A 144,179-nucleotide genomic window follows, 5' to 3' on the forward strand; every position below is an offset into this window, starting at 1 on the left:
ATACTCTGCATATGTCAATATAACACTCCGTACCCAGTTTGCTGTGGTACTTAATAGTACCAGAAGCTTCAGCCTTTAAAACTTTTCTCAGACTCCGCCATGTGGACTTCCGTTACCTTGTCCGTCCAACTAGAAGACTGAGCTATGGAATATAGTGACCAAGACCATGGCTTGAGCCAGGCAGACCTAGTTTCCAATCCAGGCTGTACCACTTACCAGCTCTCTGATACTTGGCAAATTATTAATCTCTCTATGCCTCACTTTCCTCCTCTTTAACCAAGGGTGATGATACCCACCTCAGAAGATACCTATGCGGATTAAAAACATAAAGTAAGGAAGCCATCAGCACTGGGTCTGGCATGTAGTAGAAGCTCAGTATACTGAAGCTATAATGAATCTATTTATCTTTCCTCCAGTACCTCTTTAGTTTCCAGTACCTCCTTTAGTTATGAGTATATAAGAATAGTAATTAATACAGTACATAATAGTAATAATATATGTACAGCACTTTACGGTTTAACAAATATTTTCCTCCCCTTTTCCCTTTATAGATAAAACCTAAAAGACTCCGAGATATGGAATGCTCCAGACCTTGCCTCTCTCCCTTATTAGAATCATAAGCCCTCGATTGGCACATGTGTGACCTAATGCAGCACCAACTGATTTTCCCATCCACAGGCTCCTGTTATAATTACAGTAGGGCCTGCAGGGCAGCTCAGGCAGGCGATAAGACTGATATTGTACAGAGTAGTAAAGTGAGGCTCAGAGCAGTGGAGTGGTGTCCTGAGAATCCTGCTGAGTGAGCAGCAGCAACTGGCCAGGGCCAAGGACTCCAGATTCCTACCCATTGCTCTTACGCCTAAACATCATGGCTTAATGACTTAAATACTATGGGTCATCACAAAAGGGCTCAGAAGGAAACAGCCCTGTGAAATGGGGCTGCACCCTAGAATCTGAGGTGCAGGGATGTCCTGGAAGTCAAAGCTTATACAAGAGAAACTTTAGTGATAAGAACAAAAAATTATACACAGCTCAATTTACTGAGCAGTTAGGATTTGTGCCAGGCACTATCTTCAGTAATGACATATGTCATTTAATTTTCACAATCCTAAGTGGTAGGTAGGAGTGGGGAAAATGGCTAAGTGCTCAGCTACAGCTAAAGGGTTGGTGGTTTGGACCCACCCAGAGGTGCCTCAGAAGAAAGGACTGGTGATCTCCTGAAAGGTCACAGCCTTGAAACCCTATGGAGCAGCTCTGCTCTACACACATGGGGTCACCGTGAGTTGGAGCTGACTGGATGGCAACTAACAACAACGACAAGTAGTAGGTACTTTTCTTAGCTCCATTTTATAGATTAAAAAAAAAAAAAACTGAGTCTCAAAGAAGGTAAACAATTATATCTAAGTGTCCATAATGCTGGGCTTTTTTTTGTTTGTTTTTTATTTTATTGTACTTTAGGTGAAGGTTTACAGAACAGGCTAGCTTCTTATTAAATAGTTAGTACATACATTGTTTTATGATATTGGTTAACAACCTCATCACATGTCAGTACTCTCCCTTCTCAACCTTGGATTCCCTATTACTGGCTTTCCTGTCCCCTCCTGCCTTCTAGTCCTTGCCCCTGGAATGGTGTACCCCTTTGGTCTCGTTTTGTTTTATGGGTCTGACTAATCTTTGGATGAAGGGTGAACCTCAGGAGTGACTTCGTTACTGAGCTAAAAGGGTGTCCGGGGGCCATACTCTCAGGGTTTCTCCAGCCTCTGTCAGGCCAGTAGGTCTGGTCTTTTTTTGTGAGTTGGAATTTTGTTCTTCATTTTTCTCCAGCTCCATCCAGTTCCCTCTATTGTGACCGCCGTCAGGACAGTCAGGGGCGGTAGCCGGCATCATCTAGTTGTACTGAACTTAGTCTGGTGGAGCCTGTGGGAGTTGTGTGGTCCATTAGTCCTTTCGACTAATCTTTCCCTTGTGGCTTTGGTTTTCTTCATTCTCCCTTGGTCCAGATGGGGTGGGACCAGTGGAGTATCTTATTTGGCCGCTCACATGCTTTCAAGACCCCAGACACTAGTCACCGAAGTAGAATGTAGAACATTTTCTTTACAAATTATGTTATGCCAGTTGAGCTAGATGTTCCCCGAGACCATGGTCCCCACAGCCCTCAGCCCAGCAATTCCATTCCTCAGGGAATTTGGATGTGTCTATGGAGCTTCCCCAACCTTGCCTTGTACAAGCTGTGCTGGCTTCCCCACTATTGTGTACTGTCTTACCCTTCGCCAAAGTTAACCGCTTATCTAAAGTCTATTTAGCGCTTTTCCATCCCCATCCTTCCCCTCCCTCATAACCATCAAAGATTATTTCTTTTTGTATGTTAACCTTTTCATGAGTTTTTATAGTAGCGGTCTCATACAATATCTGTCCTTTTGTGTACAATGCCCATATTTTTAACCTCTAAACATACTGCCAACCATTTGTGCTCTTTTATGACCAAGCAGTCACTTCCAAAGGTGACCAATGGCACCTTCCCCTACACTGAGTTCACTAGAAGAGAGTGTCCTGAATGAGAAGCCATCTGATATTTCTGATCACATGAGAAGGTTTGCTGCCCTGGAGTGTTGGCACAATGCCACAGCAGACTTTTCACACACCTCACTTCATAACTGATTGCTTCTCATGTTCAAACGGGTAAGCTGTTCAGAAATAACTAGAAAAGAGGCACGGGGCTGCAGTAGATGTCCCAAGTGGAGGTTTCCTTTCGGACACCCAGAACGTGGTTAAAAAGCAGCAGCTCTTTAGAGGTGTGGGTGGGCAGACGGGTGTGTTTCCTAGTTACAGAACGTGAGTGGGTTCTCTCCTCGTAGTCTGGTGGATGATACACACAGAAAAGAAAAACTAGGCTGAGATTCCCTGGGCAGGAATTACTACTGCTTTTTTTTACCTTACTGGTGAAAACCCTGGTAGCATAGTGGTTAAGAGCTACGGCTGCTAACCAAAAGTTCAGCAGTTCAAATCCACCAGGCACTCCTTGGAAACAGTATGGGGCGGTTCTACTCTGTCCTATAGGGTCGACATGAGTCAGAATCGACTCGATGGCAACAGGTTTTTTTTTTGGTTTTGGACCTTACCGGTTGTGTGACCTGATCAAGCAGGTACCACCTACCTCACAGCTTTGTTCTGATGATATAATTAACATCTATAAAGGGCTTAGCAGAGGGTGGGACATGTAGTGGGTGCAGGAATCTTCACTGTGAAAGAAACCAAAGTTCTGGAAAAGTGACTTGCTTAGTGTCAAAGCAATAGTAAATATGGAACGGTTAAGAATACAGGGTTCGAATCCTGGCTCTGCCACTTACTAGCTCTGTGAACGATTCCAAACATTCAGAATTATTGTGGGGATTCAATGAGATAATGCACATAAAATGCTTATTAGAATAGCAACAGCCAAGTAGTAAGCACTCAATAAATGCCACTGTTGGAGTCCCTGGGTGGCACAAACTCTAACACGCTCTGCTGCTAATCACAAGGTTGGAGGTTGAGTCTGCCTAGGGGCACCTTGGAAGAAAGGCCTGCCAATCTACTTCCAAAAAATCAGCCATTGAGAACTCTATGGAGCACAGTTCTACTCTGAGACACGTGGGGTCACCATGACTCAGAATTGACTCAAAGCAGTTGGGTGGATACTGTTATTTGATAATCAGTGCAGAACTTGAACCCAGAATTTAATTCCTGATTTAGCGCAGAAATCCATTTCTTAGTGAGGAACGAAGTTTAATTCTCCTGGAATCCAGATTTCTGGGGTCCAAGGAGTTGGTTCACCCACCTGGGTCATTGCCCTAAGATTATCTTTTGAAACTTGAGCCTTGAGAAAACTGGTTTCCTAAAGCTACCTTTATGTCAATCAATAGCCTAGAAAGTAGCTTAGTAAAGACCATTTTGCCTTCTGCATTGGGCTCTTTTAAAGAATTATCTGTGTGCCGTCAGTTTTGAGTAACAGAAACTCTAAGGTCAGAGTAGAAGGTGTTTTAGTGTAAATTGTTATGTAAACACTGCTCTGAGCCTGTTTCTGGGGCTATGTCCATAAGATGGGGTATAAGAATCTTTGGAAGTTCTTTCATCTTTGAAACATTTTTGACTCCCTATTTGAAATGTCATCCTGTTTGCAAATTGGATATTAAATAAACTTCAATCAATTTCTATTATTGGCTTCATATGATTTGCGTTTAAACCTTAGTAACTGACCACATGTCGGTTCACTTAGTAACCGATCATAGAGCTGAAGGAAGCCTTCCAGGTGACTATACAGATGAGGAAACAGACCCAGAGGGTGACCGTGATCTGTCACAGTGGCAAAAGGCTCTGTGTGATGGCCTTTCCAAGGTCTTACTCGCCTACTTTCCACCAGGGCGATGGAAAGACGTACCCAGACGTGTGGGGCTTCCTGGGCAGTTCCAAGGCCTGTTAAGAAACTCACAGCTGGTTCCCAAGCAACAGCAACGCAGGAGGCAGAGCCTTTTGAGCCGAGCAGCTTCCCCTCTTCGCATCAATTTACTCAAACATGACGTGAGCTACATTAGGTTTGGTAATTACAAAAGTCCACAATTCATTCACTGAGCAATTAGCATCGTACTTACAGCAGCCTGGATGCAGCAATTACGAGTACAGTAACAGCCCCCTCCGCCTGCCCAGCCTGGCATCATGAGGAAATGATCAGACTTTATTACATGTCACCCCGGCCCTCCCGCGCACGGCAGAGCTCCCAGTGGGGGTGCTTGCAAAAAGACGTTTTAATTATTAAAATATAAGGTGCATGGGTGTAAAGAGATTCAACCCTACGGCAGAGTTTCATGAAAGCAGGAGCTTAGTAACCCGGAAATAAAGATAACTGCTTTGGATAGTTTTTCAATGTTGGGGAGGGGGTGGGGAGACAATGATGAGACTTTTGAATCTCAGGCATTTTAATCATTCAGCCACTCATTTATTCAAAAACATATTCTGAGTACCTATCACGGTCCAGAAGGTCCCTGGGTGGTACAAACTGTTTGCACTCAACCAATAACCTGTGTGGGGCAGTTCTACTTTGTCCTTTAGGGTCCCTGTGAGTCAGAATCAACTCAATGGGGATGGGTTTGGTTGTTTTGGTTTTTAATAACCTATGTAAGGAGCCCTGGTGGAGCAACAATTAGGAGTTTGGCTGCTACCTGAAAGGTTGGCGGTTCAAACCCACCCAGTGGCTCCTAGAGAGAAAGGTCTAGTGATCTGTTCTTGTACGTATCACAGCCTAGAAGACTCTATGGGCAGTTCTACCCTGTCCTTTGGAGTCACTGTGAGTTGAAACTGACTTGACGACACCTAACAACAATATCCTATGGGGCACAGTTCTGCCCTGACACACGTGAGGTCGTCCTGAATGGTAAATAACTTGACCAGCAGTAGGTTTGGTGTTTTTGGATCACAATTCAGACACCACCTGTGCCCTGGAACTATCAGGGTGAGGAAAACCGATGGTCCCTGTCTTGACAGAGCTCAGGGTGTAGTGTGGGAGAACCCACAGGTGCCTGTAAAATGACAGCCACGCGGAGCGTTAGAAATGAGCCATGTTTGCGGGTGTTAGGAGAGCATGTGATGGGGTAATGCAACTTAGGTTAAAGTGTCAGGAAAGGTTTTCCTGAGGAAGCGACAGGAGATGAGAATTGAAAGATGGGTAGGAGTTAACCAGGCAAAGGGGAGGAGGGCCCTGGCAGAAAGACTAGCAAGTATGAAGGCCCAATGTGGGAGGGCAGAAACGGGTGGGTGGGTGTTAGTCAGCAGAGGTCCATCAGGTGAAGGGGCATTCTCTCCATCCTAAGAGTAGTGGGATACAGACCACAGCTGTAAGCAGAGTGGGTTCATGAGGACTTTAAGTTTTGGAAGAACATTCTGGCTTTGGTGTAGAGGACGGATTGGAGCAGGAGTGGGAATCCAGAAGCAAATTAGATGTATTAGTTTCCTGCGTGTTGCAAACAGTTAACACTCTTGGTTGCTAACCAAAATTTTGGAGGTTTGAGTGTACCCAGAGGTGCCTTGGAAGAAAGGCCTGGCAATCTACTTCTAAAAAGTCAGCCATGGAAAACCCTATGGAAGTAAAGTTCTACCCTGATACATGTGGGGTCTCCATGAGTCGGATCAATGGCAACTGTTTTGTTTTTTAATTATTTTTTTATGGCTGCTGAAACAAATCACCTGAGTCTGAGTTTCTAGGCTGGACAATGGGGTGAGCACTGATGCTGTTAAGGACGGGCTTTCTCAAACTCCCTGGGTCTTCTGTTTTCCAGGAGAAACACCTCCAGGTCTTCAGTATTCCTCATGGAACAGGGCATCTCTTCTCTCTCAGATAATTGATTGTTCCCTTCTGGACTAGCTTACCTTTGTCACTAGAAAGCAGACGTTCTGAGTAGCTATGGAATCCTGGCCCTAGGTGGAGTCGGGTCCAAAATTTACACTTTATGATGCTGCTGTTCATGTTTAGATGGGTATTTATAATCACTACTGTATTTTTACACAAATAACACACTCTAAGTTTGTTTGCCAACTTCGCCCTCCCCCACAGCAAGGTTCTTTCATAAACATGTTATGCTAATTTTTTGTTTTTTTAGAGCAACCTGTAAAAAATAAATTGGCATAGTGGTGCTTAGGAAAATAGTTCCTGTGGGGGAGGGAGCCAAAAACATAGAAGGCATGTGTTACTTGTGTTTCCTTTCAGTGTGCTCCTCTTCTAGTCCCCACACACTATGATGGATTCACATCTCCTAACCGTGCTTCTTTGCTGTAACATACATCTGTGGCAGTGTTTTCCAGCCCTCATCTTCCATTATCTGAAAAAGGGTCCCCATCCCTGCAGGAAGCTCTACACCTGGCCATAGAAAATCAGTCCAGCGGAAGACACCAGGCCCAGTCAGACCACTCTGCTTCTGTCTCCAGTGTAACTAGGGACTGAGAGATGCTACTCAGGGTCTGTTAGTGCTGGAACTGAGAAGGGTAGGAATCCCTAGGGGAGCCAAGTTTGGCCCCTGTGTACACAGTAAGAGAGAAAGGTGGTCCAGAAAGAAGAAACAGTTGAAGAAAGAGAAACAGAAAAGAATGAAGTTGATGTACAGCAAAAAAAGCAGGCCAAGGATGACATAGCTTCACAGAAGTGGCAAGAGGAACCCGAGTCTCTGACAGTACCCCTATTCCTTATTTTAGTTCCAGGAAAGTTAACGCAATTCTTGCTCTGAGGTTCCATGAGATATCCCTACATCTTTTCAGTAAACCTCCCCTTTGCTTTTTTTCAGAAGAATGAACAGACTTACAACCTGTGGCAAACCCTGCAAATTACATACTTGAAGGTATGTACGCATATACTCTTCTTTCTTTCTGGCAGAGCCTTTTTCTTATTAGAGGCAAAAATGCCAGATGCACTGCAGCTAAGGGCTTGGCCTGTGGTCCTGTGCTGTCCAAAGGGACCTGAAGATCTTCTAGGGAAGTCTGCTGGAAGATGTTTGCCTCCTGAGTAAGAAACATGTGTAAGAAGAATCTGCCATGTCTTCCAGCATTTAGTTGTGGTTATGTGAAGATGCTGCAATGTTTGGAGCTGTGGCTGCTACCTTGTGACCACGAGGCATCCAGCCCAGAATAAAATCTAACAGTCTGAGGATGGCAGAGTGCAAAGATAAAAAACAAATGTGTCCTTGACAATGTTGCAGAACCACTGAATTAACTCTGAAACTGCTAAACTCTGGACTTTCACCTTGTAAATTTATAAATGGCCTTATTTAAATTAATTTTAGTTAGGCATTCTAGTGCTTGTAGGCCTTCAGTGCAATGGGTGTCTCTTACATATGGTCTTTCTGGTCTTGGGTTTATAATTCTGCCAAAATGATTGGCTAGAGCACAATCTTGCAAGGGATTGGTTAGTCTACTGAACAAATAGGGAGCGTAAAACCACCCAATAGGATGAAGTGACTTTGTAGGATTTGATGATTTTTATACAAATAAAATGATCGGACCTACCAAGGGGATAGGACCTACTAATGGGAGGACCATGCCTTTAAATTGACAAGGAGTGGGCTTAATTAAGGGCCAACCCTACAGGGGCTGAATGGGACCTCATTATGATCAAGAATAGCCTGGACTTAAGGGGACTTTTAAGTCAATTGGCATAATAAACTCTATTATGATAACATTCTGCATCCCACTTAGAAGTGTGGCATCTGGGGTCTTAAATGCTAACAAGCGGCCATCTAAGATGCATCAATTGGTCTCAACCCATCTGGATCAAAGGAGAATGAAGAACACCAAGGTCACACAATAACTATGAGCCCAAGACAGAAAGGGCCACATGAACTAGACATTTACATCATCCTGAGACCAGAAGAACTAGATGGTGCTTGGCTACAACTGATGACTGACTGCCCTGACAGGGAACACAACAGAGAACCCCTGAGGGAGCAGGAGAACAGTGGGATGCAGACCCCAAATTCTCATAAAAAGACCAGACTTAATGGTCTGACTGATACTAGAAGAATCCCGGCGGTCATGGTCCCCAAACCTTCTGTTGGCCCAGGACAGGAACCATCCCCAAAGACAACTCATCAGACATGAAAGGGACTGGACAGTGGGCTGGAGAGAGATGCTGATGAAGAGTGAGCTACTTGTATCAGGTGGACACTCGAGACTGTATTGGCATCTCCTGTCTGAAGGGGAGATGGGAGGGTAGAGAGGGTTAGAAACTGGCAAAATCGTCATGAAAGGAGAGACTGGAAGAAGGGAGCGGGCTGACTCATTAGGGGGAGAGTAAATGGGAGTATGTAGTAAGGTGTATATAAGCTTACATGTGACAGACTGCCTTGATTTGTAAACTTTCACTTAAAGCACAATAAAAATTATTTAAAAAAAAAAGAATAGCCTGGAGTGGAACACGTCCTTCGGGCCCGGAGTCCCTGTACTGGGAATCTCCTAGATGCAGGAGAAAAAGATATTAACACTGAAGACAGCGAGAGACACCGTGAGATGGTAGAAGAAGGCACAGTAGTACACGCGGCAGCAGCATGAGTGTCGGGAACCAGGAGACCAATTGGAGGCAGCTGCGGAGGACTTGCCGATCCACAGAGTGAGAGAGAGCTGAATGCCTTGGGACAGGAGGCTTGCTGGTGGAGTGGGGTGCCCTCAGGCACTTGTCTGAGGACCTAAAGAGTTATAACCCTTGTCCAAGCAGGGCAGAGAGCAGGGTAGAGGCCGGGAGAAGGCCCTGAGGCAGACACGGCCTAGGGAAGGCCCAGTGATGGGCACAGCTGAGAGGAAGGTGAGAACTGTCTTGGTTGGAAGCTGATGGACAAACTGTATCCCATCTCCTGAGTCGTATCCTGGTACTTCCAAGTTGGACCTGATCCCAAGTTGTAAGCTTATTACTTCCCTAATAAACCACATAATTGTGAGTATAGCCTGAGAGTTCTGTGTGGACATTGCAACGAATTAGCTAACTCAAAGGAGAAGTAGAGAGTGCCATGGGGGTGACAGAAATGTGGCAAAAAAGTTGGGAAGTGGAGGTACATCTGACCTGCACTTCATAGGAATCAGCTTTGTGGTGACGGCAATTGCTATCCCCCTGAAATTAGATGACTTCTGATACTAGGTTATGAAGCCAAAGCATTCCAAATGACAAACTACCCTGATTCCTGGCTTCCATGTCTACGATGATTTTCTACACTCTGCCATATCTAAATACAGTCCACCCTTTAAGATCCAGGCCAATGTCTATCTCCTTCTAGAAGTCTTTCCACATTATCTATCCTTGTTTACTGTCTGTAGGAACACAAATTATATGCTGATGCAAGGTGTCTGTTTGGGCATATGTTCAGTCCTCTGACACACCTGGAAGGTTGAGTCCATTTCTTGTTATAAGAGGTATCAAGCTTTTATACCTTTGTACCAAGCCCTGTGCTAAGCGCTTTTAAAATACTATTGCATTTAATGCTTAGAATGGCTCTATGATGTCAGCATTATTACTATATACTTCTATGCACAGAGGAGGAAACCGAAACACAAGGAGGTGAGGTAACTCAGCTAGCAATTGGCATAGCCAGGATTTGAACCCAGGCACACTAGAATCCAAAGTCCTCTATGTTATTAGCACTTTCCAAACTTTTTTTTTTAACACTTGTTACATAGCTCACAACACCTGACAGAGTGTGCAGAATAGCACAAAATCTATAAATATTTATTGAATGGATAACAGAATGAGATAATCTTTACCTAAACTTGACATTTTTATTGACTACAAAAAATGTTGGCAGCTGTTCTTCCACTGATCTCCACGGTAGCCCTGTGTGGGGACTGCTCAGATAATCTCTGCATTTGTGATGTCTCGTTCCGTTCTTCTAGGCCCAATGCCCCATCTTTCCAGTGGGAAGAGGTAGCAAGGAAGGTGCCAATCCCCCTCCGATACACCTCTGATGTATTTCTGGCTCTCGATCTTTCTATGGGTAGGAGACTGAGAAAGCCTCCCTAGAACCAAAAATCACACCACAAGCTAGCATCATTCCCATAAGAAACCAGTGAGAGAGAAGCTGGGAAATCTGAGGACGAAAACGGGACATTTCCCATCTGGTATAGGATGAGAAGGTCTCAAGGACTCAAAGAAAGAATGTGTATGGAGGGAGAAGGATAGGTTATGGAGGTAAAACTTCTGCCTTTAGGTCAGTCACCCAGTAATCTCAACAATCCAGGAACCTGCACTGTGTTAGCTTTTTTTTTTTTTCCTTTTTGTCTCCCAGACCTTCTCTCAAAGAATATTTAAACTGCGCATGCATGCAATTCTAGAAAGGGTGGATCTTCTTCCTCACACTAGAAGAGAGAGGTAAACATATAATTCTAGCAGCAGACACCTGACTGCAGGAAAAAAAAGAAAGAAAAGCTGACGTAAGGCAAAGAGAAAAGAAACCAAAGAAAGTCGACAAAAATCAACACATTCAGGCAGAGGAGAATATTTCAAACATCCCCCAAGTGCATTAGCATAGTGTAGGAAAACTTCATAAAGGAAATTCAGAATGACAGTTTTGAACCAAGTTACTCAAAATTCGATTTGATACTGGAGAAATCCAAACAAAGCATACAGTTCAGTTAATAGTATTGGACCAATGTTAATTTTTGAGCTTAGACAAAAGTACCAGAATTATGAAGCTGAGTGAAAGGCATACAGGAACTCTCTGTGCTATCTTTGTAAATCTTCTGTGCATACAAATTGTTTCAAAATAAAGTTTTTGAAAAACTAAAACAAAATAAACACAAAAACCCAGATTTATTCACAATAAAAACCTCATCGCCGTTGAGTCGATTCTCACTCATAGCGATCCTATACTCGTTGCCGTTCAGTCGATCCTGACTCAGTTTGTTTGTTTAATAAGTATGAAGGGGTATACTGCTTATAGCCAAGGGGATATGGGGTGAAGTGGGACACTGGGGAGAACCAGACGAGAACAACCGAGGACTGTGACGATACTGGCTGAAGTCAGCTCCATCACAGGGCTCATCTCCATGAGGACTTGGGAAGGCTGTGTTCCCCGAACAAAGGGAAAGCCAAAAACAAAATTAAAAAATTAAAGAATATAAAGTAAAATGTTGTTGTTGTTGTTGGCTGTTATTGGTGGTTGTTAGTTGCCATTGAGTCGATTTTGACTCATGGTGACCCCATGTGTGCAGAGTAGATCTGTGCACCATAGAGTTTTCAAGGCTGTGATCTTTTGAAACAAGATCTCCAGGCTTGTCTTCTGTGGTGCCTCTGAGTGGGTTCAAACCACCAACCTTTCCACTAGTGGTCAAGCCCCTAACCATTGGTGCCACCCCAAGAATTCTTTAAAATAAAATAAACCCCCTCAAACAATATGAATCTTTGGCTTTCAGGTCAATAGCAATCAAGGTCCAGGTACAATTTTGGCTTGGTGGGTCTCGGCTAACAACTGTGATGTTCTCTTGTGTACCCTCAACTTTGTCCTGTGAGGATGGGAGAATAAACGGAAATCAAGGACATTCTGAAGGAAGAATTGGATGGACAAACACAGACAGACTCACAATATAGACAGTGACAGACTTACAGAGCACGTTCAAAGTTAGACAGGAGCTGGTCTATTGCAGAAAAGCAGGAGGAAGCTGGAGACAGACGAACAGTCACTTTAAGTTGGAAGAGAAAACAGCACAGATGAGGGAGAGTCAAGCAGAAGTTGGGAAAGAAGAAAGGAAAAAAACAAAAACAGGTTAATAGACACATGAGCTTAGCCTAATTGAGCGTTACGGTATTCTCAAAGTACCTTTAGGGAAGAGTGAGAAGGGATGCATAAATATTGCACAACGTGGTTATACTGCATTGTACATCTAGAAAGCACCTTTTATAGCTAGAATCTCATTCGAGTCTTACAAGACCCTGGAAGATTCATGGGCCAGGTACTAACTTAATTTACTAAGTAACAAAGCTCATGAAGGGGAAGCAATCTGTCCAAGGTCACCCAGCTGGTCAGCAGCTAATGCAGAGCTAAACCCAAGTGTTCTGAGTTACCATTCATGGTGGTGATCAAGGAATGTATCACTTCTTCTTCTTCATCGTCAGCTGCCACTTATTGAGTGTTTAGTGTGTCCCAGGCCCCAATATGCGTTATCCCATACAATATTCAGGACAACTATGTAAGTAGGCACTGTTACCCCCATTTTCTGATAGGGAACCTGAAGCTTAGATGCAATGTGACCAAGATCATTCAGTTAGTAAAGCCAAGGCAGGACTCAACCCCAAGGCTCTGGGACTCAGAGGACATGCTTTTAAACTCTAAGCATGCTGATTCTCCTCTTAGATTCTCACTAGTAAAGGTCTGAATTTCCTGTGCCCCACTCAATCCCAGTCAGATTCTGGGTCAGGCAAGCAACAAAGATCTCTTCTTCTTGAGCTCTGCCCCCATTAAGATTTAAATAATTCAAGAGCCATCTGTTGGCCCCTCATGTTTCCTGAAGATATCCCAAACCCCTGTACTAAGAAACCCCATCCAAATAACCCTCTACACACCCTTCAGGGCCCCACTTCTTCCTCATCAAAATCAAGTTCCAGCTCAGATGAGGCAAGAGGCCAGGATCCTGGAATTAGGACTTTTAAGGGCAACTTGATGAAGTAATTTACCAGGAAGTTAAAAAATATAGATCATACTCACTTTTATCCCTCTGTCCTCATCTTTAGCCAATCTCCCATAATCTGTCTATATTGGAGAATCTTTCAAAATGCAGTTGGATATATATTGCCACCTATTCCATCCAGCCATCCTTGACCAACTCAATATGATATTCCTTTTCCTTCTGATGAAACAGCACTTTCTGCCTCTATAATTTATTTGATAATATGAACTTCCTTGCGACAGTCCTTGCTATGGCTTGTTAAATGTGACTGCCTATGCATTTAAGTAGCACCTTTCCAGCTAAATTACATGCCACTTGAGAGAAGGAACTATGACTTACTCATCCAAGGCAGTGTCTAGCAATGGTGGCTGAGAGTCAAACATCCAGAATTCTAATCCCAGCTCCATTATTTAGTAGTCTTACAACCTTTGACCTCCCTGTGCCTTGATTTCCATATTTATAAAAGAAATATAATAGTAACAGTGCCTCCCTCAGGAGTGATGACAAGTATTAAGTGGAGTAAAGCATACTCATCATGAATACATTGTGCCAGGCACAGTGCTCAGTAAATATTAATTAGTATTTTCCTATTTAAACTTGAAGTTGATTACATTGATTTGGACCCCTGAATTTTTCTTCCTTCAACTGTTCTCTCTAGTGTTTTTTTAGCCTGATGCTATGCCTTGGTATCCTGAATTAACCAAGATATCTACAGGTTATATCTGAACTCTTTGTCAAGTTCATGCAAATTTCCAATGAAAATAACTCATGTGCTGGAGTGAACATTTGAGAAAGACACTCAGAAACTTTCAATAGGTTATAAGTAATCAGTTGAGGATTTAAATATCTGGGTATCTGTTTGCATGACATACCTTTCTGGAAATTAGACTTCAAGACAACCAGGACCCAGCCCCTCAAACAGCTGAATTTTAGTATAACTTTACTTTTACTTTACTTTACTACTTTAGGAGTAGCTGAAATAATTTCCTGCTCTAGGCCTTCCAGAGTTAAGTGGTTTTGAGTATTGGTGGGATAACACATGAAATAATAGTATTATAAGCTATTATATAAATACTACCTAAATAGCTAATTTGGGGCATATATAAGCTGTTTTATTCTACCTTAATAATCATTTAATTAAATTTTAACAACTCATACATTTATTTAGAACTCCCCTTTTAAATGCAATTTACCATTATGTTTTTCTGGGCTATACCTCTGGAAGAGTCTAATGATTGAACTTTTGAGAGTACAACACATAGGCAAGAATAGACATGTCTGAATGTATTGGAAAATTCTGGCAAATTTTCTTCCTTGTGAAAATCTCAGAAGAGCACATAATTTTTACAGACTCTTTTTTTTTGTACCTCTCTTCACTTAAAAATGGGGGATGTGGTTAATGCTACACATAGAAGAAATGAAATGTTAAGATAAAATTTAAAATATTATAAAACAAAAAAATATAAACAGAGTTTCAGAAGTGGTATAATTTGTATAATACCCACTCTCTCCACCGGCATCCACCTTCCTGAATTAACAGTCTAGTTTTCTTGGAACCCTTGTCTGTCTGCACTTTCACTGGTTGGAGTGATCATGTCAAATCACACTCAGTTGAAACTAAGCTTTTATATGCAGATTGCCCTTTACTTTTGCACTGCAAACCACAATCTTACAAAGCCCTTTAGTATCCATTATATCATTTCAACGCACTACAAACCCATGAGGTAGGTATTGTGAAAGTTTTAACAGAAATGGAGTGTCACTCATTTCCTCTCCCATACTCCAGCCCAGAAAATGTAGAAAACTTTAAATGATCACACCATGTTATGCTAAATGGTCAATATTACCTTTCTTAAGTTCAGGCGTGTTTGGTACAGGAAGAGATTGAGCTGAGGTAGGTCACCAACCCGGGATATAGTGTGAGTGTGGGCAGGCTTGGCCATGGCTCAGGTGTTGAGGTGTCAGCAGGGGCGCCCTGGTAGTGCAGTGGTTGAGAGCTTGGCTGCTAACCAAAAGGTTGGCAGTTCGAAACTACCAGCTTCTCCTTGGAAACCCCATGAGAAAGTTCTACTCTGTCCTTTAGGGTCACTATGAATCGGAATCGACTCGATGGCAACAGGTTTTTGGATTTAATATATCAGCAAGGAGTCCCTGGATGGTGTAAATGGTTAAGTGCTCAGTTACTAACTGAAAGGTTGGCAGTTTGAACCTACCCAGAGGCACCTTGGAAGAAAGGCCTGGCAATCTACTTCCAAAAAATGACAGCCTTTGAAAACTCTGTGGAGCACAGTTCTCCATAACAAAATATGGGGTCTCCATGAGTTAGGGTCAACTCAACAGCAACTTGCTCAACAGCAAAAACAATGTTAATACATCAGCCACAATGCTGAAGCTTCTTAAGGGTAATTTTAATTATATTTCCACTCAACAACAGTATCAGGAAATTCAGATTTACATACTGCCCAGTAATAGAGCCTATATGATCACTGCCTTAGAAAAAAATTCCGAGCCAAGCTTTGTTTAAGCACCTCATAAAACAACAAGGTAATGTGTAGATATGATGACTGTTTTCATGGACTAACCCTGAAACGTTACCTATTTTTATAGTCATCCACTCACTCTACTGCTGTACCACTGCCATCTTAACAGCTTGCTTTAAGCACATTTGGCTCAATGAGTCTTGCCATGGCCTTTGGCCCCAAACCTATAAATGACAGTTGTGATCTGACTACACCAGCTCTGCTGTCAAAAATGTCCTGGCCCCTCGCCCTTACACTTCTCTACTCCAGGTACCAATGCTTGCCCTTAGTGGCAGGCTGAGGTCTGGCATGTTCTGAAGCCAGCTCTGCCCTGGGTGGGAGCCATTGGAAGGTTGTTGGCTGCAGTTGATGAATCTCACTTTGCAGCATAAACAATGAGCTCCTAAAATGGGGTTGTGTTTGTTTGGTCAGGGCTTTTTCCATTAGGCTTGGTCATCAGCAGTTGGCTGGTTACAAATGCAGTCCTGAGACCAAATGGCTGGAATCCAATTATCCCAGCTTCCTGTATGCAGAGCCCTGCCAGAGAGGAACACAGTCATGTTTCCCTGCCTTGTCAGACTCTCCGGACTCAGAGTACATCATTCAGAGAAAACTAATAAACAACGGATCATCAGATATTTTAACGGAGAGGCAGCATGGTGTGGTGGAGAGGATGCACTGGTCTAGAATGCAAACTCTCTGATACTTGTCCACGTTCTGCCTACTCCTGGCTCAGTATCGATCCCTTCACTTACTCCGAGCTTCAGCTTCTCATTTATTAGAGAAATGATATATATGGAAGGGCTTTGAAAACTACAGTGATGATGGTGATGTGATGAGAGTCATACTGATAGCGAGCGTTTATTTATTGAATGCCTGCTACAAGAAGGGCACTGTACAAGGTGTTTGATATACACAATCTCATTTAATGCAAACATCTTCAAAAGAATGGATGATGCCCGTAATGATACTAGTAAAAACTATGGCTACCATTTCTTGAATGCTTACCAGGTGCTAGCCTCCATTCTGAGCATTTTGTATACATTAATATGTGCAATCTTCACAGCATGTGAAAAAAGCACTTTTATCATCCCTACTGTGGTATACGAGGAAATTAAACACAGAGGTTAAGTAATTTGCTAAAGATTATGTTGCTGGTAAGAGAACACAAGGATTCACATGCAGGCATTCTGATTCTAAACAAACTTTTTACATAGAGGGTAAAATTGTAATGTTTTAGACTGCAGGGTGTATAGTCTCTGTCGAGTATTCTCTCCTTTCTCGTTTCTTTTTTATATCCCTTTACAAATAAAAAAACAAAAACAAAAACATTCTTAGCTTAGGGGTCATACAAAAATAGGTCAAGGGCTGGATTTAGTCTGTAGGCCTATAGTCAGCAGACCCTTGCCCCAGAAATAATTCCTGTTTTCAGATAAGAAAATTAAAGTGCATGAACTTAAGTAGGTTGCCTAAGATCATTCAGCAAGTGGTGAGATCAGGATTTAAATCTAGTTCTGTCTGCTTCAAGGAGCTGTGTCAAATCACAGTGCATTGCCTCCATACGTGCTGTTAAAATGTAAGGTATTATCACTGAGTTAGAGATGCCAGACTTGCTTCAGTCTATGTCCAAAGAGAATATGTTTTTTCCTCTTGGAATAGACATGGGGCAAGAGAGCAGGGCTGAGAGTTAGCCAACCCAGTGCCCAGCACAGTGCCTGGCACATGTGAACACACAATAAATCTCGTGAGTGAAATGATTCTTACTTCTGATTGGATTCAGGCATTGGCCAAGATATCAGCCATTTTCTCAAACTCTTCTGGACCTTGTGTTTGAGTCTATAAATGAAGGCAATGACGTATTCCTTTAGCTTCTCAGGAGCCTGTAACAACTTATGCGATGATTTCCATAGAGTTACTTGGAGAAAAGAAAGGCATTATGTGAAGAAATATTACCTTTACAACAAATCATTCTGTTGATAAAATATGGCATTGGGAGACTGTATATATGGCTTCAAAACAAACACATTGCTTAGAAGATACAAGACAGTAGGCTTATGACTTTACCATAAGTCAATATTGATGTATCCACCAATACACTGTCTCATATTAGAGTTTTTTGTTCTTTGTTTTGTTTTTTAACTTGGGTTTATGGATGGACTTCAGAGAATGAATGAACTATTGGAAATGCATTGAAAATTGTGTGGATATGTCCAATGTTTTAGAGAAAAGTTCAATAGATTTCAGCAGATTATCAAAGGGTTTGACAATCCCCTAAATGTTGGAACTACAGTAAAATAACACCTGGTGAGAGAAAGGGGGAGAGGAAAGTTTCTGGTGTGTGCTGATCAGTCTTAGGGTTTTCAGATGCCCTTGTCAGCAAGACACTTTGTTATACCTTCAAGATACCCATGTGCAGCCCTATGGCAACTCACTGATTGTCCACTGGCACAGGCATCTGGGTCTACGCACATACAGCAACTATCAAAAAGAAGATAAAGGAACAGCCCTTAAATTGGATCAGCGTGCCCAGCTGGAGGACTGATCACTAGTCCAGGCTGGGTGTGGTAAGCAGCTCTCAGGCAAGCCACTGGGGATATGCAGCCATAGTATGTAGTGAAACAGTCTCTTCCATTTTATCTTCAGCCCCAAGATAAGGCCCACAGAGATTGCAGTAACAAGCTCCCTATTATTTTGCATCATTAATACTGGCACAATCCCTGGTACATAAAATTCAAACCAAGCTAGTTGCCACCAAGTGGGTTCTTACCCATGGCGACCCCATGTGTGTCAGAGTAGAACTATGCTCCATATGGTTTTCAAAGTCTCATTTTTTGGAAGTAGATTACCAGGGCTTGCTTTATTCTGAGGTGTCTCTGAGTGGATTTGAACCACCAACCTTTTGTTTAACAGCTGAGTGAGCATATTAACCATTTGCACCATTCAGGGACTCTGCCTGACACATAGTGAATGTTTAAAAAAAGTTTGTTTGAATGAAGATTAGGATAGTGATGAAATCAATAACAATTATTCCTTATATTCCTGAGGTGGTTCACTTCAGATATTCTATCTACATGAAATCTTAGAGCTTTGTCAATTGGAGGATAGTTTTTACTTTGTGTTGCTTATTGGTGGTGGTGGTGGTGGTGATGGTGGTTTTATGCTGAGACAGCTAGTTGGTATGTTTCTCTTTTGTGTGTGGGTCTGAGAACATTCACTGAGATGATGGCTGTTGCCCCAGGGTCCTAGTTCCCATGGAAAATTTATTAAACAGATCAGAATGGGCTGGATTAAGCTTCATGGACAAGGAAACCCATGAAATAACCCTTGACTTTCACTGGCAAGTGGAAGGGAAAAGGCATGGTTAGTGGTTTGCAGCAGGGGAGAGGGAAGTAACATATGGACTTGATGGCTGGAAGAGGAAGTGGAAGTTGGCCCACTTTTGTTCGTTCCACACTCAGTTGGGCACAGGCATGGTTGTGGACAACGTATCAATGAGCAACTGTGAACTGTTCAAAGTTTTTGAGTAGAGGGGTTGAGTATGGAAAATTTTAGTGGGTGTCACTTTATTTTTTCTCTTTGTTAGTTGTCATTATTATTGTGTGTCTGTGTGCTTTTAACATAGATTAACTTGGCAGCATGTACAGAATGTAAATAGAAGCGGTAGAAGGTAGTGATAGTTGTCCTAGCATGTGGTGATGAGGACCTGCCTAGAAGTGGCAGTGAAACTGGAGAGAAAAGACCAGATGTAACTTTTTTCAAAGAAAGAGAATTTGAAAGTAAATAAATGTAAGAGGCATAAAAAGTACAAATGTCACAGATGACTTTTCACCTGGAATCCTGGACAAGCGCTAATAACAATAATAGTAATACTTTGCATTTGTTGCCCAGACCTATACATTTTTGCCCAGCTTTCTAGTTTTTGTGACCGTATCTTTTCCGCCTATTTAACATGGAAGCCTTCAAAGGTTAATGAACAAAATTAACTGATGTATCTTTCCTCTAACACACAAAAACATTTGTCAAGTAAATGAATAAAACAACTCAATTAGTATCTATGATATAAGCTGCGGAGTATGTTTGATGAAAAATTTGAAAGCCAGAGGGGTAACTACCAAGAAAAAAAAAAAAAAAAAACCCATTGCCATCAAGTCGATTCCAACTCATGAAGACCCCATGTGTTACAGAATAGAACTGCTCCACAGATTTTCTTGGCTGTGACCTTCACAGAAGCAGATCAGCAGAGCTTTCTTCCACAACTTTCAGTTTGGCAGCTGAAAGTAAACTGTTTGTGCACCCAGAGATGAGGGGTAAATAGCCTGACAGAATTTACTCAGCTGGTGAATGGCAGAATTCTAAGTGGAATCAGAATCCATGTGTTTTTTTTCCCCCATCGTACGGGGTACCACACAGAAGCCATTAGATACAATAGAAAAATCTGGATTGAAAAGAAATGCCAGGGAATTAGAAAATAAATAGAAATTTCTCTCCAGTGAGAGGGCCCCTATTAGATGAGACAGAATTCAGGAAAAACTTTGGCCTTTTAACTTTACAAGTTCAATGTTTCTGGAAGGCTCTATGCTGAGGAAAGGCGATGCAGTCAGTGATAAGGGTGAGCCTGATTGGGCTATTATTTCCTGGTTTCTTCCACTGACTCACATCCTCTACACCAACTGCCCACTCTCTGCCCTTTTGGGATGAGAGGTCCCACCAGAAATGGTGCCTGGGCTCTGCCAGCCAGTGGCTTTTCACTTGAAATTATAAAACCTTGGCCCAAGTTCCCTTTCGCAAAGCCTTAGTAACTGATGACTCATAGACTCCCCCATGGCAAGTTCCTAAGGATGATAAAGAGAAGCTGCTATAAGGCTTTGTAGAACAAACGTGGGGTGAAAGGGGGGTGGTCTGTGTTGTGGCCAAGAATTTCATCATTAGGCAGTGGCATATGGGCCCCATTTGGACACTGTTGACAAGAAGACCACATACTAATGATCACCATGCTAATTCAGAAGACCAAGGCTAGAATGAAATGACATAAGCCCCTAATGGCATTCAATAGTAGGAGAGACTCAATCCAAATTAAATTATCTGATCTCAACCAAGTTGTTTAAAGTACAGATAATGTCTGCCCTTTCATCCAAGGTTCCAGACCAATTTTCTATGGCCAGTCATCTAGGCTGCCAGGATATTCACAGGCATAAAATAGGGGTTATTATATAAAGCAGTAATAATAATATGTTACCAGTTATCTGCCTGGAAGTGTTCTAATTGCTATCATATACACAATTTTATTTAAATTATTTAAACTTATGAATTTTTAACACCTTTATTTTACCAATGAAGAAACTGAGGCTCAGAGAAGTTAGGTAATTTGCCCAAAGAAACACAGCTGGAGAGTTTGAGGATTAAATGTTATAAGATACGAAGTATCCAGGTGGTACTACCATGTATTAGATGCTCAATAAATATGTGTCATTTTACCCTCATAGAAGATGAAGTTTGACTATTGTTTATGAAACTCACGAATCAGAAAAGACCAACAGAGATATGGCCCAAGAGTCCCATAACAAGAAACCAGGGGACAACTAGACCCCACTTCCTACCCATGCTGATCATGTATATATTTCCTCTCTGATTCCATAGCCACATCCCTTACCATCTCCAACTTCTCCTGGATAGTCTTCTCACCTGTCCCTTTTCAGATTGGACAGCTGGCAGGGAAACAATCATTGCCTGCCACTTCTACCACTTCCCCATCCAGGGCTTCTCACACCCTTTCCATATGACTCTACAGGCTGCTTCTGAATTTCAAATGTCATGGAATCCAGAGTAATAATAGTAAGAGCTATGCTTCAGTGAGAGCTTACTGTATGCCAAGGACCGTGGTCCACTCTGTATGTGCTTTAAGCCCCTGCGGCCTCACAACACTCTAGGGAATGTGTTTATAGTATTCTTATTATTCTTTTGCAAAGAAGAAACTGAGGCTTAGAGAATTAAGACACTTGACTGAAGTCCCACAATCAATAACTGGTAGAGCCTGAGTAAAAGCCCATGTCTGTTTGATGCCAAAGCCCAAGTTCTTGACCACAGAAAGTTTCTCAACTTAATAGATGGTAAAACTGAAGCTAGAGAGGGGTAGGGGCTTGCCCAAGGTCACACAGTCAGTTAGTAAGGATGCTGGGGGCAAAAGTGGACATTTTCTGACATCTATTGAACATACCCTATGTCATGGATTGAATTGTGTTCCCCAAAAATATGTGTATCAATTTGGCTAAGGCTTGATTCCCAATATTGTGTGATTGTCCATCATTTTGTTATCTGATGTGATTTTTCTATATGTTGTAAACCCTATCTCTGTGATGTTAATGAGATGGGATAAGTAGCTGTTATGTTAATGAGGCAGGAGTCAACCTACAAGATTAGATTGTGTCTTAAACCAATTTCTTTTGAAATATAAGAGGTAAGTGAGCAGAGAGATGCGGGCTTCATACCACCAAAACACAGTGCCGAGAGCAGAGTGAGTCCTTTGGACCAAAGATTTCTGCATGGAGAAGCTTCTAAACCAGAGGAAGATTGATGACAAAGACCTTGTTCCATTGTGTAAACGGTCTCAGAGAACAGAGGATTATCTTCAAGCCTTGAGAGCTAAGGTGATGTATTCTGGTGACTTGCTTGGTGCCTGTTATCCCTTCTTTTCCTCCAAATTCTCCCATTAGAAATGGAAATTGTACTTTGGAAGCAGATAACTTGTATTCCAGATTTCACGGATAAAAAAGAATTTTGGGATTTTGGAGTTAAATTAAGACTTTTGTTATGATATGATGGGGTGAATATGTTTTACATGTGGCAAGGATATGACTTTTGGGGGGGCCAAAGGGTGGAATGTCATGGATTGAATTGTGTTCCCCAAAAATATGTGTATCAATTTGGCGAGGCCTTGATTCCCAGTGTTGTGTGATTGTCCACCATTTTGTCATCTGATGCGATTTTGCAATGTGTGTTGTAAATCCTAACTCTCTGATATTAATGAGACAGGATTAGATTGTGTTTTAAACCAATCTTTTTTGAGACACAAAAGAGAAAAGTGAGCAGAGAGACAGAGGGACCTCCTACCTCCAAGAAAGCAGCTCGGGGAGCAGAGCCCGTCCTTTGGGCTCGAGATTCCTGCATGGAAAAGCTCTTCGGCCAGGGGAAGATTGATGACAAGGACCCTTCTCCAGAGCTGACAGAGAAAGAAAGGCTTCCCTTGGAGCTAAAACCCTGAATTTGGATTTCTAGCCTACCGGGCTGTGAGAGTATAAACTTCTGTTTGTTGAAGGTATTCACTTGAGGTATTTCTGTTATAGCAGCACTAGATGACTCAGACACGCTATTACACCCTTGCCTGAGCACTCTCACTGTGTCCATTCCACCTCCTTTGCCTGGTCTACCCTTCTTTCACTCCCTGCTTTGTGCTGTCTTGATAAATGCCATTACCAAGAAAATAGTATCCAATATTCTCTAGGATTGTACAAATGTCAAGTAACTCACACAACTTTAGTCTGATTCATTTTTTGCATTCTATAAATACAAAACTTTAAGCTTAATTTCTTTTCCACAGACAGACGTGAACAAAAAAGAAAGAAAAAAAAACTTGCCATAAATCAGAGAACTAACGGTATATTAAAACTCTAATCCTTCTACTTGCAAGAAATGTGATAAACATCTTGATTATATTCAAAACTGTCACAGAAAGATTTTCTTCTTATCAGGAGGCTGCAGCTTTTGCAGTGGGCAGAGTATTAAATGGTACAGCAGCGGTGAGATCTGAGGCTGGAAGAGCTAAGTGGGATGGTGCAGTGCAGATAACATAAATAACGAAAGACTCCAAATTCTTCCAAAGATATCTGCAGTGTAGATATCATAAACAATGAAAGACTCCAAATTCCAATGAATTTATGGGACTGCTCCAGTGCACAGAGACCTATGTTGGGCATTAGAAAAAAAGGTGGGCAATAAGACTTGGCTGCTATCCTCAAAGGGCTCACAATCTGATATGGGCTCTTAAAAAGGGTGTAATTAATGAACTGCACTAAAAGCACTGCAAAATGTTGTAGGAGAAGAACAAATAAAGTGCTTTGGGGATTGGAATAGTTCAGAAACTTCATGCTGTTCTGGAGGCTGGAAAAGACTTCAAGTAGAAGGTGCCACTTGGGATGGGTCATACAAGAGATGCTGGGGGAGGTTGCCCAATGGAAAGAACAGCAGGACTAATAACCCAAAGGTGTAAATGCCAAGGGAAAGTGAATGGAACATGGAGTACATAGTTTGCTTTAACGGGACGAAGAGGAATAACTGGAGGAAAACTGTAAAAAAGTAGACTTAGGAAACCTGAGTTGCTATGAGTCAGACCTGACTTGACGGCAACAGGTAAGAAACCTGAGGAGCACCTAGAATTTAGAAGGCAATGAGGGGCTCTGGAGGATTTTTCAGCAGGGCAATGGCATGTTCAGAGTTGTGTTTTAGAGCTTGTTATGGACTGAATTGTGTCCCCCCATAAAGTGTGTCAACTTGGCTAGGGTATGATTCCCAGTATTATGTGGCTGTCCTCCAATTTGGGATCTGATGTGTTGTAAATCCTAACACCTGTGATGTTAATGAGGCAAGATTAGAGGCAGTTATGTTAATGAGGCAGAACACCATCTATAGGATTGGGTTGTATCATGGGTCATTCTCTTTTGAGATATAAAAGAGAGAAGCAGAGAGGAGAGGGACCTTCTACCACCACGAATGAAGAGCCAGGAGTGGAACACATCCTTTGTACCTGGGGTCCCTGCACTGAGAAACCCCTAGACCCAGGGGAAGATAGATGATAAAGACCTTCTCCCAAACCTGACAGACAGAAAACACCATTCCCTGGAGCTAATGCCCTGAATTCGGACTTCTAGCCTCCTAGGTTATGAAAGAACACATTTCTGTTTGTTAAAACCATCCACTTGTGATATTAGCCACACTAGATAACTACGGTACTATGTAAAGTGCTTTCCATAAAGCCCGGCACATAGTAAGTAACATAGGAAGGTGTCTAATGCTGCCGAATTATTATCAGTCTTTACTTCCATCTCTGATTCCATCTCCGACCACTTTCCTCACATTGACTCAGCTCCAGCCTCATGTGCCAAGCTCATTCCTGCCTCAGAGTCTTTGCATTTTCTGTTCCCTTTGTTGGAAACGATATCCCCCACATTAATGCATGGCTGACTACTCAACATTCTTGTCCCAGGTTACAGGGGTCCCCTCCTCATTGAGGACTTCCCTGATTTGCCCAGCTACCAGTATGGGTCCCTCCCCCATCTCTATTTTTATGTACTTTACAGCACTTGTCAGTATCTAACCTTACCTAGGAGCCCTGGTACTGCAGCTACTAACCAAAAGGTCGGCAGTTCGAATCCACTAGCTGCTTCTTGGAAACCCGATGTGGCAAATTCTACTCAGTCCTATAGGGTCACTATGATTTGGAATTGATGCTATGGCAATGGGTTTTTTTTTTTTTTTTTTGGTTTTGGAAACTTATCTAACTCATTTATATATGTCCCGTGTGTATTTTCTGGCTCCTAACTAGAGTGTGTGCTCCATGAGAGCAGAAACCTTGTCAGTCTTGTTTATGTATGCACCTCTGCCCTGTCACATAGTAGGTGTTCAAAAAATATTTGTTTCTCTGAACATTGTAGTATTGTTGAGAGAATTAAACTATATCACAAATAGAAGCCATCTACCGCAGGAAAACTAAAAGAAATTAGCTGCCGTTGAGCTGACTTGACTCATGGTGACCTTATGTGTATCAGAGTAGAACTGTACTCCATGGGGTTTTCAATGGCTGACTTTTCAGAAGTTGACTGCTACTCCTGTCTTCAGAGAGGCCTCTGGGTGGACTCTAACCAATAACGTTTTGGTTAGCAGCTGAACATGTTAACCTTTTGTACCACCTATGGACTCCTACCCAGCACATAACCAACCAACAAACAAACCTATTGCCGTCGAGTTGATTCCAACTCATAGCTACCCTCTAGGACAGAGTAGAACTGCCCTGTAAGGTTTCCAAGGAGGGGCTGGTAGATTTGAACTGCTGACCTTTTGGTTAGCAGCCAAGCTCTTAATGCTAGTTGCTCCCGCTTGGATGAGTTTGGAGAATGGCTGCTCCAAAATGAAAAAAGACAATTTGGAAAGAAACCAAGGAAGCAAACAGTCTCCCAAGGCAAGGTTAGTCCTGAGGCATGCTTTTGCGGGAGGTCTCAGAGGTCTAGTACTGTGCCTGAACATAGTGGATGATTCACAGGGGGTGAAGCCTTTCTAGGATGGAAGTTTCAGGAGATGGAACATTTTCTGTATAGAGAAAGAGGACCTGTAAGTGGGAGAAGTGTTTCTACAGAAAGAATTGTCACCTGGAGAAATAGCCCACAAGAGTATTATAGACATCACTTCTGAAAAACTAAGTGGGGGGAAAACAAGAACCAACACAGACTTTTAAAAGGTATTTCCTGGTGCTGCTGCTTAGAGCTTCAGGCTTCAAAGAAGGTTCTTTCAAGGGCTTGGATTATAATGATCTGAGATGGGGGGGGGGGGCGGTCAAGACCTACCTATTTCGCATCCTGCTTCAGCCTTTATGTGTAATGGGGTGCCAAGTAAATATTTGTTTGACGAAGGGATTCTGCTTGAAACCCAAAGTCCTGTCCAGGCCGTGCATTTTATATGTGAGAGGTAGAGGCCCCAAGAGTTAAATAGAAGAGCTGGAATTAGTACCCTACCTCCTGACTGGTGGCAAGGATCTTTTTACTGCCTGACACTCAGAAAAGATGGGGCCTGGATGTCATTAACATATACTGAGTTTTTTTTTTTTTTCCCCTGAGCCTAACATCCCAGGGGCTCTCTTAATCAAAATTAGCCTGTAGTCCCCTACCTTTCCTCACCCACCCCTTTACTTCTAGAATAACAGAATCCCTTCAAATTAAAGTGTTCATGATGTACATAGCAGATCAAGGATGCTGATTTCCAGGCTCCTGAGTGGTTCATGATGCCAAAGCAGGATTCAACAAAGAGACACATGCTTAATAATCTCAATCCAAGATCCTTGGATAAATAGCTGTCACAGTGCCTTGAATGTCTCCCATGGCTTGTGCCCCGAGAGTGGCTGCGCTTGGTCCCATCTTCTGCCTTTGAGGTGACCATATCAACAAGCTCTGTCCTGGTGTTTGAGGTCCTGACAATGGTGTGGTAGAATTACATTATTCAGAAACCCTGGCTTTCTGGTTTTATCTTGAAAAGAATATACTAGCGACAAAATTCTCCAGCTTCATATGACCTTTCTGAGGGATGGGTTGGGCTACTGGAGGTTATGGAGAAGCCCCACAGAATTGAAACATGTAGACTGACTTTGGCATTTTATTCAGTATTCAAAATCCAATTACTGCTTTTAGAACTTAAGATTTCCCTCAATATACAATTTACATTACATGTTCAGACTGTGCATATGTGTAATATATTAATATTTATCAATAAATAGAATTTATCAATATAAAAACAACTCTATATAGGCTCCTGCTTTTTTTTCCCCCAGAATACATTTCTGGGGACTGCATCAAAAAATAGACCATCATAAAGTCAAGGGTGTTTTCCACAGAAATAAAGTTAGAATTGAGAATCCTATTACCTCCAAAACTTCAGCTTCAAATAAAGCATAGATACAATTAACCATGTCATAGAAGCAAAGATATAGCCACAATTAAATTGTATAATCCTTTGAAACTATAAAATTGTGTTCCAAGTTCCATATAAAGACCACACATGTACTACACATGTCCATTACACAAGGAGACTCAGTGCATTATAAACTGTATAAGTGGCTCCATTTGTAATTCTACTTTATTAAAAATGTAAACCAAAATTGAGGTGTGAGCTAAAATAACAGTAAACCATAATTAACACTCATTTTTACAGACTATCAGATTTTTTTTATCAGATTAGGAAAAACATCTCAGAAGTTATTTGGTTCTGTATTTTAGCAGGCTCTTTATGTCACATTCTTGTCAGTTGGTCATTAGTAGTCTGGTCAATGTTTGAATTTTTTTTTCCATAAAATACATATATATATATATATTGAATTTACAAGGCAGGAGATGATTTCCACAGCTCAGTTTGTTTTTTCTCCAAACAAATTTTTCCATGGCAAATAGGTATTTATTAGATGTGACTTTGAAGTTACATGAAAAGTTAGACTCATTCTTACCAAAATTAGCCTGTAGTCCCCTCTCTTTCCTCACCTACCCCTTTTCTCTGAGAATAACTGAATCCCTTCAATAAGAGTGTTCATGGTGTCAACCCCAATGTTAATGTGTGTTGGGCAATCTGGTATTGTTTTTTAACATTAAAAGCTCGTTCTCTAAAGTGTTTCACCTCTTGGTAAGCAAATTTCCAGTTCTTGAGAGATCTGGAGAGATTACACAAGTATCCAAAATAATAATAAACATACAGAATAGCATTTTATGATTTACAGAATGTTTTCCCCAAAATGTTCTTATTTATCCACAAAACAACTTTTTAAAGTAGGCAAGAAAGATTCTCTGTGGGACCAGAGAGGTTGAGTAATTTGTTCAGTAATTGAGTTGTGTGTGCGCTGCTTCTCTGCTGTGCCCATCCTTGCCAATGAGCGCACATGGTAGGGAGGGTGTAGGGGGAGCCATAGCAGAGTGGGACTCAGAGCCATGGGACTCAGAACCTTGCTGCTCCCTCCTTTATATTAGAAAAGGACCATCTTGAAATTGGTGGTTGTCTCGTAAGTCCTGAGCCCAGTAATGGGAGGGGAATAGTGACTTGAAAAGGAAAGGGGATTGGTCCAGCCATAGATACAGGGTGGAAGTCAGAACTTAAATAAGCTTCCTTCATATCTGACCAGGAAAGATCCCCAGTTGAATCTGCTCCACTGATGAGTGAGAGTCCCAGCCTACACAAAGAGCATTACCGCAATGGAGAGAGATTTCTCAATAGCATACGGGGGGGTTAAATGATATTTCTCTTTCAGAGGCTCTTTTTCCTTCCCCAAGGCATGACTTTCTCTCCAAGAAAATTAAGCCTTCAAATGACAGAGAATTCATTTTGGCATTTGGATAGTTTCGGCAATCTTCTCTTCCTACCCAGAGTCTCTCTCCTGTCTGGTTTGATTCCAGAACTAAAATAAACATCAACAGAAATGATAACTGACATTTCTGAAGCAGCAGGAAAAAGAGAGCAAGAGTAAAGTCCCGAGATGCTTTCAAATCACAGCCAAGATCAAAATTAAAACCTCACATGGCTCAGGGGAATGGCAGCATCTACCTTCCTGGGACTTTTGCTTGGGGGCAGTTGGCAAGAGCCAGGGACTCAGCTTTGAATGAATACATCCAGGAGAATCAGAAGGGTAAAGCTGGCAAGGTCAGGGGTTTAAGGGGCCCAGATGAAGAGTGCAGTTCCTTTGAAACAAAGCCAAAAGACAGGCAGGCCAAGGTTTTCTGAGGTAGCTGACGGTTGTGGCAGTATCCTGTTGTCCGAAAAATGGAAAGAGAACTTAGAGATCACCTAGTTCAAACATCAGTCAGCACATGTAGGTGGAAGGATGATGGTCAAAATCCCAGAGCATATTAGGAGCAGAGCCAGGGCCAGAATTCATTCAGTTTCCCTGACTTCAAGCCAAGCATTGTTTTGCTCCTCCCATCACTGCTTGGTCTTGACCTGAAGGACTGCCGGAGGTGACAAATCTCTGCAGTGTGGACTTTCCTCCTTTGGGATCAACAGGATGTAAGGGTTTTAAATTGGTTCCATGGGCTTCTTCACAAGCTCAGGGAAAATATTCAAAAGTCTTTTAATACACATCTATGATGCAGCCAGCCCTGCCCAAGGATCTCTGGGAGAAGATGCCACACTCCAATTGGAGAAGAAAGGAAGCATCTCAGAGCAGACAGGCCTGTGACCACGAACCACGGCACCGGGGAGGGAGAAGTTGTCTGTCTGTCTCCACTTCCCTCCAGGGTTGCTGCAGAAACTGTTCCCCTCCAACAGATCTCTGTCCCTGTTTCTTCCATGGTAAATAAATGGAGAGCGTCCTGAAGAGGAGTGGCACTGGAGATAGGAAGAGCAACTGAACGTCTGTGACTGACACAGGGGCTGGCCAAGAAGACACACATTTGAACCCAGACATGGGGAGGAAAGGATATTAGTATGTGGTACAGAACAGGACTAAGATGAGACAGTGAGTAGTACGGTGATGGACATTACCAAGCAAGGAATGTGTGCTTTGGAACACAATTCTGACCAAGACAGACACAAGAGGTATGTGTCTTGACAGTGTCTGTGAGCAGACACATCAAAGAAGGTGTATTTGGAGACATCTATGACTGAGATAGGACACAGTGAACGATTGTGTTTGGAACAGGAGTGAGACAGAGCAGGCACAGTAAGGGGAACATGCCAGGAACTTCAAGAGAATGTGAGGCGAGGACAGAGACTCCAGAAGGAGGAGTGCCAGGAAGTTAAAAGATCCCTTCTTGGGGGATCTCTGGAGAAACCACAGTGAACAGGAGGCCTTTCTGTGCCCTCACTCCCTCAAATGCCACCTGCTGGAATCCTGGAGGAACAGCCAATTGTGCATGGGGCATCTGCACCAACAGAATGCTCAGGTGACGGGAACACCAGGTACAGTCAAATACAAGCAGCAGCTTAGGACCTGGCCCTCTCTTGGGAGGCATAGCTGTCTTCTGGGTCATTGTCCCAGGGGTCTAAGTGTCACTGGGCTGAGCAGCCACCAAAGGAGAAGTTGCTGGGGGGTGGCACTGACTCTCCCACTGGCCACCACACTCCACTGCATCCCTGGAGAGGGGAGAAGATCATAGAAGCTCAGAGTTGGAATGGACATCACAGATCATCTCATGAAAGAACCCACCCAGTGCATGAAAACCCTTGACACCACAGAGATGGGTGGTTGTTTAGCCTTGACTTAGGAATCTCCAGGGACAAGTCAGCCCATCTTATTTTGTGGCAACTTCAGTTATTTTAAATAGCTTATCAATGTTCTTCCCAAATCTGCTTTCCTACGACTTCTACCTAGTGGAACTGTTGTGCCTCCCAGGCCGCTGGACTAATTCTATCCTCCAGATTTTGTCTTCTCCAGGCTACACATTCCCACTTTCTTTAATACATCATTATATATATTATGGTTTCTAGACTATTTCCTGTAATGGACACTGTGCTGTGAATACCCATCCATATTACAATGATCTCTCCGGACATACAGTACTAGGAAGGAACACCAGTCTTTGTAGTGAGCCTGACTTATAGCAGGCACTTTTCATCTTCACGGTTACACATGAATGTGGTCAAAAAGTAAGTTCATATCTGACAATGGTAACATACTATTGCCTTATATTGAGTTTGCGGTCAATGCAAGATCTTTCATCTTTTTGAGACAAACGGCCATCCACTCTTGTGGTTCTTTATTTATATTTATTTATTTATGTTTTAATTTGTTTATCTATTTTACTTGTTTGGTTGGTTGAGTCAAAACCTAGGACATTCCATTTGTCCCAGTTAAATTTCATTTTACAGGTCTAGGATCATTTCTAGTCAGTTGAGATCATTTAAAATCATTACAAATTCAACATTCGAGATAGGTTTATTTAGCATCTGTTGTTGTTTCTAGGTGCCATTGAGTCGATTTTCACTCACAGAGACTCCACGTGACAGAGTAGAACTGCCCCACAGGGTTTTTCAGGCTGTAATCTTCAGGGAGCATATTGCCAGGTCTTTCTCCTGTGGACCCACTGGGTAGGTTTAAACTGCCAATTTTTCAGTTAGCAGCTAAGCACTTAACTGTTGTACCTCCAGGGGTGCTTATTTAGCATCTAAAGATTATCTGGTTTCCTACATGCTGGTAAGAGCCTATCGAGCTCAGTTTTGTATCATGTGCTCAGCATATACCATTAATGTATTCAGCCAAAGGAAGGGCTTGGGCAGCACAGGACTGACACAGAGAATTACGGAGCACCACCACAGACTTCCTTCCCGTCAGACAGGTAAAACTCAGTGTGCCTGGTTGCTTTACCGGTTGAGTCTACCCTCCCATGAAAGTCTTTGTCCAGTACCTTGCTGAACGGGCTCTGTCAGTAAATCTGTACTAGTATATAATGAAATTAGTTGGCGTGAATTATTTTTTTTTAATGAAGTGACACTGATTCTTGATCACAAATTATTTGTGTAATAACTGTCTTAGAATTTTGATAAGGTCTATTTCAAACTATAAGCGTATAGTTTCTGGAGTGTAGCTTCACCTTTCTTTAAAATTGGGGCAATATTTACTGGTCTCCAGGCTTCCTCCATTTCTCCAGCCCTCAAAGAGCACCAGTCAGTGGTTCTAACAACCAATGCCTTCAAGCCCCTGAGATTTAAAATCATTGAAAGCAGTTAAATGCTTTCTATCAGTCTAGGACTGTAACTTTCTCCCTACAATGTTCTCTTCTTTTTGGTTGGAAGACTATGCTTATTGCTGCAAAATATGCAAGAATTCTCCCCTAACTAATGAGATTTAACTATTTCTGGGTTTGCTACTTGCTCTGAGCATAGCTTTTTGACTCATCCTTGGTCTTCTTCCAGATTTTCCACATATGCTTTAAAAGTATAATCTCCCTAGACAACTTGATGTTGCCTCACTTATTTACATGTCTTCTTATATGTTTCCCTGTCTTATTTGTTGAACATGTCTATGGAAGAAAGAAAAATATAAAGAATGGAAGGAAAGAGAGAAGGAAGGATTTCTCATCCCTCATTGGTCAGATTCCTTTGTGTCATACCTGTTTTTATTGTCATTACAGCAACAATAAAAACTACCACCCATTAGGGCAGCACTCATATGCCAGGCGCTGGGCTAAGTGCATTATCTGCATTACTCGTGTAGTTTACACTTACTTAACATACAAAGAAACTGAGTTTCAGAGAGTTTAAATACTTTTCCCAAGCTTATATATTATTAATAAGTGGCAGGGCCAAGTCTTAAATTTAGGTCCTTTTTGATACCAAGCCTGTGCTTTTAATTGTTCCACTATATTGTCACTCATCATCTTGAGAACTATCACGGCTAAGTTCAGTGTTCAGGTCCTGCTGTCTATCTCTCCAGCATTTCCCTGTCTCACTATGATGGACTCCCAGGTGAAAGGACTATGTACAGGGGCACGTGCCATATCCTATTTCAGTCCTACAGGAAGCCTACAGTGTGATGTGGCTTCTTCTTTTACTGCAACCCTGTGTGACAGGGACGTTTAACATGGAACTCTTTTCTGCCAATCTCTCATGCCTACTACAATAGAATCTTTGTCAGCTTGGTTGCTATACTTTTGGGATACAGAATTTTGGAGAATATGTGAAAAATAAAAACAAAAAACTGGAAAAGCAGGAGGAAAGGGGAGAGAATAAATCCAGAGAGAGGGGTTAGGTGAATAAATATAATAAAGAACTAGGAGAGAAGATGGGAGAGAAGGCAGGAAGATGGGTTAAAGAGAGCCAAGACTTTGGGTGTATGGAAGATTCTGGAGTAGTTGGGATCTTTTAAAGAGGAGGTTCTTTGATAAGTTTCCTGTAGGTTATATTTGGCTCTTTCATACAATTCTTCTAAAGATTCAAATAAAGATTGTAATCACTCTTGAATTGCTGTTTGGTGCCTGGTGCTATCCCTTTATATTCAGATTACATCAATATAACCCTGGCCAAAGAAAGGAGCAGGCTGGACAATGGCCCAGCTTGTAACTCCAAGGCCAACTCACAGCCAACTTCCTCTCAACAGGGCCAAACAGGGACTTGAGGAAAAGGTCAAGGTGATGTTATATCCCAGCCTGCCCATAACAGTCTCCATTTGCACCGTTGAATTGACATATTTGGTTAACAGTTTAGTGTCATTTGTCTTTTAAGTCTTCACTAATGAAGAAACTGTTGAATAGGACAGGGCTAAAACAGAGAATTATGGCAGACCACCACAGACCTCCTTCCAGTTCAAAAGATAGCACTCAATGCATACAGGTGTAACATTCAATGGGCTCTTCACCCTCAACAGTGCCCCATTTGAAAGATAAAGGACACAATCACCCTATTAATGCAGCAAAAGAAGCAGCAGAATGTAGCAATGAGAGCAGTGAACTAGAAGACAGGGACCTGGACTGATGACTTCTTAGCATCTCTCCACGAGTGACTCTGAGGGACTTAACACCCTTCCTGTGCCTCACTTTCTCAATTTGTTAAATGAGGGGGAAGATAATCTATTAGATCCTTTGCAGCTCTGACATTCTGATTCTATGAGTAGCAGAGATGGTGGGTGACAAGACACAGGCCTTCTGATTGGGCACCAGCTGTGTGTGGGACTGTTCTCCAAAGCTGTGGGTAATTGCTTCAAATTTGGCTTTTAATGTTCTATTGTTGGTATCTGATACTTTATATTCCATGTAGAGGAAAGAGATTTCACTGGAAACACAGGAAGGACAATTTTGGGATTTGTATTAAGGAATCTGAAAGACCTCAATTTTTGAATCTGTGAAATTACATTGCAAAGCTGTTAAATGTATCTGGGTAGGAGAGGATTTTTTTTTTTTTTTTTAGGAGAGGATAGGGTGGAGCTGAGATGCCACAGCTTAAAATGCAGCGAGATCACAACTGTCTCTCCTCGAGCATATGCTCTATCAGAAACATTGGCTGAACCACTCAAATTCCTTATGCAAAACATCGTTAAAAAGGAATTTTTCTCCAATATTTTAACAGATGAGTTATTAAATGCAGCTTCTTGTTTCAATAGTTTTAGTAAAATCTTTTCCAATTTGCCAAGTATCTTCATACCTTTTTTCCACATTTAGTCTTCAACACAAACCTGTGAGGTAGGCAAGGTACAGAGCATTATTTCCATTTCAGAAGATGAGAAAAATGCAATGTAGGGGCATGGATTGACTTATGGCTAGTGGGGGATCCAGGGCTATAAACCAGGCATTCTGCCTCCCAAACAAGGAGTTCTATCCATTGGGAAGCACAGAAATCATTTGTGTGGTAGGAAAAGTTTTGAAATGAAGTATTAACAGTTAATGAAAGAGACTTACAACTACCTGTGGTCCTTAAGAAGGAGAAGATGAGGAAGGAGAAAAAGAAGAAGGAGGAGGAGAAGAGAAAAACAAAGGAGAAGAAGAAGGGGAGGAGGAGAGGAAGAGGGGGAGAGGAGTAGAAGAATCGCTAGCTACATCATATTTCTCAAAGTGGTCCAGGCACCATGTACATCCTAATTATCTGGGAATCCTGTTACAAATACAGATTTGCAAGATTCACAGCAGACATCTGACAGCAAGGGTAGGAGGGGAGCATAAATCTGCATTTTTACAAAGTGTTGCCAGGTGACTCTTGGGCACATAGGAGGAATATGAGCTTCTCTGAGCAGGTGGATATCCGGTTATTCTACTCATACCTGAGGCAGAGCTTAAAGAAAGAGACTTGGGAGGCAGAAGAGAGAAAGAACAAGTGAATTAGAAGGGCCAGAGCATTCCATGATGATCTATTAGGGATTGGAATAGAGGCACTGAGATGAGATCCAAAACAGCCCATTTTCGCAAAGTGGACAAGCAGGAATTATTGGATTTTATCACATTGAAGATAAGGAAATGAGAAAAGACTTGATGATGAATCAGGAAAATGAGAAGGCAAAAAATGTGAAGAGATATGCAGAAAGCAGCATTTTTAGGTGCTCCTCATGTGATGAAAAACGCAATGACTGGGTACGATTAGCTGGTAAAAACTGTCTATAGACAATGATCACATAGGTTTGTACTAAGTTATCAGTAAGCTCAGTTACTCAAAAGGCAGTGTCCTTGGTCAGTTTCTTCGTTTGTCTTTAGATTTATAATCACCCGTTATGGATTACCGAAGCTGGAAGATCCAGTGTTTCCCAAACATGGATGTATTCCATAGATGATATGCCAGATGACAGGCATATCATCATTAAACAGCAATAAACCCCATCAGGAATATTTGACATTTCTTTCATTCATTCTGGTTGTTTTAAAGAATAACACTCAGGTTGGCTCTCCTCTGACTTCAACATGTCTCTAACAGCCTAATAAATGGAGGGCAGGCCTTGCGCCAGTAATGAGATCCAGCTAAATTTTAGTAAGTTTGTTTTTTTTTCATTGTGTCTATTATTAATATTTTTTGTTAGAGTTTTATTTTATAACAAATAAAGCATACAGCCATACAAAATTTCAACAAGAACTCTTCAATGACATTGGTCATGTACTTCACATTGTGTCACCACTCTCACTATCTCTGTCCATATTGTTTCATCAGCATTAATTTAGGTGCTCTGCCCCTAAAGTTCTCATCTGCATTTCAGATTAACTTGTCAGTTTGAACTCATATAAATAATTATTTATAAGAGTGCAATGCTTAAGGCAAACACTATTAATTGGGCTGAGCTGTTGTTTAGTTTAATGGTGGCTTCATGGGATAGTTTTGGTTCAAGATTTAAAAATCATTTCTGGGCAATAGATTTGGGGTTTCCTCAGTCTCAGTGGATCCAGTAAGTCTGGTTTCCATATGAATTTGAAGTTCTGTTCCATGATTTTACTCCTTTTCATCAGGATCCATCTATTGGGTCCTTGATCAAAACATTCAGTGATGTTAGATGGGCATCATCTATTCATTGCATTTATTTTTAAAATCACCTCTATACGGTTTTGAATTTAAGGTCAAGATACAGAGTTTCCTTTACAAATACATCTATTTACATCAAAAATGTATTTAAAAGACAAATATTAAGCAAATAATAGCATAAGTAGAAGGTAGGTATGGTAAAAATTATGAAAGCATGCAAGGGACAAAGGCTCCCAGTGGAAACACTGCTTTCTTCCATCTCTCCATTACATAGATGATAAAACTGAATTTTGAAGAGCATTTAAAAAAAAAAAAATTTTTTTTTTTTTTTTTTTTAGTTTATTGGCAAGAACATACAAGATCTTAGAGGACCTTAAGCCATAACTCTTTCTACTATTCTGTGCTGCTTGCAGAAACTACCCCTCGTGGCTGAATTTGCACAGACTGGAAGAACTGACCTTGAGGCTTCTGGACAAAACGTATTCCCAGGTGCTTTTTATTTCTATCACCAACCACAGACCTGTTCATGTCCTAGCATGCCAAAGTGTAAGATCAAATCAGACTTAATTGGGGTGTGGTTTATTCTGATCCCAGTGCACCTCTTTCTCTATTTCTCTACATAATTTAACTATGAGGTCAAACCAATCACCTTCACAAGACTTTTTTCCCATTGTCCCCCACTGCTCCTAAATGACAAATCATTGGAATGTCGAGTCTTTAGGGGATCAGACTGGCTGCCTGTCTTTTCTGCTGAACTATTTCAACATGACAAAACCTAACCATACCTAGGAGAAAATGCCTTAAAACTACAAACTAAAATAAAAATAGCTAACATTTATTGTTGATGAGGTGCCAATAGCTATGCTAAGCAAGTCATAGATTATCTCATATAATCATCACATCAGTCCTGTCACCTGTGTTCTATTATTATTCGCAGTTTCTAAATGAGAGGAATGAGGCCTAGTGGTGGAGCCAGGATCTGATCCAGGTAGTCCAGCTCCAGAACTTCCCTTAACCAGCATCACTAAATGTGCACCTTCATGGAACAGGCACCCCCATCCCTAGGAATTGCAGGTAAGAAAGCAGTCTGCCCTTGAGAAGCTGCCCAGGGGAGCTGACGGTATGTCAGGTGCATAAAGAGTATTTCGGGCACTGTGGAGGATGAGCTGAGCTTCTAAGAGAAGGAAAAGCAGGTCCAGTGGAGGAAGCTATTAGTTTTTGTGGGAGATTGAGGGGCCGGGGATGAGTAAAGTTTAGGGAGTTCATATCGGCATCACACCTCAAGGAATGAGTAGGCTTGTGCCAGATAGGAAAGTACAAAAGAGCATTTCAGGCAGCAAAAATAATCCCAATGCTGGAGAACTCACTATTCGAGCTGACCAATCATGCCTGCCTGTTGCATAGAGAGTAAGGTGGTGGGAGCAAGGCTGCAGGGGAGGGGGTGGAGGGGGGAACAGAGTTGAGGGAAATGCACTGGAAAATCAGACTGGGAAGGCCAAAACAGGCTTGACATGCCCTTCACTATCTGTCCACTGCAAACCACACTGTACTGTCCAAGGTTATTCTATTACAACCCAAACCAGCTGGCATTTACAGTTTAAAATTCCACATGTCTGCATGTCCTTTCCAACCTCTTGAATGATACACACGAAACAGCTTCTCTTTCTTCATGGTTATATTATACACAAAGGAGCATTAGTGGCAAAATGATTAAGCACTTGGCTGCTAACTGAGAGGTTGGTAGTTCAAACTTACCAGTGGCTCCACAGGAGAAAAGACCTAGCAATCTGCTCTCATAAAGATTACAGCCTAGGAAACTATGGGGCAGTTCTACTCTGTCCTATATGGTCACTATGAGTTAGAATCAACTTGATGGCTGCCGTAGATTGAATTATGTCCCCCCAAAAATGTGTGCATTGGTTTGGCTGAGCCATGATTCCCAATATTGTGTGGTTGTTCTCCATTTTGTGAGTGTAATTTTATGTTAAAGAGGATTAGGGTGGGATTGTAACACCCTTACTAAGGTCACATCCCTAATTCAATGTAAAGGGAGTTTGCCTGGGGGGGTGGCTTGCACCAGCTTTTATCTTACAAGAGATAAATGGAAAGGGAAGCAAGCAGAGAGTCAGGGACCTCATAATACCAAGAAAGAGGCACTGGGAGCAGAGAGTGTCCTTTGGACCCGGGGCTCCTGTGCAGAGAAGCTCCTAGTCTGGGGGAAGATTGACGAGAAGGACCTTCCTTCAAAGCAAACAGAGAAAGAAAGCCTCCCCTGGAACTGACACCCTGAATTTAGGCTTCTAGCCTACTAGACTGTGAGAAAATAAACCTCTCTTTGTTAAAGCCATCCACTTGTGGTATCTCTGTTATGGAACCACTAGATGACTAAGACAACAGCACACAACATATTATACACAGAGCCCCAAAAGAAAATCTGAGGTAGAAAAAAATAAATTATAATTGGTAGCCCTTTCAGGGAAAAGGCACCTTCAAACCACCAAAGTATGTGAATAGCCTTCCTTGAATTCAATTCTAGAACCCACCCTTTTAGAAAGCCATGGACAAGCTGGACTGAATCCAGAAGTTCACCAGGATGGTGTATGATGCCACAATCCTGTCATTTCAAGAGTGGTTGCAAAGCTGACAAGGGAGTTTTTTTTGTTTTTTTTTTTTTAAATGCTTCTACGGCAGAGTTTGGAGCAACAAAGAGAAGTGGGATGGTAAAAGGTTGACTGTGAGCTCCGTGATGGCAGGGACATTTCTTATCTAGATCTCTGATGTATCCCCAGTGCCTAGCACAGTGCCTGTACCATATCAGGCACTCAATTAAAAAACAATGAATGAATGGATCAATGAAGGAATAAATGAGAAGTCGGCTAACAGTTTTGAGACCTAGGTTCTCATCTTTGTCACTGGGCTCATATATCTGCATTACCGTAAGTCAACTTTTAAGTTCTCCAGCCTCAGTTTTCTTGTCTGTAAAATGTTGGGTTCACCAGTCTATTTCAGGCTATTTTTAACAGGAATTTTAACAAATTACCTCATGGAGAGGCCACAGTAGACATTGGAACGATAGGAGCAATGCTGGAATTTTGTTCACCCTCCCCCCACCCACACTAACACCTGTTTCTATCAAAGCAGTTCTACTTTCATTTGTTCACACTTCCAAATAAGATTCCCTTTGAACACAAGATTTCTACACCTGAAAAAAACATTTGAAAATCACTGGACTTCTTGAGCCCTGTTATCACTTTCAGCCATAAGATTCTAGGCTTTTAGAATGCCAAATTATAGGGAAGTAAAATTTGACCAGACTTTGCCACAACTATTGTTGTTGGTGGATGCCATCAAGTAAGTTCTGACTCATAATGACTCTATGTGTCAGAGTACCCAACAAAACCCACTGCCGTCAAGTCAATTTTGACTCAAATTCTGACTCATAGGCAACCTTAAAGGGCAGAGTAGAACTGCCCCACTGGGTTTCCAAGGAGGGCCTCGTGGACTTGAACTGCTGACCTTTTGGTTAGCAGCTGAAGTCTTAACCACTACGCCACCAGGATTTCCATGTGACAGAACAGAACTGCATTATAGGGTTTTCTTATCTGTAATCCTTATGAAAGCAGGTCTCCGGATCTTTCTGCCCAGGTGGGTTCAAACTGCCAAACTTTTGGTTAACAGCCAATCGCTTAATCTTTTGTGCCATCAGGGATCCTTTTGCTACACCAGGGTCACTCAAACAATAGAATGCCTTGCATAATAATGAGCTGCCCCTCAGTGGGAAGAGAAATAGACGGCCACCTATTAAACAAATTGTAGAAGAAATCACTGCGTTGGTTGGGATATTTGACCACGTTATTTCTGAAGTTCTTTCTATGTCTAAGAATAAAAAATTCTGCATTCTTTTGAAAGAATTTTGAGTAAACTAGAAAGCTATACAGCTTATTGGTTAAAAGCAAGACCTTTGCAATCAGATGGCCATTTGTTAGAATTCTGGCTCCGCTCTCACCAGTTGTGAAGCCTTGGTCAAGTTATTTACTGTATTTTTACACAAATAACACTCACCGTCTATGTTTGTTTGCTAACCGTGCCCTCCCCCGTGAGGCATTTTCTTAAGCGCTCTTGTCTTAGGGTGGGTTCTCTAGAGAAGCAAAACCAGGGAAGTGTAAATACATACATTGAAAAAAAAAAAAAACCCAAACCCAGTGCCGTGGAGTTGGTTCCGACTCATAGTGACACTATAGGACAGAGTAGAACTGCCCCAAAGAGTTTCCGAGGAGCGCCTGGTGGATTTGAACTGCCGACCCTTTGGTTAGCAGCCATAGCACTTAACCACTACGGCACCAGGTTTTCCAAATACATACATACATACATATATATACGTATGTATATGCTGTCGTTGTTGTTAGGTGCCATCGAGTTGGTTTCAACCCATAGTGACCTTATGCATGACAAAATGAAACACCATACAGCCCTGTGCCATCCTCACAATCGTTATGCTTGAGCCCATTGTTTTGGCCACCAAGTCAATCCATCTCATTGAAGGTCTTCCTCTTTACTCTGGCCCTCTACTTTACCAAGCATGATGTCCTTTTCCAGGGACTGGTCCCTCCTAATAACATGTCCAAAGTATGTGAGACGAAATCTCACAATCCTTACTTCTAAGGGCATTCTGGCTATACTTCTTCCAAGACAGATTTGTTCATTCTTTCGGCAGTCCATGGTATGTATATTCAATATTCTTTGCCAACACCATAATTCAAAGGCATCGATTCTTTGATCTTCCTTATTCATTGCCCAGCTTTCACATGCATATAAGGCAATTGAAAACACCACGGCTTGGGTCAGGCACACCTTAGTCTTAAAAGTGACAATTTTGTTTTTTTTAACTCTTTAAGAGATCTCTTGCAGCAGATTTGCCCAACGCAATTTACCATTTGATTTCTTGACTGCTGCTTCCATGTGTGCTGATTAAGGATCCAAGTAAATGAAGTAAAATGAATTCCTTGACAACTTCAATCTTTTCTCCATTTTTCATGATGTTCTTTATTGCTCCAGTTGTGAGGATTTTTGTTTTTTTTATGTTGAGGTATAATCCATACTGAAGGCTGTGGTCTTTGATCTTCATCGGTAAGTGCTTCAAGTCCTCTTTACTTTCAACAAGCAAGGTTGTGTTATCTGCATATCAAAGGTTGTTAATGGGTCTTCCTCCAATCTTGATGCCCCATTCTTCTTCATATAGTCCAGTTTCTTGGATTATTTGCTCAGCATACAGATTAAGTATAGTGAAAGGCTACAACCCTGACACACACCTTTCTTGACTTTAAACTACCCAGCATTTCCTTGTTCTGCTCGAACGACTGCCACTCTATGCACAGATTCCTCATGAGCACAACGAAGTGTTCTGAAATTCCCATTCTTTCCAATATTATCCGTAAATTGTTATGATCCACACAGTAGAATGCCTTTGCATAGGCAATAAAACAGGTAAACATCTTTCTGCTTTTCTCTGTTTTTAGCCAGGATCTTTTGACATCAGCAATGATCTCCCTCATTTCACGTTCTGAATCCTGCTTGAATTTCTGGCAGTTCCCTGTCGTTGTACTGCTGCAATCACTTTTGAATGCTCTTCGGCAAAATTTTACTTGAGCGTGATATTAATGATATTGTTCAATAGTTTCCACATTGGGTTGGACCACCTTTCTTTGGAACAGGCATAAGTATGAATCTCTTCCAGTCAGTTGGCCAGGTAGCTGTCCTCCAAATTTCTCGGCATAGATGAGTGAGCACTTCTAGCACGGCATCCTTTGTTGAAACATCTCAATTGGTATTCCATCCATTCCTGGAGCCCTGTTTTTCACCACTGTCTTCGGTGCAGCTGGGACTTTTCCTTCCATGCCATCGGTTCTTGATCATATGCTACCTCCTGAAATGGCTGAACATTGACCAATTCTTTTTGGTACAGTGACTCTGTGTATTCCTTCCATCTGCTTGATGCTTCCTGCATTGTTCAGTATTTTGCCCACAGAATCCTTCACTATTGCAACTCAAGGCTTGAATTGTTTCTTTAGTTCTTTCAGCTTGAGAAATGCCAAGTATGTTCTTCCCTTTGGCTTTCTAACTCCAGGCCTTGGTGCATGCCATTATAATACTTTGTCTTCTCGAGCCACCCTTTGAAATCTTCTGTTCAGCTGTTTTACTTTATCATTTCTTCTGTTCGCTGTAGCTACTTGATATTCAAAAGCAAGTTTCAGAGTCTCTTCTTACATCCATTTTGGCCTTTTCTTTCTTTCCTTCTCTTTTTAATGGCCTCTTACTTTCTTCATGTATAATGTCTTTAATGTCATTCCACAACTCGTCTGGTCTTCAGTCATTAGTGTTCAATGCTTCACATCTATTCTTGAGATGGTCTCTAAATTCAGGTGGGATACACTCAAGGTCATACTTTGACTCTCGTGGACTTATTCTAATTTTCTTTAGCTTCAGCTTGAACTTACATATGAGCAGTTGATGGTCTGTTCCATAGTTGGATCCCGGCCTTGTTCTGACTGATGATATTAAGCTTTTCCATTGTCATTTTCCACAGATGTAGCTGATTTGATTCCTGTGTATTCAATCTGGCGAGGTCCATGTGTACAGTCACCATTTTTGTTGTTGAAAAAAGGTATTTGCAATGAGGAAGTCGTTGGTCTTGCAAAATTCTATCATGTGATCTATGGCATCATTTCTATCACCAAGGCCATATTTTCCAACTACTGATCCTTCTTCTTTGTTTCTAGCTTTCTCATTCCAATAACCAGTAATTATCAGTGCATCCTGCATATTCAATCAATTTCAGATTGCAGAAGTTGGTAAAAACCTTCAGTTTCTTCATCTTTGGCCTTAGTGGTTGGTGTGCAAATTTGAATAATGGTTGTATTAATTGGTTTTCCTTGTAGGAGTATGGATATTTTCCTATCACTGCCAGCATCATACTTCAGGATAGATCTCGTAATGTTCTTTCTGATGGTGAATGCAACACCAATCCTCTCCAATTTGTCATTCCCATCGTAGTAGACAATATGACTGTCCAATTCAAAATGGCCAATACCAGTCCATTTCAGCTCACTAAGGCCTAGGATATCAATGTTTATGCCTTCCATTTCATTTTTGATGATTTCCAGTTTTCCTAGATTCGTACTTCGTACATTCCAGGTTCTGATTATTAACGGATGTTTACAGCAGTGTCTTCTCATTTTGAGTTATGCCATATCAGCAAAAGAAGGCCTCGAAACCTTGACTCCATATACATCATTAAGGTCAACTCTACTTTGAGAAGTTCTTCCCAGGTCATCTTTTGAGTACCTTTCAACCTGAGGGGCTCATCTTCCAGCACTGTATTAGACAATATCCCTCTGCTAATTATAAGGTTTTCACCGGTTGATTTTTTTCAAAAATAGACCACCAGGTCCTTCTTCCTATTCTGCCTTAGTCTGGAAGCTCAGCTGAAACCTGTCCACCATGGGTGACCTTGCTGGTGTTTGAAATACTGGTGGCATAGCTTCTAGCATCACAGCAACATGCAAGCCCCCACAGTACAACAAACTGACAGATCTTTTTGTTTAGTAGCCTAGCTCTTAACCAATGTACCACCAGGGCTCCGTACATATACGTATACATTGGTTAAGAGCCATGGAAATGTTGGCAGTTTGAACCCTCCAGCCACTCCTTAGAAACCCCATGGGGCAGTTCTACTCTATCCTACAGGGTCCCTATGAGTTTGAATCGACTCAATGGCAATGGTTTTACATATATATATATATATATACACACACACACACACAGAGACAGAGAGAGAGAGATTTATCTGAAGAAAATTGCTTATGCAGTTATGGCAAGTCCCAAGTCCATGGGTCAGGCATCAGGCTGGAGATTTCTCCTGACTCACATAGCTGCAGGGGCTGACAAACCCAAGACTAGAAAGTAAGATGGTAGGCCACTGGCTCATAGGTTGCAGAGGCTGACAAATCCAAGATCAGCAGGTAAGATGTCAGACCACTGGCTCATAGACTGTGGAGGCTGATGAATTCCAACACCGGCAGGTAATACGGCAGGCAGCTGGCTCAAGTCCCAAGAACTGGAGGTCAGATGATGATGAGCTGAATGCAGTATTCAAAGCAAGCAAGCAAGCTTTGCCAGAATATCCATATATATTGGGTGCAGGCCACACCCTCGGGGAAACTTCCCTTAAAGCTGATTGGCTGATCAGATCAGATCACATCATGGAGGATGACTACATCATTACATAGCTGCAAAATTACATCATTATATAACTGCCAAACTACATCATTACATAACTGCCAACATGCATCATTACTTAACTGCCAAAACACTGAGAATCATGGCCCAGCCAAGTTGACACACAATCTTAGCCATCACAGCACTATTCAATTTTTTTTTTTTTTACAGTAACATGTTAAAAAAAAAAATAGTGGCATAACAGTGCTTACGAAAATACCTCGTGAAGGGAGGACTAGGTTGGCAAACAAATGTAGAAGGTCTGCATTATTTTTGTAAAAATATGGTAATCACTCTGAGTCTCAGTTTCCCATTGAAAAAATGGGATATTAATATCTATTCCACAGAATAAGTTAAGGATTAAATGAGATAGTGTATGTAATACAAGAAGCCCTGGTGGCATAATGGCTAAGTGCTGGGCTGCTAGCAGAAATATTGGTGGTCTGAACCTACCCAGCAGCTCTGCGGAAGAAAGACCTACTGATCTGTTCCCATAAAGATTACAGCCTAGTTCTGACACATGGGGTTGCTAGGAGTTGGAATTGACTCAATGGCACTTAACAACAACAATAACATATGAAATGAGCTTACCACAATAGCTGGTATATAAACAAATGCTCAGTGAAAAGTAGCTGTTAAGATGATGATGATGATGATAAAGATGATGACAAAGATGGTGATGACTGGACCCGGAATCAAAATTATTGCTAAAGCAACAAATTATCACTCATGACAATCATATATACGTGCGAGTACATGCACGCACACACACAGACAAACACACACAGTCTCCTTTCCCCAAAATCCAAAACTCAATGTAGGCAGCCAATTCACAAAGAGAAGAAAAAATTAAATTATGCTGCAAAGAAAACAAAAGCCTGAGAAGGATAAAAGGAACACAAGCAGGCACCAAATATATTTGTTTATCAGATTTATCAAAATATAGATTCACCCATTTCTTAGAGAATAAAAAGATCTTCCAAAACAACCCTGTGAAATGTTTCTAAGAAGCTTGTTAAATATAACCTGAAATAGGCATGGAACCAAGAAAAGACAATTCAGAAATCATTTTGTGAGAAGTAGATCGTTGACTCTTTGTTTGAATATAGTCCAGAGCATCCTCAGTTGTTTATTTATACAACAGAGGTCATGCAATGTGTTTCCCTGCTGGAGGCTTGGAGATGATTTCACAGCATTTGTGGCAGAACCAGCTAGAACCCTTTACCTCTCTCCCTTCCCCACAGCTCACCTCTTCTTACAGTTGAAGTACTTTTCCCCATCTCCCTACTCATTGCCCAGGGACAAACTTATCCCCTTATTGAGAGGACCTTATGGTGAGTTTGACATCATAAAGTGGTCCACAAATAGGAGCCTTGTCCTACTGACCTTTGTTCCTGCCTTTTTGCTTTACAAGATGATGATTATGGTAACAAGAGTACAATTTACCAATACTTTACCATGTTCCAGGCTCCATGTGTCCAATATCTTACATTAGCCTCACAAAAGTCTTATGAAACAAGGACCACCTTTATTCCCATTTTACACAGGAAGAAACCAAAACACTGAGAGGTCAAGTAACTTGCCCAGGATCACACAGTTTCAAAGTGGCAGAACCAGGAGTCAAACTGAGGTCTGTCACATAGCGAGTCCTATGCTTTTAACCATAACACTAAACTGCTTCACTGATATCCTGGTTCCTTCTAGGTTGGGATCCTGCCTGTCTTCTCCAGAGCCTGAAATCCTGATCCTAACTGTCACCATATGAAGAAGAATGAAGCCTGAAAACCAAATGGAGGGGACATCCCCTGAATCCCAGCCAAAGGCTCTGCCTCCCTACAAATCTTTAAACAGCAATCATTTGGACAATAAAGCTTCAAACAACAAATATTTATCCTGTTGGATGGATATGACCAATATTTCCTTTAAACAGACTCTCTGCCATCAAAGCTGGTGTGTACCACTGAGTATCTATAGAGCTCCAGGATACATTTCTTCCTTAGAAATGTCTACATTTCCTACTAGCCACTGATTGCCAGCACAATCACGGAAAGAAAACAGAATAGTTCCTGAAATTGCCAAAATTACCTCTGACACATCTCTTCTCACTGGTAATCTTTCCAGAAGTTCTCCAGCTTCCGCTGAACAAAATACTACAATTGGCTGAAGCAGGTTTTTCACTCCCCTGTGGGAGGACTTCCATAATTCTGTAGCCCACAGTATCACACAGGAAGGGTCTGAAAGCATCTTTGTATCCTCCTACTCCTTCCACAGCAATGCTGACTGACAATCAGTCAATGCTTCTAGTGACTGATGGTCAATCGACACCTCTAAGTGACTTTCTCATGCTACTTTACTAGGCACTCCCTAGTAAGGCAGCTCATTTCATCTTGTGCTGAAATATATATTCTTCTAACTTCAACTCTTTGTTCCTACCTCTATCCCTTGGGGCCATGCAGAACAAGCCGTATCCCTTTTTCCCATGACAGTCCTTCAGAAATATAAAAACAATGCTTATGACCTGAATCTCCTTTGCTCTAAGTTCAGCATCCCAGTTCCTTCCATTGCTCTTCATCCATCATAGATTCCACAAAGAGAATCAAGGTAGTACTCTCTTCGGGCCACACTCCAGTTTGTGAACGCCCACTATTAGTTGAAGCTTCTACACTTCTTCAGGGCAGAGGCCTGCATCATTACACTACGGACTGAGCCCACACATTTACATGTGGGTGTGGTTTTCCATTGGGTCTCTTTGCATACTTTGGAGGCGATTCCTTCCTGAACAGCTGCTCTGACTAAATCGGGAGGGTTGTGTCCCTGCCAAGTACACTCTGTAAGAGAACAAGCTCATGGAGCCTGCCTGGTAGGGTATATCTGCAAGGTTACTGCCTGCATTCTAGCCATAGTGGTGCTGGACCCTTCCTCCCAGAAACAACACTTATCACCTTCTACAGGGCTTTCTTTTTCCCCCTTGTTTTGGGAATGGATGGGGATTAAAACCAAAAAACCAAACCCATTGCTGTCAAGTAGATTCTGATTCAAAGTGACCCTATAGGACTAAGTAGAACTGCCCTATAGGATTTCCAAGCCTGTAAATCTTTACGGGAGCAGACTGCCACATCTTTCGCCCATGGAGTGGCTGGTGGGCTCAAACCTCTGACCTTTCGGTTAGCAGCTGAGCACATAACCACTGTACCACCAGGGCTCCTTGAATGGGGATTAAAATGGGCCAAATGGTTCAGGGGCTTCTCTGAAGTAGAACTGTTAAAGGATCTCTCTCAATGTTCCCTGTGAGTGGTAAGACGCCTCTGTTGCAAAGACCAGAGGATTAGTTTCAATCAGGGTTTTCCAACCTTAGTAATATTTTAACATTTGAAGCCAGACAATTCTTTGTTGTGGGGCACTACCCTGTGCATTATAGGATGTTTAGCAGTATCCCTGGCCTCTACCACTGGATGCTAAAAGCACCCACAAGTTGTGCTGACCAAATGTGTTTGCAGACATCACCAAATATTGCCTGGTGGGTAAAATCGCCCCCATCTGAGAACCAATGGTTTAAATTCACACAATCTCTGTAGTCTAGGACACGGAACAGGCAGAAATTTGAAACACTATCTAATTCAACTTCTTTGTTTTATCAGTGCTGAGAGATGATGGCTGGTTGGGTCAGTAAGGGATTAGAAGACAGGCCTTCTGCTTTTTCCACTACACCAGTTATTCTCAACCTTGCTACACATTATACCAGACTAGATGCCGTCGAGTCAATTTCAATTCATGGCGATACCATGTGTGGCAGAGTAGAACTGCACCCCATAGGGTTTTCAATGGTTGTGATCTTTCAGAAGTAGATCAACCAGGCCTTTCTTTCAAGGCACCTCTAGTTGGATTCAAACCACCAACTTTTTGGATAGTAGCCAAATGCCTTAACAATTTGCACCATCCAGGGACTGATGCACATTAGACCTCCTAAAACATATGGATGTCTTGGCTCCCAGGAGACTAATCAGAGTAGACTCTACAAGTGGAGGCCAGGCTCGGGGAGTGTTTCAGAGCTCCTGGGTGTTTCTAATGCGCAGCCAAGGTTGTAGGCCAGAGCACCACTCCACACTGCTTCCATTCTGGACCTGGACAAACCACCGTGGGCATCTCTGGGGCTGGGTGCTGTTTTGGTGCCTGTCCTGCAGGGTGGCATGCACAGTCCCCCTTTATTGTGGATACCAATCTCAGAGAACTGTGACATCCTGACAGGGGAAGCATCTGCAGAGCAAAAGGGGTAAAACAAATACCCATAGAATGTACTCAACTTGTCTGACGTGGTTAGCATGTTTTATGTTGGGTGGAAGAAATGCCTACAGGTAATTGAAACGCCAGATGGCATATTCAAAATAACAGACCCAACTGTTCAGCACAGGGCATTGTGTACCCAGGAGACAAGTCTTGTCTCATGTTGCTTAAACAATTATTTATAAACAGTGTGATTAATTTAATTAATTTCTGGCTTTTCGTCTAGCAGTGGGAGCTCTGCATTCCTCATTGAAGGGGCAGTGTTTAGAGCATAGAGATTTCTATTGACTCATTTCCTAAGAAATGGTTATCAGAAGGCTGAGAAAATAACTGGAAAACTAGAGAAGGGTATTTTACCAAGATGTGAACAACGTTATATGTAAAATTACAATAGCAAAGATAGCAGCTTGCATTAATTGAGCATTTAAAATGTAAAAGGCTCTTCATGGCACGTATGTTACCATCTTTAACCGTAAGAGAAGCCCTAGGACATGGGTTCTATTATCATCCCTGCTTTACAGGTGAAAAAACAGAGACCCAGAGATGTTTGATCCACACTCAAGTCATATCAATAGTAAATGGAAGATCTCAGATAGGATTAAAACCCAGATCCGCCAGACCCCAGCATCTGCAATCATTAGGCTACATTGGGTGGGATTTCCTTTGGTTATATTCCTTCTGCTCACCTTCCACTAAGTCCAAGGCAGAAATGTTTCCTCAACAGTAAGTCTGAGTGTGGGATAATGTTTAGGCCTCAGCACTTTAGTCCAGATATGGGCATCTGGGAGGGCAGCTTAGGTCACTTAATTAGCAAACTTCTGAAGGGTGGGTATACTCTGCAAACGGTGTTAACTTTCTTAATTCTGAGTATTTGATGAGACAAGTGGAACTCTTTTGATCTTTTATTCTCACTATTTTCCTGGTGTGGCTTCAAGAAGATCAATGCATTCTGAGAAGATGCTTTGGGCTGAGGCTGGGTAGAGGCAGGGTCAGCTTCAAGAGTGTGTGACTTGTGCAGTCACACAGGGCCCCATGCTCAGAAGGCTTAAATGCTTAGTTTAATGTTCTGCTGTTACCATCTTGAAATTCTTAATAATTTTATCTTTGAACTTGTGAAGTCTGAAGGGACAATGCAGCATGCATGTGAGCAGAGGAGATACATGCAATGCCTGAGTACGCTGCAGTTCCTTGCTGCCCTATTGCATTAGCAATGCCCCATGAGCACACAATTCTGTTGGACCCATCATGCATAAAAGAGTTTAGCAAGACACAAAGCACGTACATGGTAAGCAAGTTATATACAAAGCTTTTCCCTTTCTTCCATGGTCTCTATATTTTTAGCTTCCATAGCATGCACACCTTGTATTTGCTTTGAGTTTTGCTGAACTCCCACACATCATGGGTCTACAGGAATTCTCTGCTCATGTTTCATTTCAACGCATCTACGACTGAGTAATGGGGGCAGGTGCAAGGATGCTTTTGAACCAGAGCTTGCCAAATGTAGAAAGAAGGCAATAGTATTCTAAGACCCAGGGACCACCAAGGAACCCTAGCATATCCTTTCCTTCTCTATTACTTTCCTGTATTAGCCAACCCCTTAAGCTGAAATACTGACAGAGAAGGAATTTATGGCAACCCATAATTTCGTCTAGTCCTTTCTTACTTATCAGTAGGCCAAAGGTAGAGAGTGGTGGTAGCGTGTGCACATATTAAGAAATAAAATAAAAACATTTGAGTTAGTTGTGCACACTGTTCTGGTAAGAACGAAATACAGATGCATGTACCAACTATGAAACATGAATTGTGTAATTTCAGTGATTCCGCATATGAGTTAAATGCTTACATTTGCATTTAAAATTAGCATTGCACAATATAAATATAAACGGTAAAATTCATGCTAAAATTTTAAAATTTTCTTTACTAGAACTATGGTAAATTGCAAATAAAAAACAGAAGTTGAGAGAGAGACTGCTGATTAAAAAAGAAAAAGCTTTATATTTTATTACCATTAGTGGTATTTTTTTTCCTGCTTTTTGAGCAACGGGCCCCACATTTTCATTTTGCATTGGGCTGCTGGGAAAATTATGTAGCCAGCCCTGGAGAGGGAAAGGCAAGGTCAACTTCATCTATCTTTGGTTCACCCAGATTAGGTCTGCTTTGGCTCAAAAAAATGAGGGAAATACTCAATCCAATTGTAACCCCCGAAGTTCAAGGTAAAGGTAATAAAATGGCTTTTAAATGTCAAACAACTTTTAAGCATTTGCAGAAACCTCTAAAGATCCAAAATAAATAAGACCTAAATTATTTCTTCATCCGTGGGTGAAATCTTCTGATTCACAGTGTGAAGACTTTAATTTAAAATTGGAATTCGGGTATATTCAGATTAAAAGTTGTCAATGGTTTTCCAGTGGAAAAAACATCTACTCCATTTACGGAACCTATAAATATTTTAAAAAGTGGTGAAATTTTACGTAGTCTAGTACACACAGTCCAGATGAACAATAGGGCATGATAAAAGCATTCATTCACTTAATAAATATGTTAATCGAATAATGTGCTACACCCTAGAGGAATTTAGGGAACAAGAGAGACTTATTACCTGCCTTCACGTACTGATAGTCTGGTGGAGAATACAGATAATAAACAAGTAAATAAAAAAGAAATACAATTATAAATTCCGATAATTGTTGTTTCTAAAGGAAATGCCAAGGGGCAATAAGATGGAATGCTTTTTTTTTTTTTTAAACTGTTTTTTTGTGGAAACTCATTCTCTTTGTCTCTTGCTCACTTTCACTTTTTACCTGTCCTTATATTTTCCACCTCTGTTAATTGCATTGACTATGCAAAGACATTCGACTCTGTGGATCATAATAAATTATGAATAACATTGTGAAGAATGAGAATTCCAGACACTTAATTGTGCTCATCAGGAATGAAGAGGCAGTCATTCAAACAAAATAAGGGGATACTGCATGGTTTAAAATCAGGAAAGGTGTGCGTGAGGGATGTGTCCTTTCATCACACTTATTCAATGTGTATGCTGAGCAAATAATCCAAGAGCAAATAATATGAGGGTTGGAGGAAGACACTTTAACAACTGTAATATGCAGATGACACAACCTAGCTTACTGAAAAAGAAGAGGACTTGAAGCACTTACTGATGAAGACCAAAGATTACAGCCTTCAACATGGATTATACCTCAATGTAAAGAAAGCAAAACCCCTCACGACTAGACCAATATGCAACATCACGATAAGTGGAGAAAATACTGAAGCTTTTAAGGATTTCATTTTACTTGGGTCCACAATCAACGCCCACGGAAGGAGCAGTCAAGAAACCAAACGACGCATTGCATTGGGCAAATCTGCTGCAAAAGACCTCTTTAAAGAGTTAAAAAGCAAAGATATCACTTTTTTAGACTAAGGTGGGCCTGACCCAAACCATGACATTTTCAATTGCCTCGCATGCATGCAAAAGCTGGGCAATGAATAAGGAAGACAGAAGAAGTGATGCCTTTGAATTATGGTGGTGGTGAAGAATATTGAATATGCCATGGACTACCAGAAGAAGGGAAACCCTGGTGGCATAATGGTTAGGAGCTACAGCTGCTAGCCAAAATGTCAGCAGTTTGAATCCGCCAAGGGCTTCTTGGAAACTCTATGGGGCAGCTCTAGTCTGTCCTATAAGGTCGCTATGAGTTGGAATTGACTCGACAGTAATGGGTTTGGTTGGTTTTGGCCACAAGAAGGAACAAATCTGACTTGGCAGAAGTATAGCCAGAATGCTCCTTAGAAGCAAGGATGGCGAGACTTTGTCTCACATACTTAGAACAAGTTATCAGAAGGGACCAGTCCCTGGAGAAGGACATCAGGCTTGGTAAAGTAAATGGTCAACAGAAAAGAAGAAGATACTCAATCTCAATGAGATGGACTGACACAGTGGCTGCAACAATGGGTTCAAGTATAATGATTGTGAGGATGGAGCAAGACCAGGCAATGTTTCATTCTGTGGTTACACAGGGTCGCTATGAGTGGAACTGACTCAATGGCATTTAACAACAACAACAATTAATCACATATATAAATCTGAAAACGCTAATCTCATGCACGGAGATGTCAATAACATACACGGTACATACATGTATTCTTATGTTTATCATTGACCTTTGGTTGATGAGGTTCTTAATACTGAATGAAAGGCTATATTGTCTCCTTACAAAGAGAAGGCTCATAGCTCTATAGCAGTGTTGTCTAATAGAACTTGATGGAAAGATAGAAATATTCTATAGTTGTGCTGTCCAATCGGATAGCCACTTGCCACGTGTGGCTACTGAACAGTTGTAATGTGACTAGTGGGTCTGAGAAATGGAATTTTTAGTTTTATTTCATTTTAGTTAATTAAAATTTAAATAGCCCCATGTGGCTAATGGTTACCCTATTGGACAGCCCAGCTCTAGAGGTCTCCAGGTCAATGGGAAACCTGTTTATCAGGGGGGTTGAGGGTGGATGATGGGGGACAGCAGCTAAGAGCCAAGTCAGATATGCAAGAAGCTCTTTGGAAGGTGATTGCAACAGGTTGCAGCCTTTGCTGGAATTGGGTGAATGTCGTAGGTTTGAGTAAGGTCTGAAGTTGAGGAGCCAGAGAAGAGGTCTAGGCATGGTGTGATTATAGAGAAACCAATCTCCAAAGCTAAACTTTGCATGCAATCTCTGCTTGTGTTGTCTAACTTATAAATAGTCTGTTCTTACAACATAATTGTCTCTCCCATGAGGACAGAGCTTCGCAGTTAGTGAAGCAATTTCACATCCATTATCTCGTTTGATTTTCACAATGAAATAATGAGATAGGCAGGACAGGGATTATTTACTAAAGAAGCCAAAATTGAAATCCTCAGTGGATTTCATGTAGAGAAAATCTCTGTTCTAAGGTTAGAGTCAGCACCCCTAGTCCCCCCTCTGCCTTGGATCATCTGGGATAATCATCATGGAGACAGGGACCAGACAGTTAAACAGAAGCTCGGCCAGGGGGGCAGGGACAGAAGCATCCCTCATTCATTTGTCCAGTTCCACAATGTTCCAGGCACTTAACTAGGTCTCAGCAGTGAACAACAAGGGTGAAGTCCTGGACATTTATCCAATGGACAAAGAACCCAGAAATCAAATCCAACTAGGGCTTGTTGCCATCACCTTTCAGTTACCTTGTCACCTAGTCATTGTGGTCTAGTCATATGAGGATAAGTAAAGACTGTGGTTGCATTGTGATCCCAGGTGGAGACAGTCAGGTGGCTTGAATCATGACTGAACCAAGGCAAGCTTTCAAAAGGAATTTTCTCCCATACTTCACTAGCTTACATCAGACAAAATATCCTTTAAGAGATTCTGTAAGGACCTAAGAATTGTAATATGTCATAAACCCTGAAGTGCAATCAGTGTCAGCAAACTTTGAAGCATTCCAATCCATAATAATCCTAGACTGTGGTTCTCAATGTTTAATGTGAATGAGATTCATCTTGGAAAAAAAATCGCTTTCCTAGCCTTGTTCTGATTGAGTCATTGGGGTCCAGGGATCTGCGTTTTTGCTAAGTTTTCAGGTGATTCTAATGCAAGTGGTCTCCTGACCATAGTTTGAGGGAAAAGTGATCGAGAAAAATAAAAATGAGGGCCGAAAAAAAGGGTACATAATTATGTTCTCCAGGCCTCCCCCAATACTGAACGGAGAATAATAGCAGACATTGGAATACTCTTCAAAGCTGCAAAAGGGACATGCGGTGCAGTGAATTAATATGGCCCTTCTAGTCATAGATTTTGAAACTCCTAGCAAATGACTGAGTAGAATATGCAAATGAGGTGCTTGTGGCCCACCAAGGGGATTGGATAGCTTGCTAATAATGTAAATAAGGTGGATGGCACCTTTGTGGCAGAAGAACCACGCAAATAAAGTGTACTGAACCTTAATGAGGGGATTGGTCTGTTTTGCCATTCCGATAGGTTTAAAATGAGCCATCACAGAGTCGGGAAGGCAGCATCTCAACACCACCAAGAAGGAAGAACAACGAGTGGAGCGTGTAGCACTTGCCAGAGCAAAGCAGAGGCCAGGTTGAGGAACCAAGTGGCCAAGGGGCAAGACAGAGGTGTGCCTATGGGCACGGCTGAAAAGAGGCTGTCCTGGTTGAAAAACTATATCCTGATTGTTTCTGAACCTGAATTGTAACCTGTAACTTCCCCAATAGGCCCCATAATTGTGAGTATTGTCAGTGAGTTTTATGTGGCCAGTGCAACAGATTATCAAACCCAGCAAATAGAGGGTGCCATGGAAGGGCCATGTCAGAATTGGTAAAAAGGACCTCTGCCTCAGAGGAATCAGCCTTGGCCTGTTGATCTTGATTTTCCTTCCCCCTTGTGAAATTACAGGAGGTCAGACGCTGCCCCTGTCATGCCATTTTTACAGGACATATGACTAAAATATTCATAAAGTGTCATCATAAGGAAAAAGACACAGCCTGGTCTTCTCTTGCTCAAGGCAGAATTTGGGCCAGTGAGTAGAAGTCATAGGGATGAATATTTCAACTCAATACAAGGAAGATCTTTTTAAACCAGAGAGCTTTCTAATCTCTGAAGTGGACTCATGAAGTCCTGACTCTTATCATTGCAGGACTTCAAGAAGAGATAGGACAATTGTCATTGGTGGTAACAAGGGAATTGTTGGTTAGGTAGCAATTCCTTCAGCTCCTGTAAAACGTGTACACACCTCCAGTGATACCCACTATACTGTGATTAGTTGCTTATGTGTCTTTCCTCAGACTATGAGCTCAGTGAGACACCAGGTCTCATTCATCTTTATATCTACCAGTGCATATATAGTGTCTGGTACATTAGGTGCTCAGTACATGGTTACTGTGAATCAAATCTCAGAAGTTAATAAATCAGGGCCCAGAATCTGCAAACCTGGACTTCTGATGAGTTTCCTATAACAGCAAAATGTGGATTTTACAGCATTCTCTTCTGCTATCCACAGTGATCCCTCAGCAATATTCCTGGCTCTTTTCCTTCAATAAAGATCTTACACTCTTCTTTTATATATATTTTTTGAGGAACTTTAGCATTATTGCTTCTGAAGATGGCACTGTTTTCCCTAACTCACATTCTAATTAGTTATTTCTAGTATGTAGTAAAGCCATTGATTGTTGAATGCTGATCTTACCTCTGGATTTCCTTGTGAATTGTCTTCTGAGTTCTCACAGTTTGCACTGGTAATGTAAATGATCACATTGTTGATTCATATTTGTAGCTTTGCTCTTTTTCTCCCCAATTTTTATGCTCCATTTTCTTCTTTATGTCTTTTGGGTTTTGCACGTATAATGTTGAAGAGGTAATAAAGCATCCTTGTGCTATTCCTGACTTTATTAGGAATGCCGCCAATGTTTTATCATTAGGTTCTTTCTTTGCTTCTCTACCATTATGTTTGGTACGTGTTTCCAAGAACAGGAAAAGTGCCTACTATGAGATTAAGGGGGATGTCGATGGATGCAGAACACCTAGCTACAGGACCAGGTTAAGGATCTGACAAGGACAAAGATGCTTGGTTCCAAATTTCACTGATTATCAGTTTACACACATAGTGAACCTCTCAGAATCTACTGCCCACGTGCTGGCATTATGCCTCTGTTTAATATATGTGTGCATTCAAAATTAAAACTGCCCCAAGAAACATTTACATTACAATAACTCATGTTTGGAAACCATTTTAGAAGGTTATGTAACCTACATATTAAGACAAACTAGTTAATCAGCCAACCAAAGGGTATTTTTACCTCTATATTTTGATCCTGGGACAGACATCTCCAAAAAAGGCTGTTAGAAAACAACCAAACACAACTGCAGACATCTCTGCTACTACACATATATCAGTCAGTACAATTTTAGGGATCAAAGTCCTTGGAGAACCCCTCGAAAAAGCATATTTTATTAAATTGGTTATTCATCTTCTTGTTTAATAATAAAATATTATATGCAACAAAGGGCTATAAGGATAGGGCTAAGCCTGGGAAACCTAGTATTCTAAATTATTAAGGCCAGATTAGCCTGTTTCTAATTCAACATGGAAAATTGAAATTCCATGTTGTTATGAACTGGCTCTCCCTATCTCTTTCCTTGGGTTGTAGATTAAAATAAAAAACTCATTGCCATCAAGTCGAATCTGACTTACAGTGACCCTATAGGACAAAGGAGAACTGCCCCACAGGGTTTCCAAGGAACAGCTGATAGATTTGAACTGCCGACCTTTTGGTTAGCAGCCATAGCTCTTAATGACTGCACCACCAGGGCTCCATCCCTCTATATTTTTTAGGGCCTCAGGGAAGATTAACTGTGATTATTTTAATCCTTCATAAGCCTGAGAATAACCATAAAGAAATTTCATCAACTAAAAAACGTATTAATCGTCTGCTCATCTACTTTTTTGGAAGCACTTTGTGAAGGACTATTTGTATATAGAGCAGAAAGTCACAGTTTTCACCCTTAAGGGACATATGGTCTAATAAGAATTTAACAAGGAATTCTACAGTCTAAAGCAGCACTAACACCGTGAAAAATAGTACTATAAACAGGCCACTGCCACCAAGAGGAAATAAAGAAGGACACTGTCCCAACTGAAAAAAAAAAAAATGTGAAAAGGGTGTGCTGTACAAACTATAAAAGGAAGAGTTTGATATCAATTCTGAGGTGGACGTCTTTTAAACTGATTATGTCTTTGAATGACCAGTGAGTACCCAGGCAAACCAATAAGAGATTACTAAGAATAGGCCCATTTGAATGAACCTTGTTTCTTTCTTAGAAAAGAGATTGAAAATGCCTGGATTTGAACAAGTAACTGGTCTGCCATTACAAAATAGAGAAACATGAGCAGGATGGTACTAGAGTTGGTAGCTTTATAAATGACTCACCAACTGTATCCAAATGGTTAAGATCAGCATGGGAGGTGGTAATCCTAACTCTGGCTTTTCCTGGGCTAGACAAGACTGTGTCCTGGGGTCAGAAAGCCTTAGATTTGAATTTTGGCTTCATTATTTACTACTGGTGTGCTTCTATGCAAATGACTTATCCTCTCTAAACCTCAGTTTTCTCATCTTTAAAGTGATGATAACAATAATACCTATCTCAATGGGGTGTTGTAATAATTAAATGCTATGATACATGCACAGTGCTTAAATATAATAATGGGCACACTCTTGTCTGGAATGATGTTAGGTATCATGACCACTATTAGTAATAACACGGCAGTAGCTCTCTGGTGACTGTCCAGTACCTTTTTGATGGATGCCTTGGATGAAGATAATAAAGGCACACTTACCAAGTTCCACATTTTACACACACAGCTATAAATTTGCTCCAGTATCATCGTACACTTTCGTGATTCATATTTTGCTCCTATGATTGGATTTTACTTTTATTCCTATTTAACTCCATTTTTATTTCAATATTATTCAGTTGTTTCTTTTTAAAATCTGCCCTCTAATATGTTAGTTCTCCCTGAGAAACACATGGAGATGTCTGGATTTAGTAACATGGTCAATGATGGCTTCATTTATAGAGATGGAGAAGACTGAGGAAATTTATGGGGGGTGAGGGGATGTGGAGAAATAAGAATTCTGTTTTGAGCACATTAACTTTGAGTTTTCCTAAGAGACACCCATATGGGGTTGTCAAGGAAGCAAATGAGATCTTCTGGTCTGGACCTCAGAGGAGAGCTATGATCTGGAGATACTAATTTGAGAGAGAGCTGACAGCATGTCGATGATATTTACAGCTATGGATTTTGAAATCATATATAAGAGAGTGTTGTTTGAGAAGAGTATCAAGAACCAAACCCTGAAGAACTTCAACATTTAGAGACCAGACAGGGGTGTAAGGACTGATAAAAGAAACAGAGAAAAGGTTGTGGGGCGGGGGGTGGAGGGAGTAGAAGAAAAACCAGGAAAGCAGGTATTTTGAAAAATCAGTGTGGAAAGTATTTCATGAAGGAAGGTGGACCAACTGTGAGAAGTCACATGAGAATACTGTTTTCAACATTTGAACATTTGACACTTATACATGACAAAAGCTAACTAGAGTTAGAAAAGCAAGTAGAAAATGGGGAGATGTATTTGCAAATTATATAACAAAGGCTTAATAGTCAGAATATGGTAAAGAACACCAAGAAACTAATAAGAAATACAACAACATTGATATAAAAAAGGCCAAATATATGAAGATAAGAATGAATATAGTCAATAACTAACCTCCCAAATTATCTGGGAAATGCAAATTATGTGAAAGCATTTTTTCAAAAAAGCAAAATAATAAAAGATTGATAATATTCAGTGTTTCTGAGGGTAAGGAATACAGGATACTCTCACACTCAACCGAGGGGAATGCAAATTGCTACAGTGTTGTAGGCAGTCAATTTTATGGTATACATCAAAATTTTAAATGGATATAAATATCAGTACAGCATCTCACTTATGGTAGCTATCTGCAAAAAAAAAATACTGGCACATACACCAAGAAATGTGTGCAAAAGCGCTAGAAACAGTACAATTTGTAATAGCAAAAAATGAGAAACACCTACATTCCCACTAGTGGGAAATAATTAAATAAAACTCAACATGTATTTTTAGCACAGAAGACTGTGGGGAAGTTAAAAAAAAAATGAGTTAGATCTGTATGTACTGAAGTGGAATATCTCCAAAATGTGCTGCTAAAAGATAAAATCAAGGTGCAGAAAAATGCATATGAATGTTTCCATTTATGTAAAATAAAGGAAAAAAAACTATAATTTTGTACATTCTTATGAATGTTTGTAAACACATCGAAAAGGTCACCTGATTAATGTTAATTGTTGTCTCTGGGGATAGGAATAGGATTACAGGACGAAGGCTGATTTTACCTTTTATCATTTAGTTTTACATTTCTTAAACTCGTCTAGATTTGTTAATGCCTTACTTGTGTGATTTTTCAGGAAAATTGAAAAGTTTTCTTAAGTCGAGTTAAGTTATAACCTAACTGATCTGGAAAATTAATTTTAGGATCCATTAATTAATTCATAAAATAAGTTCTTACTGTATATTAGGAATGTTGTATTTGGTACACTAAACCAAAACCAAACCCAGTGCCGACAAGTCGATTCCAACTCATAGCAACCCTATAGGACAGAGTAGAACTGCCCCATAGAGTTTCCAAGGAGCGCCTGGCGGATTCAAACTGCAGACCCTTTGGTTAGCAGCCATAGCATTTGGTACACAGCAGTGAATAAAACAGGCAGGGTCCCTGTCTTTGTAAGCCTTATCCTCTAGTGGATTCAGGTTTCAATTAGTCTTCTCTGTGTAATGACTGACCCCTACTTTTATAAGCTTCTCCATCCTCATAGAAAAATACCTAAGACTAACTTCTTGTACTTTTCGAGATTCCATGAAGTAATGTAAGGAATATAATACGGAGAGTATGCCTATAAGCCATCTCTAAACTGCTCTCTCAATGCTTTACAATCACACTGAGAATTTTCAAAAGCAGTAGGGGTAAAATAGTACACCATGAGTAAAGAAAAATTTCTTGGGTTGCATTAGAAATCCCCAAACCCTTTCTATGATTATTTCTGTGGGGAAAGGCCACTAAGTTCTAACCAACTGACTTAACAAATACACTGCTGGAGCATACACTGTTTGTAAGTTGTCGACAGCCTGTACTTAGGCAACTGCTAGCTTAAATAGCTAAAAACTATCTGGCGCCCACACAGAAGTTCTTGTACATACTCTTTACTTCATGGTTGGATTCCTTCTATGACACTCGCTAAGGCATAATAATTAAGAGAGAATGTCAACCTATAGGAGTATCTTTTGAGGTCCTTCCAACAGCAGGAATCTCGACACCTTACTAGGCTTTAGCTACAAGTCTGCCCACACTGGTAAGCAGAATATTGAATTCATGCTTCTGAGCAGCCTCTGAGCCACAGCATTTATATTTCATAGCAATTCCTGTTTTCTCTTCTTTTCTTACATATGCAAATGAAAAGTCCCCAATTTTCAGCTGCAAGAACAGCTGAATACTGTCATCACCAGAAAAATTAAAGGCTTGTCTCAAAGAGGGAACTGCTGTTTAGAAATTCCTGTGCATCCCAGGGCAGAGAAAAAAAAATATCATTAACAATTCACCTTTGTAACAGGATGAATTTACTCGTCTCATAAAGCTTTTCACTGCTGAGAGTAACTCTAGCCCAGGGTGGCCAGAAAATTCTCAGGATTTGGAAAGAGGCATTATTATGACTAGTCTCTCAGCATTCAATTCCAAAGTCACTACCACGTCCATCAAACCTATGTGACCTTGGTTAAGTCAATTGATCTTTCCATGCTCTTTCGTATTTCCATTTCTTTCCTCATGCTGCACTCCCAGACAAGAATGGCTTTCCTGGTATCTTTGCTATGTCTCACATTCTTATAAAATGCTCTTCTGTGATTCCCCTAAGCCAAATCAGCTTGTTTCCTACTCATAATTCCGTTCTAGATGGCTCATACCTCTATTATGTCATTTGTCATATGGCATTACTATTAACTATTGTTCTATTTTTATTAGTTTATCATGTTATTTTATGACCATCTTAGGATATCAGGCTGTATGTTATTACTACTAATCCTATTAATACTAATAATTTTATTAATAGTATTATGAGTGCTTACAACATGTCAGGCCCTAATATAAATATATTATTTCTAATTGTCACAAAAATCCTATGAGATGGGTATTATTGTTACCACCATTTTTTACCATTGAGCACAGTGCAACCAAAAGAGATTATGAAAATTATACTGATGATTAGTAGGGGCAATGAGAGTCAAAATAAAATCTATTTTACTTTAAAGCCCGTGCTTTTAACCACTACTCTAAAAGACAGCTTTCAGTAATAATAGATAACATTTACTAAGTGCATATTAGGTGCTCCGCATACACTAGTTAATTTGATCCTCACGAAAGCTCTGTGGTATAGATGTAGTGGTTATGATCTCAATTTAAAAATAAAATAAAATTAAGGTTCCGAATGGTTAAGTGATTTGCTCAAAGTAACAGGACTGTGGAGACTGGATTTGAATGCAGATGGCTTCCCTCCAGAGCCTGAACCTTTCCTCACTAAACTAGTCTATAACCAGATAATAGAATCTTCTTTAATCTTTGTAAACACTGCACAGGTTTTCAGGAATGACCCCTCTGGAAACAGGAAACTGGGGAATTACCCCTTTTGAGCAATGTAAATCAACAAAATTCGTCAACCCCCTAAGGACTCACCTTAGCACATGTGTGGATCCGTTAATGGTTGTGGTTGAACAGGGGGCAGTCTGGCCCAGAATGGAAGGTCTTCGGTAGCGTTCATCATCACAACAGAGGATGATGAGGAAGGCACGTCTAAAAGACTTATTCAAGAAGGCGTAGAGAAAGGGGTTCAACCCGGAGTTGATATAGCCGAGCCAGAGGAAAGCAGTCCATACCTCCCCGGGGACAGTGTAGTCTACGAAAGGATCCACAATATTGGTGACAAAAAACGGAGCCCAGCAAAGACAGAAGCAACCCATGATGATGCACAGGGTCTTGGCTGCTTTGGTCTCTGTCCTCATGCGATGTGTGCTGTGCTGGTCTGCTGGCTGAGGTCTGCCCTCTGATGGGGCTCCTGCCCGTTGCAACATCTGGATCTGGTGGGCATGCTCCTTAGCTGTGACATAGATGCGATAATAGGCCAGCACCATGAGGAAGAACGGGATGTAGAAGGCCACCACAGAGCAGGTGATGGCATAGGGCTTGTTGACCATGAAGATACAGTATGTAGCATTAGAGTTCTGGTTGAACTTTCTTTTCTCTATCTGAAAGTTGGAGGGGAAGGAAAAGGGAGGGAGGAAGGGAAGGAGAAAGTGAAGTAACAGTGGAGAATGAGTTAAGAAAAAAAAGGATGAAAAAGAAGAGAAAGGATTATGAGATAGGAAGAAGGGGAAGGTAACAAGAAAGAAAAGGAAAGGAAGAATAAAAGGAAGAAGAGCAAAGGAAAAGGAAAGAAGAAAGTTTATCACCACAGCTTTGTTTATGTCTTATAAACCTAAAACATATAGAACCTTGATGGTAGAAAGAGACACATGATCGCATCTCAGGGTGCAGTGGCTTTGTCTATAAAAGAGGGGTGAAAGCTCCAGGAAAGAACAGAGGCAAAATGGGGACAAAATCATTCCTCATTCTACCTACCCAACTGGTAGTAGAAGTTTGCTTCTCTTCTCCCTCCCATGTCTGCTTGCACACAATATACAAAGGTCTCTTAACAGGGTGTCTATAGACTAGTAACATCAGAATCACCTGGGGTGCTTATTATAAGTGCAGATTCCTGTACCACCCCCACAGCCCTACTGGGCCTAAGTTTCTGGGGGACTGGGGGTCAGATATCTTCATTTTTAACAAGTTATTATTTTTTTTTAAATAAATAATTCTAAAGCAAATCAACATTTGAGAACCACTGCTATTTGCCAGATTAAACCTAGCTTTTTGGGAGATATCATGGGGGCACTTTCCTGCTTACTCCGTGCTCTACTGAAGGCTGTTCTCATTTTGGTAGCACAACATTCAAAGTGTCATTATAGAATGACAGCCAAGAGGGGCCTTAAAGTTAGGGAGAAAGAAAGGGTAGATATTTTGGAATCATGGGAGAAAAGATCATATAGATTGGGCAGGGCAAGATCATGAAGGGCCTTAGAATCCAACCAGAAGAGCCGGGACCTAGGTAATACTTCCTGCCCCAACTAACTCTCCTCCCATTCTCTCCTGAAGTCACTCCATGTAGGTGTTCATCCCAATCACTCCATTGAAACTGCTCGGGTCAAGAGATCAATGACTGTCACATTGCTACATCCAGCCCTCATTTTAAATGATCTATCTGTGCTTTTTGACATACTTCTTTAGCAGGTAAATATTTTATTGAAATAAAATACATGTAAAGCACATACATATTAAATGTACAGATGAATAAATTATTACAAAGTAAATACACCTGTGTAACCATTTCTCAAATCATGTTATAGAATATTACCAGCATTCCAGAAAACTCACAAATGCCCCCTCCCAGTCATCATTACTCCCAAAGGTAGCCACTGACCTTTGTCACCATAGATTAATGCTGTTTTCCAACTTAATATCAACGGAATAATAAAGCAATACTCTTTGTATCTTACTTCTTTCATTCAATTTTTATCTGTGAGGTTCATTTGTATTATTGCATGTACTAGTAATTTATTCCTTTCAGTTGCAGTATAATATTGCATTATAGGATTAAACTACAGTTATCCATTCCACTATTGATGGGCATTTGGGTTGTTTTTAGTTTTCAGCTATTTTGAATACAACTATTAATAATATTCTTGTAAAAATATTTTTTTTGGCATCTGTGTTGTATATATTTTCTTTTTTTTTAGGCATACACTTAGGAATGAAATTGCTGTGTCAAAGGGTAAGCACATACTCAGGAGTCCCTGGGTGGTGCAAATAGTTAACATGCTCATCTATGAAATGAGAGGGTAGAGATTCTAGTCCACTCTCTTCCGCCCTTACTGCTTTTTTTTGGAATGATCAACTATTTAGTATTACCACCTTATTTCTCCCTCTATTAGGTCATTAACTATACATTCTTTTATTATTCTTTATTTCAGAGACAACTTATTACAGTGTATTTTATATTAATAAGTTTACCATTTCTTAGGCAAGGTAAGGATATTTAACACTTTAGCTCCCATTACCTACTCCTGCCTTTTATGCTGTTTTTTTTTTTTTATGTATTTTAATTCTACATATATTTTAAAACACACAAGATATTATTATTGTTGTTGTTTTAAGTGTTGTTGTTAGGTGTCATCAGGTCAGTTCCAACTCATAGCGACCCTACGTACAACAGAATGAAAAGCTGCCAGGTCCTACACCATCTCACAATCATTATGTTTGAGCCCATTGTTGAAGCCACTGTGTCAATCTATCTCATTGAGGGTCTTCCTCTTTTTTGCTGACCCTCTACTTTACCAAGCGTGATGTCTTTCTCCAGGAACTGGTCCCTCCTGATAACATGTCCAAAATTTGTGATACGAATTCTTGCCATTCTTGCATCTAAGGAGCATTCTGGCTGTACTTCTTCCAAGCCAGATTTGTTCCTTCTTTTGGTAGTCCATGGTATATCCAATATTCTTTGCCAACACCATAATCCAAAGGCATTAATTCTTCTTCTGTCTTCTTTAGTCATTGTCCAGCTTTTGCATGCATATGAGGCAATTGAAAATACCATGGGTTGGGTCAGGCGCACCTTACTCCTCAAAGTAACATCTTTGCTTTTTAACTCTTTAAAGAAGTTTTTTAAAGCAAATTTGCCCAATGCAATACCTTGTTTGGTTTCTTGACTGGTGCTTACATGGGCATTGATTATGGATCCAAGTAAAATGAAATCCTTGACAAGTTCAATCTTTTCTCCATTTATCTTGATGTTGCTTATTGGTCCACTTGTGAGAATTTTGTTCTCTTAATGTTGAAGTGTAAGCCATACTGAAGGCTGTAGTCATTGACCTTCATCACTAAGTGTTTCAAGTTCTCTTTGATTTCAGCAAGGAAGGTTGTATTATCTGTATATCGTAGATTGTTAAGTCTTCCTCCAATTCTGATGCTACGTTCTTCTTCATACAGCTCAGTTCCTTGGCTTATTTCCTTGGTATACGGACTGAATAAATATGGTGAAAGGACACAACCCTGACACATACCTTTCTTGATTTTAAACATGAAGTATCCTTTGTTCCATTCGAACAATTGCTTCTTGGTCTATGTGTAGGTTCCACACGAGCACAATTAAGTGTTCTGGAATTCCCATTCTTTGTAATGTTATCCATAATTTGTTATGATCCACGGAATCGAATGTCTTTGCATAGTCAATAAAACACAGGTAAACACCTTTCTGGTATTCTCTGCTTTCAGCCAAGATCCATCAGCAATGATATCCCTCATTCCACGTCCTCTTCTGAATCTGGCTTGAATTTCTGGTTACTTCCTGTCAATGTACTGCTGTAACTATTTTTGAATTGTCTTAAGCAAAATTTTACTTGTGTGTGATATTAAAGATATTGTTTGATAATTTCCGTATTCTGTTGGATCATCTTTTTTAGAATGAGCACGTATAAGGATCTTTTCCAGCCAGTTGGCCAGGTAGCTGTCTTCCAAATTTCTTGGCATAGACAAGTGAGCATCTCAGCATTGCATCCATTTGTCGAAACAAAGAAATTGATATTCCGTCAATTCCTAAAGCCTTGCTTTTTGCCAGTGCCTTCAGTGCAGCTTGGAATTCTTCCTTCAATACCATTGGTTCTTGATTATATGGTATCTCTTGAAATGGCTGAATGTTGACCAATTCTTTTTTTTACAGTGACTCTGTATTCCTTCCATCTGCTTTTGATACTTCCTGTGTCACTCAATATTTTGCCCATAGAATCTTCCAATATTTCAACTTGAGGCTTGAATTTTTTCCAATTCTTTCAGCTCAAGAAATTCTGAGCATGTTCTTCCCTATTGGTTTCTAACTCCAGGTCTTTGCACATTTCATTTTAATACTTTACTTTGTCTTCTCAAGCTGCCCTTTGAAATACTCTGTTCAGCTGTTTTACTTCATCATTTCTTCTGCTCTCTTTAGCTACTCTATGTTAAAAAACAAATTTCAGAGTGTTTTCTGACATTCATTTAGATTTTTCTTTCTTGTCATTTTAATGACCTTTTGCTTTCTTCATGTATAATGTCCTTGATGTCATCCCACAACTCATCTGGCTTTAGGTCATTAGTATTCAAAGTGTCAAATCTACTGTTGAAGTGATCTCTTAAATTCAGGTGGGATGTACTGAAGGTTGTACTTTGGCTCTCATGGATTTGCTTTAATTTTGTTCAGCATTTATGTAGTCAAATTATTTTATATTTACTCACATATTTATCATTTCTCTACATTCTTCCCTGCAGTTTGATGTATCCATCTGGGATCATTTTCTTTTCACTTGAAAATTTTTCCTTAAAATCACTTTTAGGTCAAGCCCACTACTGAAAAATTCTCTCAGTTTTTTGTTTGTCTTAAAATGTCTTTAGTTCATCTTTATTTTAACGAATACTTTAATTGGTTATAGAATTCTAAATTTAAACTATTTTCTCTAATCTTTTTAAAAATGTTATTCTGTTGTATTGCTTCCATTTCTCTTGCAGAGTCAGCAGAATCTTAATTTTTCCTGTTGAGTATAATTTTTTTAAAAAATTATTTATTTCATTGTTGAGCATATACACACCAAAGCATACACCAATTCAATGTTTTCTACATGAACAGTTCAGTGACACTGGTAACATTCTTCAAGTTGTACAAGCATTCTCACTCCCTTTTTCTGAGTTGTTCCTCCCTCATTAACATAAATTCACTGCCCCCGAAGGTTCCTATCTAATCTTTTGAGTTGCTGTTGTCACTTTGATCCCATATATATCGTTCTGAAAAAAGCACAATGTTTAAGGCAGATGTTTTTTACTAGTTAAGTTAAACTATTGTTTGGTTTAGGAAGACTCCAGGGGATATTGGTTTAAGGTTTAAAGATTATCTCAGGGCCATAGTTTCAGAGGTTCATTCAGCTTCCTTGACTCCAGAAAGTCTGCAGACCATGAGGATTTGAAGGTCTGGTCTACATTTCCCCCCTTTTTGATCAGGATTCTTCTATAGAATCTTTGATCAAAATATTGAGTAATGGTAGTTGGGCACCATCCAGTTCTTCTGGTCTCACAGCAAAGAAGGCAGTTGTTTATGGAGGCATCTCTAGTTGCTTTTGAGATTTTTGTATTTGTCTTTATTCTTCAACAGTTTTATTATGAATTGCCTAGGGCAATTCTATTTTATTTAACCTGCTGAGGTTGCACAGAACTTCTTGAGTCTGTGTCTGTTGGCTTTCATCTGTCTTTTTAAAAAAAATTGTTGGCCACTATTTCTTCAAATATGACTTTTGCCCCATTATCTTTCTCTTCTCTGGGACTGCAACTGTATCAGCATTAGAATTTTTGTCTATGCTCTACATCTGTTATACACTTTCTACCTATTTTCACTCTCTGTTTCAATTTGGATATTTTTTATGGATCTAACTTTCAGTCTTCTTGGCTGCATCTAAAAAACCAAACCAAACCCAGTGCCGTCGAGTCGATTCCAACTCATAGAGACCCTATAGGACAGAGTGGAACTGCCCCATAGAGTTTCCAAGGAGCGCCTGGCGGATTCGAACTGCCGACCCTTTGTTTAGCAGCTGTAGCACTTAATCACTACACCACCAGGGTTTCTACTATTAATAAATTAATCTATTATACTTATTGCATTTATTGTGTTTATTAATTCTAGAATTTCCGCTTGATTCCTTTTTATAGATTCTAGTTCTCTAGCGAAAGTCTCCATGTTTTCTACTATTTTTTTCAATTATATTAACCATAGCTATTTTAAAGCTTTTGTTTAATATCTCCAGTACCTAGATTGTCTGCAGGTGTACTTCTGTTGCCTGGGTTTATGTTTTTTGTTTTTGGCTATTTCTGTTTTAACAAAAACTGGTAACTTTTAGTTAAATGACAGACATTATATATAAAAAAAAATTGCTGAGTCTCTGAATGGTGATAACCTACTATAGACAGGATTTAATTTTCTTCTGTCAGACAGGTAGACTCTGGATAAAAAAAAAATCTGGATAGGACACCTCAATTCAGTTGAATATGGGTTTAATGCATTATGACGGCTGGTCTCTTTTCAGTTTTCCCTTATTCCTAGGTGGTGAGCTTTCAGGTGTCTCAATTAAAGCACCAGGGGTGCTTCCCAGGGATGTCCATCTTGGCACATCCTCTGTATTCCCAGCATTGCAAGACTTTTACAATCTCGGCCCAGGTTTTAGTCTCCCAGCAGTTGCTTTTAGTTTAAGTTTAGCAAATGCTTTAAGGAAAAATTGCATGCTGGATTTTAGGCTCATTGCTAAAGTTTCCACTTCTCTGGAATCTTGACGCCTTCATTCCTTAGACCTCTTTTCTTCTCTATTTACCTGAATTCCTTAGGTAATATGATACATTCATAAGGTTTCAAATGGCATCTAATCTTTGATAATGTCCTAATTTTTATTTATTCCTACCAAGGACTTCCCAGGGACTCCAGATAATGATATCAAGCTGCTTACTTGATACTTCCACTTGCATATCTAATGTTGATGCTATAGTTGTTAGTTGCCATCAAGTAGATTCCGACTCATGGCGACTCCATGTGTTACAGGGTAAAACCACTCCATAGAATTTTCTTGGCTGTGATCTTAATAGAAGCAGATCACCAGCCCTTTTCCTGTGCATTACCACTGGGTGAGTTTGAATTACCAAACTTCAGGTTGAGCGCAAATTGTTGGCACCACCTAGCCCAGACTTCCCATGAATTCCAGAATTTGTTATCAAGCTTCTTCCTTGACACCTCCACTTGCATATCTAGGAAACCCAAACCCACTGCCATCCAGTCAGTTCCGACCCATAGTGACCATATATCTAATAGGCATATCTAATAGGCAACTCAAATTTATGCTGTTCAAAGCAAGCCTTTGACCCTGTCCAGCCACAAACCTTATTCCAACCACAATCTTTCCCATCTGGACTTATGGTCACTCACTCCAATTATCTGGTTGCTCAGTCAAAAATCCTTTCAGTTATACTTGACTCAGTTTCTTTCATCACACTCCTCTTCCAATCTGTCAGAAAATCCTGTTGAGTCCATCTTCAAAATATACCTAGATTCCAACTCTTTCTCAAAATCTCTAACGCTACCACCAATGTTGGAGCACCATCATTTCTCCCTGTTGAATTACTTCACACTCTCCTAGAGTGTCTGCATCTACTCTTGCTACCCTACCATCTTTTTTTTTTTTTTTTTTTAACAGATCATCCAGAAAGATCCTCTTAAAACATAAGTCATGTCATTCCTTTGCTCAGAATCCTGCAATGGCTTCTCATTTCAAAGTGAAAGCTAATGTCCTTAAAACAACCTACAAGGCCCTACATTACCTTTCGCCTTTATTCTTTTTATCTCTTCTCCTACTTTCTTACCCCCTTGTTCACTTTGCAGCAGCCACACTAGCCTCCCTGACATGCCAAGCACATCCTGCCTCAGAGTTTTCGCACTAGTTCTGTTCCTTCTGCCTGGTATATCCTTCCCCAAGCTATCCACAAGGCTAACGCCCTCACTTCTTAAAGTCTTTATTCAAATGTCACCTTCTCAATCAGGCCTAACCTGAACATCCTATGTAATATTGCAATCTGCTCCCTGTCTACATTTTTTTCCATAACACTTACCATCTCCTAATATCTTATACGATCTCTTTATTTTTATCTCATCACTTACTGTCTTTCTCTCCCTGGTAGAATATAAAATTTGCCAGGGTACAAATCTTTGCCTATTTTGTTCAACGATGTATCCCGAGGACCTGGAACAGTGTATGGAACATAGTAAGTGCTCAGCCAATTACAGAGTGAAAGAATACACGAAATATGACAACTTCTCACCACCTCAAATTGTTACCATCCCTAGTCACCATCATCATTTGCCAGCACTACTGCAATTCTTTCTTAAATATTTTCCCTATTTCCACTTCTGCCACTCCATAGGCATTATTCACATTTTAACAGAAATGATCCTTTTAACACATAGGCCACAATGATGTCACTCCTCTGCCCTAAACCCTCTAAAGCACCCACTATCACTCAGAGTAAACACCATCATCTAGCCCCAGGCCACCTTTCTCATCTCTACTCCTATCATTTCTCCCCTTGCTCAATGTCCTCCATAACCTGCTAAGCCATTCCCCAAACTTGGCAAGCATTCTCCCATTTTAGGGCCTTTGCATTTATTTTGGCCTGGGACACTTTTTCATGCTCACTTCTTTTCTGAAGGACTCTGCTCTAGCATTATCTTATCAAAGAAGGTAAACTTCACGTCTCAAATAACATCTTCCCATCATTATCTTTTCACCTGTTTATTATTATTATTTGTAAAACTGAACACCAGAAGTATACTGGGGCTCCCCCTGGCTATATTTTAAGTGCCACAAGAGCTGGAATTTTTTTTCACTACTAATTTCTTAAGGGCCTAGAAACATAGTGGGGATTCAGTTACTATTTCTGAAACAAATAAATAAATGAGTTGGGCAGCTACTTGGAGTTTAACTTTTGAAGTCCTAAGACTTACTCTACAAAATGAATATTAAACATGGTAATGTTGTGTTGATTCCATGAGATTAAAACATGTGAAACATTTAACACATTGCCTGTAAATGTCCAATAAATAGCAGTGATGATGAAAAAGCAAACAAACGAAAAAAAAAAAAAGGTATTATTAACCAGAGTCTAAGTTCAGAAACATAGCTATAAAACCATGTAAATTGGCTGTGGGAGGAGCACATGGTACAGAAACTTCGCCATGACATGTTCTACCTGGGCTGAAGTGGTGGTTCTAAAAATGGAAATGTAGAATAGGGGTGCATCACACGAATGAAAGGAAGTGGTGATCAACTGTATACAGAAGGGAAGTAAATGTGTGTGCATTTGTGGATATAGGAGGCAGGCAAGTTAGGAGGGTTGGGTCAGGAAGGGGAAGGATATGCCAAAAGCACAACTCAGCTTCTGTACTCTCCTGTTCAAGGCCCACTAGTTACAGGGCTACTGTCTACTATACTTCTGGAGGAGCTACCACGGACTGGAAGGAGCACTGGACTAGGAGTCAAAGCTCCTGCCTTAGGTGTGTGTGCGTGCAGGGGGTGGTGGGGGGAATAAGCACAGTCTCATACATAACTGGTGGGGTGTGAACTGGAGCGAATTACTGAAAGGGTCGTTTGGCAAAACCCACAAAAAAATTAAATTCACATACTCTGACTTAGCAATCCCTTGCTTAGGAATTTAAGTCTAAAAATAGGCTGGTACCAAAAAAACCAAACCACACCCCTTGCCATCAAGTCAATTCCGACTCATAATGACCCTACTGGACAGAGTAAAACTGCCCCATAGATTTCTAAGGAGTGCCTGGTGGATCCGAACTGCCGACCTTTTGGTTAGCAGCCGTACCTCTTAACCACTTTCGCCACCAGGGTTTTCATACTGGTACAGGTGCGTGAATATTCACTGTAGTACTGTTTAGAACAGCAAAGAAATGAAAACAGCCTAAATGTCTATCAATAGGGAATGGTTAAACAAATCATTAATTATCAACATTACAGAATATCATGTACCAGTTAAAAAAAAAAAAGTAACTTTATATATGTATAGTTACGTATCTCTAAGGCTTGAAAAAATCAGGATGTAGAATATATATTTTGTATGCCTCCTTTTGTGTAAATACAGACGTACAGATATACATATATGTGTATATGTACACACGACTATAATAAATATAATACAGGTATTTGCGTGTGTGTGTGTGTGTGTATACCCACACCACCACATTTATTTATGTATGGTTGTATGTTCCTGTACCACTTTAGAACACAGAAGAAAAGGTTAACAGAAGTTGCCTTTTGGAAAAGGATTGGCTGTCTAGGGTGAAGGGAGATCTAATTTAATTTTCATTGTATTCTTTTTCTGTTCTGTTAGAATTTCTTACCATGAACACCTTTGAAAATAAATTCTTAAAGTGGCAACAATGACAAAAGCCTAGCATTTGAATCTTAATTCAAACACTAACAAAACCCTAGGCAAATGACGTGACCTCTCTGAACCTTAGTTTCCTCATCTGTAAAACGGTCGAAGGAAGACTGGTTTCTTTGCCTACTATCTTTATGGAGGTATTGTGAGGATAAAATGATACAATACTTCTAGAAATATTTTGAAAAAAATTCAAACTTTCATGAATAAGAGAGATTATTATAGTATACATTTACAAATAAATTTAAGAATGCATTATCTTTCTGTCATTTCCTGAGAACTTTTCACACTTTTAGTTTTTAAGTTGGTACAGGCTCATTTGGCTGAGTGAGAGAGATAGGGAAGATTTATATTTATCTTTTCATCGCTGATTGCTTCAAGAACTTTCCATTGCCCTGCTACCCTTCAGAATCTTTTGCATTCACTTAACAAATATTTATTGGGAAGCTACCATGAACGAGGAAATATGCTAGAATTTGAGGACCGAAGCCAGGTCTGCCCAGAGTGCAGAGCCTAGTTGAGGCTCTAGATCTGTACTGTCCGATACAGCAGGCACAGCCACGTATGGCTACTGAGAACTTGAACTGTGTTCTGAATTAACATATACTGTAAGTGTAAACTACACAGTAGATTCTGAAGACTTAGAAAAAAAGAAATGCCATCGAGTCGATTCCAACTCATAGTGACCCTATAGGACAGAGTAGAACTGCCCCATAGAGTTTCCAAGGAGCGCCTGGTGAATTAAAACTGCCGACCTTTTGGTTAGCAGCCATAGCACTTCACTACCACACCACCAGGGTTTCCATCTGAAGACATTTGTTGTTGTTGTTAGGTGCCGTCGAGTCGGTTCTGACTCATAGCGACCCTATGCACAACAGAATGAAACACTGCCCGGTCCTGAGCCATCCTTACAATCGTTGTTATGCTTGAGCTCATTGTTGTGCCACTGTGTCAATCCACCTCGTTGAGGGTCTTCCTCTTTTCCGCTGACCCTGTACTCCGCCAAGCATGATGTCCTTCTCCAGGGACTCATCCCTCCTGACAACATGTCCAAAGTATGTAAGACGCAGTCTCACCATCCTTGCCTCTAAGGAGCATTCTGGTTGCACTTCTTGTAAGACAGATTTGTTCGTTCTTCTGGCAGTTCATGGTATAGTCAATATTCTTCGCCAACACCACAATTCAAAGGCGTCAACTCTTCTTCAGTCTTCCTTATTCATTGTCCAGCTATCACATGCATATGATGTGATTGAAAATACCACGGCTTGGGTCAGGCACACCTTAGTCTTCAGGGTGACATCTTTGCTCTTCAACACTTTGAAGAGGTTCTTTGCAGCTGATTTGCCCAATGCAATGCGTCTTTTGATTTCTTGACTGCTGCTTCCATGGCTGTTGATTGTGGATCCAAGTAAAATGAAATCCTTGACAACTTCAATCTTTTCTCCATTTATCATGATGTTGCTCATTGGTCCAGTTGTGAGGACTTTTGTTTTCTTTATGTTGAGGTGTAATCCATACTGAAGGCTGTGGTCTTTGATCTTCATTAGTAAGTGCTTCAAGTCCTCTTCACTTTCAGCAAGCCAGGTTGTGTCATCTGCATAACGCAGGTTGTTAATGAGTCTTCCTCCAATCTTGATACCCCGTTCTTCTTCATATAGTCCAGCTTCTTGTATTATTTGTTCAGCGTACAGATTAAATTGGTATGGTGAAAGAATACAACCCTGACCCACATGTTTCCTGACTTTTAACCAATCTGTATCCCCTTGTTCTGGCCGAACAACTGCCTCTTGATCTATGTAAAGGTTCCTCATGAGCACAATTGTTTTGGAATTCCCATTCTTTGGAGTGTTATCCATAGTTTGTTGTGATCCACACAGTCAAATGCCTTTGCGTAAGCAATAAAACACAGGTAAACATCCTTCTGGTATTCTCTGCTTTCAGCCAGTATCCATCTGAAATCAGCAATGATATCCCTGGTTCCATGTCCTCTTCTGAAACCGGCCTGAATTTCTGGCAGTTCCCTGTCAATATACTGCTGCAGCCATTTTGAATGATCTTCAGCAGAATTTTGCTGGCGTGTGATATTAATGACATTGCTCTATAATCTCCACATTTGGTTGGATCACCTTTCTTGGGAATAGGCATAAATATCGATCTCTTCCAATCAGTTGGCCAGGAAGCTGTCTTCCATATTTCTTGGCATAGACGAGTGAGCACCTCCAGTGCTTCATCTGTTTGTTGAAACATCTCAATTGATAATCCATCAATTCCTGGAGCCTTGTTTTTCACCAATGCCTTCAGGGCAGCTTGGGCTTCTTCCTTCAGTACCATTGGTTCCTGATCATATGCCACCTCTTGAAATGGTTGAATATCGACTAGTTCTTTTTGGTATAATGACTCCCTGTATTCCTTCCACCTTCTTTTGATGCTTCCTGCATCATTTAATATTTTCCCCATAGAATCCTTCACTATTGCAACTCAAGGCTTGAATTTTTTCTTGAATTTTGAAGAAAAAAATCTGAAGACTTAGTTCTATGCAAAGAATTTAAAATATCTCATTAATAATTTTTATATTGATTACATGTTGAAACGATGGTATTTTGGATATACTGAGTTAAATAAATCTATTAAAATTAATTTCACCTGTTTTCACTTTTTTAATGCAACTTCTAAAAAAGTTTAAAATTGCATATGTGGTTTTCACTTGCAATTCCCATTACATTTCTACTGAATAGAGCTGACTAGGCGATGAAAACACAGATTAAGAAGAGGTACAAGAGGGGGAAGACTTCCTAGCCTTCAAAAGTCAGGGAGGACTTCCTGCAGGAACTGAAATAGCTAATTTCTGGTCATTTTTTTTTCCCTCAAATACTTGAAATGCCTGAAGCCATTCGTTTTCCAACTAGGTGGAATCTAGAGAAAAGATTTGAAAGATTTCTTTCATCTCTCAAGGTTTATTTTTCTCAGAGAAAGTAGTTATATGAACACACTGAATTTTGAGGGGGTTCCTTTCAAGTTACATTAATAGCCCTGAAGTTGGTTGGTGTGGTTAGTGATTTGTAAAATCTGTGGATGCAGTAGCGCTTCATGTCTGGCAAGACTAGCTTTAAAAGCACAGGTGATTCCATTGAGTAAAGAGAGTCCTTGGAGTAGGTTACTGCCCTGTACTTTATCTATATTTGTATGTGTACAGAGGTTTACCTATATATACTATGTAAGTATATATGTATTGGAGCCCTGGTGCATAGTCGTTAAGAGCTTAGCTGCTAACCAAAAGGTCAGCAGTTCAAATTCAGCAGGTGCTCCTTGGAACCCTATGGGGCAGTTTTACTCTGTCCTGTAGGGTCACTATGAGTCGGAATCAACTTGGCAGCAACAGGTTTGGTTTTTTGGTTATATATGTATTGGAAGGAAACACTGGTGGCGTAGTGGTTAAGTGCTATGGCTGCTAACCAAAAGGTCGGCAGTTCAAATCTGCCAGGCGTTCCTTGGAAACTCTATGGGGCAGTTCTACTCTGTCCTATTGGGTCGCTATGAGTGGGAATCGACTCGATGGCAGTGGGTTTATGTATTGGAAACATGTGGGTTGTGCTAGCATCTGTCTAGGCAGATTCAAGTGCAAATGAGCAGATAGATACAAAATGCAATTGCAATATCATAAATATTAGGTATGTTAATAGTAAGCAGATGTCCGAGAGATACGGGATGTGCCATGCAGACAGGGGATGTTTCTATCTCTCTTAAGTAAACAAAAATGTATCAGGTTATTTACCTTGGATATTCTATGTCAGAAGGTGAGAGTCTGAATGCTTATCGAAAGTTTCTAATTCGTAAAAGCTTATGTTTCCAGAGATATTCTGCATTAGAGAGTAAGTTTAGCATGAAAATTAAGAGCATGGACCCTGGAGTCCAGTAAGCCTGGGCTCAGATACAGGCACCACCCCTTTCTACCAGTGTCATGTTAGCTAATGATATAGCCTCTCTGATTCTCAGTTTCCTGATCTATAAAATGGGAGAATAAGATCCACTGCATAGGGTTGTTGAGAGGCCTGAATAAGGTTCACAGAACTAATGATGAACATAGCTCTTGGTACATAGTAAATGCTCAGCATTTGTTGGCTATTATTATTCTACAGTGGGTTCGCTATGAGTTGGAATCAACTTGACGGCAACAGGTTTTGTTTTGTTTTTGTGGGTTTTTTGAAACTCAGATTACATTTCTTCCAGGAATGATAGAACGAAATGTTTGAAAGAAGAGAGAAATACCCCTACAGTTTCCCTTGTACAGGCTTTCTACTCCCTAGGTTATATCCTAGGAAACTGTATGGAACAGTTCTACTCTGTCCTATAGAGTCGCTATGAATCGGAATTGACTTGGCAGCACACGACAAAATGACAGGGATTAGGGAGTAGGAACTAGGAATGCAATGTAGAGAGGAAGAGGTAGCTCCTTTTCCAGTTGGGCCAGAGCTTGCTCTCAGTCTTTCCCTTCCATTCCCCTTCCTACATCTACATGGATCCTGGGATCAATTTTAAAGTGACTTCTTGACAACTTCTGTAGGGAATAAACCAAACTAGTTTCTGTAGAGTTGATTTCAACTTATGGCAACCCCGTGTGTGTCAGAGTAGAACTGCGCTCCATGGGGTTTTCAATGGTTCTGATCTTTCAGAAATAGATCCCAAGCCTTTCTTCCAAGGGACCTCTGGGTTGATTTGAACTGCCAACTCTTGGGTTAGCAGCTGAGCAGCCTTAACTGTTTGTGCCAGCAAAGGACTCCTTCCTTAGGAAATATATCTCTGCTAATGAATCCAGACTATAGCTTTTGATCTTCATTACAAGTTTAGTATTACAAACATAGTATGTCACAGCTGGAGGGGCTCTTAGAGATCATCTAGACAAGGGTTGACAACTACCTGGCATATGTGACACATGACCTTATCCTACACTCCTGGCAGGCATTCTTCTCCACTGAGGACCAGTGGATCTTCTCAATACCATCCCCAGGAAGCGGATCAGTGACAGAGTGGGGCCTGGGACCCAGTTCCCTTGACTCCCGGCCCAGTGCTCTCTTCAGTTCCTGGCAGTCTCCACCCACTTGACATGTCTTCTCTGTTCACTGCAGACCTCATATTTTAACATGAAATAGTCTGAAGGCCTCTTGAGGCGCATCATATCTCTCAGGCTTAATTTTGGAGTCCAGCTGCCAAGCTTTGAACACCTGTTCTGCTATCTCTAGCTTTCTGACATTGAGCAGGTTGCTTAACCTTTTTTAGCCTGGCTTTTCTCATCAGTTACACTGGGAAAATAACTATACTTTTTCCAAAAGGATGTTTTTAGGGTTATATAGAAAGTATTTAGTTCACCTTCTGACATATATATGAAGTATTAAAAAATATTAGCCTTTTGTTTATTGTTGTCACTCAGGCTACTATCAGCATTTTTCTTAGAAATATTCACCCAGCCTGATGTTGTTTGCTTATTTAGAATCACAAGCAAAGAGGCAGTCTTAGTGAAAACCAGTGGGAACTACGTAGGTACTCACCAAATCAGTTATGCCAATGTTATTCCAACCTTGCATTATAGGGAGAAAAGAGATAAACATGGGGATGACCCAGCAGCCTCCCAGCATTAGTGCGATGCGCAGAGGGGTCATCTTGTTCCTATAGACCAAAGGCTGGCAGCAGATGGCATAATACCTGGAGAGAGAATAGAGGGGGTGGGTGCCGTGGGCAAGGAGGAATGGAGGGATAGGAAGGGGACAATAATAGATGAGAGGAGAGAGAGCAGGGGAGAAAGAAAGGCATGAAGAAAGGTGACAGAAAAGAGGAAAGATTGAGGGACAGGAGAAGAATTGGAGGGGGAAGAAGAGAATAAAAATGAGGAAGGAAGAAAAGAGAATAATGGAGAAAAACAGAATTGGGCAGAAGAAGAAGAGAGAGAGAAGCAAGAAAAGAACAGAGAAAAGAAAACAAAGTGATTATACAATGAACTATGTATTCTGGACAATGAGTTTCCACTAATATAAATGTATAATTTAGGTCACATGTGATCACCATTGCCTGGATTCTGCACACATCCCTCTTATCCCAGTATCTGGAGGAACTCAACACACACCTGAGGGTCTGAGCATTTTAGGGCATTTTCCCATTCCTCTTGGTCTCGGTGTCCAGGAACCTTGTGGCCTTCTTTGGTAACTGTTTCCAACATGAGGTAACCCAGGCTTGGCTCAACACCCCAGCTCTGTCCCCTTCTTCTGGACCAGCCACCTGTACTGAGGTAGTGCTTTAAGATACTATTTTTTAATCTGTGGCCCCAGGAACCTTCCCTGAATCAGATTCACCTGAGGTGACCTATTTAAAATGCCGATTTCCAGGATCCGTGGCTCCAGAGCCAAACCTGTTGGAAAGGGACCTGGAGTTTGCATTTTGACAAATGGTTGTCATGACTGTTGTTTGCTATGTATGCTAAGTCTTTACCCCCGTACCTTTTCAGGCTTATGCACTTCCTGGCCTTCTTGTGGTTGGCTAGTGCCAAGTGACTAGCACTGGCCAATGAGTTGTGAGCAGAATTGACTTGTGTTACTTCTGGGCTGGACCATGTAATTGCCCTTCGGTGCTCTCCAGAGCTCTCTCCCCCATTGTCACAGTTCCAGGGAACACTCAAGGCTTTGTCTGCTCCATCAGCCTGTATCCCAGAGTAAGGATGAGTAGAGCAGAGTGCCCAAGTGACCCATGATGAACACAGGCCACAGAGATGTGGGGGCTGTTTGTTGCTGCAGCATAATCTAGCCCATCCTGCCCGGCTGACACATCCAGCCAACCAACAGATTCACATGCCTACTAAACATAAGAACCTCTTCTCTGTTTCAGAGCCCTTTCTTGCTCTTATCATTTCTTAGCCCCAGGAGATGTGCCTTGCACTTGGGGCTACAATTTCTCTGCATTCTCCGATGCCAAGAATGTAAAACTTCAAGTATATCTTGTTCCATCTTTTCCTATCTGCTGGTAGGGACATCTCCATTTATCTAGGTCTGATCACCCTCATGGGATGTGCTGTATACTCTTTTTTGAGTCCATGTTCTGCCTATAGGATTAGCTTTCTTCCTACTTCAGGTGCTGGGTCCTTCCCCTGCAACCTGCCCCTCTCAATAGTCAAGTCTCTAACCCCCAGAGTGATTCAGCATGTTATTCTAGCCTTGGATCTCACCTCTTCAGGCCCAGCATGTCACAGAATTTGATGAGGTGCAAAATACTACAATAGATCAGATCTATCAGCTATTTCCTTTGGAAGAGTCAGAAAATAAGTGCAAAAAGACACTGTGGAGGCTAAATCTATTCTTTAAGATTTTATATTATTTCATGATGAGCCACTCCCTTCTATCCCTCATTTTTTGCAGTTCACTTTGTTAATTTCTTCCACCTCCTCTTTTCTTTTCTTAATTCAAAGCATAATTCATGTAACAATGGCTATATTCTTTGAAGAGGTGGTAGTAGGATGAGTTGGGAGAGAGGGTGGAATGAGAAGGAGAGACCAGTGTTGGAGCACAAGTGGGTACCTTGGGAGCTCAGAAGGGAGAATTATATCCTTCACACCAAGGCAGCAAGGGGCAGATGACCATGCTTCCAGGAAGCTTCCTGGGGCTGGAGAGCCCAGTGAGGGGGCCTGATATGAACCAGGGTCCAAGGAATGACAGACCAAAGAATAAAGAGAGGGGCTTACTTGGGGATTTGTTTTCTGTATCTATAAAACCAACATAGTAGCAAAATCTAATTAAAGGCAATGCAGTAATGGGAAGAGCCACGATAAGCGGTAATTCCTCAATGCTCCTGACTTTTATAAGACAAATTTAATATGGATTTTGGTGAGTGGTTATACTAACAGTCATCAGAGGTTTATTAGCATAGCGTTAATGATGAATTTGAAGTTGGTAAACAATTTTTTTTTTTTTAATTTTGTTCCCTTTCTCACTTCCTAGATGAGACATTTGGTTTTGCCCATTTAGCATCCTTCCTCCTTTCTCTTGGTAATAAAAAAAAAAAAAAAAAAAAACCCACCGCCATTGAGTCAGTTCCAGCTCATAGTGACCCTATAGAACAGAGTAGAACTACCCCATAGGGTTTCCAAGGAGTGCCTGGTGGATTTGAACTGATGACCTTTATAGCATCCCAAATCCTACCGGGGAATTATCTCTCCCATTGCTTGCAGCGTCCGGGAGACTTTTTGTGTTTTTCCCTTTCGTAGCCAAGGAGTGACCCAATCAGACTTTCTCCTGGGAATCTGGATATCATGCAAAGTGATGCGAAGATGGGCAAGTTGGTGGAGTTCCCTTTATTCTAGCAGCAGCAACTTGGCTGGGCTGGAGATCAGCCTCAGATTCCTGGATCTCTGGGAAGCCATGTTCTTGCCCCTTCAGATTCTTGTTCTTTAGTTGTTCCTTCAATTAAACAAGTCATCACAGATCTTTCCAATAAATTTGCATTTGTTCTTAAACTGGTCTGCTTGCAATCAAAGTATCCTGCCTTACACCAAGCAGTCAAAATGGCTTTGAATGGCAGCCTTGTCCATCACAGATACGCTTTAAGTACGACTACTTCTGTTTTATTCAAAAGTACCTCCAGATCATGGCTCAAGTTACAGTGCCCCTGCATCTACCACCCCAAAGAGGGAGAGGTGAAGACCAGAGACTGCCCTATCTTTGCTACATAAGTTATGATTTTTGAGGTTTGGAACCAGGTGCCAAGATGTTGAATACAGCCCAGATTTCAGGAAGTTTGAATGGATCTTCAATGTCACAGAAATCCAAAAGTTCAAAAAGACAAAGCAGGATTAAATATCTTGCAGGATGAAAAGTAAGCTTGAGGAAGCAGGGCGTTTTGCCTGAGAAGGTTCTTTACATTTCCATAGGTGGATATGAATATTTAGAGGGTCATGTTGGGAAGATAAGAGATAAAAGAGAACTTTAGAATGTATGCTCATATTGGTGCTCATAACATTTTTATGAAAACCTCTCTTTCTCAGTTTAACTTGGCTAGCAATATTGCCAGACTCCCATGGCAGGATGAACATCCCCTAGACAATAAGATCTTCCAAATTCTGCTGTCTAAACGTTCTATGCTTTCATGTACATTATCTCAGGTCATTAGAAGCTGCTGCTACAGAGAAATGAGTAATGGTACCACGTTTCATTTTGAAATCAAACACCCAGGGGGTACTGTGGATATAGTACACGTATTACCAGCCTCTTACAAGTTGTACATAAATATCCAGTGCCCTAGACAATGAGTGCCTGAAATAAAGTTCCTTGGGTAGCTCATTACTTGGGGTCCAAAGGCGAAACCCTTGGGTGGTCCCTGGCACAGACAGTTCTAGAAAGCTACTCTTGCGTGGACTGGGGTGGTTGTGCCATGCTGGGAAAATTTCTTTATCTACTACTTAATAAATTAGCAATAAATAAGGAAAAGATAGAATTGTATTTTACTTTAATTTGAATCAAGTCGGTTAAATTGTGAATGACAGATAGATAAGGATGAATAAGAAAATTACCTAACGGGTGGTGCAGTTAAGCCCTTGACTACTAGCCAAAAGGTTGCCAGTTTGAACCCACCCAGAGGTGCCTTGGAAGATAGGCCCGGCAATCTGCTTCTGAAAGATCACAGCCTTGAAAACCTGATGGAGCACACATGGGGTCGCCATGATTTGGAATTGACTCTACAGCAACTAAAAATAACAATAACATGTATTTTACTTAAATCTGTCCTCTATATCTTTTTCAATCTCTGCTTTATGATAAACATATTTTTATTTTTAAGTAGTATGGTGTAGAGAATATAGGGTTCTTATGGGGAAACTAAATTAATGCACCCACTTGACTCTGCAGATCCAAGGCTCTCGATCTTGGCCCGCCTGAGACAACAGCTCTAATTTCAAGCAAAGAATCTAGAAAAATAAACGCCCTCTTTAAGACTGTACTCAAGAATCTAAAGAGGGGAACATAAGCATCACTGAATAAAATAACCAGTAGAAATTCAGTTCTAGTGTTAACTAAACTAAAATACAACTCTTTTCTTTATGTATCGAGGACTAGAACAGAAATCTGATAACTTGATTTTTATCTGTGGTAGTTGCTTTGCAATTCCTATATTGGGATTACATTGCTCCTGTTAAAAATACAAAAAAAAAAAATGTCCTATGGTGAACTGTTCCTCAGTATACATACAGCACCACCAGGTAGAGGAAGCTCATTAAAATTGCTAGTTCTTTGGAGGTCAGGCAGAGCACAGTGGCTGAGCTCATAATAATAACTAGTATTAACTTACTTACCAAGGGGTTTACCTGTATTATCTCATTTAATCCTCACAATCACTTCTCAGGCAGGAACTAGAAATGCACTCATTTCACAATGAGCAAATAGAAACCCAGAGGGTCAGAAATTTGCCCAAGGTCCAAGAGGTGGTCAGAGCTGGAGCTGGGATCTCACCCAGGGAAACTGACTCAAGTGCCAGGACTTTAACTTCATCATTACCAACTTCATCATTACCACTCCTCTTTACTGCCTCTCTGAAATCCTCAAGAGATTTATTTTAATTCTTTCAAATCCACTTTAGAAAAAAATATCAAAACATAAAAGTACTTAATCTCAAAACTTGAAAGGAACTGGAAATCGCGAAGCCTCCAAATCTCCTCTAAAATAGCCTAGTTCTTTAGATCAGTGATTTTCAATCAAGAGGCATTTTTGATTGTCACAAATGGGAAAGGGGTGCTACAGGCAGCTAGAAGGTAGAGGCCAGGCCAGGGATGCTGTTAAATGCTCTATGATGCATAGGACAGCCTCCCACAACAAAGAGTTCTTGGTTCAAAATGATAACAGCACTGATTTTGAGAAACTTTGTTTCAGATGAAGTGATTTTCACCAATAGCAGGTGCTCCACCTCCTAGGCATGTGCTATGGTGTGTTATTATCTCTTAAAATAGGGTGCCTCAAGGAGAGTACACTATTCTGGAACTCCCCCATATCCTACACAGCACAGAGAAGAACTGTACATCACTTCCCACCCTGCCCACCACAGCATAATACAGCCTAGGGGATTCACAGGGTGACAAGGTACCTGTCTTCCCTCAAAGAGCTTAGGACTGGAGGCAGAGCCAAGATAACAGAATAACAGATGGTTCCGTCAAGCCCTCTTTACAAAAAAGACCCAAAAAAACAAGTGAAATGAGTATATTTGTGACAAGCTGGGAGCTCTGAGCATCAAAGGCAGGCTTAGAAAACGAACTGACGGGCAGGGGGAGGAAGAGACAGTTCAGAAGTGGAGAGGAGTTACTGGAACTCAATCGCGTGGAGCACTCAGGCATCATTCCTGGAGCGGTGGTGGCGGCAGCGGGCTGGTACTAGTGTTTGGCTGCAGTTTCCTCAGGGAGAAGCAGCCAGACACACAGCCTACTTGCACCTCTGGAACCTGAGGAGAATGGCGCTCTTGGCAAAAGCTAAGTACTTGTGTATACTTTACCGTGCCCCCCCACCCCACCCCCAAGCTGGCCTCAGCAGCTGAATCCCTGGACCTGAGATAGACCCTGGTGAGCACCTAGAGCCATCTCCCAGGCCCTGGAAAAGGAAAAAATTTGCAATTGGGGGGAAAAGATAATTTTCTAGCTCCATTTTTTTATTAACTGGGGAAGCTCAGGACAGAAGTGGCTCCTGTCCAGGCATAAACCATCCGTGGACCTTGAGCACCTTTCCCTTCTACATGGACCTGTGTGGGCCTATTTCGGGAGAATAGGCCCTTGTTGACAAGCTCCAACCATTTCAGCTGTGCGGTGGACAGGTGAGTGTTTGACGTTTGACATTGCTTTGCCTATTAAACAAGGTCCTCACCTACCCACATCAGGAACCTAAGGACTGGTAGCTCCACTCCGGTCACCCAGCCACCCGCAACAGGGGTCCAAAGATAACTGGTACCTCCCAGTCCTTACAACCCAAAACTTTGGGTGTTCATGTTCCCTCTGGAGAACGCACCCACCAGCACGCTTTAGGGAACAGAGACACGTTTTCTTCAGAGACACTTGGGGGTTGGTTCTCAGCCCCCTGCTTTGTTCAGCGTGTGACCCCCTGCTACAATCAGTTACTGGCATATACACCAATCACCCCTGCCCCTCTGAGCCTGTACTGCACACTTGATGGTGAGCTACCTGGAAGCCTGAGCTGAATTCATACAAGAAAACTGAATAGACTCCCAGACTGATATACATGATAACAGCTCTAGCCAGTTGGGGACAGGACACCAGAGCTCCAAAGGCAAAAATAATCAAGCTAGCTCACTCAAGCAACCCATAGGAGTATACCAAAACAAAACAAAGCAAGCAGCTACGACACAGTAAGCAAGCATAAACTAATACAATAACTTATAGATGGCTCAGAGACAACAGCCAATATCAAGTCACATAAAGAAACAGACCATGATCACGTCAACAGGCTCTCAAAACAAAGAATCCAGGGATCTTCTAGATGAAAGTGCATTCCTGGAATTACTGGAGCCAGAATACAAAAGTTTAATATACAGAACACTTCAAGACATCAGGAAGGAAATGAGGCAATACACAGAACAAGCCAAGGAACACACAGATGAGGCAACTGAAGAACTCAGAAAGATTATTCAGGAACATATGGAAAGTTTAATAAGCTGGAAAAATCCATAGACAGACAGCAGCCAGAAATTCAGAGGATTAACAATAAAATTACAGAATTAGATAACACAATAGAAAGTCAGAGCAGAAGAATTGAGCAAGTAGAAGCTAGAATTTCTGAACTCGAAGATAAATCACTTGACTCTAATATATTTGAAGAAAAATCAGGTAAAAGAATTAAAAAGATGAAGAAACCTTAAGAATCATGTGGGACTCTATCAAGAGAAATAACCTACGAGTGATTGGAGTACCAGAACAGGGAAGGATAACAGAAAATACAGAGAAAATTGTTGACGATTTGTTGGCAGAAAACTTCCCTGATATTGTGAAAGATGAGAATATACCTATCCAAGATGGTCATCGAACTCCACATAAGGTAGATGTTAAAAGAAAGTCACCAAGACATATTATAATCAAACTTGCCAAAACCAAAGATAAAGAGAGAATTATAAGAGCAGCGAGGGATAAACGAAAAGTCACCTACAAAGGAGAGCCAATAAGAATAAGCTCGGACTACTCGGCAGAAACCATACAGGCAAGAAGGCAATGGGATGACATATTTAAAAAATTGAAGGAAAAAAATTGCCTGCCAAGAATCATATATCCAGCACAACTGTCTCTTAAATATGAAGGTGAAATTAAGACATTTCCAGATAAACACAAGTTTAGGGAATATGTAAAAACAAGACCAAAACTACAAGAAATACTAAATGGAGTTCTTTGGTCAGAAAATCAATAATATCAGGTATCAACCCAAGACTAGAACACTAGGCAGAGCAACCAGAAGTCAACCCAGGCAAGGAAGGCCAAAAAAACAAAGCAAGATTATTAAATAGAAAAAAAAAAGCCCAAAACAGGGTAACAGCGATGTTACTATATGAAAGAAGACAACATTAAAATAATAAAGAGGGACTAAGAAATGTAATCATACACCTTCCATATGGAGAGGAAGATACGGCGATACAAAGAAATAAAAGTTAGTTTTAAATTTAGAAAAATAGGGGTAAATAATAAGGTAACCACAAAGGAGACAAGCTATCCTATTCATCAAAATAAAATACAAGGGAAAAACACAGACTCAGCAAAAACAAAATCAACAACAAATACGAAGAAAGGACAATATATAAAGAAAATCTACTCAGCACATAAAATCAAGTGGGAAAAAGAAACTGTCAACACACAAAAAAGACATCAAAATGATAGCACTAAATTCATACCTATCCCTAATTACCCTGAATGTAAATGGACTAAATGCACCAATAAAGAGACAGAGAGTGGCAGAATGGATTAAAAAACAAGATCTGTCTATATGCTGCCTACAAGAGACACACCTTAGACTTAGAGACACAAACAAACTAAAACTCAAAGGATGGAAAAAATATATCAAGCAAATAATCAAAAAAGAGCAGGAGTGGCAATATTAATTTCTGACAAAATAGACTTTAAAGTTAAATCCATCAGAAAGGATAAGGAAGGACACTATAAAATGATTAAAGGGGCAATACACCAAGAAGATACAACCATATTAAATATTTATGCACCCAATGACAGGGCTGCAAGATACATAAAACAAACTCTATCTGCATTGAAAATTGAGATAGACAGCTCCACAATAACAGTAGGAGACTTCGACACACCACTTTTGGTGAAGGACAGGACATCCAGAAAGAAGCTCAATAAAGATACGGAAGATCTAAATGCCACAACCAAACAACTTGACCTTGTAGACATATACAGAACACTCCACCCAACAGCAAACAACTATACTTTCTTTTCTAGTGCACATGGAACATTCTCTAGAATAGACCACATATTAAGTCATAAAGCAAGCCTTAGCAGAATCCAAAACATTGAAATATTACAAAGCATCTTCTCTGACCATAAGGCCATAAAAGTGGAAATCAGTAACAGGAAAAGCAGGGAAAAGAAATCAAACACTTGGAAACTGAACAATAAAAAAAAAAACCCTGCTCAAAAAAGACTGGATTATAGAAGACATTAAGGATGGAATAAAGAAATTCATAGAATCCAATGAGAATGAAAACCCTTCCTATCAGAACCTTTGGGAAACAGCAAAAGCGGTGCTCAGAGGCCAATTTATATCAATAAATGTACACATCCAAAAAGAAGAAAGGGCCAAAATCAAAGAATTATTGCTGCAACTTGAACAAATAGAAAGAGAGCAACAAAAGAAACCCTCAGGAACTAGAAGAAAACAAAAAATAAAAATTAGAGCTGAAGTGAATGAAACAGAAAACAGAAAAACAATTGAAAGAATTAACAGGACCAAAAGCTGTTTCTTTGAAAAAAATCAACAAAATTGATAAAGCACTGGCCAAACTGACCAAAGAAAAACAGGAGAGGAAGCAAATAACCTGAATAAGAAACGACAGGGGCGATATTACAACAGACCCAACTGAAATTAAAAAAATCATATCAGATTACTATGAAAAACTATACTCAAACAAATTTGAAAACCTAGAAGAAATGGATGAATTCCTAGAAACACACTACCTACCTAAACTAACACAAACAGAGGTAGAACAACTAAATTGACCCATAACAAAAGAAGAGATTGAAAAGGTAATAAAAAAATTCCCAACAAAAAAAAGCCCTGGTCCAGATGGCTTCACTGCACAGTTCTACCAAACATTCAGAGAAGATAACACCACTACTACTTAAGGTATTTCAGAGCACAGAAAAGGATGGAATACTACCAAACTAATTCTATGAAGCCACCATAACCCTGATACCAAAACCAGGTAAAGATACCATGAGAAAAGAAAATTACAGACCTATATCCCTCATGAATGTAGATGCAAAAATCCTCAACAAAATTCTAGCCAATAGAATTCAACAACATATCAAAAAAATAATTCACCAGGACCAAGTGGGATTCATACCAGGTATGCAGGGATGATTCAACATTAGAAAAGCAATTAATGTAATCCACCACATAAATAAAACAAAAGACAAGAATCACATGCTTTTATCAATTGATGCAGAAAAGGCATTTGACAAAGTTCAACACTCATTCATGATAAAAACTCTCAGAAAAACAGGAATAGAAGGAAAATTCCTCAACATAATAAAGGGCATTTATACTAAGCCAAGAGCCAACATCACCCTAAGTGGAGAGAGCCTGAAAACATTCTCATTGATATCGGGAACCAGGCAAGGATGCCCTTTAACATCGCTCTTATTCAATATTGTGCTGGAAGTCCTAGCCAGAGCAATTAGGCTAGATAAAGAAATAAAAGGCATCCAGACTGGCAAGGAAGAAGTAAAAGTATCTCTATTTGCAGATGACATGATCTTATCCAGAGAAAGCCCTAAGGAATCCTCCAGAAAACTACTGAAACTAATAGAAGAGTTCAGCAGAGTATCGGGATACAAGATAAACATACAAAATCAGTTGGATTCCTCTACGCCAACAAAAAGAACATGAAAGAGGAAATCACCAAATCAATGCCATTTACAGTAGCCCCCAAGAAGATAAAATACTTATGAATAAATCTTACCAGAGAAGTAAAAGACTTATACAAAGAAAACTACAGTACACTTCTGCAAGGAACCAAAAGAGACTTACATAAGTGGAAGAACATACCTTGCTCGTGGATAGGAAGACTTAACATTATAAAAATGTCTATTCTACCAAAAGCCATCTATACATTTAATGCAATTCAGATTCAAATCCTAATGACATTCTTTAATGAGATGGAGAAAAAAATCACCAACTTCATGTGGAAGTGAAAGAGGCCCTGGATAAATAAGCATTACTGAAAAAGAAGAACAAAGTGGGAGGCCTTCCTTTACCTGACTTTAGAACCTATTATACCGCCACAGTAGTCAAGCCTGGTACTGGTACGACAACAGTTACATGGACCAATGGAACAGAATTGAGAATCCAGAATAAATCCATCCACATGTGAGCAGTTGATATTTGACAAAGGCCCCAAAACATTTAAATGGGGGAAAAGACAGTCTTTTTAACAAATGGTGCTGGCATAACTGGATATCCATCTGCAAAAAAATGAAACAAGACCCATACCTCACTCCATGCACAAAAACTAACTCAAAATGGATCAAAGACCTAAATATAAAATCTAAAACAATAAAGATCATGGAAGAAAAAACAGGGACAACGTTAGGAGTCCTAATACATGGCATAAACAGTATACAAAACATTATAAAAAATGTAGAAGAAAAACTAGATAACTGGGAGCTCCTAAATACCAAACACCTATGTTCATCCAAAGACTTTACCAAAAGAGTAAAAAGACTACCTATAGACTTGGAAACAGTTTTTAGCTATGACATTTCTGATCAGCGCCTGATCTCTAAAATCTACATGATATTGCAAAAACTCAACTGCAAAAAGACAGATAACCCAATTAAAAAATGGGCAAAAGATATGAATAGACACTTCACTAAAGAGGACATTCAGGTAGCTAACAGATATGATGAAATGTTCACGATCATTAGCCATTAGAGAAATGCAGATCAAAACTACAATGAGATTTCATCTCACTCCAACAAGGCTGGCATTAATCCAAAAAACACAAAAGAATAAATGTTGGAGAGGCTGTGGAGAGATTGGAACACTTATACACTGCTGGTGGGAATGTAAAATGGTACGACCACTTTGGAAATCGATTTGGCACTTCCTGAAAAAGCTAGAAATAGAACTACCATACGATGATCCAGCAATCCCACTCCTTGGAATATATCCTAGAGAAATAAGAGCCTTAACATGAACAGATATATGCACACCCAGGTTTATTGCAGCACTGTTTACAACAGCAAAAAGATAGAAGCAACCAAGGTGCCCATCAACAGATGAATGGATAAATAAATTATGGTATATTCACACAATGGAATACTACATATCGATAAAGAACAGTGAGGAATCTGTGAAACATTTCATAACATGGAGGAACCTTGAAGGCATTTATGCTGAGCAAAATTAGTCGAGGCAAAAGGACAAATATTGTATAAGACCACTATTATAAGAACTTGAGAAATAGTTTAAACTGAGAAGAAAAAATTCTTTTGTGGTTATGAGAGGGGGGAGGGAGGGAGGGTGGGACAGAGGTATTCACTAATTAGATTGTAGATAAGAACTACTTTAGGTGAAGGGAAAGACAGCACACCATACAGGGGAGGTCAGCACAATTGGACTAAACCAAAAGCAAGGAAGTTTCTTGAATAAACTGAATGCTTCGAAGGCCAGCATGGCAGGGGTCTGGGGACCATGGTTTCAGAGGACATCTAAGTCAATTGGCGTAATAAAATCTATTAAGAAAACATTCTGCATCCCACTTTGAAGAGTGGCATCTGGGGTCTTAAATGCTAGCAAGCGGCCATCTAAGATGCATCAATTGGTCTCAACCCACCTGGATCAAAGGAGAAGGAAGAACACCAAGGACACAAGGCGATTACGAGCTCAAGAGACATAAAGGGCCACATGAACCAGCGACTACATCATCCTGAGACCAGAAGAACTAGATGGTGCCCAGCTACTACCAATGACTGCCCTGACAGGGAACACAACAGAGAACCCCTGAGGGAGCAGGAGAGCAGCGGGATGCAGACCCCAAATTCTCAGAAGACCAGACTTAATGGTCTGACTGAGACTGCAGGGGCCCCGGTGGTGATGGCCCCCAGACCTTCTGTTGGCCCAGGACAGGAACCATTCCAGAAGCCAATCCTTCAGACATGGATTGGACTGGACAGTGTGTTGGAGAGGGATGCTGGTGAGGAGTAAGCTTCTTGGATCAGGTGGACACTTGAGACTATATTGGCATCTCCTGCCTGGAGGGGAGATAAGAGGGTGGAGGGGGTTAGAAGCTGGTGAAATGGACACGAAAAGAGAGAGTGGAGGGAGAGAGCGGGCTGTCTCATTAGGGGGAGAGTATTTGGGAGTGTGTAGCAAGGTGTTGGAAAGCCTATGGGGCAGTTCTACTCTGTCCTATAGGGTTGCTATGAGTCGGAATTGACTCGACAGCACTAGGTTGGGTTTAGCAAGGTGTATATGGGTTTTTGTGTGAGAGACTGACTTGATTTGTAAACTTTCACTTAAAGCACAATAAAAATTAAAAAAAAAAAAAGCGTAGGACCTAGGAGAAGAGGTAAGAAAAGTCTTCCCCTAACTGATTTATAAGGTCCTTGTTCACCACTGTATCCCCAAGGCTAGGTGTAGAATGGATGCTTACAAAACGATAAATAATCACTACCAATTAAAATAAATTCCATTAAAAAGTGCTACCAGGCTTTGAAGATGTGAAAGGTCATACCTAGTAGAGGGACAGGGAAAAGCTTTCTCCGGTAAAAGCGTCTTTTAAGTTGGGTTTTAGAGTCTGAGTAAGGGTGGTGGAGGAGAAAGTGTAATCTAGGCGCTACAAATAGTATGGACAAAGGCTCAAAAGACAAAGATATTACACAACATAGCGACCTTATTATTTGTATTATATTATATTATGTAATATTACATAATATATGTAATATTATAAGTTATATATTATTATACTATATATATAAGTATATAATATATATGTTACATGTTGTTGTTGTTAGGTGCCATTGAGTTGGTTCCAACTCATAGTGACCCTATACGACAGAGTAAAACTGCCCCATAGGGTTTCCAAGGAGTGGCTGGTGTGTTTAGACTGCCAACCTTTTGATTAACAGCTAAGCTCTTAACCCTGCGCCACCAAAAAAAACCCAAAAACCAAACCTGTTGCCGTCAGCCGATTCCGACTCTTAGTGACCTTATAGGTCAGGGTAGAACTGCCCCACAGAGTTTTCAAGGAGCACCTGGCGGATTTGAACTCCTGATCTTTTGGTTAACAGCTGTAGCACTTAACCACTAGGCCACCAGGGTTTCCCCTGAACCACTAGGGCTCCATTTTACATGTATAATATATATATATCACATGTATAATATACATCCTCATATCCACCTAACCAAGTAAACAAAGAATACAAGGTAGCTCGGTGTTTGTGAGAGAGTAGAAGGAAACAAGCCTAAGAAGGCTGGCTGGGGCGGGTCTCGGAGCAGTGGTTCCCAGACTTCAGCGTGCATTAGAATCACCTGGAGGGCTCACGGATGTAAGACAGATGGCTGGTAGGTCTGGAGAGGGGCCCGATAATTTGCATTTCTGATACCTTCCCAGGTGATGCTGCTGCTGGTGGTCTGGGAACCTTACTTTGTGAGAACCACCGTCTGAGAAGTTTTTTAATGCTAGGTGAGGAGGAGTCATTAAACATTTTTTGAACTGGAAAATGTCTATCACAATCAGCACTGATGTATGTCCTACTAAAGAAGCTGAATTATAAAAAGTTCAAGAGAAGAGGTTGTTGACCCACAGGCTAATGGATGGCGTTCAGCAGGGAAAGCAATTCTGGCACACCTTAGGAATAGATTATTTTGCAAGGTCTGTTTTCTAGCCCTCCATCAGACAATTCTTTTTTTTTTTAATAACTTTTATTAAGCTTCAAGTGAACGTTTACAAATCCAATCAGTCTGTCACATGTAAGTTTACATACATCTCACTCCCTACTCCCACTTGCTCTCCCCCTCTTGAGTCAGCCCTTTCAGTCTCTCCTTTCTTGACAATTTTGCCGGCTTCCCTCTCTCTCTATCCCCCCATCCCCCCTCCAGACAAGAGTTGCCAACACAATCTCAAATGTCCACCTGATATAATTAGCTCACTCTTCATCAGCGTCTCTCTCCCACCGGCTGACCAGTCCCTTTCATGTCTGATGAGTTGTCTTCGGGAATGGTTCCTGTCCTGTGCCAACAGAAGGTCTGGGGAGCATGGCCGCCGGGATTCCTCACCATCAGACAATTCTTATTGTTTAACTAGGAGACTTTTACAAAGTGGTTGAATGAATGTTCAAAAGACAAGTGAGGCTCCAGATGGCCAGGATTAACTAAGATATGGCAAAGGCATTTACGAAGTAATTTCTTATGCAAAACATTTCAAAGTATTGCTCATAAAACTCCATGAAAAAAAAAAAAATCCATTTTGGTAGACCAATCACCAGCTTCCCCAGTCGTAGCCCATGTATAAATGTGTGATCAAATTGCTTTTAAATGTCTCTGGGGACACAATTTACTTTGACAACTCTTATAAGACAGTTGTATATTTTAAGCTCCATGCAAATCCTTCCCTGCTTCTCCTGCAATTAAGGAAAGTTCTACCTCCTCATTTCCTGCCCTCTCAACCACATGGAAGGCAGAGGAAGGAGGCATGAGTACAACTTGGAATCCTAGACTTTGAGAAGTGGAGGAGATCATAGCAGTAAACTTTATGTCTTCGCATCTGGGTACCAACTCCTTCTGCCTTATCCATTTATTAACGCCTTGGCCTTGGACCAGTTGCTTACCCTCTCCAGGATCCAGTTTCCTCATCTGTAAAGCAGGAATAATTGTGTCCACCTCATTAACTTGCTGTGAAACTTGATGAAATAATATGTTTAAAAACTTAAAAGTTCCTGATACATGAAGCTTAATAGCATATATTATTATCTTTACTCCCATTCCCTCTAATTTAAAAAATACACATATGAACTTCTGTTTTGTATACAATATTGTAAACTGATATAAATAGATTTTGAAACTGGGGAGTCTGTATTATTTAAAAAATAAAATAGAAGTCACTCAACTCAACATCTCTCCCAAAAGGTGATTCTAAGAAACCACAAGGTGAATGAGTTGGTTCCCAAGGGTGAATGGAAGCACTGAGACCAGGCTGGCTACCTGTAACAGAGTTGACTACATGTAGCAGCCTCTGGGGACTTAATCCAGATCCAGCCTTCCCTACCTGAGATTGCTGAAGGTAGCATCCGGGATGATCACTAAACCAAATCCAGAACCAAGATTAGCTAAAGAAAGAAATGTCAACTATAGGAGGGAAGAGATGAAGTAGAAGCTGGCTTCTAAGATGTGAGTATCTGGATGGAATCAGGAAAAGAAAAGCCTTCCTACCACGGATTTTTTTTTTTTTTTTTCACCTCTCCTAATTTATAAAGCACAGGCTAATGACCTTCAAAATTTATGGCTAAGGGGACAAAGAGCTACATGGAGTTCGGATTCATGTGAGCTAGAAGAAGTATTTTGCCTTAGCAAAAAAATTATTGAGTTCTAGTCCCAGACCTTTCATGAATTTCCCTTCCAACCTTGGACACATGAGTTCTTGTGTCACTGTTTTCTTATGTGTAAAATGGATTAATTACATCTAAGTTTTTATAAGAGATTATAGTTGTGGTGGGTTAAAGTGGCTGGAAATTCTTTGACACTCCTCCTACCAAGAGGGTATATATGTCCCCTTTCCTTGAATTGGGTCTGCCCTGTGACTGCTTTGACCAATTGAGAACTTGGGAATTGTTACATACTAGTCCCTGGCCTAACTTTGAAAGGACTGTTCCTCTCTTATAGCCCTGTCCTATCATGTAAAAGTCTAAGCCCCCTGCTGGAGAGATCAAGTACAGAGATATAGGACCAATGGACAGGGAGAGGCGCCCAGCTGAGCCCCACCTTCCAGATTGTCCCCACATGAATGAGCTGCCTTGGATCAGCCTCCAGTTGAATAGCATCAGGTGATTTCAGCCAATCATAAATTCCCGTTGCACCAAATTGTGAGATCTAATAATAATAAATTATGGTTTAAGCCATTAAGTTTTGGGGTAAATATTACATGGCAATGGATAACCAGGACAGAGGCAAACAGGTAATATACAATCTGGGGGTAAGTGTGGGGGCTCACTGACCGGATAGCATCCCCCCTCTAGGAGGTGATCCAGCCAAGTTTTACAGCAGAGCTCTGGATAGAGAGACCTGTCTTCCTGCTCTCAGTAGCTGGTTTTATTATGTTTTAGTTCCTCTGTTTCCTCCTTTGAAGAGGTGGAGGAGAGAGAAAAGGAATATTAGCTTCAAGAAGAAACTAAAGATCTTGTCTCTGTGGTTTCTCCTGGCAAACTGCCAGTCACCTGGAGGCTCAATGAGGAAGACCCCAGAAGCGATATTCACCAGAAGCCAGGGACAGGAAGGGGGGCTAAGAGTGTGGCCAAAAGCAGAGGCAGGACCTTAAACTCCAGGAAGGAGAAATTGGGGGGTAATAGGTGGGGAAGATTTCTTTCTGTAGAGACCTGGAAGACGTCAGATCGGGTCTTTGCAAGAATCATAATCTCATGTGTAGGCTGCAGATTTAATGTTTCCTATGCTGCTCTCTGTTACATATCCTTCTGTACCTTTATGATAAGGAAATCTTCAAGAAGGAGAGTATCAGCTATCTAGGACGGTGTCTTCCTGAATTCTTACAGACTAAGGGAAATATGATAACCTGTTCAAAATGTCACCTGAGAACATCTTAGCAGGGGTTTACAGGACACAAAGGTTACCAGGAATACTTTAGAGCACGTATAAATTGATCAACCTGTCAGCAGACAGTGGCTGACCATGCAACTGACCCTTCCAGATCCGGTTCAAGGGTCACATCCTCTGGGAAGTCCTCTCTGGCTCCAAAAAGCAGTGAGGTTCCCTGCATCCATCCTGGTTTCTTACAGTGCCTTAGATATATATGTGACACAGCATTTCTCTAATGATAATAGCTTATTTCTACTGCTACAACTACTACTATTACTACTATATAGTACGCCTGTATTGAGAGGACGCTATGTGCATTCTGTATTTTATCTAATTCTTACAGTAACTTGCAAGGCAGCTCTCATTGTCCTCATTTTAAATATGAGGGAACTGAGGCTCAGAGAGTTTAATCCACTTGTCCAAGGTCACACAGCCAGGATACGGTAGAACTGGGACTGAAAGACGCATCTGCCAAAGTCCATGTTCTGGTGAGGTTAGTAAGCAGGGCAAGGACAGGAAAAGCAACCCTTTCTAGGAGAGAAGGAGAATACATGGCATCCTAGAATTTGTCTGAGCTGAGGACATCCAGAAAAGAAAACATATTTAAAGAAGAACCTGGAAGATAATGCAACATAGGAATAATAACTAAGAAGTTATTACAACAAACCAGAATGAAATGGAGAAAATGAATAAAGAAGAGGGAGATGGATTTGAAAGACATTTCTGAAAATAGGGCTAGAATTTGGCAACCGGCTGGCCATGGGAGATAAGCAAAAGATAAACTCAGAGAATTGTATTTAAATGACTACAAGAACAGATGTACCTTTGATGTACAAAGTGCAAGATACTAGTGTAGGATGGAAATGTCTACTTTGGGCACATTGGGCTTAAGATAACAGAAAGACGCTGTCTTAGTTATCTAGTGCTGCCATAACAGAAATACCACAAGTGGATGGCTTTAACAAAGAGAAATTTATTCTCCCACATTCTAGTAGGCTACAAGTCCAAATTCAAGGCATCAGCTCCAGGGGAAGGGCTTCTTTCTCTTTCAACTCTGGAGAAAGGTCCATGTTATCAATCTTCCCCTGGACTAGGAGCTTCTCTGCACAGGAACCCTGGGTCCAAAGGGCGCGCTCTGCTCCTGGCACTGCTTTCTTAGTGCTGTGAGGTCCCCCACTCTGCTTGTTTCCCTTTCCTTTTATCTCTTGTAAGATAAAAGCTGGTACAGGCCACACTCCAGGGAAATTCCCTTTACCTTGGATCAGGGATGTGACCTTAGTAAGGGTGTTACAATCCCACCCTAATCCTCTTTAACATAAAATTACAATTGCAAAATGGAAGACAACCACACAATACTGGGAATCATGGCCTAACCAAGTTGACACATATTTGGGGAGACACAATTCAATCCGTGACAGATGCTCAGAGGCAGATGTAGAATGAGCCTGGAACTCAATGTGGGACAAGACTGCAGAAGAAATAAGAGCAGAGGTGCAGGTGAAGCCACAAGGATGGATGAACTCTACAAAGGCTTGAGGGGATATACCCAGAACTGGAAGACTAAGAATCTAACCTTGAAGGATACTCAGCTGTGAGGAAGGGAGAGGAAGGTAACTGTGAGTGGGAAGACACCCACTCTAGCCACTTGGAGTTTACATTTGGAAGGAAAACAATAATGGACTAATACTTGTAGATAACATTTATTGAATGCTCACTAGGTATCACGCACAGGTCTATGTATTTTACATGCAATCAATTATTTGTTCCTCCCAAGCCCCAAAGAGAGGGTATTATCATTAATACTATTTTACTAATAAGCAGATAAAACTCAGAAAAATTAAATAACTTCCCCAAGATCACACAATTGATAATTAGGCACCCAGAACCAAACCAAACCCATTGCCATTAAGTCGATTCTGACTCATAGGGATCCTATAGGACAGAGTAAAACTGCCCCCCTAGGGTTCCCGAGGAGCACCTGGTAGATTCAAACTGCCAACCTTTTGGTTATGTGACCATAGCTCTTAACCACTCCACCACCAGGTTTTCCATAATTAGCCAAACTGGGATTAAATCCAAGTAGTCTAGCACCACAGGCCACATTTGTAACCACCTGCTACTCTGAGGGTTCGAAGAATGTAGAGAAACTAACACCAAAGTCATATCAAACACCACAGGTCACATCTCAGAGCATTGCATGCCCAGCCAAACATGCATAGAGCAGCTACTGTGTGCCTGTGGTAGGAACACAAGAATGGAAGAGATAAAGACCTATTCTCAAGGAGCTTACAGTCTAGGGCGATATGGACATATAAACCAATTAAGACAGGCAATGACTGCTATGCTTATATTCAAAGTTCTATGGGAGCTCAGACAAAAAAAAAAAAAACAACAACAAACTTTTCTGGGAATGGAGCCTGGCCAGTCTTTGTGGAAAAGGTGACACATCTTAGCAAAGTATCGAAGAGGCATAGGTGTTCACCAGGAAAAGAAAAGGAACTCAAGGCAAAGGTAATGACATGGAGTCATGATGAAGCACATCATACTCATGGGTGGAGGAAAAATAGTCAGTACGCATTGGGAAAAGCACTGAATTCCAAGCTAAGGATTTAACCTATAGTTGATAAGGTGTCATTTATAAATCTCTAGGGGTTTGCACACACTGTTTCACCCAACTGTCTCTTCCTATTCCTTACCTTCTCCTCCTTCACCTACTGACAGCTCTGTCATCTGGAGATCCCAGATTAAAATTACCTCCTTAGGAGGCTTGCCTGCTTTGCAGACCATGTGCTCCGGCAGCTGTTTTGACTCCTTCTTATTTTACTTTAATGGCCACCAATTTTACGATAATTACCTATTTACTATCTGTGTTCTGTGCCAGACTAAGAGCTCTGTGAGTCAGGAGCCTATTCCGAATGTTCCTCACTGTATTCGCAGTGCCCAAAATAGCTCCTGACAATTAGTAAGTGCTCAATAAATATTTAATGAAATGAATAGTAAAGTACCAGTTCATGTTCTTTGGTATGAATTCCAACTCAAAGAATATATAAAGGGAAGAAATGTATGATATGGTTTCCTAGCAGAAATGGATTTCAATTCTATTGGCATAACAAATGTAATTGTGTGACACAAGTTCACAATGACAGACATGTTTCATTTCTATACTCCAGGGAGATGATTAAGAAATGTAGACATACTTATCTCAGCACAGGATGAAATAGGCAACCTTTGAGTCAGATTTGTCTATTTTACAAGTGAACTGTTTAAAAGAAAATCTGTGTCTGAGAAACTGTTAAAGGATTTTGCAGGTACAACACATCAAGTTACCAGGACGCCAAGAGGAAGGGCAACATCTCATTGGATGTGCCCAACAGAAAATATTGCAATGCTATAGAGAATGGTGCTCTCGATAAAGTGAAATAATTTTTTTTTTTTTTAAGGGGCAGATAATGCCAAATATAGGACAAAGTAGAGCATGTTCAGGGAAAGGAGGACACAATGGTTAAAATTCTGAAAAGTATGGAATATGAGGCTGTGGGAGTATCTATGGATGTTTGGCCTAATATAGAGAGGAACTGGGGATGGCACACCTCTGTCTCATCATTGAGGCTCCATTAAGAGATCTCTGGGTCCTTCCGTCAGCCTAAGAGAAGTTGATGTCTGTTGTTCCTGACTACCCCAAATCCCCCTTTCCAGTGGGCACTGCCATTCTCCCATGTCATGCACTTCTGGTAAAGTTCCAGTTACAGTGCCTCACCTCCACCCAGCAATCATGACATGTCATCACAGACCACAGTGATTGGTCTTCCAAGGTTCTTCCATGAGGAATAACATTTATTCTCCTCCTATGGTCTAATGAGTTAAGGACAGGTCAAGACTCAGGTAGCCTGTGGCCATGTTTCTTTCCTTGTAGAAGAACCTAGCCTGAGAATGAATCCAACAAGAAACCAGAGCTAAGAGCCAAAGGGAAGGAGGGATGGCATACAGAAAGAGGGACAGATTTAAAGACAGGGGCAGGCAAAGAGGCAGAGAAACTAGGAAGGTAAGACAGAAATAAAAAGGAGAGGGAGAAAGAGACAGAGGAAGAGAGACAGATTACGTTGCTCAAACCATGTCTGAAGCCAAATTTTTCAGGTAATTGAACCAATCGATTCATTTTCTATCACATGTTGTTGAAAGAGACCTTACTAACATATTATCTGATAAGAAAGTTGATAAGAACACTACATTCCAGCAATTCATTGGGATACATATGAGGAAATTCCTCTTCAATGGCTTATTTAAAACATAAATCCACTTGGGTAAACTAATAACATATTCACATAACAAGTCTGCTTATTGCATAGAAAATCACGGGGAGGGTAATTACAGGGGTTTACTAGTTACAGTGGTTACCTCGAGGGTGCGTGGCTGAGGAGTTGAAGAGAGAGAATTGGGGACCTTGTTACGTTCTTGTAAACTGATGGCATTTTTTTACAAGGATCAAGTATTACTATTATAATAAAATAAGGAGTAACAATTAGAAAAGAGATTGTTACACTAGATTAACGCTTAATGCTTTGGAGCAAATTCATTCATGTTTCTAATCTCTGTCTTTCATACATCCATATACCTATATCTATAAATTTATCTTACAAAACTGGAGTTACAGCAAATATTAAAGTCTGAAACTGCTCTTTTTTCACCGAATACACCAGTGATCTTTCTAGGACCACACATATAGCTGTTTCTCATGGTTTTTAACATCTGCATTATATTCCACTGCTTCAATCAGTGCTCGATTATAGATACCTGATTGGTTATCATTCAGAAGTTTAAATTTTAAAAGAACTCAACTGTACTATAAGGCTTTTTAATGCAGTTGTGACCTCCCCTGACCCCATACTATGTGATGCACTCATTTGTGTCATATTGGAAAATTATTTTTTCTGAGGCCATGCATTTCCATTGTTAACAGGATTCAATTCTCAAAGCACTAGGAAGCACAGAGAATCGAGAATGGTATCTGGGGAGGCATTTTATGCTATTAAAGGAGCCCTGCATTTTGCTTTGATCCAGGAGTTTACAATCTGGGGGGAATTAGGAATCAAAGGCAGCATTCCTGCCTGAGAAGCACTGGTGCCAGTCATCCCAGCAGATGCTGCAGCCTGAAGGAGGAGCATGTGGCACCTTGCCAGGAAATCACAGGGTTAGCACCTCACTGAGGACACCCTCTGTGTACCGTGGCCCAGCCCTGCCCAGCCCACCTGCAGGCCAGGAGAGTCACAGCAAAAACAGAAGCTGGATGATAAATGAAATCATATCCTGCCAGGCTAAAACACTGCCCTGCAATGTTCGGGGTGGAAGTTCCAGTCCCATCAGAGTTTCACTCTTGCACAGCGAATGCTAGAGACAACTGGCTAATTCCCCAGGTTCTAGAGGAAAAGAAAACCAAACAAAAACATCTGACTCCATTGACAGGGGGAGAGTGTTGACATGTTGTGAGATTGGTAATCAATGTCATAAAACAATATGGGTACTAATTGTTTAAGGAGAAGCTAGTTTGCTCTGTAAACCTTTATCTAAAGTATGATAATAAAAAAAAAATTAAAAGAAGTATCTGACTCCATCTAACTTATGGTAGTGAAGATTTTGATGCCCCACTTTAAGAGGAGAAGAACCTTGGTGGCACAGTGGTTAAATGCTTGGCTGCTAACCGAAAGGTCGATAGTTCAAACCCACCAGCAGCTCTGCAGGAGAAAGATGTGGCGGCCTGCTTCTGTAAAGATTTACAGCCTTGGAAACCCTATGAGGCAGTTCTGCTCTCCTACAGGGCTGCTATGAGTCGGAATCCACTCGATGGCAGTGGGTTTGGTTTTTAGTGTGAGAGAAGGAAATGGAAGTTCAAAAAAAAAAACCAAAACCAAACCTGTTGCCATCGAGTCGATTCCGTCTCATAGCGACCCTATAGGATAGAGTAGAACTGTCCCATAGGGTTTCCAAAGCTACAAATCTTTATGGGAGCAGACTGTCATATCTTTCTCCTGTGGAGTTTCTGGTGGGTTCAAACCGTCCACTTTTTGGTTAGCAGCCAAGTGTTTAACCACTGCACCCCAGGGTTCCTCAAATGGAAGTTACTGGCAGGATATTTTAACATTGCTCAAAAAGAGAACATGCTAAACACTCCATTTGTTCAGTAAGTGTTTACCAAATACCTAATGGCTAATTGTCCATCTCCTCCATTAGAATGTAAGTTCCATGAGGACAAGGCCTTCCCTTGCTCACAGCCTCGAGTTTCCTTCCATTGCAGGAGAAAGAGAAACATTTAACAGGAAATTACATAGCTGATTTTAATCTCAACTGCACCAAATTCTACACAGAAGAACGGGTTTGACGGGGTTAGAGTGGGCTTCTCTAAAGAAGAAAAGATTGAGCTAAGAGCTGAAGGACAGGCAAGAGAGGAGGGGGCAAAGGAGTTTTCCATGCAGAGGAGGAACCAAGGCCCTGAGGCGGCTGAGCACAGAGCATTGGAAAAAGAGACAAAAGGCCAATGCAGCCAGAATCTAGTCAGTGAGGCTGGAGAGGGGCATGAGACTAGGCTGGCGATGTGGACAGAAACAGACGATGCACAGTCCTACAGGCCAAGGAGCTTGACCTTGATCCTCAGTGCAACCAACAGCCCTTGAACGGTTTTAAGTAAAGGAGCGATAGGATCAAAGTCGAATCTTTCAAAAGATGGTCATGAGATCTTGTACGTGGAGAGTGCACTGAAGGGGAATAAAATAGACTTGGAGAGAGCAAGTAAGAGAAGGTTGCAGTGGCTGACTCAAGAAATGATATTAATTTGGACTAGAGTGATAGACTGGAGAGAAATAGACAGCTGGGATCTGCTTCCAAAAAACCACACTAAAACTGTTGTTGTCGGGTCAATTCCAACTCATAGTGACCTTATAGGACAGAGCAGAGCTGCCCCATAGGTTTTCCAAGGAGCAGCTGGTGGATTTGAACTGCTGACCTAGGATCTGCTTAGGAAGGAAAACCAACAGGGCTTGTCATTTAGATGTAGGGGATAAGGAAAGATCATTACTAAGAATAGTGACCTGGTTTCTGGCTGATGCAGCTGCTGGAGTACCATTCACTGAGAAGGAGGCCCGAGTTTGGAGAGAAAGATCATCGGCTATATGGACAGTAACACTGAGTGCTGTCCATTCTGCACCAATGCTAGGCTTTACCTGGATTACTTCATTTAATTTTAACTGCAGTCTTATACAATAGGTGCTATTTCCCCCATTTTTATAGATGAGAAAACTGAGGCTCAGAAAGACTAAGTAATTTATTGCCATTCTCAGAACTAAAAAGTGGCAAGGCTGAGATTTGAACCCCCAAACCAAACCCATTGCCGTCAAGTCAATTCTGACACATAGTGACCCTACAGGACACAGTAGAACTGCCCCATAGGGTTTCCAAGGCTATAAATCTTTATGAAAGCAGACTGCCACATCGTTCTCCTGTGGAGCAGCTGGTGGGTTTGAACTGCTGACCTCCAGGTTACCAGACAAGCTCTTTAACCACTGTGCCACCAAGCCTCCTGGATTTGAACCCAGATCTCTTCAGTTATAAAGCAGATGGTTTTTCATGACCAATTGTACTTACTCACAATAACTCAGGCCTACTCAGTGCAAATTTCATGACTCTAAAAGAACTTGAGTGTAAGTTTGGAACTCTGAAGCCAAACCTGCCTAGAAAACCTTCAGGCTTCTCAGGGATGTCAAAGTAAATTGTCCACGCCGGAAAGATCTGATTCTATACTGTCTCCCACACTTCAGTGGCTTTTGCCCAAACTTCAAGGTTACCTCCAGCTGCCCTGATCACCCTCATCTTGCCATCTCCAAATCCCACAATACTGTCTGTCTTTCCACTCATTTTGGCAGAGATCACATGCCTGCTACCCTGGATTTTCGTACAGTACACACATAAAAAAAAGCCAAACCCATTGCCATCGAGTCGATTCCGACTCATAGTGACCCTATAGGATGGAGAACTTCCCCATACGGTTTCCACAGAGTGCCTGGTGGATTCGAACTACTGACGTTTTTGGTTAGCAGCTGTAGCTCTTAACCACTACGCCACCAAACTCTTAAAAATCCTTTCATGTACTGAGTCCAGATTGTTGTAAATGAGCTAATAAACACAAATTTCAAACTATGACACATGATTCGGCTGCCTGCCAGCCAACACCAAAGTTTTACCCAGGTCATTATCTCTAGCTGCGTACTGGATTCTCATTAGACATGCATTTAACTTAAGCACATTCAACTGTGTGTTCTTGGCAGAGCAAAAGAGAGAAAGAAAGGAGGGCAATTTAAGTCGAGCAGGTGATTAAGTCTGCCATTCCAATCAACGATAACACGTCTACGAGATGGGAGATGAATGGCTGTTTACTCAGCTGACTTTGGTCCTTAAGGACCTCGCTCAGTGTGAGCAATTCTCTGGGCAGCCTATGATTTTAGTGTTTAAAGGTTCATGTTTTAGAAATACCACAATCCTGAATTCCAATCAGCTACTTTTCTAGTCCTTGACTAAAGAAACAGTGGTCTGCGCCAAGATTAGAGGAGAAGCTGGATCTGTTGGCCTGCTTGAGAGACAGTAAGTGATTTCCCCGGGTTATTCTGACAACACATAACGTGCACCCCAGGCTTTCGTTTGGGAGCTAGCCTCTTCCATATGGCTACACTGACAGCAGCTATGTGAGTGTAATCATCTGACTTTGAAATTGCATTCTGCCTTTATTTCTGAATACAAATGAGCAGGAATTGGCAAGTGAAAAGTGCTGATGTGAGTGATAAGCATACATCTCCAACGTAATGCAAATGACACAAAGATGGAAGTCATTAGGCCTGTCGAAGTCAAATGTGAAGAAGAAGAACAAAATTATGCAATGGGAATGAAATGTTAGGTCCAAAAGACAAACAATTATTGGGGATTTTATAAGAATTCTTAGACTCTTTCCCTTCCACCTCCCCCACAATCACATACCTAAATACACACACACACACAACGTATGATATGGGTGCATTTTCAGGTAAAGGTCATTTTCAAACATACGGCATTATCGTTCCAAACAGTTCCGGCTACCTACTAGGTAGGTACGTTCATTCTCGCCATTAGGATTTTTCAGAATTCTGTTCATATCATCAGTATAAAATTCAGAGCTATGTGTTACACTAGATTCCTCATACCTGTTACTGTCTAGATGGTAAGCACCCTGAAGGCAGGTTTTAGGTCTTATTAATCTCTTTTCTGCAGTGCCTAAGAAAATACCTGACTAAAAAGGCCAGAGAGTGAATGAATAACTGAATAACCAATTTTCCCTCTCTGAGAGTCATTTCTTTTAATGAATCAGGGAAGAAAGAAAGACAAGGCACAATATCAGTCTGACCATCGTCTCCAGCATGCAGTCCCACGTTGCACGTTGCTCTATCCTTACCTATCCAGTGAAATACAGCACAGGTGAAAAATCGAAGCTGTGGTCAGCAGGACGTCGAGAGATGTCCGGACGAGGCAAAACATCTCCCCATAAACCCAGATGTCTTGAACCAGCTCGATGGCACCAAAGGGCATCACCAGCACCGAAACCAGCAGGTCCGCAAAGGCAAGAGATACAATGAAATAATTGGTTTTTATCTTCCTGTGGGAGAAAAGTATAAGGGGGAGTCAGGGAGAGGGAGGAAGAAAGGAGGGAGGGAACAAATGGAGGAAGAGAGGAAAAAGGAGGTAAGGGAAGATGGAAAGGAGGAACAGGAAAAGACACATGTGTAATGTATTCTGTGAGACTCAGTTCTCCCTTTTGTAACACGGCTGATACAGCCCTGTGTGATCCTGTCTCTTGTGAGTTCTCCAGACCCACTTTGCATCAAAAGCCCCCTCTTCTCCCCTCTGGCTGGCCACACTGGCCTTATCTGAGTCCCTCTAGACCTCGAGCTCCCTACTGCAGGACTTTTTTATGCAAGGTGCTCTCTCTTCTGGTCCATGCATCCCCCTAGTCACCCTTTCTCATTCCCAAGGACCCTCCCAAGATGCTCATCTCACAAATGGTGGTGGACTTCCTACTTGTGACACTTGCCAGAATTGTACTTTGACACTTATGTGCAGCCTCCTTTGTTCGGTGCATGTCTTGCTTAGAGAGAATGGCAGCAGATAAAGGCAAGTACTGCATCTTTATCCCTTTTTATGGACTGGTACCAATGCTCATTTCTCTCCCTAAGTTAATTGGCTCAGAACCCCTAGGGTTGCCACATAAAATACAGGACACCCAGTTAAGTTTGAATTTCAAATAAACAATGAATAACTTTTTTAGTGTAAAAATGTCTCAAATAAGGAGCCCTGGTGATGCAAAGGTTAAGATTGGCTGCTAACCAAAAGGTCAGTGGTTCAGACCCACCTGTAGCTCTGCAGAAGAAAAGACTCAGGGATCTGTTCCCGTAAAGATAACAGCCTAGGAAACCCTATGTGGTTTTACTCCGACCTATAGGATCACTGTGATTCAGAAATGACTCAATGGCACACAACGACAACATGGTCCCAAATATTTCATGGGACATACAATAGCACACATGAGTAATTTTTAAAAGTTCTGCAGGTGATTCTAACTTCAGCCAGGGTTGGGACTAGTAAAGTGGAAAGAGCAGAAGACCCAGGTTTAAATGCTGGATCAGTCATTAGTCAGCCACCCCTTCTTTGAACCATTGATAAAGCAGGAAAGTTAGATTAAATATGTTTTTAACAATGTATATAGAGTAACAACAACTCTTTTTCAAAAAGAAGGAAAGAAAAAAAGACAGGATGGAAACATACTTAATTGCTAACACTAGTTATGTTAGAGTTTTATGATCTCCTTTTCCCTTCTCTATTTTCCAAAAATTGTTGCCATGCATTTCTTTTGTTTCTGCGGTAGTTAGAAAGCCTGATGGAAATGTTCAGACCCTGGCTCCCCAGGGAGAGGCCAGGACGCCACCCAGGTTTCTTCATGCTGCTCACCTTAGCTGCCGGTCCCTGCACACAGCCACCATCACCAGCAGGTTCCCCAAGATGGCCATCAAGATAACCGCTGACAGAAACGTGAGCAGCACGACCTTCTCCACTGAGCCAAAACCCTCCTTGGAACTGTAAGTCACACAAAATGAAACAAAGGATTGGAGGAAAGTCTGAAACACAGAGAGAAAACCCATCTTTTCCTCATTCACCTTCAGAAAGGTCACTTCACCCGTAGCAGCTGCAACATACATTGGTTTTACACCTGACACAATGCAGGTCTGCGTCCATCACTTACGTGTTATCTGGATTAACCATGGCAGCCATGTGGTTTGTGGTATGATCCACATTTTTCAGATGAGGAGAGGAGGCTCAGAGAGGTGAATTCTCCAGCCTGAGGTCACACAAGTACTGAACTGGTCTCTTTCTTTCAGAGCAGTTACCTCAGCTTGCACTCACAAATGTATGTGGTTGATTCCTGTTTTGTGTACCTATGCAGCTAGATTGTCAGCTCCACGAGGCACGGACCCCGTCTGATTTATTCGCTGATGTATACTGAATACATCATTCACATGTATTGCGTTCAATGTATGATGGTGTTCAATGAATGAAAGATGGTGACTTAAACCCCAATCTGCATAAATAAAAAGGCCACCCTTTTTCAGTACCCCATTTCAGCCCATGTAGAAGCTGGGTTTACAGGTGAGCTGTCCCAGAGAGGGAAGATCATGACTTGGGGGTGTTCTTATATCAGTTCACCTGGTTAAATTGATCTCAGGATCTGCGAAGTCCATTGGAAAGACAGGAGCCGATCAGTCAGCTCAGAAGCCCTGGTGGCATAGTGGTTAAGTGCTACAGCTGCTAACCAAAAGGTCAGCAGTTCAAGTCCACCAGGCGCTCCTTGGAAATTCCATGGGGCAGTTCTACTCTGTCCTATAGGGCTGCTATGAGTCAGAACCGACTTGATTGCAAAGGGGTTTTTGTTTTTTTTTAATCAGTAAGCTCAGGGACTTTCTTTTACTGCCTTGAGCTACACTTCTATGGGTGTCCAATATTTACCATTTTTTTCCACAGGTCAAATTTGTTTTCTTGTCAATGTCAGCATCTAATTTGACTCTTCAATTCCTGCTCTCCTAGTGTAAACTCAGCATTTTGTTTTATTAACTTGGAAGTCAGCGTCTACTATAAATGAAAGTATAATATCTCAGGCTATTTAGAAACTACAGGAAAAAGTTTTTATTTTTTTTATAGAGTAATAAAATACCCTTCTTGATGAAGTTTGAAAAGTCCCTAAAACCCCCAAACCCAAACCCCACATTTCAATATGGGGAAATGGAGTCTCAGAGAGCGGAACTGGGTTGTGGCTGGTCTGGAAGAGCATGCCTCTCCTGCGAGTCTACCACTGGGAACACATTGACCCCCAGATCAAAGATTATCTGTCTTTACTGAGCATTTTTGACTGAAAATCAAGAAGGCTGTTGGCTCCAAATGGCAGATGCTTGCCAAGTCCTGGCTCTGGCCTTGTCTACGACTTCTATCATTTGGCCTAGCAAGAAGACAAGGTGCCAAGTAGAGGAAGGGACCCATCTTACAGCGGTTGGAGAGCCAGAAATTCCCTCCATTCTGCTGAGAAGTGGCTTGTTTATTTATTTTCTTGCTTATTTACTTATTTATTTTTTCAAGTCTTTACAGCTGGGGTTCAGATGAAAATAAATTCCAGGTAATTCATCTAAACCTCCCTTCCACACTTAAGTTATAACTATTAACAGTACAAATGTTACACAGGAAAATTTAATTCGGTGAGGAAATAGAGTGATGTGGCCACCAAGAACTAATTTGATGTTAAAAAAAAAAACAAACAAACAGTTGCCATTGAGTTAACCCCAACTCCTGGGGGCCCCATGTGTGTCAGAGTAGAACTGATCCATATGGTTCTCAGCAACTGCTGTTTTCCGAGGTACCTCTTGGTGGACTTGAATCTCCAACCTTTAGGTTAGCAGCTGAGCATATTAACTGTTTGCACCACCTAGGTAGAATTTGTATTCTTGTCAGTTTCAGGATCTAATTCGATTCTTCAATCCCTGCCCTACAAGTATAAACTCAGCATTTTGTTTTATTAACTTGGAAGTGAGCGTATATTATAAATGGAAGCATAATATCTACAGGCTATTTAGGAGCTACAGGAAAAAGTTTTATTTTTTATGGACTAATAAAATGTTCTTCTTGATAAAGTTTGAAAGGACTTTAAAATTCCCAGATCTTCTTGTGGTTATTAGGTGCCATAGGGTCTATTCCAACTCATAGTGACCCCGTGTGACACAGTAAAATTTTCCCATAGGATTTTCTAGACTGTAATCTTTATGGGAGCAGATCGCCAGGTTTTTTTTCCCTTGAAGCTGCTGGGTGGGTTTGAATTGCCAGCCTTTCAGTTAGCAGCTGAGCGCCTAACTGTTGCATCACTGGGTCTTAGGCCATGTTAACTGAGGCAAGTGTCTATCAAAGGAGCCAATAGTGGCTCTTTGTCCAAGTCACAGCCTGTGACTCAGAGTCCATCTGAAGCTTCCTCCCTTTTAGGGTTTCTGTACTTGCTATATTTTCTTCCTGGAATACCTCTTCACATGACTGGCTTCTTCTCGTCATTCAGGTCTCAGATTAAATTTAACCCCCATTCAAAAAATTCACATCTAATAGAATTTTTTAAATTTTCTTTATTATATTATCATTATCTGAAACGATTTTTGTTTTTAATTACTGAGTGTGCCTCACCCTCCAGATTGACTCTGGTTACCTTATTCACAACAATTCCCAGTGCCTGGCACTGTGTCTAGACTAGTGCTCAATTATTGGCTATTTGAGTAAAAGGATAAAGAGTTGAATTCATAACAGTGAGGTTTATTGGTCAATGTCTTTGAAGACCGCTTGAAGGTACAGAAGAGATTTTTGCCTACAGAAGAGAAGACCCAGGGATGAAACACAAAAGCTGTCTTTAACTATACAAACAATTGTCATTTGAAACAGCTGTTGGGAGCTGCTGTCGAGTCAGACCCCGACTCACAGAGACCTCATGCACAATGGAACAAAATGCTGCCCAATTCTGTGCCCTCCCCATAATCAATCTGTCACTTGCATGGAAGGTAAAAACTCTACCATTGAGAAATTAGTGTAGATTCACCCATTTATCCATTCGACAATCTTTTCTGAGAACCTACTCTGCATCGGGCATTGTTCTAGGTTCTAGGGAAGCAGCAAGAAGCAAAACACACAAAGCCCTACCCGTAAAGAAGCATACGTTTTACAGGAGGAGAGAAAGCAAATATATAAAAAAGAAAATATGTAAGCTGTCAGCAGGTATTATGTGCAATGGCAAAAAATATAAGCAAGTAAGAGAAGCAAGGCTGCCCTAGGGGGATAAAGGACTGGCTATTTAATAAGGGCTGTCAGAGAAGGGGTTTTTTTTCTGGGTCAGAGAAGGCTTAGTGATAGGGTTACCATACTTAATGCCGTATAGGTTGTATATCTAAATAGAACAATGGGTTTTTTTCTGGGTCAGAGAAGGCTCAGTGATCGGGTTGCCATACTCAATGCCGTATAGGTTGTATATCTAAGTAGAACAATGAGCAGCCTTTAAGCAGTGGTTCTCAAACTTGCTTGCACATGGAAATCACTGAGGACCTTAAAAAAAAACGCTGATATTGGGGCCCTACCCTCAGAGATATTGATTTAATTGTTCTGAGTGGCAGCCTGAACATTAGAATTTTTAAAAGCTCCCAAGTGAAACTAATACGTAACCAAGGTTGGGAATCACTGCTAGAGGGAGACAAGATTTGATTCTGCATAAGAAAACCTTTCCAACAACTAAAAATGATCCACAATAACCTTCCTGGCGTTGTTTTGAGCTCTCCAGCATGGGAAGTGCCTAAGAATACCTGGATGACCACATATGAGGACAGTGTATAGGGCTCCTGTACTGAGGCAGGATGGGCTGGCTGATTTTAGAGACTTCCTGAGTCACCATCTATACTGTAAACATATCCCTAGAACACGGGTTCTCCATCAACCGCAGCCTCGCCATTAAAGCCCATGCTGCCTCTGCCGATTGTGGTAGAAGAAAACAGATTCAGAGTGCCTGGGAGGAACACCTCTAGTTCCCGAGAAAATATACTTCAAATCAAGAGGGAATGTCAGGGTCAGAGAGCACCAAGTTCAATGTTATGGTTCATTTGTGGCATGCCAATTAGGAACTAGAACTAGCTAAACTTTAAACTGTGAGTGACAAGCAAAATTGAACCATAAAAAGAGCTTTTGTAATTAGGTAGAACTGTCCATGGAAAGAAATGCAAGTCCAGCAACAATGATTAAAATAAATCAGGAACCACTTCTGCAAAATCCATGTTAAATCTATGGCTTGCCTTTGACCCCCCTCCAGGAATGCTGGCAACTGCTACCAGATGGTTCTATCTGGCCAAAGATCTATCCTTTCCACTAAATTGGTTCTTTGACAGCTATTCTTAGGAGAAATTTTACTTTCTCTTCTTGTTTTGCTTTTTCCGTAATCTTTTGATCCATTAGTAAAGAGAGTCCACAAACTTGCTGGCAGTTTGCCACTTTCTCTATTCTTAATAAAAGAAATCATAAAGACAATAATTCTGGGTAAACTGACCCATAGGAGTAATAGTAAGTAATTATTGTTATTAATATCAGAAACTCATACAGGAACCATAGCAAAGGAAGTTTTAGGTTATTGGTTGTTATATCATCTGGAGTAATTAGTTTCAAGGACACACAGACAGACAGAAGGACAGGCACACACTTTCTTGGGAGTCAAGAAAAATAAATAAATATATATATATTGTCATTGTTTGCTGTCAAGTCGATCCTGACTCATAGTGACCCATAGGGTTTCCAAGGCTTAAATCTTTACAGAAGCAGACTGCCACGTCTTTCTCCTGTGGAGCAGCTGGTGAGTTCAAACCACTGACCTTTTGGTTAACAGTCAAGTGCTTAACCACTGTGCCACCAGGGCTCCTGGAATATACATATATATATACTGGCCTTGTTAATAACCAGCTGTGTGACTGCAAAAAAATTCACTTGCTTCTCTGAGCCTCAATTTCTCCATGGGAGTTAGATTAAATTTCTCATTTATCAAATATTTATTGAGTGCCAAACATATGTCAAGCACTGCTGAGCACTGGGATAAGCACTAAAGAAGGTGGACAAAACCTTGCCTTCATGGAGTTCACAGTATTGATAGAGACAGACAATAAGCAAGAACAGAGCTAAATACATAAATAAATACAGTTTGTGATGAGTGCTTCAAAGTCACCCTGCTCAAACTTCAACATGCACAAAAACCCCCTGGGGATCTTGTTAAGTGCAGATTCTGATTCCTTAGGTCTGGGGTGGAGCCTGGGACTCAGCATTTCTCAGAAGCTCCTAGGTGAAGTCAGTGCTATCAGTTCATGAATCACACATTACTAATGGTATAAACATGATGGTATGATAGAGAATAACTGGGCTAGAGGGCAACTTTAGGTAGTCAGGGGACACTGGAGCTGACTGTCAGCTGAGTCTTGACACATGCAGAGGGTCCGCAAGTTGAAGGAACCAGGAGAAGAGCCTTCACAGGGAAGGGCACATACAAAGGCCCTGAGACAGGAAAGCCCTTTTGTGTTCACCCTCTGAGGGGAATGAGCAACGGGTAAAAAAATCTAGATGAGGTCTGAAAAGTAGTCAGGAGCCAAACACTGAGGGTTTTGTCTGCTCAGGTGAGAAGTTTGTGTTTTATATGAAAATAAATGAGAATACCAAGAAGAGGTTTTTATGCAATTTAAGCAGAGGAGTGACACAGGTGAGGGTGTGTGTAAAGGTGACAGCAAGTAAGTCAGTATCTCAGGCGCCTTTGCAAGAGTCCAGGCAAGAGATTACAAATAGCTTAGAGTAAGACGGTAGATGTGGAGACGGAGAGACGTGGGCAGAATAAAGGTATATTTGAGGAGTAATGGCACAGGAAAGAACAATGGATGGGGGTGGGAGTAGAAAGCAATGAAAAATCACTTTTCTGATTTGAGTATCGGTGAATGTTGGTACAATTTAATGAGATGGAAGGAAGAAAAAAAAACATGTTAAGTGTGAAGTGGAGATGTCAAGTAGGCAATTGGATATATGAATCTGGAACTCAGAAGAGACGATGGGGCATTTTGATGGGATTTAGAAACTTGGAGATGGATGCAATCACCTAAGAAGAGGGCCAGGGGCTTAATGAACTCCAGTACTAAACCATGTAATAGAGGGGAAACCAGCAGAGCAGGCCGACAGAGACTGTTGGGGGATATCTGAGGAAAGCCCGGTGAGTGTGGTATCATGGAAGCCAAGAGCAAAGAAAATTTCAAATGACTTCAAAAATATGTTCCTTGATAGTTTCCTGGAAGTACCGCAAGGCCACTCCTGGGAACCAGGGAAGTCAAGGAGGCAGAGCAACTAGACCAGTTCTTCATCTTTTTTTTTTTTTTTAATTTTTATTGTGCTTTAAGCAAAAGTTTACAAATCAAATCAGTCTCTCATCCAAAAATGTATATACACCTTGCTATACACTCCTTGGAAACCCTGGTGGTGTAGTGGTTAAGTGCTACGGCTGCTAACCAAAGGGTCAGAAGTTCAAATCTGCCAGGCGATCCTTGCAAACTCTATGGGGCAGTTCTACTCTGTCCTATAGGGTTGCTATGAGTCGGAATCTGCTTGATGGCACTGGGTTTGATTTGTTTTGCTTATATACTCATAATTGATCTCCTCCTAATGAGACAGCACACTCCTTCCCTCCACTCTCTTTTTGTGTCCATTCAGCCAGCTTCTGACCCCCTCTGCCCTCTCATCTCCCTTCCAGACAGAAGATGCCAACATAGTCTCATGTGTCTAATTGATCTAAGAAGCTTGTTCTTCGCCAGTATCATTTACTATCCCATTGTCCAGTCCGATCCCTGTCTGACAAGTTGGCTTTGGGAATGGTTCCTGTCTTGGGCTAACAGAAGGTCTGGGGGCCATGACCACCAGGGTCCTTCTAGTCTCAGACAGACCATTAAGTCTGGTCTTCTTATGAGAATTTGGGGTCTGCATCCCACTGCTTTCCTGCTCCCTCAGGGGTTCTCTGTTGTGTTTCCTGTCAGGGCAGTCATCGGTTGTAGCCAGGCACCATCTAGTTCTTCTGGTCTCAGGATGATGTAATTTCTGGTTTATGTGGCCCTTTCTGTCTCTTGGGCTCATAATTACCTTGTGTCCTTGGTGTTCTTCATTCTCCTTTGCTACAGTTGGGTTGAGACCAATTGATGCATCCTAGATGGCCACTTGCTAGCATTTAAGACCCCAGATGCCACTCTTCAAAGTGGGATGCAGAATGTTTTCTTAATAGATTTTATTATGCCAATTGACTTAGATGTCCCCTGAAACCATGGTCCCCAAACCCCCGCCCCTGCTGTGCTGGCCTTCGAAGTGTTCAGTTTATTCAGGAAACTTCTTTGCTTTTGGTTTACTCCAGTTGTGCTGACCTTTCCTGTATTGTGTGTTGATTTTCCCTTCACCTAAAGTAGTTCTTATCTAGTATCTAATTCCTTCCTCCCTCCCTTCCTCCCTCCCTCCCCCTTCTCATAACTTTTACTTTTTCAGGTATTGAACTTGATAATAAAATTATATTTGATAAAAGAGCTCCATCATTAGACCAATGATCTCTGCAGAACATGCCTCCTCTCTCATTCACCTGTTGTGAGTGCCAAACAGAGGCAGATTATCAAAAAAGCAAGGTAGGCACGTGCTTACTTGTGTTTACATACTAATCTGTAGTGAACAATTTCACATGGGTTTTGTGTGGTGAAATCCATGTGAAATTGTTCACTAGAGATTAGTGAACAGGCACAAATAAATTCACACTTACCTTGCTTGCTGGGTCATCTACCTCTGTCAGGGATTATATATTTGAAAACAGGCTTTGATTCTGTAGGAAGGTGGTGTGAGGTTGGGAAAGAGAAAGATGCCAGCCATACCTAGGAGCAGAATCTTTGATGTGGTGAAAAAATGTGCAATTGTTCACTATAGATGACCTGGTAAGCAAGGTGTCTTAGTTATCTAGTGCTAATACAACAGAAATACGGCAAGTGGATGGCTTTAATAAAGAGAATTTATTCTCTCACAGTTTAGTAGGTTAGAAGTTTGAATTCAGGGTGCCAGTTCCAGGGAAAGGCTTTTTGTCTCTGTAGGCTCTGGGGGAAGGTCCTTGTCATCAATCTTACCCGGTCGAGGAGCTTCTCAATGCATGGACCCCAGGTTCAAAGGACGTGCTATTTTCCTGGCTCTGGTTTCTTGGTGGTATGAGTTCACCATGCCTCTCTGCTTGCTTCTCTCTTTTATATCTAAAAAGAGATTGGCTTAAAATGCAATCTAATCTTGTGGATTGAGTCCTGCCCCATTAACATAACTGCTGCTAATCTCACTTCATCAAATCATGTTGTTGTTGGTGTGTGCTTTGGAGTCCATTCCAACGCATAGTGATCCTATAGGACAGAGTAGAACTGGCCCATAGGGTTTCCAAGGAGTGGCTGGTGGATTTGAACTGCCTACCTTTTGGTTAGCAGCTAAACACTTAACCACTGGGCCATCAGGGCTCCCATCAACATTATAGAGACGGGATTTAAAACACATAGGAAAATCACATCAGATAACAAAATGGTGGACAATCGCACAATACTGGGAATCATGGCCTAGCCAAGTTGATAGATATTTTGGGGGGACACAATTCAATCCATAACACAAGGTAAGCACCATGCTTACCTTGCCTATTGGATAATTCACCCCGGTGCCAACCACAAAGGCAACATTGTTCTTCACAACGCACACAGCACAACATGAAGGATCCCAGGTGGTTCAAAATACTTCCCGTAAATGTGCTTCCTTCACTCATTCTGTTCTCCACTGCATGGTCCTTTGTGAAGTAATTGCATGAAAATTAGAGAAAGCAGTGTTTTATTTTCTTACCAATCAACAGGCCATGCAAAGAGCTAAACAGGGCTTCAAACCAGTTCCTCTGCTTCTACCCCCTGCTGAGAATTCCCATTTCCACCCCAGATAGACTGAATTGGAATCTACTTTTTAACAAAAGCCCCAGGTGATATATACATACACATAAGAATCATCTGGGGATCTTGTTCTGATTCAGTATATCTGGGATGGAAATGCAACTTCTCAGCAGAGGGTAGAACTGGAGGGACTTGTTCAAAGTCCTGGAGCTAAAGGTATTCTGACTTAAAAGGGAGAGCCTGCTGAAAACTGGATTGTTTTTCTAATGTGAATTTTTTTGACCTTAAATATAAGGTCCCCAGTGTTTTCTATAATGATAAGAGGTTGGGTATATACCCTAATTATGTCATGGGTGTCTTTTCTTCTTTACCTTTCTTACTTGCCATGCACATTACCCCTGGCAGTTGAAGTTCATATAGGAGAGTTAAGCTCATCTAATGTTTGCATTGATAATATTTCTCAAGTAGACTACTTTTTAAAATACCTTTTTATTTAAAGAATAAGTAGAAGAGTTCATGAATATGCTCACTGTTTTTCCCTAAAATCAATAACTTGAGCAATAATATAACTGTAACACTGTTCTACTCTGTCATATAAGGTTGCTACTATAGGAATTGACTCGAGAGCACATAACAACCTCTCTAAAGCATATATCATTTCCTTTAAATATACGCACTTTTTTTCCCTAGGTGTTTATTGAGAGACTGACTATGCGAAAGGACAGTGGCCAGATGATACATGACAATAAAACTGATGGACAATCTCTGCAGCAACGCGTCCAGAAAGAAAAGGCCTTGGTCAGTGACTACCAGCCTCCCTATCTTCTCCTCCTCTCTGCTTCCAAATTGGATCAACCACAGAAAGTCCAAGATGCTCCCTAAGTCAATCACATAAGATGTTCCAGCCATGCCAACAACCTCCAATCACAGCATACCTGAAGCCCAACCTTTTTTTCATTATAAAACTTTCCAACTCCCCTGTCTTTGTATCTCTGCCAGATGCAAGTGATGATGGCTGACCTCCTTGCTCTAAATATATAGCCGCTGTTTGTTCCCATTTGAGAGATCTTCATTTATTTCCACAATCTAGATATCTCCTTGATGTTACACTTAATTTGGAATCTTATACAGTAAAACCTGTGAAAGCCAGAAATTGTGTAAAGTGGAAATTTGTTAGAGAAGGAAAACTCAAATGTTTTCCACTAAAACGAGCCATAGAAAAGTGGTAAGACTGCACCCTGTCAAAAGTAGAAAACTTGTGAGACCTGGAAAAACAAGGCAGTCCGTTAAGTTCTGGCTTTCACAGTTTTCACTGTATTTTCCAATTATGTAGAAGTTTCTTAGGGAGGGGGAATTAGTTCTTATTATTTGGCTTATGTTACTTTGGGTTCTTAAAATAAGTTTTCAGGTCTTCTATTTAGTGCTTTCACTGAAGGACCAAATAAGACAGTTGGTATAAGATTGTTTCATAATGAGAAACATCTGAGCAGTGACGCATCAGAATCACCAGCCAGCATCAGAATCACCGGGGAGGCTTCTTAAAGCCAAGGCTTCAAACCAGTTCCTTCCGATTCAGCCCCCCTGCTGAGAATTTGCTTTTCTACCCTCAGATATACTGAATCAGAATCTACACTCTAACAAGATCCCCAGGTGATTCTTATGTCTAAGAATCACCTGGGGAATCCATAAGAACCACCAGGGGAATCTTGTTAAAAAGTAGATTCAGGTTCAGTACATCTGGGGTGGAAATGCAAATTCTCAGCAGGGTTGAACCAGAAGAAACTGGTTCGAAGCCTGCTTAAAACACAGATTGCCAAACCCCACGCCCACAGTTTCTAATTCAGTAGGTCTTAGGTGGGGCCAATAATTTGCATTTCTAACAAGTTCCCAGGTGATGCTGATGCTGCTGGTCTGGGGACCACACTTTGAGGACCCCCCATGACCTAGAGCAAGGAGCCTTGGTGGCACAAGCAGTTAAGAGCTCACCTGCTGACAAAAAAGTTGGCAGTTCAAACTCACCCAGCAGTTCCATGAGAGAGAAGAACCGGTGATCTGCTTCCGTAAAGATTACAGCCTAGAAAACCCTATGGGGCAGGTCTGCCCCAAGGTTACCACAGTATGGCACCCAGCAACAACATAACCTAGAACGTTTTAAGGGATGCCCTTAATCTAACCCTCATTCCCTCATTGCTCCTAGGTTTGAAACTTCCTACTTGCAAATGGGTAGATTTTAACACTGATTTAAGAAATAATTATTGTGCACCTACCATATGGCAAACACTGCACTAGGGAACTTAATGACTTAAATGCTTTTAATTTTCACAATTACCCTGTAATCTAATATTATGATGCCCCCTTTTCAGAAGAAGAGACTGGGGCTCAGACAGATTAAGAGAACATCCCATAACTATTAAGTGATGGAGCTGGGATTTAAACCTGGACATTCTGACTTCAAGTTCAGTGCTTTTGCCACTCAATTTTAAATATGCTCACTGGCAATTAAAGAAATTTCCTTTTAAAAAGATACTAAAGTTTTGCTCTTTGTCAGAAATTTAAGTTCCAAAATGCTGATGATGACAGCTTAATATGTCTCGTAAAAATATGCAGGCTATAGAAAATGGTGAGGGACAAAAAAGAATAAATCCTTAAAGGATGGCAATTATGCATAATAGAGTTTTTATGCAATCCTAAAAGAATTCTTTTAGATTGTTTTGTTTTTGAAAACCCTACAGATGGGGCTGGGGGTGGGATGGAGGGTGGCTGGGGCACAGCTGGGGAAGGTGCAAACAAGTGGAGGAAAATTTTTGTGGCAAGCTCTTAATAGATTTCAAGGAGCCCAAAGATCACACATATTGGGCACAAGAAAAACTTCAAAGCTTAAAGAAGAGTCTGTCTGTAAGGAGTATAATGGAGTTAAAAGCTGTAAGGAATACAAAAGGTATCAGGATCAAAGACGCTTTTCTCTGAGGCCATGCCTAAAGGTAAAACCAAGCCAGAGATGATGGCAGAAGGTGGTATCTACATTCTTTCAAAAGTGGGTTAAATACCAGGGGTTCTGTTCTTGGAAATGAAATGATAAAAACCCAGTTTTCATCAATTCAATTCCAACTCTTGGCGAGCCCAAGAGTGTCAGAATAGAACTGTCTTCCATTGGGTTTTCAATGGCTGATTTTTGGAAGAAGATCACCAAGCGTTTCTTTTGAGGCATTCTGGGTGGACTCAAACCTCCAGCCTTTCAGGTTAGCAGTCAAGTGCATCAACCATTTGCACTGGTCAGGGGCTCAGTAAATTATACCTTACAGGTGGGTTTCACTGTAAGAAAACCCATTATTTCAAACCTGGAACTAAGCAAACGGTTCCAGAGATAATTTCTTTACAATGTATTTTTTTTCTTTCTAAGTGAATTCAGCGCAGGGTCTCTGGTATGTTTTGTAAATATTTCTTTACCCACAATCGTTCAGGAACATGTTCACCAGGTACAGGTACTTTGGATTAAGAAATGTAACATGTTTTCAGTATTTGGCTGAGCATTTCATTGAATTACCCCTGTGGTTGCAGGAAATCCAGCTAAGGGAAAAAAAATGGATCACAGGTGACTCTTCACTGTGGTCAATCATTTACCCCAAGGATAAAGACTCAGAGAAGAGGGGATTTTCCCAGAGTCTGATAACAGCTGCTTCCTATCCCATTGGCCTCTATCACTGAGCCCAATGCTAAGTGATCCAGCTTTGCATATTTTGCCTGGACCTGGCTTCCTGTTACTCAGTAATATAATTTCCCTTCTCACTCTACCTCTTGTAGAGAGTGTAAAAATCTTATGACTAGATGAAGAAAGAAACTGGTTAGTGTTACTGTTACCAGAACCAAACCAAACCCATTGCCATCGAGTTGATTCCAACTCATAGCGACACTACAGAACAGAGTAGAACTGCCCTATAGAGTTTCCAAGGAGCAGCTGGTAGATTTGAACTGCTGATCTTTTAGTTAGCAACCAAGCTCTTAACCACTGTGCCACCAGGGCTTGTACGTATTACAGGGGATCCCAAACTATGATCATCAGGCCAACTCTAGCCCACCGCCTGTTTCTGTAGATAAAGTCTCATTGGAACACAGCCATGCTCACTTGTTTACGTATAATTTTCCACGGATGCTTTTGCACTACAAAGGCAGAGTTGAGTAATATCAACAGAAACTCTATGGCCTGCCAAGCCAACGATATGCACTACCTGATCATTCACAGAAAGTGTTTGACAACATGCTCTTTTGAAACCAGGGATAAGCTTGGTCTAAAGAAGAATATGGTACAGAGTCACTCAGTCCTGTACCAAAAAACCAAAACCAAACCCGTTGTCATCCAGTCGATTCTGACTCATTGCATTCCTATAGAACAGAGTAGAACTGCCCCATTGAGTTTCCAAGCAGTGCCTGGTGGATTCTAACTGCCAATCTTTTGGTTAGCAGCCATAGCACTTAACCACTAAGCCACCAGGGTTTGGAAACTATTAGCTGGGAGTCATTCGGATTCCCTCGTTAAGTGGAAAGCAACACCCTTCCAACTGAGCAAGCCAGAAACCTGGTATCTTACTCAATTTCTCTTTCTTCTTTACCTAAGTCATTATCTACTTTGAGTATCTCCTGAATCTGTTTCACTTCTCTCCAATCTGCTGTTGATAAGTAATTGGGGCCTGTATTTTACCTTTTGCCTAGACTGCTGCAACCACTCACATCCTACTGCCTACTCTTTCTTCAGTTATCAGCCTGCTAGACAGCTTACATTTAACATGTCCGGAATGGAATTCTTGATTTCCCTCACCTAAAACCTGCTTCCCATCTCAATAAATCTCTTTTTCTAGTTGCTTAGGGCAAAAGTCTTGGAGTAGTTCTTAGCAATTCTCTTTCTCTCACACTTTACATATATCAGCAAATTCTGTTAGCTCTACCTTCAAAATGGCTCCTGAATCTGACCCTTTCCCACCTTCTCCACCATTACCACCCTAGATTAAACTACATTATGCCTCCTCATTGGTGTTCCTCCTCCTATCCTTTCCTACATACAATATGAGCATTACAAAATGTTCAGGTGAAAACATGTCACTTCTCTCCACACCACCCTTGAGACGGCTTGTCGTCCTACTCAGAGTCATACCTAGAGCCCTTGACGAGTTGCTGACTCACGGCAACCCTATGGATGTCAGGGTAGGACTGTATTAAACAGGATTTGTAAGCAGATTTTTCAGAAGTAGATATCAGGACTTTCTTCTGAGGTGTCTCTGAGTGGACTTGATGCCCCAACTCTTCAGTTAGCAGCCCAGTGTGTTAACCGTTTTCATCGCCCAGCCCATACCATGGCCTTAATGGCCCTGCAGATCTGGCTTTTGGCTGTTTCTATGATCTCATCTCCTACCTTTCTGTCCCTCTCTCATTTTGCTCCACTACAAAAGCGTCTTCACTGTTCCCTGAGAAACCAAACACGAGCCCACCTCAGGGGCCTTTACTTGATGCTGCCTCTGCCTGTGTCTCTCCAACCCAAGGCATCAGGATGGCTCACCCCTTCATTCAGGTTTCTTCTCAAATGTTCCCTCCTCAGAGAGGGCTTTTCTGACCACCTTACTTAAGATAGAACCTTCCATCACTCTCATTCCCTTGTCCCATATTATTATTTTTTTATTATGGTAAAAAAATATATATATATAACAAGACATCTGACATTTCAACAATCTTCACATGTATACATCAGTGACATTGATTTTGTTTAATTATCACCCTTACCTGTTCCCAAATTATACCATCACCCTTAACAGAAGCTCTGTATCTAGTCCCTTACTACTGATTTTCATAGTTGCTACCTACTACGTCCCACCCCAAACTAGAATGACTGCAGCGTAAGCCCACTGAAAGCAGGAACTTTGTTATGTTTACTGGTGTATTTCTTACTCCTAAAACTGTGCCCGACACATAAAAGAGCTCAAAAAGTATTTCGGAATGGATGAGTGAATGAATGAACCCCTCTTAATGAGTCACCCTGCTTTGACTCTTCCCTCTTTCTCAACCATTCTCAGTACTGAAGTCAAAATGACTTTTTTTTTTTTCTTCCCAGAATGAATTAGCTCATGCCTCCTTCCTGTTCAAAAATCTTTTAATGTCTTGGCATGGAAATTTTGGTAAAATACCAAATCTTGACCCGGGTTTTCTAGTTCCCTACTTAGCTCTCCCACTTTATTTCTGGTACTGCCCCATAATCACCTTTACTACAGAGAAATGCCCAAATGCCATCCAGGTAAGTAAACCAAAAAAACCAAACCCATTGCCGCCGAATCGATTCCTACTCATAGTAACCCTATAGGACAGAACAGAACTGCTCCATAGAGTTTCCAAGGAGCACCTGGTAGATTTAAACTGCCAACGATGTCTTGGTTAGCACCCGTAACACTTAACCACTACACCACCAGGGTTTCCTCCAGGTAAGTAGGACACACTTATTAAACCCCTTTCACTCCCCTTCCCTTCTTCACCTGACAAGGCCCTGCACATCTTTTGGTATCCAGTTTAAAGTTCTTGTTCTGTGGGAAGCCATTCCTGACCCCAAGGCTGTGTTCTTCCTCTATACTCCAGCCCAAAAACCAAACCAAGCCCATTGCTGTATAGTCAATCCTGACTCCTAGCAACCCTATAGGACAGAGCAGAACTGCCCCATAGAGTTTTCAAGGAGTGCCTCATGCATTCAAACAACCAACCTTTGGTTAGCAGCCATAGCAGTTAACCACTATGCCACTCCTACAATCCCCTATAATTACATATGTCATAGCTTTTATCACATTATATCTTAAATATTCATTTAAAGATCCACAGTTACTCATGTTGGTACTCATAGTGCCTGGCAAAATAAATAAATATTAGACAACAAAAATGTACAAGTTAGTCTTTGCCCGAAAGGAGCTTAACTGTAGTAATGGCCATAAAATAGTTTTTTTTTTTTAATTCTTCAACTCAATACCTGTTGCCATTGAGTCACTTCCAACTCACAGCGACCCTGTAGACAGAGTAGAACTGCCCCATACGGTTTCCAAGGAGCAGCTGGTGGATTCAAACTGCTGATCTTTTGGTTAGTAGCCATATGTCTTAACCACTGCACCACTAGGGCTCAATAAACCTAACCAAACCCAACCTAGTGCTGTCAAGTCGATTCCGACTCATAGCGACCCTATAGGACAGAGTAGAACTGCCCCGCAGAGTTTCTAAGGAGTGCTTGGCAGATTCAAACTGCCGACCCTTTGGTTAGCAGCTGTAGCATGTAACCACTATGCCACCGGAGTTCCTTTTAATTCAGTGTCTAAACCATTCCTTGATTCAGGGACTTCAATCACCTCTCTGAGTTACAACTTATAATGTCTAGGTGACATCATATGCAGACTTCTAAACAGATAACCTCTCCCAGGGAATAATAAAGGCTTTCCCAGGGTGTACTCTGAAAGCTAGTAATACTTCTAAATATATTTACCAGTCATCTTCTAGAACACTGATGTTGTCACAAAGGTTAAATAAGAAAATCCATGAATGCCAGGGATATAGTATGTACTCAATAGTGTTAGCTATTATTGTTAATCTTGTTTGTTCATCTCACATATACACAAATGGCATTCACATGTGTCCTGACCCTCTATATTTCTCAGAGTATAGAAGAAAACAGCCTGGTTGATGACTGATCATTATGTCAGCATGTTGTAATTTGGCTAGGGGCTTTCAGATGACAAGTAAAAACAGAGTCCAGAGAAAAGAGAGTTAGTGAGTAAGGATATACTGGAGCTTTTCCAGTTATAAGTGATAGAGATATAAATTTGACAGAGCCAAGAAGAAAAATGTAACGAAGAAAGAAAGGGGGAAAAAAAACAGGTTAAACTTTCGTAGAAGTAGACAGGAATTTCAGAAGGTAGTATACAAATGTATGGGGGAAGAGCTTGGGGACATATCAAGCTGTCACAGGCATACGAGAAGTGGAGAGTATCCAATATCTCAATGTGCATGAGAGTGCTGAAGAGAAAGGTTCTGCATTCTACCTGACTGTTAACAGGTGTGCACTCACCCCGCTGCGTACAAGATCCATGAGAGGAGGCCAGGGAGTAGTGGCAACAGAGGAAGGCAGGTGGAGCGTAACTGGTATTACCCAGAGAAAGGTTGAGGTTCAGAGTCTCTACCTGCATTAGATGCTCCCTTCTCTTCCTTCCCTTCTACACCTCATTACTAGGCACCCCTAGGGCGAAGGGTACAAAACTCATATAAATGATGCTCATTTAAAAATATCTGCTGTGGCTTTTCAACATGGCAAACCTGAGAGCTGTATTACAGGAGGTAAATGTTAATTTAGATGGTGCTCATGACAAATACACAAAGAGCCTTAAAAACAACCATGCCCCAAAATTCCACTTCTAAGAATTTATCCTAAAGAAATAAATTAGCAGATCTGTTCATAAAGACTTATAGGCTTTATTACTGACAGCCAAGTTGTTTATAATTGGGAAAATTGGAAACAACCTAAGTGTCTAAATTTGGGTCTTGGTTATATAAACAACTTCATATTTATTTAATATTTACTCAGCCATTAAAACCCAGGTTTGAAAAGGATATTTAATGACAGGGAAAAGTGCTCATAAACACTGTACAATGCTATAAGTAGGTACGAAACAGTAGAACCTAAGCTAAATTTTCCATATAAAAATGTACGTTTATATATGTAACCAGAAGGAAAAAAAAAAAAAAAACTATTGAGGGATTAACTTTTGATCTTTTTCTTAAAACCACAGGAAGACTAGAAGGAATGAGTAGTTATCTTCCTCCTCTATCCCAAGAAGGGGAATAAGATGTGTGTTCTGAGTTCTCAGCAATGTTGATTGTGAGTTTTTCAAGTTGTATGGATGAAGGCAGAAGTCCCTGGAGCCAGACCATAATCACTTGACCAAGAAGCAGAAGTAGCTAACTAGGGAAGGAGGGCAATTTGAAGAGCTGTGACTTGGAGGAGAAGGGGTTTTATAGATTTCAAGGGCAGGAGGAAGGAACACTATGCTACTTCTCAGTGCCCATAGAAACTGACCGCTAAGATCAGAAACCCTAATGTCAAGCTTGACATGGAAGCAGCATAGCCTCCTGCCTTCAAGGGACCACAGGGAGGTAGACAACCTGACAGATGGCAGTGACGAGAAGAGATTGAAACCAAAGGGTCTGGCTTAACCCAGAAAGAGGAAGAATTCCACAAAATGACTGAGAACGAATTTATCCTTAAGATCCAGCTTGAAGGGTTCATAGAAAAGTTAATTTAGAGACTGAAAGAAATGTGGCATTACTTACACCTAAATGTTGTGGAGTAGAATTCAATTGCAAACCTGGTATGTGTATGTGATATAAATACATGCATACAAACATGTATATACACACATATGTACAAATAAATTATACATACTGGGTTCGGTTCGGTATACCTGTTAAGAAAAATCCGTTGCCGTCGAGTCGATTCTGCCTTGTAGTGATCCTATAGGACAGAATAGAACTGCCCCACAGGGTTTCCAAGGAGATTCGAAGATTCCAACTATTGACCTTTTGGTTAGAAGCAGAGCTCTCAGCCACGGAGCCACTAGGGCTCTACATATACGGTACCTAATATTTATACATATAATAAGGTACCTATGTTGTAGATGCAGTCCTGTAAGTGCTCACTTGTCTATGCCAAGAAATTTGGAAGACAGCTACCTGGCCAATCGACTAGAAGAGATCCATATTCATGCCTATTCCCAAGAAAGGTGATCCAACCAAGTGCAGAAATTATCGAACAACACCATTAATATCACATGCAAGTAAAACTTTGCTGAAGATCATTCGAAAGCAGTTGCAGCAGTATATCGACAGGGAACTGCCAGAAATTCGAGCCAGATTCAGAAGAGGACGTGGAGCCAGGGATATCATTGCTGATGTCAGATGGATCCTGGCTGAAAGCAGAGAAAACCAGAAGGATGTTTACCTGTGTTTTATTGACTATGAAAAGGCATTCAACTGTGTGGATCATAACAAATTATGGATAACATTGCAGAGAATGGGAATCCCAGAACACTTAATTGTGCTCACGCAGAACCTGTGCATAGATCAAGAGGCAGTCGTTTGAACAGAGCAAGGGGAGGCTGAGTGGTTTATAGTCAGGAAAGGTGTGTATCAGGTATGTATCCTTTCACCATACTTACTCAATCTATATGTTGAACAAATAATCCAAGAAGCTGGACTTTATGAAGAAGAACAGAGCATCAGGATTGGAGGAAAACTCATTAGCAATTTGTGATGTGCAGATGATACAACCTTGCTTGCTGAAAGTGAAGAAGACTTGAAGCAGTTACTGATGAAGAACAAAAAGACCACCACAGCCTTCAGTATGGATTACACCTCAACATAAAGAAAACAGAAATCCTCACAACTGGACCAATAAGAAACATCATGATAAACAGAGAATAGAGTGAAGTTGCCAAGGATTTCATTTTACTGGGATCCACAATTAACACCAATGGAAGCAGCGGTCAGGAAATTAAACGATGCAATGCATTGGGAAAATCTGCTCAAAAGAACTCTTTTTAAAGTGTTGAAAAGCAAAGACGTGACCTTGAAGACTAACGTGCACCTGACCCACACCATGGTGTTTTCAATTACCTCATGTGCATGTGAAAGCTGGACGATGAATAAGGAAGACTGAAGAACTGACGCCTTTGAATTGTGGTTTTGACAAAGAATATTGAATACACCATGAACTACCAAAAGAACAAACAAATCTGTCTTGGAAGAAGTACAGCCAGAATGCCCCTTAGAAGCAACAATGGCAAGACTACGTCTCACATGCTTTGGACATGTTATCAGGAGGGATCAGTGCCTGGAGAAGGACATCATGCTTGGTAAAGTAGAGGGTCAGTGAAAGAGAGGAAAACACTCAACAAGATGGATTGACCCAGCGGCTGCAACAATGGGCTCAATCATAACAACGATTGGGAGAATGGCCCAGGACTGGGCAGGGTTTCGTTCTGTTGTATGTGGGGTCTCTATGAGTCTGAGTCAGAATTGACTCAAGGGCATCTGACAACAACAACAACAACATTGTATAACACATAACCCAATGTTGAAATTATATATATCCAACATGACTATCTCTAGATGCCAGCATTCTAGAAAAGCTTTACTTCTTTATGCTTTTCTACTTTTCCCAATTTCCCAGATCAAACGTATTACTTTCCTAATGCAATATACATGTACTCTTTTAAACTATATATATTGCCTATATATGGCTTTGTTTATAAAACTGCCTTAATGAGTCTATTAAACCTGCAAGTATTGTTCTTCCACTCAGTTATTAACCTTACTAATTGATACACTTAATTTTAAGTTTTTAATTGCAAATGAAGCCAGGAGCTGAAGAGTTTAAAGAAATAAATCTCTCTTAGTTTTTGCCCATCCACCCCAAGTTGCTATGAAACAAAATTTTCCCTTTTGTGGATATTTTGGAGTTCTCAACTTCGTTCTGAATCTGACCACATCTCATCAGTGACACCACTGAAATTAATCCGAGCCACCATAATCTCTACCTGAGTCTCCTGCAATAAACTCTTGTCTTGAATCCTTGGCCCTTATGGCCTGTTCTCTACACAAAAGTCAGAGTTCTAGCTCTGAAACCCAAGTCAGACAATGTTTCTTCCCTGCTCATATAGAAAACCAAGTGTCCTTTTTACAAATGGCCAATGAACTTACTTAAAGATGCACACCTTTACAAGTAGTCAGGGAAATGTTACTTCAAAGAATGAGATATTTTCACCCTCCCGATTGGCAAAAAAACTATATTGATAATCTTTTAAATTGGTAAGGATGTGCTGAAAGGGGCACTCTGAGGACAACGTACAGGAGGCTACAGTGGCAAAGCCTTTTGGATAGTAGTTTGGCAGAATCGTGAAATTTTGAATGCACATTTTCCCACATATATATTCTAGAGAAACACTTGAACATTTGCTTTCGTGTCCAAAGATACATGTAGAAGGGTATGTTCTACTACAGTGTCTGTAAGAGTGAACACTTGGAAACAGTATAGACATCCGTTGATTAAATCATGGCACTTTGATAGCCTTAAATACTAAGCACATATTAAAAAGAATGAGAAGAGATTTACACACACAGTAATAAAAGTATAAGATGATGAATTGGGGTGATAAACAAGGAAGACAGGAGAGTAGCTCTGGGGCAGGGTCACGGAGGAGGGAGCTATTTGACCAAGAAGTGGTTTCAACTGTATTTGTAATATTTCGTATCTTAAGCTGGGTTGTGAGCACACAGGTGAAGTGTTCTTTATATTTTTCTCAGTACCTTTGATTATGCCTGAAATATTTTATTTTCAAAATGAGGACAGTCTGTGCATAATCACAATAAAAATGTATCTCCAAGACACATGATTAAATAAAGGAGAGACATAGACCAGTACACATAATATAATAGCATAGGCATTTGAGGAAAAGTCAGAGGAAGAGAGGTGTGTGTGTATATACGTATCCCTGTAAGGAGCCCTGGTGACTCAATGGTTAAGTGCTCGGCTGCTAACTGCAAGGTTGGTGGTTCAAATTCAGCTCCATGGAAGAAAGACCTGGTGATCTGCTCCCATAAAAACGACAGCCTAGAAAATCCTTTGGGGCAGTCACATGGTGTTGCTATAAGTCAAAAATCGACTCAGCGGGACTGAACAACAACAACATATATGTCCCTGAGTGGTACCAATGGTTTGCATTGGACTGCGCACCTAAAGGTTGGTAAGTTCGAGCCTAGCCACCAGCACTGTGGAAGAAAGGCTTAGGGATCAACTTCTGTAAGGATTACATCCAAGAAAACCCTATGGAGCGGTTCTACTCTGTAACACATGAATCACCATAAGTAGAAATTGACTGAACAGCAATGGGTTTGGCGATGGATAGATATGTAAATTCAGATAGATAGCTAGACAGACAGATAGGAGATAGGTAGATATGTAAATGCACAGACTGTGTCCATAACAATGCATACCCAATTTTTAGTCATAAATACTCTGGGGCAGGGGAGTGGAAGGTGATGGGAGACTTTTTCATTTGGGATGTTATTGGACTTTTAAACTACAAGGCTATAGTTAAGTATTACTTATTCAACTAAAGAATATGGAGGGGCCGCTCTCTCTTCTAGGAATCCCATCTTTTCTCACACTCCTGGCACACACTCAACCCTTCTCTCTTCACACTAGAAGGTTAACTTCTCGTTCTTGTCACATAGGTCATAAATGAGAGCATTAATTTCTCTAAGGAGCTGGGTGTAAGCTCTGCTCCAACCAGAAAACAAACAAACTCAATGACACAAAAAGACTCTTGGCCAACAAACTCAGCTTAGCTATAAGCCTATGTTTGTTTATTTGTTCATTCAACCACTCCTTCATCCACTCAATCATCCGTATATGCACTCAACACAATAATTGAGAATCTACTCTATTTCAGGCACTGAGATGAGAAAGTAGGTATGGTCCCTTCCCTCATGCAGCTCAGAGGCTACTGGAGGACACAGACATGAGTCAAATACTGTAGTCACATGCCAAAAAGACCCATTGCCATTGAGTTGATTCTGACTCATAGTGGCCCTATAGGACAGAGTAGAACTGCCCCATAGAGTTTCCAAAGAGTGCCTGGCGGATTCGAACTGTCAACTTCTTGGTTAGCAGCTGTAGAACTTAACTACTACGCCACCAGGGTTTCCAATACATACAAGTAAAACCACAGCTATGGTGAGTGCAGTGAAAAGAGGTGCACAGGGTGCCATTGACCCTGATGGCGGATCAGGAAACAGTTTCTTGAGAAAGTGACATGGAAGTTGAGATTTGAAAGGGGAATAGGAGTCAGCAGAAGAAAGGCAGGAAAGGCCTGGAGGTGGGGGATGGGTGAAACAATAGTGAGAAAGGCATAACTTACTTCAGAAAGTCAAAGAAGACCCCATAACTGGAATTCGGAGAGTAAGGGGAGGCATGGTATCAGATGAGGCCAACAAGGGTCAGATCTGGGGGGGCTTGGAGGGTGTGAAGTCTTCAACGGGGAGCCACAAAATAGTTTTAAGTATGTTGGCATTGGGGGTGACACGACTATATTTACATCTTGATATGTCTGGAGTATAAACGGGAGAGTGAAAACAGCAGTTTTTTTTTTGTTTTTTCTTAAGAAGATGCCTTTAGTAACTTAAAAAAATTTTCCCCTTGCTGTACTCCAGTCAGCCTACCTAGAACATGGTTCTCCATGGAGGTAATACCACCTCCAAGAAGTTGCTTGAGATATTTGTGGGGCATTGGGTTGTAATTATGAGTGGGAAGCAATACAGATATTCAGCGGAAGAGGGGCAATAAGTTACGAGAAACAATGACTTATAAAAAGAAAAAAAATTCCACCTTCTACACGATTTTAGAATGTCCTAGGGTCACTATAGTGGTGCAGTGGTTAAGTGCTACGGCTGCTAATCAAAGGGTTGGCAGTTCGAATCCACCAGGCGCTCCTTGGAAACTCTGTGAGGCAGTTCTACTCTGTCCTATAGGGTCTCTATGAGTCAGAATTGACTTGACGGCAACGGGTTTGGGTTTTTTTGGATACCTGCCATTTATGTAAGTGAAAAATTTGTTTATACTTACCTAACCTAGAACCTAAGTCCTTTTACATATAAGTTCAAAGTATTTTCTTGCATGATATTTTATATAGACTAAATGGAAGGAAGGCTATGCTTTTGTTTTGCTTAGAATAAGTATTCTCGATATGTCACCAACAGCAATGCCACTCATGGTACTGGGGATACCAACACAACATACCTCTATTAGCCTTTGTTGGTTGTTGTTGCATTCATGGCTATTTAATGTACAAGTGCACATATATAACTATTATACTTTCTACTGTTGACAATATTTACATATGGAAATATAGAGTATTTTATTATAAATTACTTTCCTTTTATTGCTTCTTTATATTCCAGTTAAGGTGTTATGCTGATACGTTTTGAAACTGTATATAGATTGGTTATATTATTCATGAAATATTTCGGTATAGTAAAGGGGCATTACAAAATATTTGTTTTAAAAAACGGAAGGGCAGCGGTTGATCTGATATGATTGGGAATCACTGGTCTAGAAAAGGATATTGACTTTCAAGAGTGTGGCTTTTGTTGCTGTTGTTGAATGCATCGTACCAATCAACTGCATCTGAGTGCATTGATGTGCTGGACATATGCTGTTAAAAATTGATGAACATCAAGGGCTGGAATAGTAAAGAACAAATTAGCAGCAGAAAATTTGGAAGATCTGCTCCAGGCTCAAGCCTCTTTCACTCACAGCCCTGAGGGATTTTTAACAGCTGCAACATGCATCTTCCATAAACCAAAAAAAAAAACCAAACCCAGTGCTGTTGAGTCGATTCCGACTCATAGCGACCCTATAGGACAGAGTAGAACTGCCCCATAGAGTTTCCAAGGAGTGCCTGGTGGATTCGAGCTGCCGACCCTTTGGTTAGCAGCTGTAGCTCGTAACCACTACACCACCAGGGTTTCCCGCATCTTCCATAGAAAGCTATATTTCATTATCTTACAAATATCTAATGTGTGTGAGGGGGAGGAAGGTGAGGGAATTCCTTACCAGAGTAAAGTATGGGGTGGAAATCCTTCCACGTACTAAACACTGCTGAGAGATTTAAAATGTAATTTCGTGGTTAGCTTGAAAATATGTACAAATGTAATAAGGGTATCCCCTAGAGTTGACTGTGGCAGCTTTTCAATCCATCAGGCCTCTCTGCTACAATAACAATGAGATAAAGAATAATTATTACCATTTTATGAGTGCTACTACATGCTGGGAAGAGTGCTACTTTTCATGCATTAACTCATTTTATCATCACAATATGTCTGTGGAGACAGGTATTACTACTATACCCAATTTACAGATAGAGAAACTGTGGCTCAGAGACCCAAACTGACATGCCCAAAGTCACCCAGCTAGTAAGTAGAAGGTTTTGTTTTTGAACTTCTTGGTTTTCTTGATTCCAGAATGTGAGCTCTTAGCTCCTATGGTATACTAAGGTGACTGTTTCAAAACATTAGAGAAAATTTAATAACAAGTGACATAATTAATCAAGATAAGCTAAAAGTTAACATAGATAATCTGGAATTCAGATGAATATAAAGGCTTACTTTCTTAAAAAAAAAAAAAAATGTTCTGACAACTCCTTTGAGAATTACCAGTTCCCTAACCTGCTCTCCTCCAGGAAGCCCGTGCTCCATACTTCCTCAGTTACTCACTACAATGTTCAAGCCTTGAAGTTGCCAGTACCAACTTCTTGTAACTCTTGACAGCCTCAATTTCAAATATCCCATTTTCCAACCATCAATCCCCATTTTAAAACTCAATCCTTTAGCACTTGAAATCCCAAAAATTATTTGAATCTGTGAGGACATTCAAACCACAGATCGTAACACTTTTCCATTGTCCCTCATCCCCTTCATATCCTTACCTTAGAACACAACACACCCTGCTCAGTGTGTGAGATCTTAAAGGCACCATGAATGCTAAAGATGCTCTAGGGATACCCTGAGAATTGTCTTGGATAATGATTATCCAGAGATACTTAAAAGTATCTAAGAAAAGGCTGGAGGTAGAGGCGGGGCCAAGATGGCGGACTAGGTAGACACTACCTCGGATCCCTCTTGCAACAAAGACTCGGAAAAACAAGTGAATCGATCACGTACATAACAATCTACGAACCCTGAACAACAAACACAGATTTAGAGATGGAAAACGAACAAATACAGGGAAGCAGCGGTTGTTTTCGGAGCCTGGAGCCAGCGTCCCAGTCAGGTAACGTTTGGCGCCCGATTTAGGGCAGAGCCTAGGGGAGCTGACGGCACAAACAAGAGGCCCAGCCCTACCCCCCTGAACTCACCCCGGGAGGGGGCCCAGCCGGTCCGTGGGGGCGGCATGGCAATGCAGCCAGTGGGAGAACTCCCTGGGAGGAAGTGACTGGTCTTGGAGCTGGGAGAGCAGCGTCCCAGTCGGGGAATCGTGCCGCCGGGCATTTGACTGGGCGCTGTCATGGCACAAGCACGGGGAGCTGCTCCACTCCCCTGAACTAACCCCGGGAGGGGGCCTATCTGGTTCGCGGAGGCGGTGCAGCGACGCGGCTGACGGGACGAGAAGTCCCCGGGAGGCAGCGACTGATTTTGGAGCCGGGAGTAAAGCGTCCCAGCAGGGGAACCTTGACGCTAGGATTTGGACTGGTAGAGGAGGATCTGACCATGGCTTCAGCGGGCCAGACCCCCGGGGGCAATCTCCACACAGCCAGCACACATAGGCGACACGCCCCGCGGGAATCTCAGATATAACAGTCATTCCAAGAAAGACAAGCAACTCTGGCTATATTCTGAGGTGCTACTCTTCTATCTCTCTGATCCCTCCCCCACCCTCCCCAGGCTGCTTCATTAACATTGGAATTGCCTGAGCCAGAGGGAGAACGGCTCCGGCTCCGAGGCGGCTTTGCTCCCCCCCCCCTTTTTTTTTCTTTTGGTCTTTTCCTAACCCACTCTTTCGGCCTGAGAAAGGAACAAACAAACAAAAACCCAGGGACCAAAAATCCACCCCTAATTGGACTAAAAACACAGAACAAGCTACAGCCAAGCATATATGATCCAAATCTCAGACTTTCATCCTTACAGGGAACAAGGTGGTGGTTATAATCCAAAGGCAATTCTGATAGGGATCTGACTGCATTTTTCTTTAGCGGATTTTCTGGAAAAACTAGTTTCCCAGTGATGGCTCGGAGACAGCAGTCCATATCAAACCACATAAAGAAGCAGACCATGACAGCTTCTACAACCCCCCAAACAAAAGAATCAAAATCTTTCCCAAATAAAGATACAATCCTGGAATTATCAGATACAGAATATAAAAAACTAATTTACAGAATGCTTCAAGACATCAGAAACGAAATAAGGCAAACTGCAGAAAAAGCCAAGGAACACACTGATAAAACTGTTGAAGAACTCAAAAAGATTATTCAAGAACATAGTGGAAAAATTAATAAGTTACAAGAATCCATAGAGAGACAGCATGTAGAAATCCAAAAGATTAACAATAAAATTACAGAATTAGACAACACAATAGGAAGTCAGAGGAGCAGACTTGAGCAATTAGAATGCAGACTGAGACATCTGGAGGACCAGGGAATCAACACCAACATAGCTGAAAAAAAAGCAGATAGAAGAATTAAAAAAAGTGAAGAAACCCTAAGAGTCATGTGGGACTCTATCAAGAAGGATAACTTGCTTGTGATTGGAGTCCCAGAACAGGGAGGGGGAACAGAAAACACAGAGAAAATAGTTGAAGAACTCCTGACACAAAACTTCCCTGACATCATGAAAGACGAAAGGATATCTATCCAAGATGCTCATCGAACCCCATTTAAGATTGATCCAAAAAGAAAAACACCAAGACATATTATCATCAAACTCACCAAAACCAAAGATAAACAGAAAATTTTAAAAGCAGCCAGGGAGAAAAGAAAGGTTTCCTTCAAGGGAGAATCAATAAGAATAAGTTCAGACTACTCAGCAGAAACCATGCAGGCAAGAAAGGAATGGGACAACACATACAGAGCACTGAAGGAGAAAAACTGCCAGCCAAGGATCATATATCCAGCAAAACTCTCTCTCAAATATGAAGGCAAAATTAAGATATTTACAGATAAACACAAGTTTAGAGAATTTGCAAAAACCAAACCAAAGCTACAAGAAATACTAAAGGATATTGTTTGGTCAGAAAACCAATAATATCAGATACCAGCACAACACAAGATCACAAAACAGAATGTCCTGATATCAACTCAAATAGGGAAATCACAAAAACAAATTAAGATTAATTAAGAAAAAAATACTCATAACAGGGAATCACGGAAGTCAATATGTAAAAGATCACAATAATCAAAAAGAGGGACTAAATACAGGAGGCATTGAACTGCCATATGGAGAGTGATACAAGGCGATATAGAACAATACAAGTTAGGTTTTTACTTAGAAAAATAGGGGTAAATAATAAGGTAACCACAAAGAAGTATAACAACTCCATAACTCAAGATAAAAGCAAAGAAAAAAGTAACGACTCAACAAACATAAAGTCAAACACTACGAAAATGAGGATCTCACAATTTACTAAGAAAAACATCTCAGCACAAAAAAGTATGTGGAAAAATGAAATTGTCAACAACACACATAAAAGGGCATCAAAATGACAACACTAAACACTTATTTATCTATAATTACGCTGAATGTAAATGGACTAAATGCACCAATAAAGAGACAGAGAGTCTCGGACTGGATAAAGAAACACGATCCGTCTATATGCTGCCTACAAGAGACACACCTTAGACTTAGAGACACAAACAAACTAAAACTCAAAGGATGGAAAAAAATATATCAAGCAAACAATAAGCAAAAAAGAAGAGGAGTAGCAATATTAATTTCTGACAAAATAGACTTTAGACTTAAATCCACCACAAAGGATAAAAAAGGACACTACATAATGATAAAAGGGATAATTGATCAGGAAGACATAACCATATTAAATATTTATGCACCCAATGACAGGGCTGCAAGATACATAAATCAAATTTTAACAGAATTGAAAAGTGAGATAGACACCTCCACAATTATAGTAGGAGACTTCAACACACCACTTTCGGAGAAGGACAGGACATCCAGTAAGAAGCTCAATAGAGACAGGAAGATCTAATTACAACAATCAACCAACTTGACCTCATTGACTTATACAGAACTCTCCACCCAACTGCTCCAAAGTATACTTTTTTTTCTAGCGCACATGGAACATTCTCTAGAATAGACCACATATTAGGTCATAAAACAAACCTTTGCAGAGTCCAAAACATCGAAATATTACAAAGTATCTTCTCAGACCACAAGGCAATAAAACTAGAAATCAATAACAGAAATACTAGGGAAAAGAAATCAAATACTTGGAAACTGAAAAATACCCTCCTGAAAAAAGACTGGGTTATAGAAGACATCAAGGAGGAAATAAGGAAATTCATAGAATGCAACGAGAATGAAAACACTTCCTATCAAAACCTCTGGAACACAGCAAAAGCAGTGCTCAGAGGCCAATTTATATCGATAAATGCATACATACAAAAAGAAGAAAGAGCCAAAATCAGAGAACTGTCCCTACAACTTGAACAAATAGAAAGTGAGCAACAAAAGAACCCATTAGGCACCAGAAGAAAACAAATAATAAAAATTAGAGCTGAACTAAATGAATTAGAGAACAGAAAAACAATTGAAAGAATTAACAAAGCCAAAAGCTGGTTCTTTGAAAAAATTAACAAAATTGATAAACCATTGGCTAGACTGACTAAAGAAATACAGGAAAGGAAACAAATAACCCGAATAAGAAACGAGAAGGACCACATCACAACAGAACCAACTGAAATTAAAAGAATCATGTCAGATTATTATGAAAAATTGTACTCTAACAAATTTGCAAACCTAGAAGAAATGGATGAATTCCTGGAAAAACACTACCTACCTAAACTAACACATTCAGAAGTAGAACAACTAAATAGACCCATAACAAAAAAAGAGATTGAAACGGTAATCAAAAAACTCCCAACAAAAAAAAAGCCCTGGCCCAGATGGCTTCACTGCAGAGTTCTACCAAACTTTCAGAGAAGAGTTAACACCACTACTACTAAAGGTATTTCAAAGCATATAAAATGACGGAATACTACCCAGCTCATTCTATGAAGCCACCATCTCCCTGATACCAAAACCAGGTAAAGACATTACAAAAAAAGAAAATTACAGACCTATATCCCTCATGAACATAGATGCAAAAATCCTCAACAAAATTCTAGCCAATAGAATCCAACAACACATCAAAAAAATAATTCACCCTGATCAAGTGGGATTTATACCAGGTATGCAAGGCTGGTTTAACATCAGAAAAACCATTAATGTAATCCATCACATAAATAAAACAAAAGACAAAAACCACACGATCTTATCAATTGATGCAGAAAAGGCATTTGACAAAGTCCAACACCCGTTTATGATAAAAACTCTGACCAAAATAGGAATTGAAGAAAAATTCCTCAACATAATAAAGGGCATCTATGCAAAGCCAACAGCCAATATCACTCTAAATGGAGAGAACCTGAAAGCATTTCCCTTGAGAACGGGAACCAGACAAGGATGCCCTTTATCACCGCTCTTATTCAACATCGTGCTAGAAGTCCTAGCCAGGGCAATTAGGCTAGACAAAGAAATAAAAGGCATCCCGATTGGCAAGGAGGAAGTAAAATTATCTCTATTTGCAGATGACATGATCTTATACACAGAAAACCCTAAGGAATCCTCCAGAAAACTACTGAAACTAATAGAAGAGTTTGGCAGAGTTTCAGGTTATAAAATAAACATACAAAAATCACTTGGATTCCTCTACATCAACAAAAAGAACATCGAAGAGGAAATAACGAAATCAATACCATTCACAGTAGCCCCCAAGAAGATAAAATACTTAGGAATAAATCTTACCAAGGGTGTAAAAGACCTATACAAAGAAAACTACAAAGCTCTACTACAAGAAATTCAAAAGGACATACTTAAGTGGAAAAACATACCCTGCTCATGGATAGGAAGAATTAACATAGTAAAAATGTCTATTCTACCAAAAGCCATCTATGCATATAACGCACTTCCGATCCAAATTCCAATGTCATATTTTAAGGTGATAGAGAAACAAATCACCAATTTCATATGGAAGGGAAAGAAGCCTCGGATAAGCAAAGCATTACTGAAACAGAAGAAGAAAGTGGGAGGCCTCACTCTACCTGATTTCAGAAGCTATTATACAGCCACAGTAGTCAAAACAGCCTGGTACTGGTACAACAACAGGCACATAGACCAATGGAACAGAATTGAGAACTCAGATATAAATCCATCCACGTATGAGCAGCTGATATTTGACAAAGGACCAGTGTCCGTTAATTGGGGAAAAGATAGCCTTTTTAACAAATGGTGCTGGCATAACTGGATATCCATTTGCAAAAGAATGAAACAGGACCCATACCTCACACCACGCACAAAAACTAACTCCAAGTGGATCAAAGACCTAAACATAAAGACTAAACCGATAAAGATCATGGAAGAAAAAATAGGGACAACCCTAGGAGCCCTAATACAAGGCATAAACAGAATACAAAACATTACCAAAAATGACGAAGAGAAGCCTGATAACTGGGAGCTCCTAAAAATCAAACACCTATGCTCATCTAAAGACTTCACCAAAAGAGTAAAAAAACCACCTACAGACTGGGAAAGAATTTTCAGCTATGACATCTCCGACCAGCGCCTGATCTCTAAAATCTACATGATTCTGTCAAAACTCAACCACAAAAAGACAAACAACCCAATCAAGAAGTGGGCAAAGGATATGAACACACACTTCACTAAAGAAGATATTCAGGCAGCTAACAGATACATGAGAAAATGCTCTCAATCATTAGCCATTAGAGAAATGCAGATTAAAACTACGATGAGATTCCATCTCACTCCAACAAGGCTGGCATTAATCCAAAAAACACAAAATAATAAATGTTGGAGAGGCTGCGGAGAGATTGGAACTCATACTCTGCTGGTGGGAATGTAAAATGGTACAACCGCTTTGGAAATCTATCTGGCGTTATCTTAAACAGTTAGAAATAGAACTGCCATACAACCCAGAAATGCCACTCCTAGGAATATACCCTAGAGATGCAAGAGCCTTCACACAAACAGATATATGCACACCCATGTTTATTGCAGCTCTGTTTACAATAGCAAAAAGCTGGAAGCAACCAAGGTGTCCATCAGCGGATGAATGGGTATATAAATTGTGGTATATTCACACAATGGAATACTACGCATCGATAAAGAATAGTGACGAATCTGTGAAACATTTCATAACATGGAGGAACCTGGAAGGCATTCTGCTGAGCGAAATTAGTCAGAGGCAAAAGGACAAATATTGTATAAGACGACTATTATAAGATCTTGAGAAATAGTATAAACTGAGAAGAACACGTACTTTTGTGGTTACGAGGCGGGGAGGGAGGGAGAGGGTTTTTTATTGATTAATTAGTAGATAAGAACTGCTTTAGGTGAAGGGAAGGACAATACTCAATACATGGAACATCAGCTCAATTGGACTGGACCAAAAGCAAAGAAGTTTCCGGGATAAAATGAATGCTTCAAAGGTCAGCGGAGCAAGGGCGGGGGTTTGGGGACCATGGTTTGCAGGGACTTCTAAGTCAATTGGCAAAATAATTCTATTATGAAAACATTCTGCATCCCACTTTGAAATGTGGCGTCTGGGGTCTTAAATGCTAACAAGCGGCCATCTAAGATGCATCAATTGGTCTCAACCCACCTGGAGCAAAGGAAAATGAAGAACACCAAGGTCACACGACAACTAAGAGCCCAAGAGACAGAAAGGGCCACATGAACCAGAGACCTACATCATCCTGAGACCAGAAGAACTAGTTGGTGCCCGGCCACAATCGATGACTGCCCTGACAGGGAGCACAACAGAGAACCCCTGAGGGAGCAGGAGATCAGTGGGATGCAGACCCCAAATTCTCGTAAAAAGACCAGACTTAGTGGTCTGACTGAGACTAGAGGAATCCCGGCGGCCATGATCCCCAGACCTTCTGTTGGCACAGGACAGGAACCATTCCCGAAGACAACTCATCAGACATGAAAGGGACTGGACAGTGGGTGGGAGAGAGATGCTGATGAAGAGTGAGCTAATTGTATCAGGTGGACACTTGAGATTGTGTTGGCATCTCCTGTCTGGAGGGGGGATGGGAGGATAGAGGGAGTGGGAAGCTGGCAAAATTGTCACGAAAGGAGAGACTGGAAGGGCTGACTCATTAGGGGGAGAGCAAGTGGGAGTACGGAGTAAGATGTATGTAAACTTATATGTGACAGACTGACTTGATTTGTAAACGTTCACTTGAAGCTCAATAAAAGTTAATTAAAAAAAAAAAGTATCTAAGATAGCTAACCAGACTAAAAAAGCCTTTAGAATTAGCCCTTGCTTCACAGGTAGAGCAGTTCAAGAAATGGGGGTTTCACCTGGGGACCAAAAGGCTTAAAGATGTTGGAGTAGATAATTCCAGTCTCTGAAACACTGTCATGTGGCTAAGGAAATCTAACCAGTTGCTGTTCAGTCAATTCTAATTCATGGTGACCCCATGTGTGTCAGAGGAGAACTGTACTCCATGAGGTTTTCAGTGGCTAGTTTTTTAGAAATAGATGGCCAAACCTTTCTTCGAAGATGCCTCTGGGTGGACTTGAACCTCCAACCTTTCAGTTAGCAGCCGAGCAATTAACAGGGACTCTGAAGGAGTCTCTGCAGGTCTAAAGAGTGTGACTGGTACCAGTGTGGGAAGATACTGGAAGGTAGAATTCAGCTCAAACGAAGAAAGAATGACAAATACTTTTCTTCTTATATCACAACTTAAATCCACTTGTATTAACTGTATGAAACGCTATAGTAAGAGGGTTTCTGAGAATGGGTTCTCAGTCCTGAGTGTATCAGTCAGAATGGGCTAGATTGTACTCTGGTATCAAACAACCCCCAACCCTTAGTCATTTAAAACAACAAAGGTTTTTATTTTTTTCTCTCTGTGCGTGTCCATTGTGGGTTGTCAGGGAGGCTCACATTCACTCAGAGACCTAGACTAATGGAGCAGCTACCATCCTAAATACGCCAGCAGCCATGCTAGAAGGAAAGAGAACTCCGGGGGGTGGCAGGGAGGGGGTGAGGTGTCACAAACTGGAAATAAAAGGCTCCATCTTGGAAGTGGCTCCTATCACTTCCGTCCAACAATTCATTGGCCAAAACTACTCACATAGGCCTTACCCAGGCATTAGGAGACCATGAAGTTCAAGCTGACAATGTGCCCTGAAGGAAAGTGAGCAACATAATGAACACCATACACTACAGAGTGAGCAGTGGTGGACATCATGGTTCCAGGTAAGGGTATCCTGGCATTTAAGGCTGCTCCTTTTCTTCCCTGCCCTGATCACCACAGCTGCCCTGCAAATCTCGCAACGTAGTGAGCTCTCTATCACGAGAGGGGGCAAGCAAAGGTTAGAGAACTGCGGGTCAACGACACCACAAAAATATTCCTTTATCCAAGAGGTTAAAGGAACTCTAAGGAGGTTAACAGTTCTAAGTTTCCACACAGGCTCCTTACCAAACTGAAATAAATAGAATTAGTCATTGTGGAATCCTTTACTAAGCATGGCCGGGCGTTTAGAGAGCAATAACTAGTTCTTGAATCAGTAAAACGGCCAAGCGGTTGGGTGGCTTTTACTAGCTAAAACGAAAACATGGGCTGACCATTATTACTGTACCATTGCCCTCTTCCCCACAAGAGACTAAATCACATTAGCTATCCCCCCTAGCAAGAGGCAATGGTCAGAGAAATAAAGCAGAAAGCAAGGTGAGGAATTTCCACTGGGAGAAATCTCTACAGCAAGATTAGTGATGCTACCATTTTTTTCAAATAAAAATCAGAACCTAACTAGCAGGCTCCCTATCAGCTACAGATAGAACGGCAAATAGGTAAGAAAATGCACCGTTATTTACCCAAGCCCACTAACACCCAGTCAGACTAATCGGCAATAGGTAAAACATCTGAGAAATGGGCAAATGGCACTAAAAGTGCACACACACACACACACAGGCGCACACACACGCGCGCGCACACACACACACACAAATGATGATAGATTTTAAAAATTAGCATTGGAATTGAGCCTTCAGTTTTCAAAAGCTTCCCCGGTTATTCCTGTTTAACCCACATAATTCGGAGAGGTGAGGATTATTATTATAACTGATACTTTCAGGTAAGGAAACTCAGATTCCAGAAGATTAACTTTATTCACAGACTTATCTAAGTGGGTCTATATTCAAGGTACACAGGAAAGCACTCTGCATGGGTGTGTGCCAGAAAATGTAACCACACGACTTCTTAATCATTCAAAGTTGACGTCATGGATAACCAACATGTCCCCATTGCCAGGGTTAGTGATAAAATACTGGGCTTGAGGGACCATGCATTCTATAATATATGGCACTTCTTAAGTTCTCAGGGAAATCACTTGCCTTTGACATTCTACATTAAGTCAAGTTTTCACCCACTACAGAATTCATTTTAGTTTTCATAAATCGCCATGCAATATAAAATAATTTTCTCTATTTTTTTGCTGCTGAAATGTCCTCATAATGGAGCTGATTATAATATTTCAAGTGGAAGAAAGCATCATAGGATAACTAATGGGTGTGTCCACACGACAGTCAACCACCAAACACCCTATAAAATGTGCCAAATCTTCTGTACATAAAATGGCTGCCTGGCTGGTTGAACTACGGCTCACTGGTCCAATCAAGAAAACAGTATTTAGGTGCACCTCCTATCTGTTTTCCTGCCTCTACCTGTCTCTTCTCCCTAACCTGATCCACTACAGCATCATCTCAACCACCAATTTTAAGGCTAGTGTTGTCTTTAGTAAGAGGAGAGGTAAGCAGCCCATGGTCAGTTACTATCACCACCATCACTCCTAGTAGCTACAAACTGGACTACAACTCACAGCATCACCATGTGTGTCAGAGTAGAACTGTACTTCTCAGAGCTTTCAATTGCCAATTTTTTGGAAGTAGATCACCAGGTCTTTCTTCTAAGGTGCCTCAATGATTTAATGACTCTAATTACATAGAGGTCTAACCCTCAACTAAGTCTTCTTGTGGCTCCAGTTTTGGCCCTATCCAAAGCCCACAGCTGCATACCAGCTTCATCAACTACATTCCTTTCTATTCTTGTGCCTGATATTTTTGTTTCTCTTCTATTCTCTCCTCTTCTCTCCTCTTCCAATCTCTCTCTCACCTCCCTCCCTCCCTTTCTTTAATTACATGAACAAAACATGAACACATTCTAATTGCTAACAAAATTAGATTAGCAATAATTATTAAGTCTGGCATGGCTATGTGTAGATCTGAAACAATGGGGCTTTGTGTGAACTGCTGGTATAAGTGCCAACACATTGGAGAGGAATTGGGCACTACCTAGTAAAGACGAACACCATCCTATAATGCACTCCTCTCCACAAAACCTGTGTGTCAGGCTTGTGTCCTTTTACCATACCTATTCAATCTGTATGCTGAGCAAATAATCAGGGAAGCTGCAGTATACGAAGAAGAGTGGGACATCAGGATTCGAGAGAGACTTATCAACAACCTGCGTTATGCGGATGACACAGCCTTGCTTGCTGAAAGTGAAGAGGACTTACAGCACTTACTAATGAAGATCAAAGACCCCAGCCTTCAGTATGGATTGCATCTCAGTATAAAGAAAACAAAAATCCTCACAACCCGATCAATAAGCAACATCATGATAAACAGAGAAAAGATTGAAGTTGTCAAGGATTTCATTTTACTTGGATCCACAATCAACACCTATGAAAGCAGTAGTTCAGAAACCAAAAGACGCATTGCCTTGGGCAAATCTGCTGCAAAAAACCTCTTTTAAGTGTTAAAAAGCAAAGATGTCACCTTGAAGACTAAGGTGCACCTTACCTCAGTCATGGTGTTTTCAATCACCTCATATGCATGCGAAAGCTGACTGATGAATAAGGAAGGCCAAGAAGAATTGGCGCCTTTGAATTGTGGTGTTGGCAAAGAATATTGAATATAACATGGGCTGCCAAAAGAACAAACAAATCTGTCTTGGAAGAAGTACAGCCAGAATGCCCCTTAGAGGCAAGAACGGTGAGACTATGTCTCACATACTTTGGACATATTATCAGCAGGGATCAATGCCTGAAGAAGGACATCATATTTGGTAAGGCAGAGGATCAGCGAAAAAGAGGAATACCCAATGATATGAATTGACACAGTGGCTGCAACAATGGGCTCGATCATAACAAAGATTGTGAGGATAGCACAAGACCGGGCAGTGTTTCGATCTGTTGTACATAGGGTCGCTATGAGTCGGAACACCGACTCGACAGCACCTAACAACAACAACGATATGCACAAAACCTAGAGAAACTCAAACATGTACCCACAGTGGCATGATTTTTTTTTTTTTGGAATAATTTTCTGTAATTGCAAAACATGGAAATCATCTAAATATTCCCAGCAGAACACTGTAGGCATAAAGTGAACAAACTGTCACACAGGAGTGAAAAGATTAAACTAGATAAGCACATATCAGTATTGATAAATTTCATACATAATGCTGAGAAATAAAAGCAAGTTGTGGAATAATACA

At 40.9% G+C, this 144,179-nt stretch overlaps 1 protein-coding gene across 1 annotated transcript; it reads right to left on the reverse strand.

Moving 5' to 3' along the window:
• Positions 1-30,419: 30,419 nt before the first annotated feature.
• HTR4 (5-hydroxytryptamine receptor 4) lies at positions 30,420-106,923 on the reverse strand. Its single transcript, XM_010591674.3, has 5 exons — positions 106,703-106,923; positions 105,153-105,353; positions 78,179-78,332; positions 62,211-62,779; positions 30,420-30,548 (listed from the first exon to the last, which is right to left on the reverse strand). Exons 1-5 carry the CDS (start codon positions 106,891-106,893, stop codon positions 30,458-30,460), a joined length of 1,206 nt encoding a protein of 401 aa, XP_010589976.3. The 5' UTR covers positions 106,894-106,923; the 3' UTR covers positions 30,420-30,457.
• Positions 106,924-144,179: the final 37,256 nt, after the last annotated feature.

Source organism: Loxodonta africana, chromosome 2 (assembly GCF_030014295.1).
Source record: "Loxodonta africana isolate mLoxAfr1 chromosome 2, mLoxAfr1.hap2, whole genome shotgun sequence".
NCBI lineage: Eukaryota > Metazoa > Chordata > Mammalia > Proboscidea > Elephantidae > Loxodonta > Loxodonta africana.

Bases quoted from the DNA above. Each gene is read 5' to 3' on its own strand.
- HTR4 (XM_010591674.3), bottom strand. From the start codon at position 106,893: ATGGGTTTTCTCTCTGTGTTTCAGACTTTCCTCCAATCCTTTGTTTCA. The intron at 78,333-105,152 runs GTAAGGATAGAG...TTCTCTCTCCAG, and splicing joins TGCTGTATTTCACTGGATAG to GTATTATGCCATCTGCTGCC. The intron at 62,780-78,178 runs GTGAGTACCTAC...TCCAACTTTCAG, and splicing joins ACATTGGCATAACTGATTTG to ATAGAGAAAAGAAAGTTCAA.